At 42.3% G+C, this 141,356-nt stretch overlaps 4 protein-coding genes across 8 annotated transcripts; 3 read left to right on the forward strand and 1 right to left on the reverse strand.

Annotated features, from left to right (window-relative positions):
* The first annotated feature begins 8,842 nt into the window (after positions 1–8,842).
* TRPC3 (transient receptor potential cation channel subfamily C member 3) lies at positions 8,843–68,072 on the forward strand. Its single transcript, XM_033160161.1, has 12 exons — positions 8,843–9,346; positions 26,093–26,864; positions 32,565–32,750; positions 42,925–43,089; positions 44,311–44,527; positions 47,043–47,276; positions 50,735–50,999; positions 51,980–52,175; positions 57,212–57,421; positions 58,759–58,842; positions 63,484–63,559; positions 67,403–68,072. The coding sequence occupies exons 1-12, from the start codon at positions 9,081–9,083 to the stop codon at positions 67,543–67,545; spliced, it is 2,814 nt and encodes a 937-aa protein (XP_033016052.1). The 5' UTR covers positions 8,843–9,080; the 3' UTR covers positions 67,546–68,072.
* A 2,450-nt stretch (positions 68,073–70,522) lies between these two features.
* Positions 70,523–93,120, forward strand: BBS7 (Bardet-Biedl syndrome 7). Of its 4 annotated transcripts, XM_033159793.1 has the most exons (19): positions 70,523–70,666; positions 72,776–72,841; positions 73,657–73,719; positions 74,592–74,767; positions 77,580–77,766; positions 78,791–78,863; positions 79,241–79,357; positions 81,201–81,331; positions 83,005–83,089; positions 83,649–83,751; positions 84,587–84,779; positions 85,551–85,625; positions 86,388–86,453; positions 88,061–88,200; positions 88,641–88,805; positions 89,362–89,471; positions 89,552–89,655; positions 90,346–90,469; positions 91,225–93,120. In XM_033159793.1, the coding sequence occupies exons 1-19, from the start codon at positions 70,631–70,633 to the stop codon at positions 91,359–91,361; spliced, it is 2,151 nt and encodes a 716-aa protein (XP_033015684.1). In that variant the 5' UTR covers positions 70,523–70,630; the 3' UTR covers positions 91,362–93,120. The 4 variants fall into 4 exon arrangements, 3 of the variants coding, with proteins under 3 accessions (XP_033015684.1, XP_033015685.1, XP_033015686.1); XR_004427313.1 differs by lacking the exon at positions 89,552–89,655 and having other exon boundaries at positions 91,225–91,362; XM_033159794.1 differs by lacking the exon at positions 88,641–88,805.
* A 3,155-nt stretch (positions 93,121–96,275) lies between these two features.
* CCNA2 (cyclin A2) lies at positions 96,276–105,027 on the forward strand. Of its 2 annotated transcripts, none has more exons than XM_033159825.1 (8): positions 96,276–96,669; positions 97,420–97,678; positions 98,380–98,492; positions 99,363–99,586; positions 101,566–101,770; positions 102,291–102,404; positions 103,476–103,609; positions 103,902–105,027. In XM_033159825.1, the coding sequence occupies exons 1-8, from the start codon at positions 96,307–96,309 to the stop codon at positions 103,948–103,950; spliced, it is 1,461 nt and encodes a 486-aa protein (XP_033015716.1). In that variant the 5' UTR covers positions 96,276–96,306; the 3' UTR covers positions 103,951–105,027. The 2 variants fall into 2 exon arrangements, with proteins under 2 accessions (XP_033015716.1, XP_033015717.1); XM_033159826.1 differs by having other exon boundaries at positions 97,420–97,672.
* Positions 105,028–105,266: 239 nt separating this feature from the next.
* On the reverse strand, positions 105,267–115,743 carry EXOSC9 (exosome component 9). The gene is made up of 12 exons (XM_033159827.1): positions 115,640–115,743; positions 114,780–114,874; positions 113,687–113,806; positions 113,447–113,549; positions 112,361–112,498; positions 111,402–111,484; positions 110,955–111,087; positions 110,011–110,099; positions 109,144–109,290; positions 108,088–108,278; positions 106,696–106,768; positions 105,267–105,477 (listed from the first exon to the last, which is right to left on the reverse strand). The coding sequence occupies exons 1-12, from the start codon at positions 115,703–115,705 to the stop codon at positions 105,405–105,407; spliced, it is 1,311 nt and encodes a 436-aa protein (XP_033015718.1). The 5' UTR covers positions 115,706–115,743; the 3' UTR covers positions 105,267–105,404.
* Between the last annotated feature and the right edge of the window lie 25,613 nt (positions 115,744–141,356).

Raw genomic sequence — 141,356 nt, forward strand, 5'->3', positions numbered from 1 at the left:
TCCCCGCCACTCCCACTATATTTATCACATTCACTCCTATCATTTGTGGCTATTTGTGATGATATGTCACAATGTATGATGTGTATTATTCATCTTTATTTTCACTGGCTAATGCCCAATTTCTTAAAACATTCACTGTATTGCAGGCAATGTGCATGCCTAAGTTAAAACATTTCTACATAGCTGAAACAAAATACTGATCATTATGAAGAGAGAACACTGTGTTTTGATTTTCCTTGCATAATAAGCAGTCTGTAATTACTGTTATTAATTTATTGTCACCACTGTATCCATTCCGTTGTGCATCTCTAACTCAATGTCTGACTTCCCAATTACGGTGTGATTAAACCTTCTGCAAATTTATTTGGGCTGAGTTGTTTGCTGTGGAGGAAAATCATTACTAATTGACTAAAGCTTTATATGCTTTGCAACATTCCTCATTTATTCATCATGACTTTGAATTTAATTTGTAACTTAAGGGTCTCTGGTTTCCAGAATGGCTGAGTGAACAGTCAGCTCTACCATTAGGCAGAGTGAGGCAATTACCGCAAATGCTTAGTGGGGGCAGCCAAAGCTGTTGTTCCTTCTGAGCAACCCCATACCATTTCCTGTTGTTAGGTCTCAAAACTAAGTGTGCTGCAAGCCTCTCATATACCCCTTAAATTAGCCCGCTGACCTCAGATGCATTGTAAGACACTATCCCATTGCCACTGTTGACATAGTGTTGTTGTTGTTGTTCAGTCGTTCAGTCGTGTCCGACACTTCGTGACCCCATGGACCAGAGCACGCCAGGCACGCCTATCCTTCACTGCCTCTCGCAGTTTGGCCAAACTCATGCCAGTCGCTTCGAGAACACTGTCCAACCATCTCATCCTCTGTCGTCCCCTTCTCCTTGTGCCCTCCATCTTTCCCAACATCAGGGTCTTTTCCAGGGAGTCTTCTCTTCTCATGAGGTGGCCAAAGTACTGGAGCCTCAACTTCAGGATCTGTCCTTCTAGTGAGCACTCAGGACTGATTTCTTTGAGAATGGATAGGTTTGATCTTCTTGCAGTCCACGGGACTCTCATGAGTCTCCTCCAGCACCATAATTCAAAAGCATCAATTCTTCGGCGATCAGCCTTCTTTATGGTCCAGCTCTCACTTCCGTACATTACTACATAGTGCCACCATACAATTAAAGCACTATTATATCACCTTAATAGTCATGGCTTCCCCCAAAGAATCTTGGGGTCTGTAGTTTTTTTTAACACTTTGACAGATATTAGAAGATCCACATTTCCCTCACATAGCTACAATTCCAAGAATTCCTAGGAAAAAGGTTTGATTGTTAAGCTACTCAGATTGTGTGTAGAGGTCCCCAAGGTCACCCCCAAATAACTCACACTATACACAGGAATTCCGTTTAAGGTTATTGGCAAAATTTGGCCACAACTTTTTTATTAAATTACAAAATGTGAGTGGTTGCTTAGGCATTGGGTTTGACTATCTGTCCCCTCCTGGGGACAGACTGACACCCGCCTGCTTAGTGGAAGTCAGCAAAGGGAAAACACATTGGGGAGAGAATGGGGTCAGTGGGCCCGGGGCCCTCGCCTCTCCCCATATGTTCCCAGGGGCTCTTGCGTGGTCCTGGCCCCTGACCAGGGGAACGGACAAAAGCATGGTGAGCCCCTGGATTCCTTTAACGGAATTCCCCACGCAGCAGCAGCATTGGAGGGGCAGGCACAGCCAACCACTTCCCCTCCACCAACCAACATAATAACCAATGCCTAACCGCAACCTTACAAGTTGTGACTAATTGCTACGCAGTAGGTGAAAACCAAATGGCAACAGCCAATCAACCAGATGGAAAAATTCCTACCAGGCCCCTGCTCCAACGCAGACGACCCCATGACAGGCATAGCAAGGTCAACACACAAGCCTAATTAACAGGGGGGGGGTGTGATCCGGTGCGCACAGCAAAGAGGGGCTGACGCTGCGAGCACCAAGAATATATAACCCCTGAACTGTCTATCAAAATTTGCTACATACAAATCTCCCCAACAACCCAAGAGACCCTATCGCCTGTCCTGGCTATCTATTTGAGTCCCGCCCAGCGACAGAGGGGTGTCTTGCTAGGCTCCAACCACAACACGTGCTCTCCATGAAGGAGAACACGCTTTGTCACTATGAAGGGAATATGGGTATCCGAACAAGTCTCAGCCCCCTTAACAAATTACAGTTCCCATGATTCTTTGGGGAAAGCCATGATGGTTAAAGTGGTATCATAGCGATTTAAAACTTATGGTGTAGGTATGACCTGATTCAACTACCGATCTAGTCAGCTTCTATGAACTGAATGGGGAGAGGAATGCCTCATGCCACAGGCAACATGAAATTCATATTTCAGCTGAAATGGTATATGGCTCTTTCAATTACTGAATTGCTTATAGAAACTGAAGAAAGGAAATAGTTAGATAAAACTGAGGTCCTTGTTTTTTACCAGAATTCCAGCAAAGTTGCTATTGCATTATCTTTAGCAGCCTCACTCCATTTCAGGGTTGTCATTTGTCAGATAAGTTGCCTCAGTCGGAAATGTCAGTGTGACTGACTATACTTCTCTTAGTTTAAAGGGGAGAACAATTCCACCAGAAGTGGTGGTTTTCTATAAACAACCTCTTTTTTTGTTAATCCGGTTTGACCAAACTATACTTGTCTCTGATACAGCTGCTTTGCTGATAAGAGAGAGAGAGATTCTTTTAAAACTGCTGCTCCTGCTGAGACATAAATTACTCATGGCTTAAAACCTACCCAAAATAAGTATGCCTGTTGAAAGATTAGTCTAACAGCAGCTCTGGCAATTAAGTCTATCAGGCCCCATTATTTACGCCAACTATCTCATTTGTTATTACTCAGGGAATTCTGTACAGCAACATCTGTCTTTCTTATCTAAGCAATGATCAGGTGAACAAGATGTTGCTCAGCTGAAAAGAAAACCCATAGACTGTTTTTTGTATTTTATCTTTACTTTATAATGTTAACGGAGAAATCTGAGGGCTCCCTTGGACAAAAAAACAAGGACACCAGCCAGGAATGTCAGAGCAAAACAGCAGCCAGTAGGCTTGGTCTTTATTGAAGACTGTCACGACAGGACTCCCACCTGCCACCAGGTGGAACATGATGCGACCCCAACAAAAGGCGACCCCAACTTTTATTAGATACTAATCCCCAAGTTACACCCCTAAAACTACATCACCACTACATCACAGATACATCAGAGCTACATCACAAAATGGGAGGGTTAGAGGAGGTAACCTGAGTATTCTGACACCTGTCCCATCCTCCTCATACCCCTCCCAGACACACATTTCCGCAAAACAAAAGTGTTCACGGCTTCCTGTCCTCCCCAGGGAGGGTCTATCATTGTTCTTTGTTGTAGTCCAAGCCGAATTGGACCCTTTGTGAGTGAAATGTCCCATCGTCTGGCGGCTTTTGGGTGGGTATGTCCTCCTGGCAGAACTGGTGCTGCTTTGTGAGCACACCAAATCTCCCCTGTTCGATAGTCCTTCTTTTATGGTGTAAAACAAAAGTGGAACGGTGTGGATCTGATACACGGTTGATTTTATATGAATTTATAACAGAAACACTATAGAGAAAGAAATATTTGCACTCAAGTGTGTGAGTGTGAGTGTCGTGCTTGTGGAACTGGGTGGTTTGGGAAAATTCCTGTAACAATAATATTTCTGAATAGTGCCATCTTGATAGTACAGGATGGAATATGCAGAACCCAAGTATTCCTGAGGCATTGTTTTCATAGCATACAGTACTTAGCAGTTTCAGGAAAAGTTGGCTACAACAAAGTGGGTACCTGTCATTGTGAAGCTGCATAGCCACCATGGTGGAATCATTTTTCTGAAGTCCTTAAAAAGCCAGCAGAAAAACAATAACTGGCCTAGCCCACGGTTGACCTGATGGCCACTCAGATATCACAGTGGGGATGTGGGAGGTATAAAGAAGAAAGATTCATGTTCCCACGTAGCCTAGCACTAATCCCTTGAGCTGTCTGTTCGTCCACCCTATTGTACTTTTTCTTAGCACATTTCACATTGTGCAGATTGGAAGCACATCTTCAAGCTCATCCAGGATATTGCTTGTAAAAAATGTTCTGTAAACACTGGCTACAAAATGCTGGATATTTCCAGAGCTGACTTGGTGCCAAGAGTTAGAGATATGCAGTGAACCAATTTTGTGGGTTTGGGGGAGCACTGAAAGTTGGAAGTACTCTGTAAAATCCAAATCATACTCACTCAGAAGTAAGTTTCACTAACTCTAGTAGGATTTAGTTCCAAGTAAGTGCATATACTATTGTAGTTTTAAGCGTTGTTTTGAAGGATAAATCCAGATTTTTCTCCTCTGGTATTTGAAACAGGGAAGTAGAACATAGAAAAAATAAAATTAGCATATGAGCAAAGTGGAGTGTGGAGAGGTCTAATAATTATTTTATCATCTTTAGCATCCTGTTCTAGATTTGTGGATCTAGTCTGCACTGCTTGTATATTCTAAGGTACTACTAGTCACACACCTCTTAAAAGCACATTGAGAAGGATTTGCCAGATGATCTGGAATATTTTTTTTCTGTTCCTTGGTTGTTTTTGTCCTTTTGCTGCAGGACAAATTTATTCTGGCTTTAGAATGCTATTTCCCCGTTTCAGATATGTCCTGGACTGCAGTTCAAATGTTCTGTGCTAATGCAAGGGGTTGGAAGCAGCACACAAGGAAAGGCCAAGTCCAGGCTCATCAACATGGACTGCTGAGTAAACACAGCCCCAAACCTCTGCTTCCCTTTTGTCCTTTGCATGCTGATTGCATCATCTGGGCTTGATAAGGCATGTGATCCTCACCTGCTCTAAGCCTACTTCAGCTGAGACATCAAATGCCTCCTCCCAGCACTAGTGAGCCCTATCTAGCAAGCTAGGGAGCTGGGCTGTGGGCCCTTACCTGCCTCGGCCTCCTGGAGCACCCCTCCTGCTGCTCCCTATGCCTCAGAGCCTGCCGTGTTCATGGAGACAGGGACTCCTCTGGCTCTGGAGATGGGTCCTGCAGCTCTGGTTCCTGTGTACTGACCCCATCTTCTCATCATCCTCTGTTATTGTAAGTACTTCCTACACCAATCTCTCCTTCCCCATTCCCAGCTTGCACAGGTGTGTCCCAGTCCTAGCTACACCCCTCACCACTGTTCTGCCAGTTCATGATGGATGTCATGTATGATGTCCATTTGGCCTCATTATGCCCACAGGATGGAGCTTCACTCAACACTGGTCTACAATGACTAACAGTGGCTCTCCAGGGTTTCATACAGGGGCGTCTTCCAGAGCCACCTGGAGATGCCGGGGAGTAAACCTGGGGCTTTTTGCATGGAAAATATTTTCACTGCTACTGAACTATCACCTTTCCCCTTTCACCACCTTGGTAGTATGCTGACATTCTGAACATTTCTGCAAGTATTAATAGCCAGATATACGAGAATATATGTTTTGGAGCCAGAACTTCAGTCTGTTGTTTAATGATGTATTGGGCATAGCTGTCAACTTTTCCCTTTTCTTGCGAGGAATCCTATTCGGAATAAGGGAATTTCCCTTTTTAAAAAAAGGGAAAAGTTGACAGCTATGGTATCGGGTAATCAGATCCCAGGGAGGTAAGCAATTCATTTGCTTACTCACTCTCATATTATGAATAATTATTGAAAAACAAGCACATATAATTGTTCTCTCTTGTCAGATGTTGGAAATTGTGTGCTCTTCCGTCTCAGGAAGTGGAGGCTTTGGATTCCCAAGTATGACCATAAGGCTGTGATTTGGTTGGAAAAAGACACTAGGAACCACTGCATCAAGGAAAGCCATACAGTATAGTACAGTAATGTGAACTTTGGGGGCTGACTACATGAAGGAATGAACCAGAAGGCTGCGTATGCATTTGTTATGGGTTCTGTGATCAACTATAACAAGGTGTAAATACAATATATATCTTTTTGAAATCAGTTGGGGATTCGGTAAGAGATTTGCCTTTAGTTAGCCCTCTACTGACTTCAGGAGGACTGTAGGCAGTGAGCATTGAATTAAGCACTGGGAACAATGGCAGATAATTCAACAATTTTCCATAGTCTATAAAGGTAGTCTTCGGTTGTAAGTTTGTCAAAGACAAGTAAATATGCAGGGAAACCCAATATTACTTATTATAACATTAAGTAATCAAATACAGAGCAGTCCTAATGCCCCCTATGACAAGCTGCTGTGTGTGTGAGGGAGAGAGAGAGAAATTCAGTGGAAATGTCTCTCTGGGTAGGTAGCAGGCTGGTGGGTTCTTCACCACCAAAGGCCCACCAGAGGGTGGGATGAGCTGTCTGAGGATCCACAAGCTCCCTAGATGTTCTCATTGCCATCACACTTCAGCATTGGGCCTAATCTGAACGCAATCACTGTGCCAACCTGGTGCTGCCATAGTCCTCCGCCCACTGCCCCATCCTGCCACAGTCACCATGAGCAGCCAAATTGCAGATGCAGTGGTGGCTCTACTGCTCCACAAAGTGGGGGCAATGAAGGGATTTGGACTATTCCATGAGTGGAAACTTTGAAGATTCTGTTTTAAATAATTTTGTGATATACATATCCATATCCATAATTATACATATACACCCCTATATACCCACTTTTTTCTCCAAGGAACTCAAGGTGGCATACGTGCTGCCCCCCCCATTCAATCCCCACAACCACCCTGTGAGGTAGGTTGGGCTGGGACAGGCTTCCTCAACCTTGGCCCTCCAGATGTTTTGGGCCTAAAACTCCCATGATCCCTAGCTAGCAGGACCAGTGGTCAGGGATGATGGCAATTGTAGTCTCAAAACATCTGGAGGGCTGAGGTTAAGGAAGCCTGGGCTGGGAGGCAGTGACTGGCCCAGGGTCACCCAATGAGCTTCATGGACAAGGGGAGAGCTGACCTTTAGTCTCCCAGGTCCTTGTCTGATCCTTGAACCATTGCACAACACTGGCACATTCATGCTCTTTCTCTGTGGTTAGAACCACATTTTCCCACTTTCTATCTTATGTTTCTAACGTTCTCATGAGCACCCACTTAAAATACTAGCTCAGAGATCCTTTTAACGATAAGCCTGAGAGAAAATAAACGTTCTTTCTTGTGGACCACGCTTAAATTAGCCATTACGCACAAAAGCCATTATTGTTATTGCCTTCTACACACTGTGTAAACAGTAAAAACAACAGGGATATGGCCCCTTAAAGACTAACACAGATTATGGCGTAAGATTTTGTAGATTAGAGTGCACTTCACTCAGATGTATGAAATGTTATCCTAAATTGGTCATGGGGATAAGATGGAGATAGCAGACAGGTTTCTGCAACACGCAATGAGGATTCGTGAATGTTATACAACATTAACTGAAGTGTTAGATGCAGGTTTTTGATGAGTGGTTGTATTGTACCGAACCCTACTGGAATCTTGTATGTATGCCAATAAAAGTTTGAGATAGATATATCCATATCTATGACGAGCTGCGGAAGGGAGGAACTGTAAGCAATAACTTAGAAGGGAAATGAAATGCAAAAAGTACACACTGCGACTACTATAACATTAAAGCTGAAATGTATGTAAAATAATTACAGTGGATATTCACTAAGGTATATTGACATCCCAGCATTGGTAAGCTATTTCACACATGCTGTGGAATAATAATAATAATACAGTAATAATAATAATAATAATAATAATAATAATAATAATAATAATAATACACATTATTGCTATTCTGGCCAAAAATGATGAAAATGAACTTCTCAGTGCTTTTTTTCTGGGGGGGGGGACACAGGGGTACACATACCCCTAAACATTTTGTGAATCTTTGTACTTTTGTCCATTTACTGTATTTATTTCCCCCGATTCAAACTATAAAATGGTGATTTTCTTGAGTCAGAATGAGAGTACCCAGAAATATTTTTTTGTCCGCGACTGGACCTAATGGTCAGGGGTCCCTTTACCTTTACCTTTAAGCACTGGAACTTCTTCATAAATGCTAATTCATCAGTTTCATGCTGGCTTTTCCCTTTGAAGTTTCTTTGTTAAGAATGGTCATATACGATCAATAGTAGCGCACTGCTGTAGGGAAATTAAAATGATCTCCCATATTATTATTATTATTATTATTATTAATACTGCCATTTCTGAGGTCTGATTTCTGCCCACTTACTCTTCTGCGCAGGGAGGGACTGCCCTGTTTTGTCCCGAGCAGAGTGCAGAAGGATCTTGTCGTTGGCAGATGATGGCGTATTTACATAGCCCTGGAAGTTGGCATCCTCGAAAAATAAGCACGCGGGTGATCTGTTCCCATTAACACTCATTAAAGCCTCGGAGTGAGTTTTGCTCCACTTGGAGGAGAGCACTTAACCCAGAGCAGCCAAGATGCACCTGCAGTTACATCTCTTAGAGCAGCGCCCTGTGGATCTCAAACGCCCCAGCATCAACTGGGGGCTTGTGCGCGGGGCGAGAGATGTGCTCCCCCCCCCCTTTTTGTTGGCCTGCCATCAAAGTGGCTACACTTCTTCTTCTCCTTTCCCCCTTCCCTCCCCCCTCTGCTTGCTAAAGGACTGATGCTCTCCGATGGTTGCTGACTTGCCTCCCTCCCTCTCTCCGTCCCTCCCTGCCTGCCTGAGTAATGAGCCTGTCCTAGCACGAGATAATGAAAAGGAGAGAGGAGGCAGAGCGCCGGCCGGCTTCCGCCGCTTGGAGTGCCTTCCCTTCCCTCGGTCCACGCTCAGATGCGCTCGCGTTGCGCTTGCCTCTCGGACTAGCAGCAGCAGCAGCAGCATTCAGGGCAGCCGCTTGGCGAGGGAAGGCGGGAGGGAGCCTCTCGCCTTGATTGGCGAAGAGCTCCGCCGCCCCTTCGAGCTGCCCGGGTGTTCCCTGGCTGGCCAGCGCTTGCCCGCCTCCCGCCCTCTTCCTTTGCCCGGCACCAGCCACTAGCTCCCGAAAAGGCGGGCGGGCGGGCGACGGCGCCTGCAGAGCAGCATCGCGGCGGCCGCGGGTCCACCGCCAGCATGTCCAGCAAGGGTAAGAGGACCAAGGAGCAGGGCAGCCGAGTGACCTTCCCCCTCCAGCAGCAGCAGCAGCAGCAGCAGCAAGGGGGCGATGACGGGGACTACGAGGGGGCGCCCGAAGCAGAGCAGCAGCGCTCCAACCAGGGTTGGAGGGGAGTCAATGGGGGGCTGGAGCCCCTCCAGCAGCAGCAGCAGCTCCAGAAGGCGGTGAAAACCCACCGGGAAACCTACGGCTGCTACCCGCCCTCGCCAATGCTGGGCAGCATGTAAGTCCGACGCCCCCCCACCCCGAGCCGTCCTCCCCGTGGGATTGGGGGCGGGAAGGGATCCGCGGCTGATTCCCGTGGGAGGGTTGGGGATCAAAGTATTGGGATTTCTCTTCCTCTGGCTGCTGGGCGACAAAGCGACCCGGATCAGCTTTCCTGGGTTTATGAGAGAGAGAGGGGTAGCTCTTCCTCCTACTCCCGAGGAGACGGTGGCAAGGCAACAGGACCAGGAACCGCTGACTGTCGTCGAGGGAGGATCTGATTAAAGGGGATCGCACTTTGTTGGGCTCCAGGTCGAAAAGCTTAAAAGGCTAGCAGCGGAGGGAAAAACGCTACCAAGAGTTGTCTCATCATAAGACTGGACAGGGTGTTTTCACATGGTTGTAAATGGGTTATCACAATAAGAGTAATTGAATTTGACAACAGGTGTTTTATTAAATAATAATAGTAGTAATAATAATAATAATAATGAATAATTGAATTTCCCTAGAAAGGGTAAGTCCACATTAAATGGGGGGGTGAGGCTATGGGCTGGCATTTTGACACCAATTATTTGCATAGATGCTTCAAAAAGTGATGCCACAATAAATACCCATCTGAGTTGGAAAGTGAACTATTTTATTCAACAAGAAAGGATAGACATCAGGTGTGGGTGGGTGCAGGAATTCCTGCCTGCCGTAGTTGTTAGTTACTGGTACTGTTTGTTGGGATTCTGTGTTCTCTGCATTCTGAAGTGTAGTCCTGACCCACGCCACTGATTGCTCTTGCAGTGTGCATTAGGAGTTGGACTGAGTGTGTCTGTACCTGCAGCACTCTGGTTCCGGTCCACTTTTGTCCCCGAAAATGAATCTTTCTGCATTTTCTGTCAACATGCACTTTTTTCTTTACAGAATTGCTGACTCCATTTTAAAGGTATCACCTAGAGCAAAAACTAACTTGCTCAAGAATTCGCTCGTACGAGAGGTGGCAGCGGCCACCAACATGGATGGCTTTGAAAGAGAAATTTGTGGAGGCTAATTCTGTTCTTCGCAACTAGCAATGGTGGCTGTACAGCTGCCTCCTTGTTCAGAGATAGTATGCTTCTGAATAGTAGTAGCTGGAAACCACAGAAGGAGAGAGTGCAGTTGTTCTCAGGTCCTGCTTGCAGGCCTACATGAATATCTGGTCAGTCACTATGATGAGAATAGGAAGCTGTACTAGATGAGTCACTGGCCTGGTCTAGTTGGGCTGTTCTTTATGTTAATTCATCTTATTCCTACCCCCCTCCCAATTTGCTGCAATTTGCTAAAAGGGGGGGGGGAGGTGGAACACGTGTGTGGAAGGAGAACCTTGAGAGAGACCATGGAAGTCTCTGTGCTTAGTTTCTTCTGAAAGAATTTAGAAGGTGAAATGAGCAAAAGCTGCTCCTTGCATGGGTTCAAATTCACCGTACAGCAACGGGGAGGTGACATTTGTGAAGGAGAAAGGGAGGGACAATTGCCAAGAATAAGGAAGATTCTCAAGATCTGGGGCGCTTTCAGATAAGCTGTCCCCAACCAGTCAAAGAACTTTCTAAAAGGGTGGGTTATAAAGTTGTAAAAAAAGAAAAGAAATGAAGTGGGTGTTTGGTTTGCAAGGGTGGTTGTACCTATGGCGGCTAATTTAGTATCTTGGTCATTGCCCCCTGCCCATGGATTTTGCTAGTAATTCTGGATTCCCCAGGCATTCACATGGGGGAATCTAACAGGACCGCCCGTACCATTAGGCAGAGTGAGACGGCTGCCTCAGGTGGCAGATGCTTAGGGCTGTGGGGCGGATGAAGCTGTGTGTGCTGTGCAATTTGGCCTGCACCTGCCAAGCTAGCCTGCTGCCCTTAGGTTTGGTGGAAGATGCTGTCCCATTGCCTGTGTTGATATAAGATGCAATTGCCAGTCCAGTTGTCTTCTGAACAAGGAATGTTTTATTCTAGCTTAGCTTTTAACAATATTGATATTTATGTTTATAGTTGTTATTGTTTTAAGCTGCTTTGGGCATGCTTTGCCTGGAAAGCAACATATAAATATTTTTAAATAATGGACAAGGGCACCATCTTGACCTTTGTCCCAGGCAGCAAAATGGCTTGCGCCGGCCTCCATTTCTTATGACCTGCTTGAGAACTCACGTAATGTGCAAATGTTGTATCTGCAAATATTGCTGGACCAGCCAAAGGGACGAACAACAAGCTCTGTGATGAACAATGAGTAGGACAACTGAGAAATGGAGCTCTAAACAGGAGCCAAGATTTACGGAGTGCAGTTGTTAGTACAGACTAGTCACCTTCTTGTGTGATTTCCTGTCTCTTAATGTTGCATAGTGAAAAATTGCGGGTCTGGATGCACACCCACGGAATATAGATGTCAGGGACTGGAAAGTGAAGGATACAGCTGAGAAAATGGCTCAGGCAGAAAAGATGCTGGAATAATTGTAAATGGGATCATTTCTGTTAGTGCTTGAGAGTTGACATGCGAGGTTAGAAAATGTCTCTTGGTGGAATGAAAAATGGATTTCTGTTTCACCAGAGCTAATGTGGAGCTGGAAAAATATTGAGGTCAGAGATGGTTGGCATGCAGTAAGCACAGGTGCCAAGCTTAATTTGAGCCAGGGCTCACTGAAGCCTGGAAGATGTGAAATAACAATTGAGAGTTCCTCAATAATTGAAATAGGACACAGTGCCTTTCCCCTCACTACCGTGCAACCACAACTGGTTCCCACAGACCTTGGATTTTATTTCAAGCCAGAGAAAGTGGATTCTGGGCAGGTGGTCTTCAGGAACTAGCCACTGATAGATGCATGATTTCTTATTTGAATATACTATGTAGAAGTCTTGACAGTCCGACTCACAGACAACCAAGAGTCTTGTGGCATCTTAACAACCAACAACTAACTGTTTCATTGTGGCATAAGCTTCAGTCGACTACAGTCCACTTTATCATAGAATTGTAGAGTTGGAAGGACCCAGAGGATCATCTAGTCCAACCCTCTGAATGGAGGAATCTCAGCTAAAGCATCCATGACAAGTAACCATCCAACTTTTGCTTAAAAACCTCCAAAGAAGGAGAGACCAGCTCTTACTGCCAGAAGGTTCTTCCTGATGTTTAGTTGGAATCTCCTTTCTTGTAACTTGAATTCATTAGTTTGTGTCTTACTCTCTGGAGCAGGAGAAAACAAGCTTGCTCCATCTTCCATGTGATATCCCATTAGATATTTGAATATGGCTATCATCTCTCAGTTTCCTTTTATCCAAGCTAAACATACCCAACTCCATCAGCCATTCCTCATGAGGCTTGATTTCCAGACCCTGATTTTGGTCACCCTCCTCTGCACACGTTCCAGCTTGTTGGTATCCTTCTTAAATTGTGGTGCCCAAATCTGGACACAGTATTCCAGGTGTGGTCTGACCAAGGTGGAATAGAGCTGGACTATTACTTCCCTTGATCTGGACACTATACTTCTGTTGATGCAGCCTAGAATAGCATTAGGTTTTTTTCTGCTGTACTTCACTGTTGACTCATGTATGATGTATGAAGTGTTATCCTGATTGCTAGATATACAGTATATGGAAGAGGCAGGATTGTAAACAGTGTGTTCAGAGGAAGAGTGAAATGCAGACAGTACATATGGAGATAAACTTAACATAGGCCGAAAGTATAATTATTAATGCCTGTATTAGGACCTCACAGACCTAATTGTTTTCTGTCCCCCTGACCCATATATATATCAGGATAACATTGCATACATCTGATGAAGCTAACTGTAATTCACAAAAGGCTATACCCTAACAACTTTGTTAGTTTTTAGGTGCCACAAGACTCTGCTGTCTTGCTGCAACGAAGGAAATTTACAAAACAGTTGTTGATAACCCTGCTGGAAATTGTTACAATGGAAGTCCTATTCATGTCTACCCAGAAGTAAATCCATTGACTTCCTAAATAAGTGTGCAGCATAAGTTTATGGTAGCCCTTTTTCTTTTTCAGTTTGTCTTGATATCCTGAGCAGAAGACAAAAGGCAGAATTTAGAAATGGCCATGCATAAATTTTTAAACCCCACAGCCCACCAACCCCCATGGAACATGGGGAAGGACTTAGCTCAGTGGTAGAACAGCTGCTTGGCATGCAGAAAGTATGTGTCTCATTCCCCAGCATCTCCAAATAGGGCTGGGAGAAACTCCTCCTTGAATCCCTGAAAAGCTGGTGCAAGTCAGTGCAGCCAATACTAAGCTACATGGACCAAAAAGTCGGTTCCTATATTCCTATTGGAAGAAATATTCTTCAGCACCCCCTGGTGTCTGTCCTTCATAGTCTCACAAAGCCATAGCACTCCCTGCAAAGTTGTTGCTGAGCTACTTTCCTGCCTTTTTAAAAAACAACATATTTTTTTCCCCAGAAGTCGGTCATAGAATTGGGAACATTATTGGCAGTTTCTGTTGGGTACAGAAGCTTAACAATCACTGACCTTTTTACAAAACCTAAAACATTTCTTTCTTTCTCTGATTTCATGCATTCTCAAGAAAGCTTTTATTAATATTTGCATTAAATAGCTATAAAATCCGAATAAAAAGGAACATTTTAAATGTCCAAGCGAGAAGAGTTTATGGAAATGTGAGACAGCGGCTCAGTCTAGCATGCTTTAATATCCTGCTGAATACATTTAATTGACATTGAAAGCATTTGTTTAATAGACCCAGATGAGTCAGGGGTGTTTTTCTCAGACCACTAGAATAGCTGCTGAGAAGGCTCCACTTCCTGTGTCAGTTCAGGTCTTGCAGCCGTTCTGTTCTGCTGCCAGTAAAAAAATGAATTACCTTTCCTCCAAACTTTTTTTGTATTTTCACATGGCCAAACAAATTTGTCAAAGTGAAGAATGTCACATTGGGAAAAGAAAAGAGATGGAGGACACTTAAAAGAAGATTCTAATTTGGAAGTTTTTGCTATCGTCTGGAGCTTATTTTTAAGTGGTAGTCTCTGTATGGTCTTTACTAAATGTACAAACAGGGAAGGATGGCTTTCAATATTTATGTATTTAGACATCTGGCCTATCTTGTACAAAGTATCCCCAAGGGACTCACAATATAAAGGCCTTTCTATGTTTTGTTTAGGGGGAGTCCTTTGCCAGAACATTCTAGCAGTGCCTCTGTGAAGCACTATGTTTGTGGTATCATAGAACTTGGGAAGTCAGACCAATGGTCCATCATGATCTGGGATAGCTCAGTTGGTAGAGCATGAGACTCTTAATCTCAGGGTTGTGGTTTGAACCCCACTCAGTCATGAAGCTCACTGGTAACCTTGGGCCAGTCACAGCCTCCTAACCCACTTCACAGGGTTGTTGTAGGGATTAACTGAGGAGAGGGATGAACCATGTACACTTTATGAAAAGGTGGGACATAAATGCAGTAAATAAGCTCTGTTGCTTACCTGCTTAAGAAAGCTGGCAGGGCCAGCCAGACGGAGATGTCAGTTGCCAACCTGGCATCCAGAAATCTCCACGTGGTGGCAATTGGATGCGTGCCAGTCACAGAAAATGAATTTCTAACACTGTTTAGAGCAACACTACAGCCTGCTAGCACTATCAGAATGCACACAACAGTAAGCCATGAAATGTACTTAGTGTTGGGTTTGGATTTTTTTTTTTTTTTTGCCCTTGTACTATTTTATTTTATTGCAGATGTAAGTGTGTTACGATAGATTTTCCAGACTATCCCCATAGCATTACAGGGAGAAAGTTTGGACGGCCTACCATAGCATTTCCAGTTTTCCAACAATTACCGGTAATGTATGGAGATACCATAAATGAAATAAGACATGAGATGGCAAAAGAGGGGAAATGGAGGTAAAGAAAGAAGCATAATCATTTTTAAGTCATCTATCAGTGTAAAAGGAGCAGTGCAAGGTTTCCTACTAACCACATTCACATTTATATCCCCCCTCCCTAATTCCAACTGTTGTTTGCTCTTGTTCCTTTCCCATAATGGCTTATTCTCTCAAACACCCACTCCAACCACTTCCTGTGCCCTGCCATCTCATACCCAGGGGAGATAAAGATTGTGATTAAATGTATGCCAGCAATTCATTTTCTTTTCCTGTTTGTGGAGCAATAATACATTTCTTCCCAATGGTTTTTTAAAAGCAATAAAATGCCTTGAGTTAGAAGAATTTTTCCCCTCTGAGAATTATCTTCTCTGTTTATGGTGGGACATAGCCTGCTTTCATTTTTCAGTATGTTAGTCTTCGGGGATAACTCGGTTTCAATGTACACTTTATGAAAAGCTTCTGTTACGAGATCTTTGTTTTGAGTTATAAAATACAGTGTTTCTAAAGAGGTGATTAATTAAACTGAGGCTGGCAACAAACCCAGAATATATAATTAGGTGGGTTTTTTTGGGGGGTGGACTTCACTGTGCACCTCCTTAAGTCAAGGAAGTAAGCTGTTTGAATCTCCCCAATTATAACTTAAAATTGATTCATGCAAGCAGTTCTGATTCCACCCCACGCTCGGTCATAATTACTGTGCAGTGGAATCCACAAGAAATATGGATCCCGATCTTAAGCATGTTTATTTGGAAGTAAATCCCCTGCATATAGTTCATGCAGCTCCCAGTGAGTTTAGGTAATAGAAAATTAAAATTACTATTTAAATAAAACCCTAGCCTCCTTCATACATGCACAGATCTTTACATTGCTCTCTGAAACCTGGTATGGCAGCTCTTCACATTGGTCTTTGTACCACATTGGTACAGCATAAGAAGGTGCCTTATACCAATTAGCATCATTTGTCCATCCAGCCCAGTGTTGTCCACTCTGGCAGTGGCTCTTCGGGCCACAAACACCTGATCATGTTAGCTGGGAATGTGAAGGGTTGAGCCTGGGACCTTCTGCATGCAGTAAATGTGCTATACAACAGAGCTGTGGTCCATCTTCTCTGTATTTGGCTGATTTATAACCCTAGGCCCTGCATATCACCTCCATATGGTTATGGCTGGTTCTCTGTAACAACAACAACTGAAGCCACAAATACCTTGGACAGTGGCACCACTACGGAACCTAGAGTTCAGACCGGCTCAGCATGAGCATCATGGGATGATGCTACAAGTTCTGTGGAGGAAGGGAAAACCAGTTAGCAGGAAAGAATTATTTGTATTCATTGAACTTGTATCCCTTCCTTCCTTCTGAATGTGTATCAGTGTGTATGTTTGTATGAATGAGAGTGGCTTTCACAATACATATGTGTGTGGGGAGAAACTGGGCTACAAATAAGTAGGAAGGTAGTGAAGAGGAAGGCCCAGTGCTCTGTGGTAGGACATGTAGTTTAATGTGTAAGAGGCTGCCTGTTTAATTTCCGCAATTCCCAGTTAAATACTCTTACGCAGTAGGTGGTTCAGGCATCTTCTAACATAGTTCTTCTGTCTCTGGGAACAGCAACTGTGGCAATGCTTGGCAGAAGAGACCCTTTGGCACATTGCAATTGTTCAGTGCAGTTGTGTATCTCCTTGCCATGCACTGGCTTCATGCCTATACAGCCCTGTGGGATCTGCACTGCGCTCAGGCTCCCAGCCACCAGATCCAAATAGAATCAGGCCAACTAGTTCAGTTGCTCTCTCCTGGGATCTGCGTGCCTGCAGGGCAATGTTGGTGCTAGGTCATTATGCTGTACATTGCTTCCTCTCTTAGAGATACTAAGACTTGCAAGTTGCAACCTATTTCTTCTGTCCTAAAGCAGCAGGAAGGGAACATGCAAAACCCAGTTTAAGAGTTAAGCATTTACCTTTGGCAAACTGGGGCAGCATAGTGGCCAAAATGATGGCTGTCACTTGGATGGCCCAGATTAAATTATCACTAGGCTGTGAGACTTGTCTAAAACCACACCAAGCCACTCTTGTCTCAACTTTAGTCCTCCAGCTGTAATGTTATGACGATAACACTGAGGGTAGCAATTCTGGCAAGTTTTAGAAAAGTTGCTGCAAAGCTTACTGAGATAATGTTTGCGTATGTGTGTAGTGCTTTGAACCATAGCTGTCAACTTTTCCCTTTTCTTGAGAGGAATCCTATTCGGAATAAGGGAATTTACCTTAAAAAAAGGGAAAAGTTGACAGCTATGCTTTGAACATCCTAGAGCATGGTACATGTCTGATATGAAGAACCTGTGTCCCTCCAAGTGACGCTGGATTCCAGCTCCCATCATCCTTCATTATTTGCTGTGCTGATGGGAGTTGGAGTCCAACAACATGCATAGCACCAAAGGTTTCCCACTCCTGATTATGTTATGTTATTTAATTTATATACTGCCCTATACCCGGAAGCCTCGGGGTGGTTCACAGAATAATCAGGATGGTTCACAGAACATGTTACAATGTCATCTTGGGGTTGTTGTTTTTTTACAGAGGCTGTGGACTGATGATATAATAGTAATCGTAATTATCTAGATGGACAATAATGCGAATCTCTAAGATGGTTTGAGTAGAGGGAGACTGCCATTAAGAGCCCTATGGAATGAATAACACTAGCATCATTTTCATTCCACCCTCGGCCTCTGCATGTTGGAGGTTGCTGGCTGGAATGCATTTTCTGCAGTCTGTCCCACCCAGCTGCCATAGCAGCAGATGTACGGTAACTCTGCTGTATGCTGTTCCTAGAGCTCAATTAATCAACCTAACAGGACATGCTTAAGCAACAGGACACCAGAGACCAAGGGACTTGTGGGCGTGTGCACATTCCTGGTTTAGAGTGTTCCTTGCTCTTATTCTTCCTCTCTATAAATTAATCAAGAAGAATTTTGCTTGGCTTTTCCCAAGTGTAGCTATATACAAGCAGACTTCGTCATGTGGTATTTCACAGCCACTGTGCAGTGGGGTACACAGAAGCCGGCAGCCCAGTTTTTGTTAGAAAGTAGGTACTTTCCTCTTGAATTGCATTTTAATTTGAAGCTCATATGCTCCGCAGTGTGAAGCATGTGCTAATGAAGCAAGTGTGGCTAAGGGTAATACGAAATCCAGTACTAATTAACTTGCAATAAAAGCCCTCCTGATTCTGATGTGTACAGATATCCATGCAAATACCTAAAAGAAAAAAAATAAATCTGAGGCTGCAAGTGAGCATTGCTATTCTGGGAGTATTTCCTTAGTATTGCTGCAGAAAGTTTCCTGAAAACATCTCTCAGTGCAGGAAGGCTTTCAGCTGGCACAAATCCCAGTAAGGCTCCCAATGCCAACATTATGTAGATATTATTAATTTATTTAAAAGGTTTCCCTGCCACTTTCACCTGCACTAGGAACATAGTTTTCCCCTAAGTGGATTTATTATGACAGTTGTATCAACTCATTTCCAGAATTACAGCTTCCACACTCTGCCCACTTACCTGAGAGTAAACCCAATTAAACTCCGTGGCACTTACATCTGAACAGATATGTACAGAATTTCACTGTACATTTGTTTATCTCACCAGGGCATGGCTATGACACCAGAGCAAGTTTAGAGAACAGTAAATGCCCTTAAAGGAACAGAGGCTCTTTCCTGTATTCACTTGGGTGCCCTACCCCTGAGGAAGGAGCAGTCAAAAGGAGGGGGGGCCATGTTCTAAAAATGTCAAAACAATGGCACCAAGTCTCATCTGGTCAGCTCTATATCAGACTTCATTCAGGTTATGATTTGTCCCAAACAACAGGGACAGTCAGTTCCTTCCAGAGATGGTTCCGAGTTCTAGGAAAGTTTCTTCCACAAGGAAAACAAGGGTCTTGTGCCTCAGTGCAGTGGCGTCGCAACGGGGTGTGAGGGGGCGGTACGCCCCGGGTTCCATGTCTGCGGGGGTGACAAGAAGTCACCCTGCGGGGGCTTGCAACGGCGTGAGCAGCCATCGTGCCGCATGTGGAGGATCCTCCGATCGTGGCTGCAGCTGCGAGCAGAGGATCCCAGCGCTGGCGGCAAACCGCTAAGTACAATGCATGTGTGGCGTCGCATGCATGCACTGTACGTAGCGACACCGCACATGTGCTGTATAGCGGTTTGTCGCCAGCGCCGCTCCAGCGCAATACGGACGGTGCCGGGATCCTCTGCTCGCGGCTGCACATGTGCCCTACGTAGCGACACCTGCCCCGGGTGTCACAATGCTTTGCTTTGCCCCTGCCTCACTGCCCTTTGTTGTTGTTCAGTCATTCAGTCGTATCCGACTCTTCGTGACCCCATGGACCAGAGCACGCCAGGCACGCCTATCCTTCACTGCCTCTCGCAGTTTGGCCAAACTCATTTTAGTAGCTTCGAGAACACTGTCCAACCATCTCATCCTCTGTCGTCCCCTTCTCCTTGTGCCCTCCATCTTTCCCAACATCAGGGTCTTTTCCAGGGAGTCTTCTCTTCTCATGAGGTGGCCAAAGTACTGGAGCCTCAACCTCAGGATCTGTCCTTCTAGTGAGCACTCAGGGCTGATTTCTTTGAGAATGGATAGGTTTGATCTTCTTGCAGTCCATGGGACTCTCAAGAGTCTCCTCCAGCACCATAATTCAAAAGCATCAATTCTTCGGCGATCAGCCTTCTTTATGGTCCAGCTCTCACTTCCGTACATTACTACTGGGAAAACCATAGCTTTAACTATACGGACCTTTGTCGGCAAGGTGATGTCTTTGCTTTTTAAGATGCTGTCTAGGTTTGTCATTGCTTTTCTCCCAAGAAGCAGGCGTCTTTTAATTTCGTGACTGCTGTCACCATCTGCAGTGATCATGGAACCCAAGAAAGTAAAATCTCTCACTGCCTCCATTTCTTCCCCTTCTATTTGCCAGGAGGTGATGGGACCAATGGCCATGATCTTAGTTTTTTTGATGTCGAGCTTCAGACCATATTTTGCGCTCTCCTCTTTCACCCTTATTAAAAGGTTCTTTAATTCCTCCTCACTTTCTGCCATCAAGGTAGTATCATCAGCATATCTGAGGTTGTTGATATTTTTTCCGGCAATCTTAATTCCGGTTTGGGATTCATCCAGTCCAGCCTTTCGCATGATGAATTCTACATATAAGTTAAATAAGCAGGGAGACAATATACAGCCTTGTCGTACTCCTTTCCCAATTTTGAACCAATCACTGCCCTTAGTGGGATTAAATCCAGGCTGTTATGCCTCCCCAAGAGAAAGCATACTCTGTTCTTAGGTCATGCCCAATAGAGCTTAGTGGAACAGCCCGAAGAAGACCTTCTAGCAGGAAAGCAAGAACTCCCCCCCCCCCAGTCTCTGTGAAGGCACCTTATTTAGGCTTCCAGCTTGACCAACCTGCTCCCTAAGTCTCTATTGGGCCTTTTCACCTTCTTCTCTCTGTCTTTTTATATCATTCCTGCCTCCCTCCCCTCCCTTCTGCCTAAGGCACAGAAGATGCCTTCAACCTGCTGATGGAGAGCACCCCACCTTTCTCTCACAGGTGGAGTCTCTAGGCAATGTCCAGATGTGGTCTCCTCATTGCCTGGTTAGTGCCTACTTGCTTGTATCTGGGCCTAATTAAAGGCGCAGGTGCCAGCAAGTGTGGCAAATGGTTCTACGCTTCAGTTTCCTTCTCAGTTGTATGCATCAACATTTTAATAATATAGTTCTTTATTGAAAGCTTTTTTTCTTCTAAAATGTGAATAGACAGAGGAAGGAACTCCTGTCCCCCTCAGTACAACCCCAAACAAGCAACACTATTCACCCACCTCACAGAGAAAAAGGAAGACCAGGTTGGGAACGACGACGACCAAAAATCACCCTCAATTTAGGTGGATATAGTATTATCAAGATCTTAACAATGTGCACAGGTAATCAAAGAGAAAGAAAGTACATTCCTTTTGTTTCGTTGAACAGAAATTGGAGACCCCAGTGGACCCAATACAAAGTCTGTTTCCATTACCTAGAGCTCCCCGTAATAGCCCTACTGACTTACGTAGTGCTGGAACAGCTCTGCTGTGCTCCTGTATGTAAGTGTATTCAATAAAAAGGAACCATATGGTTGCAAATTGATCTCTCTCTATTTGCCTCCTTAATAACTTGCCATTTATGCAAAAGCTTTTCTAACAGGGCTATATGCCAAATCTTAACAATGCCAATCGTCTACATCAGTGCACTTAAAACCATTCCAGAGCTTTGCTATTGTCGCACTACCTGTAAATAAAAGGTGAATAATTAACTCCTGATTTGCTAGGTCCCTCTTTGGACTATCAAACAAATTCAGCATCTGTTGTGTGCACTTGCCAAAGGCTATTAATTCAAGACATAATTCTGAATTTGGATGGTGGCAGAAGAGAGCTTAAGAGCCTTTCAGTTTGCACATTCAAGAACTACAGCTCCATTTTTAGCTACCGGTATATATTCTGGTAATGTTTTGCTGGATTTAGCTTTGTAAGTAGCAAATGCTTTCAAACTCGCTAAAATTCCATTCATTAAAGTTGGGGTGTGTGTGTTTTTAAACAGCACCCTATAGCCTTTAAATTTAAAACCAAATATTTAGGTTTTAAAAAAAGGCTGCTAATGGTATGCATTTTTTAATTCAGGCAATCCATACGAGTCTTCAGGGCCAACCTGAGTCATGTTGTTGCCTTGAGTGAAGGATAAGATGGTGCCAAATCTCCCCAGTCCCATCTGCAGAAGTTTGCAAGGCAGGCCATTCAAACCTTGTTTCAGCACTGATGATGGAACAACATCCCCTTAAGGCTGTTTTAGAGGGCTCAGGACAGGCTTCTTGACCTACACTGCTCTCTTATCCCAACAACTTGCTGCTACTTCCTACTGCCTAGTATCTGCTGCCTTAGGTGGCATTTCCCCACTGTCTAATGGCAGGGCTGGCGCTGCTAGTATTGTATACTTTGTCTCAGTTTGCTGCAATGCGTCACAGTGGATGTTCTTTACAAAACGTTTCAAATTATAAACATATTCTAAGATTTAAAAAATTTCCCTCCAACTTTTCCAACAGTTCAGTATTTGTTGGGGGTGGGGAGGGGAAGAAAGACTGGGATGAGATAAATGGGAAGTACAGTCATACCTCATGTTACGGCTGCTTCAGGTTATGTGTTTTCAGGTTGCGGACCACGGGAAACCCGGAAGTACTGGATGTTGGCAAATGTCTCGCCCGGGGTCAGTTGTGAGACTGCCCCGAACCTGGAACAAAGCCTTGTGCACATTCCCGGCTACGCGAGACCGGTGGCACATTCAATATGCAATTGCTCTCCAGTGTGAAGAACAACACACACAAGCCATTGATGAGGCTTAAACTATTTATTATAGGTAAATGCAGAATGTCTCTGCTAGTCAGCTCAGATACTCAGAGCTGTGCATAAGAGCGTCTAGCATCTCTCGAGCCAGAAATGAAAGTAAAGTACAATAATAACATCACATGTGTGAGAAAGCAGATAGGACTGCTGGCTTTCTCACGGGATAAAAACAGACACATGTTACACTGGCCTCACTGTTGCTTTTGCAGCTCGGCGTGTACAAATATCCCAACACCGGAACGGGTTACTTCCAGGTTCCGCCGCTCGCGCATATGCAGAAGCGCTAAATTGTGCTTCGTGCATGCACAGAGGCGCCAAATCGCACCGGCGCCTGCACAGACGTGGCACTTCAAGATGCGAACACTGCGGGTTGCGGACGTACCTCCATCATGGATTACGTCCGCAACCCGAAGTTCCACTGTATAAATTGTTTGTGCATCTCTTTGTGAAACACATGAATGGAAATACAGTGGTACCTCAGGTTACAAACACCTCAGGTTACAAACACTTTGGGTTACAGACTCCGCTAAGCTGCAAATAGTAACTCGTGTTAAGAACTTTACCTCAGGATGAGAACAGAAATCGTGTGCTGGCGGCAGCGGGAGGCCCCATTAGCTAAAGTGGTAGCTCAGGTTAAGAATGGTTTTAGGTTAAGAACGGACCTCCGGAACAAATTAAGTTCAAAACCAGAGGTAGCAGTGTATTGATAAAGAATATGAACCTACCCAGTGATGAAAAAAATATCATCATGGTCTCTCACTAACATGCCAGAACTCCATCCTTTCATGCTAACATGAACCACTTCTCTAGAAGACTTCCAGAAAATCCCCCATTTTTACAAGTTATTTTTTAATAATTGCCCTTCTAGCAAATGTTTTTAATAATAGATATTAACGTCTGACAGGAAATCATTAGGCGAAAATTTGGTTTTTAACTTTTTTTAAAATTACTGCAGTTTGTTTAGAACTGGGTCCGGTTAGAGGTGGGTGGGAAAAGAGGACTGCACCCATTCACAAACTCTCAAAGGGTGTGCTACTCAGTCAGTTAGTGGCAGGTGTTCTTAGAGAGCGTTTTGTAATATGATCTGTTAATGAGCTCTTTAGATTCTTTTCCCCCTGTTGAAGACCTTATAATGCTCAAAACATGCTAGGATAATTTTTTTATCACATTTTCATGTGAAACAAACACTCTTGCATCTTTTGTGATTTCCACTATGTTTAAAATTTAGATTGAGTGAAATACCATTACAGTGGTGCCTCAGGTTACAGACGCTTCAGGTTACAGACTCCGCTAACCCAGAAATAGTATCTCGGGTTAAGAACTTTGCTTCAGGATGAGAACAGAAATTGCACTGTGGCGGCGGGGTGGGGTGGGGTGGGGGAGAGGCCCCATTAGCTAAAGTGGCACCTCAGGTTAAGAACAATTTCAGGACCTCCAGAACGAATTAAGTTCTTAACCTGAGGTACCACTGTATTGTAAAACATGCTAGCTGTCATTTTCAGAGCAAAATAACTGAGTTTGCCTGCTACCCAGTGTTTGCACTCTGCCATTCTCCTCAACCTGGTGTCCTCCAGATACTTTGGACTACAACTCCCATCATCCCTGACCATTGGCCATGCTGGCTGTGGGTGCACCTCTGCTTTCTACCTGACCTGTTGGTTTTGAGTTAACAAATGTATGACAGTTTGAGTATGGCTTTTGTTGCACATGCTGTTAGGTGCTAGTTTTCCATGCTCTCAGTTGATAAGGATGAACAGGATAGAATAATTAACCTACTGTCTGCTACAATTAATAACATTTTTGTTTCATTGATTTCAGGAGGACTGTTAAGTGTTCTCCCTTTGAAATTGATTGGACCGAAAAGTGCTTAACTGTGGCATAGTGAATTTTGATGTCTAATTCTTGAACTGTTACAGCAACAATATTTTCATTAACATTGATTATTATTATCGTTGCTATTTTATTTAAACATTGCATTATTCCTGAAGGTCTCAGGACTACTTTCCTAGTGAGCATATATTTAATACATACTTCAATAAGAACTAACATTTATCACAGTAAATTCCACCCCCATGCAATCTCCTGTCAGAAAATTTATCTCAAGCAACCACCATTACACAGTAAGTAGATTTAAAAAACCATTAGCATTAAATTCTCAAACTTCAATAGCCAATTTGGTTGTGCAGGAATTACAGTGCATCTTGGTTCCTTATTTTATTTGATTATATATGTTCCCTTTAGCTAGCTATCTGGATATGCAGGCCCACAGAAAAAAAAATGCTTTTTCAAATGCCAGGCAAGAGTCTTGTCAATGAAATACAAGCTACTTTCCAATAGTAATTTATTTTGGGAAGACATATCGGGCCCATCAAATATATGACATTGTCACAATATATTTATTGGGCTATTTATCTCTGCTGCCAAAACACTGTACATTTAGAAGAATGTTCTCGCCCTATAAAAACTGAGTTTCATTTGCTGAATTTATTATTATTCTCCATCCCAAGTGAGGTGGGTACTAGGGTGCAAGGGAAGAAGGAAATGAAAGCCTGTGGTTTCAAAGTTTTCTGCATGGCCTTGTAAGTATGAGGGAGTTGTAGCCTTTCAGATGCAGTTGGACTCCACCTCCATCGGCTCCAGCCAACATGACTACCAGTCAGGGATGATAGTGGTCAGTGGTCCGGAAACTTGTGCTTGGGTCTGTGAAAATGGAAAACGCGGAAGGCGGTCTGTAAGAAGCTATGCTTCTTCAAGACTGCAAGAGATATTGCTATGACTGCCTGCTGTTCTAAGTGAGCTGTAACGGTGTTGCTCTGTAGGTGGTTGTTAAATTCTTATTGCGTGGCCAGGCAGAGCCCCCAACCCCCAACCCCAGGTGGAATAATGACTCATGACAATGTGTTATGGGATTAAAATTGGCCACAACTTTATTAAACTTTCAGATGTAGGGAGACCAACTCCCAGGTAAGTTCCACCCTCTATTGCAGGCTTCCTCAACCTCGGCCCTCCAGATGTTTTTGGCCTAGAACTCCCATGATTCCTGGCTAGCAGGACCAGTGGTCAGGGATGATGGGAATTGTAGTCTCAAAACATCTGGAGGGCCGAAGTTGAGGAAGCCTGCTCTATTGTGTGTGCAGGGTGGTCCCAACCCTATCTGGTCGGCTCTGCTGGCAACACCTCTCCAGCTGGGACTGGTTTACTGTCTGAGGTTGGGTGGGAACCTCCAGGTATCCAGCTTGGGGAGGTGAAGTCAGGCCGAATTGCCGGGAATTGTGTGGGATCAGGGGGCTGTGCGTGGTCACGCAAAAAGCCCCCCCCCCTGTTTGAAGTGGGGAGTGGTCATTATCAATTAGTCCAGGTGTGCATTGTGGATTCTTTTTTGTGATTGACCTGTGTTCACCTATTGTATGCATATTTAACTTGGGCCACTCTAGCCCAGGAGTGTAGATTTCTAGAGAGGCTCTTCCAAGACAATGACAGCTATAAAATCATTCCAAATGTATTGTTTCTGCTCATTAGGACCATTGATGGAAGCCCTTCTTTGAGACGCATGACTGTGATGAGGGAAAAGGGAAGGCGGCAAGCAATCAGAGGTCCAGCTTTTATGTTCAATGAGAGGGGCACAAGTCTTACGGCAGAGGAAGAGCGCTTTCTGGACGCGGCAGAGTATGGGAACATCCCTGTGGTACGCAAAATGCTGGAAGAGTCAAAAACTTTGAATGTCAACTGTGTCGACTATATGGGCCAAAATGCCTTGCAGCTCGCTGTGGGGAATGAACATTTGGAAGTGACAGAACTTCTGTTGAAGAAGGAGAATCTGGCACGGATCGGAGATGCCCTGCTGCTTGCAATTAGCAAAGGGTACGTCCGGATTGTGGAAGCAATCTTGAATCATCCTGGGTTTGCAGCTAGCAAGCGGCTGACTCTGAGCCCGTGTGAGCAGGAGCTCCAGGACGATGACTTTTATTCTTACGATGAAGATGGCACCCGATTCTCCCCAGACATCACACCCATCATTTTAGCAGCCCATTGTCAGAAGTATGAGGTGGTGCACACGCTGTTAATGAAAGGGGCGAGGATAGAGAGACCTCATGATTATTTCTGCAAGTGCAACGATTGTACTGAGAAACAAAAGCATGATTCTTTCAGCCATTCCAGGTCAAGGATAAATGCATACAAGGGATTGGCAAGTCCTGCCTACCTATCTCTGTCTAGCGAAGACCCGGTTCTCACTGCTCTAGAACTCAGTAATGAGCTTGCTAAACTGGCTAATATTGAAAAAGAATTCAAGGTAAGGCTTCTTCCTTTTCTGTGCCTTCACTGCATGCTGCATTGGCTTTGGTGGATTCAAACACTTCACTTTATTTCCCCCTCACTTTATCTGTTCCTGTTAATATTGCGGCTGCGATGTCTGGATGTTTTTTTAAAACACCATTTTGCTTTAAATGAAAATACTTCTTAAGTGCCGGGTGTAATCAGAAAAAAAACGCAATATTCCCCTTGGAATAGATGAAAACAGGTTTGTTGACTGTAACAGAACATAATTGTTTTTATTAAAGTGCACTCTGTTGAAATAATGCAATCTGAGCTACCAGAAGAAAAATCAAGTGCTAGGTCCTAAATGAGTATTCCTGTTTCTATTCACACCTCTAGAATGTTGTTTACAAGTTATAAAAGCTACGAACATTTGTCATTTCCCTCTCAGAAGGACACCACTCATTCATCTGCCAGAAATGTATTAGTGTGCCAAGAGCCAGCTGTTAAAATCTACCCAGATGTCCCACCTTTCCGTCTGATTATCATCTACCGGTATACACATAATGGTGTCGTAGCATGCTGACTAGTCTCTCTTTTTCCAGATTTTTCATTAATTGGACTCTGATAAGCATTGCTCTGCTCTGCCCCTTTATGATGCCCATGTTCTTAAAATTCCTGATAAAGTTACAGAGGATAGCCCTATCCTGAAGCAGGTCTTTCTGAAAAAAGAAACTGGGACGGTGGATGCAGATTGTAAACAAAATTGGTTCTACAAATGGCTATTTTATCCAGCTGCAGTAAACATTTTAATGGGGTCCTTCTGGGTCAGTGTTGGATTCCGCTTCTCTAATTAACTTTTCCCTAAATTATTGCGAGGAGGCGAAAGGCACATTAATCTGTGAGGCCTGTTCTGAGCAGAGAGAGTTTTAAAGAGATAAATGTGGGTGGGCAGCATGGGCTGGCGGTGATGGTATATGGTTATGTGGGTATTTAACACTGCAGTGCCAGACATAACGTACAACTTAATATCTGCTAAAGCACATTTCAGCTCCTTCAGTGGCCCTTCCATTGTAGATGGAAGTGTGGTGAAAAATTAAATTTAGCCTTTTTGCAAGTTGCATATTTTGTAAGCATGGCATTAGATTTGAATAGTTAAATACGTAATTACTTCATCGTTCTGTTCATTTACACAGTTTTGTATTACAACCTCATACCAAGGAAAGCAGCTCATCTTGTTCCTATGCATCCTGCAACACAGCAATTTATTAAATTGCAGATTTGTGAATCTTTATTTTATACATTTCACTGAAACTCTAAGATGATGCCTTGTTGTGTAGTGCAGAAATATGTTTCTTCCTTACTTTTTATTTTCTGTACCCAGATAAAATTGACTTATTGAAGTTACAAAAATATTGTTTGAAGGAAGACTATAATCCTGGAAGTTGAACGTGCAGCTATTACAGGCCATAATAAACTCTTTCAAGGCTTGGCTCTACTATCCCAGCTTCTCATAAAGCATGCAGTTAATCACAGCGTGAAGTTGTAGTTTACTGAGTGTAACTGATCATAGATCATATTATTAATAGAACAAAAGTTTCTGGCAAAGACGGAGAGAGATATCGACCCAAGCAAACAGTGGCAGCACCTAAATACTAAGGTGTCAGCTTTGACTTGCAGTCAGAAACTGCAGCATTTACTGAAAAAGTGGTTGACTATATTGAATTAGGCCTTTTAACCCTGTTTGAAATGGTATATCATCAGACCTATGTTTGTTCTTATACCGTTATTGTACTATGTACCAACAGAGCAAATGATTCCAGCCCATACAGTAGCAAATTAAGACTGTAACTGCATGTCATAGTCTTTAAATGACATACAGTCGTACCTTGGAAGTCAAACAGAATCCATTCCGTAAGTCCATTCAACTTCCAAAATGTTCGGAAACCAAAGCACAGCTGCTGATTGGCTGTAGGAAGCTCTTGCAGCCAATCAGAAGCTGCGGAAGCCCCATCGGACAATCAGCTTCCAAAAATAGTTTGCAAACCAGAACAGTCACTTCCCAGTGTGCGGCGTTTGGGAGCCAAAACGTTCGAGAACTAAGCTGTTCAAAAAACAAGGTACGACTGTATTCTTTAACATAAATTTGTTTGGTTAGAATAAGTAAAATCCTCTCTCTCACACACCTCCAGTGCATATCATTTGAAAGCACAGGAATCCGTTGGAAGTTCCACTATCGATTAAAGGCTAAGTAAAGCTGGTGAGGAAATCTCCCATCCATTCCAGAAGAAAGAAATATCCATTCCCATCCATTCCAGAAGAAAGAATCTATCTTTAACAGATTCAAGATTCAAAGCACAGATTCAAAGAGCTTGTTGTGCTTGTTCAAGGATGGAGAATGTGAGCATTAGAATGGGATCATTTGCATCCCCTAATGCTAGGCCTACTTTGTAAGCCACTAATGTATATAAGTATGGAGCAGATTGGTCTTTCTTTTCAGGCTTTGGTGTTAATGTTACTTTGTAGGTTTTTGTGGGGTTTGTTTGTCTTTGTTGCTCCATTACACTGATGGATTGCATTATACTACGAGAACCCAGCCCCTCAAGGCATCTTACTGCTTTATTTATGAAACCCAGTTCCACCACTAACATTGGTTGCCTGTTGTCAACCCATTTAACTAGTGTGCCTTGACGAACTGTGTTGCAGGCCAGGGAAATCCTGAACTCCTTGGAGGAAGGGCTGGATAAAAAATTTAGTAAGTAAATAAAGATTTTTTTTAAAGCAGAACTTAATCCTTTTACAGTGGTACCTCGATTTACGAATTTAATCTGTACCGAATGCACATTCGTAGGTCGAAAAATTCGTAAGTCGGAAAAAGCAATTTCCCCATAGGAATGCATTCGTAAGTCAAGTAAACCACATCTAAAATTCGTAAGTCGAGTAAACCCCATCTAAAACCGCCAACGGATGTCCATTCGTAAGTCGAAAAATTTGTATGTCGAGTAATTTGTAAGTCGAGGTACCACTGTATTTTGAATGGGACACCAATACCTATCAGCATCCATACTTGACAAAGCAATCTAATTAGCAACAAGGAGTCATCGTCAACCACTATCTCATTTAAAGGGGCCATTTGCAAAACTCCAGTCTTTATAACTTTTTGGGAAGTTTTCAAACATCTCTTATGTTTATTTGCAACAAACAATGTCAACCTGGCCATGCAATACGTATCCTTAAGGATTTTGGATGGCTTTTATCAGAAGGTCTCAAAACTTTCTCGTGCAATGTATCTGGGATATGCATTATTTGCAAATGTTAAGATAGAGAAGGGACTACTGTGTTGTGGCTGCTTCAGGCGCACAGTCATTTGTTGCCTCATAACAAGTGGGGAAAGGCTTTGAAATGTAAAGTCTGGTGGTGTCAGCCGGACATAAGTGGGGTGGGCCAGTATGAGGGATGAATCTGAAACCATGACACTAGGAAGAAATATGGCACTGAAATGTTGATGTCTGAAGCAATGCAATTGGTCTAATATAGAACTAAATTTGGCTTCAGTAGGGGAAACTGAATGGAAGTGGGAATGAAATTGTCTGCTGCTTACCCTGTCCTGTGCTGAGAGGAGAATCAAATATGAGAATACCTTGCTTACAGGATTTGAGATAGAAATGCCTGTTCAAAGCTATCGGAATGCCAAAAGCTTTGAACAGAGCATACCTACTGACACTTCTGAAAGCAAAGTGAGAGACAGCGAGAAAGCATAGAATCACAGGTTTTAATTGGTTGTCTTGGTTTATCTGATTGTCCAGGAAGTTGCTTTCTTCAACAGAGTCTATGGCTAAAATGGGACAGAGAAGGATTTACCATCCTATGATGGATCAGGCTTATCACTTGAATCATGCAGCCATTCATTGCCATTTGAGGCAGAGCAAATGCAATAGGTTTTTGCCTTCTTATGCTGCATATCCCCACATGTCTGGCATAGATGAATTCCAGGGCTCTTAACTTAGGACTGTTGGCAACTGTGAGGAAATGCCCATTCTATTAAGGATATTGCAACTTTGCAAAAATTTAAAACTTCTAATTTGTTAAAAGAACAGCATTCTTGCTCATTAGATTATCTCTTGTCAAGGAGATCTAGCTGGCATTATTCTTTTGGCATGATTGGTTGGACCTGAATAATGCTGAAAAATCTTGAGTGATTAAGAAGCAATACCAACACACTGAGATTTCCCCCCCCCCCATGACTGTTAACATCAAATGCCAACAGTGCCCTTCAGCTCTCTATATTGGACAAACAAGCCAAACCCTACACCAAAGGATAAATGGACATAAATCTGATATCAGGAATCACAAGACAGAGAAACCAGTAGGAGAACACTTCAGTCTCCCAGGACATTCTATACAAGATCTCAAAGTAGCTGTCTTAACACAAAGGAATTTCAAAAATAGACTGGAAAGAGAAGTTGCTGAATTGCAACTAATTCCCAAACTTAAAACCACGGAGAGACCTGGTCTGAACAAAGACATTGGATTCTTATCTCATTATACATGACAAAGCTATCTTTAGCCATCTCACCCCTTGCCTTTCCCTGCAAGACCAATTGCAGTCATTAACAGTCGTCAACAGGTTTTTCACACCTATCAGCCAATCCCATTCCCACCACCCTTCTGAGTAATACCCCTCCCACCACTCTCTCACTATATATAAGGGTCTGGTGACTTCTGTTTAAGTGTATCTGAAGAAGTGTGCATGCACACAAAAGCTCATACCAAGAACTAACTTAGTTGGTCTCTAAGGAGCTACTGGAAGGATTTTTATTATTATTTTGTTTTGACTATGGCAGACCAACATGGCTACCTACCTGTAACCAGTAATAACAGATTTACAGAGAGCCATGGAATGTAAGAGACAAATGACTGACAACTGGAGTAACAGAAGGGAAAGGTGAGATAATAAAGTGACTGACTTGTACCCATCATATGGAATGCTCTAGCATCCTGCCCCGTGAACTGCTGCTCTTGATTACTTTGGTCCACTTGGACCAAAACCATAAATGAGAGCAGCTTTTACTGTATACTCCTCCTGTGGACCTACTGGGATCTTTGCGATTGTCGTCAGAGGCCCCTCTCCGTGTGCCCCTTCTGAATGTGTGGAGGGTGGTAAGAACTGGCTTGTTCAGTGGTTGTTCCCCATTGATAGAATGCTCTCCCCAGAAGAACACACCTGGCGCCATCACCGTCAGCTTTCAGCTGACGTTCAGCTAAGACATTCCTGTTTACCTAGGCTTTTGGTGGATTAATTTCGATCATAACACAGTGTGATTTTTGATCTGCTCATTTTGCGTAAGCACTTTTTAGATAAACCGTTCTTTTATGTATTTGTTTTTTAAAATGTTTTCAAGCCTTGTGTATTTAATGGATCTGTAAGCCGTTTTGATGCAGCTTTTGTGGAAAGCCACAGTAAATGGAATAAATCATAACAATTAACAATACACTGATTTGAGGACCTGCATAGTGCTGCATTTGTCTTTCTTCCCTGTCTCAGTATGCACGTTGGTATCTGTGTTTCTATGCATATTAAAGTATCGTTTGAATACCATGTACGAAAAAGAGGGCAGAAGTGTGCAATCCAGCCTAGACAGTTATCTGCAGAATGTACATATGCTAAATAAATGCACATTACTATATCAGTTCCACATGAATTGATGTGACCCAATAACTATTGTCTGCTTTTTAGAATGACTATCGCAAGCTGTCTATGCAATGCAAGGATTTTGTGGTTGGCGTCCTTGATCTCTGCCGAGACTCTGAAGAGGTAGAATCCATTCTAAATGGAGATTTGGAGGCTGAGCCGGTTGAAACACAAAGGCACAGAGCTTCATTGAGTCGTGTCAAACTGGCAATTAAGTATGAAGTCAAAAAGGTAAGTGACTGTCTCTTTTAGACAGTATGATACTGGATGCATTGCATCATAAACTGCCTGCGTCAAGAACCTTAAGCACTATAACAGGGCTGTATTGTAAACACTTTATGGGCCCTGTCCTCTGGACAGGAATAATTCACTAATGTCAAACTGATTTCACAATAAGGCGGCAGAGAGATTGGCATTTCACAATGAAAATAATAGGGACTGTCATACACGAGTCAATTACTGTGATGCAGTGTTCTCACACATGTGCATGTTATCCATTAAAACATCCAGAGACAAACAGCCAAATCTTGATCCGTCCTCAGCATAAATAAAAAGACTGGAGAAATCATTCTGTAAATAGAAATTATGTTATGTCATTATGTTGTTCTTAACTTTACTGCCATTCCACTCAACCCTCTCCCCCGCTGACCATGATCCAGCCAAAGTTAAGCTCTTCTGTGTCCCATTGATTTTGTGTCTTCCATTTAAATTAACAGCACTTAAAAGTACTTCACTTTGTCTGGATTGTGTGTAGTGTCAGTGGAATATGGATGGGAGGTAGATGCAGCAGAGTACATTGAAAATGGCACTCGCCTTTCTAAAGCTGTTGCTGCTCTTACAACTAATAGCCACAGCAGGCATTTGCTTGCAGATCAGAAGTGAGGTATCACAAGCGCACAGAAACAGGCCTTGTTAGTTCCTTCTAGAAGCATCACTGGCAGAGAAAGGGTGTGCGGTCCGCCTCGGGTGTCATCCGCAGCAACCCCCCCCCCGGGACGCTAGCCCCTAGCCCTGCCCCCACGGGCACAGCATGTGTGCCACTCTGGATGCCAGAGCAGCTAGCTCTGCCTCTGAGAAGCATATTTTAAGCTTGGAACGATAATGTTTGGTTAGAGTCTCTCTACATAGGAATCTGCTATGACGTGAGATATGATACAGTATATTTTGGGGGGTTCCTCTGACAAAAGTCTTTAAAATAGCCACAGAAGCAAACTCTGTTCCAAGGGCAGTTTATTTATATAGAAAACAGACATTATAAAATTTTCAGGCCGGTGCTTTCTGGGTGTTAACGTTTACAGACAATCATCTTGGGTTACCTCTGAGAAGTAATAAAACAGAAATGCGCTAGAGGACTACGGAAAGGAAGTGACACCTACATTTATTTACATCTGAATAGGTCTGCCTTGGCGGCCATGCTGCCAGTAACAGCAAGCTTTTTCACAGCTTCTGTTATGAATCACGTTGTGTTACAGTGAACCACCTGTTAAAGCCAACCTACTAAATAAGACTGCAGTGCATAAATTGGATAGTGTTAGTTTCTTTAAACTCATCCCTGATTATTAGATACTTGAATATTTTCAGTTATATAGATCACAAACTTTAAAAATAATTGAGGATTTATTAATTAATGATGGGTTTAAGGCAGGGGTCAGCAACCTTTTTCAGCCGTGGGCCGGTCCACCGTCCCTCAGACCTTGTGGTGGGCCAGACTATATTTTGAAAAGAAGAAATAAATGAGCAAATTCCTATGCCCCACAAATAGCCCGGAGATGCATTTTAAATAAAAGCACATATTCTATTCATGTAAAAACACCAGGCAGGCCCCACAAATAACCCAGAGATGCATTTTAGATAAAATGACACATTCTACTCATGTAAAAACATGCTGATTCCCAGACTGTCCATGGGCCGGATTGAGAAGGCGATTGGGCCACATCTGGCCCACGGGCCTTAGGTTGCCTACAGGGCCGTCTCATCTTAGGGGCTGGGTGGCACGGTGCACCAGGGTGCCAGGCCCCCAGGGGCGCCCCCGCGAGCCCGCCAGCATACCAGGCGCCCCCTCCCCAACCCGCGCCCGCCCCCATGGGCCAGCTGCCCTCCGGAGCCCGAGCTGGAGCGCTGGGAAGGGCGCGCAAAGCCCCGCGTCGCTCCAGTGCCACGCCCCTCATCCCCCGCTCACCCACCTCCCTCCCGCGCTGGCCGCCCCTCGGGGGATGAGGGGCGTGGCACTGGAGCGACGCGGGGCTTTGCGCGCCCTTCCCAGCGCTCCAGCTCGGGCTCCGGAGGGCGGCTGGCTTGCAGCGCCACACCCCTCATCCCCCGCTCACCCACCCCACTCCCGAGGGGCGGCCAGCGCGGGAGGGAGATGGGCAGAGAGGCGGCCTACCGGGGGCGCCGAGGGATCGTCGCGCCAGGGCGGCCGATCCCTTTAAGACGGCGCTGGTTGCCTACCCCTGGTTTAAGGAAACTGACACTATCCAGTTCTTACATAGTAATTATCTGTGTTACAAGAGCTTTCTATTTTGAGACCAGGTGTGTTGTTGCAATGTCTGTGATTCCTGCACTCCACAGAAGCTTCATCTTGAGCTCATGCTTCACCTGTTCACGGTGGCAGTGGGGCCATTAATTTATGGGATCAGTGCAGGCTTTGTAGAGTGCGCGGCTGGCTTCTGAATGCTTCTGTGCCATTTCTTTGGAGACAAGGCTCCTGCCTTCTGTAGAGTCTTGTCGTTGTGATTCTGATTTTGCAGTAGGCGGCCAAACTGAAAGCATGAGAGGTAGCTCTGCAGATTGTTCATAACCTGAAACTGATGTGCAGAACTTCCCTGGATCACTTGGAAAGCCACAAGTGTGCTTTTTATTCTGCACCACAACAAAACAAATCTTTCTCTTTTTCCTAGGCATGTGCCCTTTGAACATAAATCAACTGATTGGGTTCTCTTGGGCTTTTAAAAACATTGGATCTTTAAGGATCTGCTGATTTTATAAACTTAGGACAACATTGGAGAACCATTAGGCTGTGGACCTAATTCAGTCCTCCAAGCTCCTCCAAATGACCCATTAGCCATTCCTAATAAACTCCATCTGCATGTCAATCTTGTGATGTCATTTGACATCACCTATTTATCATGTTGATCTGTCCTACTTTTTTGCATTTTCTAGTTTCTTTGATTAGGCTTAACAATTTAGTATTTTACATATGCTTCATATATTTTACGTACATTGGAAGTCTGAAAGAAAGTTCTAGAAACGAGCTGCCTTTCTAGTGATTTTTACTTGGAGAACTCAGGTTTGCAAGGATAAGGGCTTCTGGACTTGATTTCTTTGTAAGTTTTAAATGGAAAATACAGATAATGCTCAGGTATTAGGCTTATATTCTTCTCAAAATATTAATGCAGCCTGCTGGGACAGTTCCTGTTAGGTTTTGACAGGATTTAGCCATAAAGGAAAATAAAATGGAAACACGGTTTTACTCAAGTCTTCAGGTTACGGGACTAAAGGAAAAATGAGTTCATTGGGTGGGAAATGCAGCTGGTTGTTATCAGGTTGTAAAATGTTGGAAGTCTCTTGTATTGTGGAAGTGGCTATGTAAAACCCAGTTTGTTCTTATTCAATGGATCTGCTCCTTGTTCATATGTTGAATTAAATTGAAGCTGGCCTAAGAATAGTGCTAAGATTAGCATAGAGATTGATAAGAAATATACTAGTTGAGGACATCTTTTGTGAGAGGCAATGCAACAGAAATTCCGAAGACGTTAAGTACAGTATTAGAATAAGTAGTGACTGGAAGACTATTACCGTAGTTCATAGTCTTTTGAAAAGTTTAGGGAGAAGGAGAAGTCAGGAAGAAAACAACAGTGCAGCAATTGATGCAAATGGTGCTACTTTAGAGATAGCATAATTTTAAAAGTACTGATTTGGGGTATAAGGAAGTGAAAGGAAAATGGTTAGAATCAGCTCTAATGAGCCAGTGTGGTGTAGTAGTTAAGAGCGGTAGACTCGTAATCTGGTGAACCGGGTTCGCGTCTCCGCTCCTCCACATGCAGCTGCTGGGTGACCTTGGGCTAGTCACACTTCTCTGAAGTCTCTCAGTCCCACTCACCTCACAGAGTGTTTGTTGTGGGGGAGGAAGGGAAAGGAGAATGTTAGCCGCTTTGTGATAAAGCAGGATATCAAATCCAAACTCCTCCCCCCCTCTTCTTCTTCTTCTTCTTCTTCTTCTTCTTCGAGACATATACATTGACAAATCTCTCTTGTCTTCTTTGCTAAAATCTTCCACTGAGTTCCCTTGTCTGAATTTATTTATTTATAACTTACTACTTATTATTTTGGTTGGACAGTGTTCTTGAAGCTACTAACATGAGTTTGGCCAAACTGCGAGAGGCAGTGAAGGATAGGCGTGCCTGGCGTACTCTGGTCCATGGGGTCACGAAGAGTCGGACACGACTGAACGACTGAACAACAACAACAACTTATTATTTTTGTACAAATGCCCAGCTTGGGGGGGGGGAATATATGGATGACTGGAAACATGTTGCCAGTATTTTTCTTCATATTTGTGAAGCAAGTATTCTGAGTTACTCTGCGCTCTCCTAGCTCTCCTAAGAGATGCTGTGTTAAAATTAGAATTAATAGCTGCCTTTGGATGATCATATATTCGTTTAATAAGCTGAGATAGGAATGAACCTTGAGCCTTGTGCCCTCACATGCAACTGCCTTGACCTTGCATTCAGGCAAGCCAGCAAACCAACCAACCAACCAACCAACTAGGAAACATTCAAGTTAGGTATAGTTTCTTGCTTGAACGGAACCAAATAATGGCTTCAGAATAAGTGAGAATATGAAGCCATTTTCAAACCATGGCTTTGTCTCCTTGCATTTTCCAAAGCCAGTTAACCATGGTTTCATGGTATGGTTCATGAAATGGGAAAAGTATAGCTAACTGGAAAACATCTTGGTCTGTTAGCAAAGGATGGAGTGAAGTAGCTGTGAGCGGCTCATTCATATCTTGGCGTATTAAGCTAAAATATGAACATCCAGATATGAACATGTTGCTCTTAGACAAATTAATGGAGGTTAATTAGCAAATATTAGTAGCAGTAGTAGTAGTAATTTATTTCCCACACATCTGGCTGGGTTGTCCCATAAACTTCACAATGAGAAGGAGAGTGTCTCTGGCAGAGCATCCCAAGACATGTGGCTAGGCAGTATTGGAAAAAGGATACTAGGCCAGGTGGACCCTAATCCGCCTTTCAAAGTCATTCAAGTTGGTGGTTATTGCTAGATCTAGAGGGAGAAAATCCCACAGTTTAACTATGTGCTGTGTCACAGTAAGAAAGGGGTCAGGGGACTCTAGGGAGTCGAAATGGGGAACACTAGGGTGTGTATCTTGGCAGGTACCCAGTGATGTCTACCCTGACACCATCATGGTTGCAAATATTAGATAGTTAAAAACTCAAAAGTTGATATCTAAAGTCATTTTAGACTTTCTGAAGAATTTATGCATGCTAAAAGAGTTTCCCAAAAGATTGATGCATGTGCTCAAGTGTGTAACTCAACCACATCTCTGATTTTGGCTTTATATAACAAAACGTGCACATTTAGTAATTTCAGTGTTTTAACATAATTTTCTTCTCTTTGGTACAGGTGCTCTTTAATTACTTTGTGAATGCTTACTAATTTAACAGCCAATGCTAGCTAATTCAGCAGTATATATAGCAGAATACAAGTTAGCTTGTACCTGAATGCTACCTTAAGGCTTATCCATGCTTGCCTTTCTTTCGCACTTTCCAGGCACACACACACACACACACACACACACACACACAGCTTTTCTTTCTTTCTTTCTTTCTTTCTTTCTTTCTTTCTTTCTTTCTTTCTTTCTTTCTTTCTTTCTTTTTGCTGCTGGAGCTTCCCCATGAAAACCTGCTTTTTAAAGCTGAATCAGAGCAAATGACAATCTGTGGAAACCCTGAACTGCTGTTTGCTACAAATCAGCTTTAAAGAGTGGGTTTTCATGGGCAAAGCTCCAGAGCAAAGAAAAATGGGGGTGGCACTTAGACACAGAGTTTTAAAGTGCAGACCTGTGCCTGGAAAGAGCAGGGGAAAAGGTAAATGTGGGTGAGCCCTTAATCAAAGCATGTTTAAAACTAATCTTTATACCTTCCAAATGTCTTGAAGATTCATTATATTGTGTGTTCACCTACCCTGAATGTAAGTTAAAAAAACAACCCCTTTAAAGCAATTTTTGCTGGCATTTTCCTATTCAGAATTCTGGGCACTTATTGCTTATTATTTGCATGCAAAAAACCACAATGTTTTCCTAGCTTACCATATTGCTTAAAAATGTTACCCATGATCATGCTCAGTAGCTGTGGAATGTTGACTGGCAATTGGGGGCTGGGTGGAATGAAATATCTTGGAAGAGAGCATGGCTAGCTAGCTGGCATTCTGAATAGGAGCAGCTCAAACAACAACATTTTGTCGCAGGCCCACATATCAGGAAACTATTGGCCTCCTGTCTTTATTGTACAAAGGACCCCCCGTTTTGTTTTGTTCTGTTCCTTTATGCACTACAACTACTGCATTTTAAGCAGAAAAATATTAATCACATATATGAGGGACATTTAAAATGAAATTCCCACTTGCACCAAGAAAGAACAACTGTTAATATTTTTAGTTTCTGAAGAAACATGTTTCCAATCTCATTTGAGCCTGTGGAGGTGTTACTGTGATGTTAGCAACTCTGCAACATGCCAAATAAACAAACCTAATAATAACATAAAATTGTATGGTGATAACGATCTGTACATTCAGGAGCCTTTCTTTATAAAGCTTGAAATAGCTTATTTGGGGAAGCTTGTAATTTAATATTATTTTTTTCAGATTCTAGAGCAGTGGCAACATGTGAATAGGTTGCTATTGTAATTTTAGTAGCTGATAATGAAGCTTAAAAAAACAATTAATGGAATTTTATCGGCACCATCATAATTAGAAATAGTCTTTTTTGCAATCATAAATATTCCCCAGTCAGAATTCCCATGTGATTTAGTGTATATACAGGTGCTTGATACATACTGAAAGCCTGAAGTCTTTCTAATTTTCATAATACATAGATTCCTCCAGTTCACATGTAATTTATCAGGAAAATCAAAACTGGTAATGGTACATTACTGTCTGCCTTGCTTGCTCTCCTTGTATTGGTGGGTAGTATTGCTTCAGGTGGACTTTGCTTTGATACATTGACCATGATCAAACATTGATAATGAATCTGATAATGTTCTAGTCCACAAACAACTAGCATTTCCTGGTCTTTAAGGTGCCATCGGAGTCTATAGTTGTTTTGGCTATAATACAGCTGAGTCAAATTACCACTGGGAAATGAAGAACAGAATAAGGTGTGCTTAAGCCTATTGATTTCAGTAGAATCGATAAACCTAAGTTTCCTGTGTGGGATTGTAGCTGCTTGTTTCTTGTCATATAAATTGGGTTGGATTCATAGAAACAGAGAAAGCTGCCTTGCACCATTTAGCATGCAGCTTTTGATCTAAATTCACATCAGTGGTGGAAGGCTGGAAGAAGGGGACTTGCCTGGATAGCTCAGTTGGTAAGAGCATGGTGTTGATAACACCAAGGTTGCAGGTTCAGTCCCTGTATGGGGCAGCTGCAAATTCCTGCATTGCAGGAGGTTGGACTAGATGATCCTGTGGGTCCCTTCCACCTCTACAATTCTATGATTCTCTTCTGATTGGTAGAGGAGCCTAGGGATGCTTTTAGACAACAGCATGATTGATGAAAAGCCAGGAGGGATGGGGATGGGGAAGCCAAAATGGGTGGAGTAGCAGAAGTGCAGGGAAATCCTCTTGATGAAAGCAGTCTGTCCATCCCTAAGCAGCCCTCTTGGTGGGGAAAGAGAGAGAGAGAGAGAGGAAGGGAGAAGCTGCTGGGAGAGTGAGCAGGAGTGACAGAAATAGTGAGAGATGAGTGGTCTCGCTATTCTACTGGCTTTAACTCTGCCTGCTGCTGGCATGTGGCCCCAACAGATTACCCCAGAGGAATATGATTCTTGGGCAGGGAGAGAGAAGGTTCTCTACTCCGAGCTACACCAACTAGCAACAGGCTCTCCGGGGTTTCAGCCAGGGCGTTTCTCAGCCATACCTGGAGATGCCATGGACTGAATCTGGAGTTTTCTGTGTGCAAACATGGGTTCTAGCACTGCACAATGGTCTTTCAAAGCTGCTCTTCCACTTGCAGAAGAGCTGTTCTATGTCCATCACCAGAGCTTTGTTTGAGAAAAGTGGAGGTAAACCCGAAGATTTCATTCTCTTACGCAACAGGCTAGTGTCTAAAGCAGAAGCATGAGAATTTCTGTCATATGTTACGGCACTGTGCTAATTCCATAGGTGTCTATGATAGCAGTTTGTACGTAGCTAAAACAAAATGCTGTTCATCCTGGAGAGAGAACACAGTGTTTTCACACACACACACACTGCGTAATAAGCAGTCTCTGATTAGTGATTACTGCGGTTAATTTATCGTCACCACTGTATCCATGACATACTGAAACTCTCTAACAAATCCACCCATGCCTAGTATCTGCAGAACAGCAGTATTGGCCATTTTCCTTCTGCCAGGGTTCCTTGAATCTAACCCTGTAGTTTGGATCCAACTGTGGTTGCTACAAGGGGGAGGGAAAATTCCCCACATACACGTTTGACATGAGTTGACAGTGGAGGTAGTACATAGTAGAGATAGCACTATGTAAGCGCATGACAGAAGTCGCTCATCCGGCAGCCCCAAGCTGCAATGCTGGCTTCCCGGCAGCTGAGTTGCTACCACTTGCCAGGAGAAGGAGGAATGAGTGGTGGGGAGGTTGGCTCACAGCAGAGCCAATCCAGTGCACCTACCAGTGCACTCACACTGCCTGACCTCCCTGCTGCCTTGCCACTCCCTCTCCTCCCATTAAGTGGCAATGAGGCAGCTTCTGGGAAGCATGATTAACTTGATGATCTCAGTAGGTGGTGCTCATGTTGTGGTAACCATCCACTTAGCCACTGTGCAGTTGCAAACTGCTGGTTGTTGCACCTGCCACATCCACAGCCAGTTTCAATCACTGAACAGCAAGGACAGGAATGTCTAAAATCCCTGTCACTATGTTGTGGTCACTGGTGATTTGACCTAGTAACACATCTCACTAGCTACCACTGGATCCAAAGAGCCATTTCTACTCACTGTATTATTCTGTTCAGGGGGACATGGGTGGCGTTGTGGTGTAAACCACAGAGCCTAGGGCTTGCCGATCAGAAGGTTGGTGGTTCAAATCCCCACAATGGGGTGAGCTCCTGTTGCTCTGTCCTAGCTCCTGCCAACCTAGCAGTTGGAAAGCACACCAGTGCAAGTAGATAAATAGGAACCACTGTGGAGGGAAGCCAAACGGCGTTTCCGTGCGCTCTGGCTTCTGTCACAGTGTTATGTTGTGCCAGAAGCAGTTTAGTCATGCTGGCCACATGACCCAGAAGCTGTCTGTGGACAAACGCCATCTCCCTCGGCCTGAAAGCGAGATGAGCACCACAACCCCATTATTGCCTTTGACTGGACTTAACCGTCCAGGGGTCCTTTACCTTTTTACTTTACCTGTTATTCTGTTCCCTGTTCTTTTCCTAACACCTCCACAGTGGCTTATTGGGGTATAATTCCGTTTCAAAAATGAAGTTATTTTACTGGGTGACCATAAATGGGTGATCGCTTGTTGAAAAGAATCTCATGTGAAAATTGTGTCCCTAATGGAGAGGCAAATTATTATAACCTCTTTCACCGTTGTTCCTTTTATTCCATTTTAAAGTGGTCCTGTTTTGTTTTGTTTTGTTTTGTTTTGTTTTGTTTTGTTTTGTTTAAGAGCATTTATGCATTGAAACGTTACACAGGAAAGGATTGTGAATTCACACTAAAAAGAATAAAGGCTTTATCCCAAGCATAGTAATGAGAGGGAGAAGCATGATTTCCAGCATGCGGCTCCTCTGTCTAAGTAGGAATATGCTTGTAACATGATCCAGTGTCTCAATAGTTGTGTGACACAAAATTATTCATCATTATATACAGATTTGACGGAAACTGAAAGGTTCTCTCAACTCTCAACTGAAATGTCTCTTTTATTAACATGTTCATGTTTGGATTACCTGTATTCTTAAGAAATGGAAAATGTGAGCTGTTGCAATAGATGCAATAGAATATTTGTTCCTCCACATTCTGCTCTATCAATCCAATTTGCCATGCTGCTTGGGGCTGATGGGAGTTGGAGTCCAACAACTTATATGGGGGGGGGGCACAGGTTACCCAACCCTGCAGTGCATTAATTACATGTGCTTCAGTATCTGTGTAACTTGTTTTTCTTCTGTTTTCCCCACAGTTTGTGGCCCATCCAAACTGTCAGCAACAGCTGTTGACCATCTGGTATGAAAACCTCTCAGGATTACGGGAACAGGCCATAGCGATCAAGTGTCTAGTTGTGCTGGTGGTAGCACTGGGCCTCCCATTTCTTGCCGTTGGGTACTGGATTGCACCATGTAGCAGGGTACAAGGTTTTGTTTTTGATGTGTAAATGAATTTCATTTCAGAAAGCCCTCTGTTGAAGTGAGAGACCCAGTCATGTGCTGAAGGCTGTATTCCTGTTTCTCTTGATACCTTGCTGAAACCAAACGATTGCTATTGTTAACGTAATTGTGATTATTTGTTTCCATTACACCAGAAAGTTTTACAGTTTCTTATCCTGTACTTCCATTGGGCGAGTGAATTTGGAGCATGAATACCCTTGTTACTAAAAGGAAGTAACACTCTGTGCAAATAAAATAATGCTAAAGATTAGTAATTTATAATAGGATTCTAAACTAAATAAAATAGGTTGTGGCTGCTCTGCTTGGATGACCTAGGGAAGAGGTCCTGTATCTTCTTCTCTTCCCTCTTATGAAGAAAAGCTATCTCAAGTATTATCTGTAGGCCATCATCTTCTTGAAGCTAACGGGGTCTGGTCAATGCAAGAGCCTGAGAACTGCATGAATAGCCCTTCGGGCTCAATGATGGAAGAAATGTAGGATATAAGTTTACGAAAAGAAAAATACACACACACTATCAGGATCAGTATGTGTTACGCAACATACTGGTGGCCTCATAGGCCTCCTGTTAATGCTGTGTACTTGAAATAATAATAATAATTTATTTATACCCCAGGCACTCTGGGCGGCTCCCAACAGAATATTAAAAACACGATAAAACATCAAACATTAAAAACTTCCCTAAACAGGGCTGCCTTCAGATGTCTTCTACATGTCAGATTCTTTTGTATTTCCTTGACATCTGATGGGAGGGTGTTCCAGAGGGCGGGCGCCACTACTGAGAAGGCCCTCTGCCTGGTTCCCTGTAACCTCACTTCTCGCAGTGAGGGAACCCCCAGAAGGCCCTCAGAGATTGCAACAGTGTGTGGGGTGGCTTCAGGCCAATAAAAATGTATGAATCAAAACCTATCCAAAGCCTTTTCAACTTTTTGCATAGGATTGCCAAGTGCTACTTTTCATCAAAATGTGATTCCGAAATGGTTTACGAAAGCATAAAAACATACAACAGTGATTTAGGCGCAGGATTCTTAAGTATGGCTTTACAATAGTTAAATTGCATGCAAAGAAGTATCCCTAAATTGAAATTTAGCATTAAATATGCATTTTTTTGGCATGTGCCATGTTTGTTGAAAGTGAAAGCATACATTGCATGAAAACAAATATATTCTTCTTTGCTTTCTCAGCTTGGAAAAATTCTCAGAAGTCCATTTATGAAGTTTGTGGCACATGCAGCCTCCTTCATTATTTTCTTGGGTCTGCTGGTGTTCAACGCTTCAGACAGATTTGAAGGGGTCACAGTATTACCCAACGTGACAGTTACTGATTACCCTAAACAGATTTTTAGGGTTAAGACCACTCAGTTCAGTTGGACAGAGATGCTGATCATGGTATGGGTGCTTGGTATGTATATAGCCTCTCTATTTCAGTGTCAACCTGGTTAGTTTCTGTGGCATTCTTTGATAAAACTGCTTTCTCAGGTGGGATTGGACGGTTAACTGGGTAGGCAGAGACCCCAGGTATCCCTTCTGGGGGAGGGTGCAGCCAGCCGAACTACCAGGTGTCGCCCAGGAATTCAGGGGGCTGCGCGCGACCATGCAAATGTCACCCCCCATTTTATGTGGGGAGCGGTCATTCTGTCATAGCTATTGTATGCTGCCCCACTATAGTGGACCCTCTGGATGCGAATTAAATTCGTTCCAGGCGTCCGTGCGTACCCTGATAAATCCGTATCCAGAGGCGCTGCTTCTGCGCACGCACGTGGCATGATAGAGTGCTTCTGTGCATGCGCGAGTGGCTGCTTTCACAATCCGAAGTTTGCGTTACTCAAGAGTAACGTAACCCAGGGGTCTACTGTAGTAGATTTCTAGGCAGAGATCTCACACGCAGAACTAATTAAAACTAAGCATCATTTTTCCAGACTTTTCATGGTGGTGACACATTTTTTAGACTGCAGCATTTTGTGACACAGTAATTCAGTTTTACTAGCAAACTGGAGGTTGAACAAACACCTTTCCAACCCTGGGAGAAGTGTGGAGAGCATTTGCATGACACACCTACACACTGCAGCTGACACGCTAAGGTGTCGGCGTGACACACAGTTTGGAAAGCTCTGGTTTATAGAGTGCTAGTTGTAAGATTTATCTTTTTTTGAAACAAAGAGCTGGTGTAAGGTTTTGTTGCAAAAACCGCATCAGACTTCTTCCCAGTGACCTTAGATGTTCAATGCAAATTACAGCATATGTGTTGAATACCCAAGGGATCTGGGAAGAAGTCTTTCTTGTTCCAGTAAATAAATAAATCTCACTGCAACTTAAAGAGATGAGAGAAGCAACATGATAGGCAGATAGATCAGCTAGTCCATGGGTAGGCAAACTAAGGCCCAGGGGCCGGATCATTCTGGCCCAATTGCCTTCTAAATCTGGCCCGCTGACAGTCCGGGAATCAGTGTGTTTTTACATGAGTAGAATGTGTGCTTTTATTTAAAACACATCTCTGGGTTATTTGTGGGGCATAGGAATTCGTTCATTTCCCCCAAAAAATATATATTCCGGCCCCCCACAAGGTCTGAGGGACAGTGGACCGGCCCCCTGCTAAAAAAGTTTGCTGACCCCTGAGCTAGCCAAATCTATAATGGCTGTGTTTCTTAATTTAGACTGAAATGAAAATCCCAGAGTTTAGTTAAATAAACTCTGGAGATTGCACAGCATTTCCCCATAGCCTGGGAGTGTCAATAGCCTTGATCACTGATCCCGAGAGCCTTAAAATAACTCTGGCATTTTTATTTTGCTCTCTCGGAGACCTTATTGTAGAGGACTAAAAATAATTTAAAAGATGTGGGCTGTAACCAAGTCAAATTCAGATTATAACTGTTAAAATAAACCAGTGTTAGACAAATCTGTTGATTTCAATGAGTCTGTTGTGGGCTGCTCCAGTAGTCTTATTCTGCATATGTCTTATTCGAATACTACCCTGTATCTGTTTGCCTTTCAATTTCATTAACATCCTCTTCAAATTCATATAAAATGAACATCCTATCTAAAATTGTGGAGGTCTGTTCCCTTAGCACAGGCTTCCTCAACCTCGGCCCTCCAGATGTTTTGAGACTACAATTCCCATCATCCCTGACCACTGGTCCTGCTAGCTAGGGATCATGGGAGTTGTAGGCCCAAAAAATCTGGAGGGCCGAGGTTGAGGAAACCTGCCTTAGCACAATAGAATGCCAGAAAATTTCAGAGCACCTGAATCTTCCATCAGGCATATGAGTGTGCATACACACCCACACCCACACACCCCACCCCACATATACTTTATCTTTCCTTTTCTCCCTGTCACCTTAAGGTGACCCGGCTGCTCCCAGGTTAGATGAATGAATGGAATAAATCCATCAATGCTGAGCAGCAGTTTCTCTTCTGCAGGTGAGAATAGTGAAGTGTTATTTTTACCGGTAGTGCTCAGGAGGGAGGCTGGAATACTGCTGCCAAGCAGCTGCTGAAGATTACCTACCTCACTTTCCTGCAGGACTAACCTAAGTCTGGCAATCAAGATAAGAGCTCAGATAATCTGAGTGTGAATTTGGGTTAGATATGCAGATTTATATGTCTTGCTTGTATTCCACTTCGTGCTAACATTTCACAAGGTCTGTTACACCAGTAATATTGCAGAATGGGCCTATGACCCTATACATAAATCTGGTGTGACAGGTGAGATCCTTGCAGTTTTCTGCATGGAAGTGGCTTTCAAGTATGACATGCCTTGTGTAAAGCAGCTAAGAAAGACCTAAACCATTTTTACTTTTACAATTCTATGTATGTCTGTTCAGAAGTCAGTCTCGCAGAGTTCAGCAGCTTGCTTCCAAGTAAGTGTGTAGCGGTCTGCAGTCTTCACTGTGTTTTTTTATCGCTGTTCTGGTTTTTAGGCATGATGTGGTCCGAGTGCAAGGAGCTTTGGACAGAAGGACCCCGGGAATATATTTTGCAGCTGTGGAACGTTCTGGATTTTGGGATGTTGTCTATTTTCATTGCCGCTTTCACAGCAAGGCTACTGGCATTTCTACAGGCTACAAAAGCACAGCAGTATGTGGACAACTTCATTCAAGAGCCTGACCTCTCTGAAGTCACACTTCCACCAAACATAGAATATTTTACTTACGGCAAGTCAAAAAAATGTTTTCGTGTCTCTAGTATATTAAAATGTCTAGCATCCTTTTAAAGAAATAGCATAGGGTTATCACAGGAGTTGCTCACTCAGTGGGGCAGAGCTGCAACAAGATCATCCTGGCAGCGGCATTGCTATTACTTACTGGGGAGGACAGGGTAGATTGGCTCTACTGGCGCAGCCCCACAGCCCCTACGTTGTCCCTCTCGATAAGTACCGTATTTTTCCATCTATAGGACGCTCCCATGTATAAGACCCCCCTCTATTTTGGAGGACTTAATTTTAAGAAAATGAGGGGAGATGGCCCAAAGTTGTTGAGCCTCTCCCCCTAAGCAGCTGAGGGTAGGAAACACTCCCTAGATCATTTCCAGTGTGCAGCAGCATTGGGGGAATTTGCGCTCCCGGCAGCCATCTGGCGGGTGGGAGCACAACCTCCCCCGATGCCGCCACACATGGGAAACGATCCAGGGAGTGCCCCCGCACATAGTGGCTGGGTGGCACATGGCTGGCAGCACGCAGCTTCCGCCCTCTCATGCAGCTGTGGGCAGGAAACACACCCCAGATCGCTCACTGTGGCATCAGGGGAAGCCACGCTCCCACGGATGGCTGGCAGTGCCCTGTGTCCCCCCCCCAATGCCACTATCTGTGTATTGGACGACCCCAGTTTTTTTTTTTATGAAGAATTTATTAACATTTTCATAATACAACACATACCCAGACCCACACCTACAAATACAAAACAAATACAAATACACATAATGCCAGGATTCTTCTTCTTGTTTGTATACCTTACAAAAAAAATTCTATTTCTGAATCTTGACGTTTGACTTCCCCCGCCTTTTCACCTCGGTTTTAAATCCATATTTTACTTTCTTAACAACTTTTCTCTATAAATTTTTTTAACTTCAATTAAAAATAACACAATTCTCTTAATCATCCTATTATAACATAAATCTTAGCAGAATATTCTTATAAAAACTAAACTTATTTCTTCTGTCCTTTATCATGCTGCTTTTAACTTAAAATCCAATATCTCCTTGCTTATTCAAAATAAACTTATAATTAACAAACTTAACTCTCCGATTTCAGATACCATAACAGACCATTTGGGTTTTACATTTAATAATTCATCCCACACCCCCTCTGTCCATTGTCTTTCTCTGTCTTTCACCAGAACCAGTCCTCCAGTTGTCTTCTCTTCCCAAATGTCCACAGATCCAGGCAGCATTCACAACAGACCTTGCATCGAGCTTCAGGGTACACATCACATCCTTCCTGGGCTCCTCCGCTTCTTTGTACCATACTTCTACTTCTTGTAGATATCTTAATTCCATGTCCCTTGCCCCCGAGTTCCCACCTCGGGGTCTGGATATTATAAATTTTTCCGTTCCAGGGCTGCCACCCCCAGAAAACGGTTCCTTTTCCCGGAGTCGCCCAGCCATTTCAGACCATCCTTCAAGCACCCCTTCCAGCTCTTTGCCAATGTTTGCTTCCATTGTGTAAAACTTTTGAAAAGCCTCCTCTGTGGGAAATAGATTCTTTTTATTTATAATCCCACTCAAGACTTGCAATTTCCGATTAAGCAGTTCCAGCCTCAAGACAGTGAGCATTTCTTCATCCTTTAGACCAGAGTTCAAAACAAGTTCAAATACAAAGTCCAGCATTTTGGAAGGGAGGGTGAGTGTCAAATTTCAGTTCCTGTCTCTTCCTTCCTTTGTTTCAATTGTTTCCCACGTCAGTCCAAATTTTCCATCGCCATTTTTTCTGAAGCCAGAGTGTAAAGACCAAAACTTTAAATGGAGATATTTTCTCCCCACTTAATCCCCAAAGGGAAAGCTCAGCAGTCTCAGTTTTCAAATTCCGAGCACTTTGTATCCATTATTGTAGCAGCAGTCACTTAAACTGGTTACTTTCTTTCTCTCCCAAAGGGAGGGAGGCAGGCTCCCTTTCCTCTTCCCCCCGGATCGTTCCAAAAATAGAAAAGTCAGTCAAATACTCACAACCACCGGGTTCTTTCAGATCGTTAAAGACAGGTAGAACTTAGACGCTCATCACAGGATTTGTCGCCGCATTTACATCCCGGTTGGGGCATGTCCCCTATAGCCCGGCTCCGTCGTCCCTTCACCCCCACTCCCCCTTTACAGGGGGAGCGAGGGAAGGGTTCGGAGCCACAACGGGCACAGCCGGGGAGCCCAGGGTGCGGGACGCTCTTCCCGCACCCCACCGGAGCCCCGCTTTGCGGTAGCGGGGCTCCAAACCCCCGGGATGGACTGGGCGCTTCGCAGCCGAAGCAGCCCACGACCACCCGCAATGGCGTCGCCGCTGGAAGTCGACCCCAGTTTTTTGACGTGATTTTTGAGTAAAAAAACCTCATCCAATACACAGAAAAGTACGGTAATAGCAATGCCGCTGCCAGGATGCTCTTGTTGCAGCTCTGCCCCACTGGGTGAGTTGCACCTGTAAACTCATATAACCACCCAAGCATAGGCTACTTGGGATGCAGGTGGTGCTGTGGTCTAAACCACTGAGCCTCTTGGGCTTGCTGAGTGGAAGGTCTGCAATTCGAATCCCCGCGATGGAGTGAGCTCCTGTTGCTGTATCCCAGCTCCTGCCAACCTAGCAGTCCGAAAACACACCGGTGAAGGTAGATAAATAGGTACCGCTGCAGCAGGAAGGTAAACGATGTTTCTGTGCGCTCATGACTGTTTAGTCATGCTGGCCACATGATCCGGAAAACTTCTGTGGTCAAAGCCCGGCTCCCTCGGCCTGAAAGCAAGATGAGCGCCACAACCCCATAATTGCCTTTGACTGGACTTAATGGTTAAGGGTCCTTTACCTTACCTTTACCTTTACTTTTTTGAGCCCAGTACAAACTTATAAAACAAGCCTCCTCCTAAAAATGCTACTCCTTGCATATGACCTTACGAATCATGAAATAAAAGTTTTGATTTTTCTTCTGCAATTACATTTAATACATTTTATTTCATTCTGTAATTACATTTAATACATTGATTTCCCCCATTGGATCTCTTCTATCTTGCCCTCAAACAACTATCTCCTCCTCCCCCCTATTTTTGTTTTAACAAAACATCCAGCTTGAAGAAGAGTCTTACCAAACTTGGTGTCTGTTTTACAACTTTTTAATAAAAAAATCCAAATAAAGGTATTATTCTGTTGAAGTTTTAATGTGGCTACAAACATTTGATAAGTAGATCAAGTCACTTTAAGGCTTTCTGGCCTTTTTCATCGCAAAGTCATGAATTATTTCCTCCAAATCAACTTCTCTTACAAGGTCATGATGAATTCAAATTACTCAAAAATATCTATTCAGCACTATAAATATGTATCTTTATCAAGACATATGAATATAGAACAGCCAGATATTTTGTTTTTTTAACACGCAATAAAAAATATGTAAAGCAACAGTTCCTCATTTATGACTCTTTCTTTCAGCTCGAGATAAATGGCTTCCATCTGATCCGCAGATCATATCAGAAGGTCTTTATGCAATAGCTGTTGTGCTTAGCTTCTCTCGAATAGCTTATATCCTGCCTGCAAATGAGAGTTTTGGCCCATTGCAGATTTCACTTGGAAGGACCGTAAAAGACATTTTCAAGTTTATGGTCCTTTTTATTATGGTATTCCTTGCCTTTATGATTGGGATGTTCATATTGTACTCCTATTACCTTGGCGCCAAAGTAAACGCAGCATTTACGACGTAAGTAATGCTTATGAAAAAAGGACAAAAGTTTTGCATGCTCTTGGTGGTGGAGGCTGCTGGAAGTTTACACTGCAAGTTAGTTTACACATGCATGTCCATCACAATAACTTGTCACTCAGTTCATTTGGATGGATTCAGCTGATTCTCGCTTCTCCTCTGTCCCCTCCTACACACCCCAAGAGTAAATGTTACTGAATGAATTTGAGTTGCAGTTAATATATAAGTATAACCAGGTGGATTATGTAGTTAGACTTACAGGGCATATGATATTGAAGATTTGTATGAATGCACAGCAGATTGAGAATGGTATACCATACAGTCACTCATATAATAATTGGACCTTTCCTGCAAAAAAAGAGTCAAATCTACATCATTCATGGACTAATGCATTTATAGTTGGGGCATGTAATATTGTGCATGCGTGTCCACTGTGCATGCTATAATACGCAGTGACATATAATAATCATGCATTTTTCATAAAAGCAAGCAATTGTTATAAGAATTGCTGTGTTGAAATAGCTGTGCATGCACACACATGTACATTTGGTGCTTTTATATATAAAAAGTGCAAGTCTGTTATGACAAGTTGAGATATCCCTCTGCACTATTTTTCATTTAATTTTTTGCACAGTTTGCAGGCAGTTCTAGAGATGATGCCATTTACTTTATTAAACAAGTATCTAATCAAAATTGTAAGGCAGCATCCTGGTGCACAAAGATATAAAAAATGGCAATACACCACCACTTTCCCCTGTCAAACTTAATTCTGTTAATACAGCTCACCAGCCGCAAACATAATTGGCAATATGCAAAAAAAGCCACAGGGGAACCAAGTTATCTGAAAACATTTTATGTTGCGAGCATCTTGTTTTGATTAAATGTCTGCACTAGGATCTTTGAATCATCTACTTTTAAACAAAATAATTTACAAGTATTTATATTTGAATTCATTAACGTACCATTTTTCCCCCATACAGAGTTGAAGAAAGCTTTAAGACCTTATTTTGGTCAATTTTTGGCTTATCGGAGGTCACATCAGTTGTCCTCAAATATGACCACAAATTCATTGAGAATATTGGCTATGTGTTGTATGGAATATACAATGTAACAATGGTTGTGGTTTTACTCAACATGCTGATTGCCATGATCAACAGCTCCTATCAAGAAATTGAGGTGGGTACTTTTCTGTTTTATTTTGCCCACCCACCCTGCAAAGATTTGTTCTGTATATACTGTTTCTCAGCTTACCATAATTGCTTAGACCAGGCATAAGCAAACTTCGGCCCTCCAGATGTTTTGAACTACAGTTCCTATCATCCTTGACCACTGCTAACTAAGGATCATGGGAGTTGTAGGCCAAAACATCTGGAGGGCCAAAGGATACCTATGCCTGGCTTAGACCCTAAGGTATGTTAACTTAAGAAAGTTCATGGAAGGAAAGGTTTCCTATTTCCTCTTCCTCCCTTCAGCTACTGTCATCCCCCACCTATAAAGTGTTGTAAAAATAAGGATAAAACTATCAATGGCTACTAGGCATGATAGTCAGAAACTCTATGCTTATGAATACATACATACATACATACTCAGTGGTCTAAGCCACTGAGCCTCTTGGGCTTCAAATTCAAATCAAACTTTATTCACGTAGCCAACAGGCCATTGCGACTAAAAAATACAGATAAAACAGATAAAAATACTGGAGAAAGACCAGTCAGGTACACAAATATATAAAAATACTGATAAATCATATGAAACCCCCAGGCTAAAAGGCCGTTCAAAGGTGGCCTCGTTCGAGTTATCTGTCAAATTGTGGCCCTTAGTCTCATTGCCCTCTCAATAAATCTGGCGACCTTCTCTGTTGTCTGGATGTTCTGGTCCGCTAACAAATAAAACATTGCGGCCGCTGATGAGCGACCTGGGATGGAAAGTAGGAGGGGAGTAATGATCTCGCTCCTCAGGTCTTTGTACAGGGGGCAGGTCAGAAGAACATGTGACACTGTCTCCAAGTTTCCGTCTCCACATGGGCAGAGTCGTTTCTCCCTGGGGAGTTTCTGATATCGGCCTTCGAGCACGGCAGAGGGTAATACGTCCAATCTTGCCAACGTAAAAGCACGTCTATACTTTGGGATATTTAAATTATGCAGATAAGATGCCGGGGCATCGAAGTGCGAGGGGGGCAGGTGGGCAAACCATGCACAAAATTTCTTTGTTTTGGCCAAGTTGTTTTGCTGCTCGATATCCATCAGGCGCTGATCAATTAAGCTTTTTGCTTTAGAGGGGCCCAACATTAACAAATGCTGAGCATGTAGACCGCATGATAGAAGTTTGAGTCTCACCATTTTGAACCATGCGCTTTCGTGGGCATCCCGTATCACCTGGGGCAAGAGTCCTGTTGGATTTTGGTTTAAGCGGAGCCAATAATTAAGAGTTCTTTTCCAGATCTGTGTTTCCACAGATGGGAGACCAGCTTCAAGGCGTAATGCTGCAGTTGGTACACATGATGGAACGGCAAAGATTTGTCTTAAAAAGTTAGATTGAACCGTTTCAAGAAGATTGCATTGGGTCCCCGTCCAGATTTGGGCCCCATATGTTAGCTGCGCTAGAGGTTTTGCCTTGAAAACTTCTATGGCTGCTGGAATGTACTTGCCTCCCTTGGTATAGAAAAAGCGGGACAATGTCTTGGCGCTTTGGGTTGCTTTCTCTCTGGCATATTTATACTGTGCGACCCACGACCCCGTAGACTGGAAGACGATGCCCAGGTATTTAAAGGCTTTGACTTGTTCAATTGGTTGATTGTCCATTCTCCAGCTGTGTATTTTGTGTTTTCTCGCGAAAACCACAACCTTGGTTTTCTGGTGGTTCACCACCAACTGCTCTCTCTTGCAGTATGCTGAAAAATATATTATCAACCTTTTAAGACCTATTTTTGTTCGTGATAGTAAAACCGCATCATCTGCGTATAGTAGCGTTGTGATTGGTTTTGCGGCTAAATTGGGGGCATGATATTCCGGAGCTGCTAGGCATTTGATCACATCGTTAATGTATAGGTTAAATAAGGCTGGGGCCTCTTGGGCTTGCTTATCAGAAGGTTGGTGGTTTGAATCCCTGCAACGGAGTGAGCTCCCATTGCTCTGTCCCAGCTTCTGCCAACCTAGCAGTTCGAAAGCACATAAAAGTACAAGTAGATAAATAGGTACCGCTGTGGTGGGAAGGTAAATGGCATTTCCATGCGCTCTGGTTTCCGTCACGGTGTTCCATTGTGCCAGAAGCAGTTTAGCCATGCTGGCCACATGACCTGGAAAGCTGTCTGTGGACAAACGCCGGCTCCCTCGGCCAGAAGGCAAGATGAGCGCCGCAACCTCATAGTCGCTTTTGACTGGACGTAACCATCCAGGGCTTCTTTACCTTTTTTTACCTGGTTATGAATACCAGTTGTTGGATACTTCAATGGGGGAGAGTTGCCTTGTGTTTGGGTCTTGCTTGCAGGCTTCCCGTAGGCATCAAATTGGTCACTGTGAGAACAAGATGCTGGACTAGACAGGCCAGTGTCATGATGCATGATTCTGATTGGCTGCTCTTGTGACTGCAGGCCCTTCATATAAAAATTAATAGTGAGATAACTTCACACTCCATTTCTGTACATATTTATTTTCAGCGTTTAGATACTGCCCCATCACACAAAAAAATCCTTTGGGAGGTTTACAAGTGAAAATTAAAAACATAAAATATAATTATACATCATCTCTGTGTTAATAAGAACATAGGAGAAGGCCTGATGGGTGAGATCAGAGGTTAGATTTTCAAATTCTCTGTAAGCATAACATGTTTTTCAAAATTGAATAAATACAAATGTGCCTGATTTGCATAATTATTATGACCTGAGTCCTGGGAAATAGGAGATTTACTGTAGCAACATAGACCCCCCCACCTCACATAATTAATTTTGTGATTCTGATAAATAATTATGTCACATTCTATCAACACAGTCATCTTTGCTGTGTCAACAGGACCCTGTGGTTCTGCTGATTACATTAATATGAAAACAAATACTAAAGGGTCTTTAAAACCTGATTTGTTGTAACATAAGCTTTTGTAGGTAGATCACTTGTTAAGAGCCAGGAAACGTCAATTTCAGTTTGAAGATATATCCATGTATACTACGTTGGATCAAATCATGCATTTCTGTGAAAAGAGCAGAGAGTCTTGCTAACAAAAAGGGGTGTAAGACAATTTTTGCCAGTTCCCCTCCTCCCCTATTTAAAAATGTTAATATCTGGTGAGAGTTGGTGAAAATGCATTCTGGGAGTGTGTTATGACTAAACTGCATTTCCAAATATTAATTATTCAGTGTGTAACCTAAGCATCTTTTTCTGCTTACCAAATTTAAAGCTTGGTTCTAATCCTAGGTGCATATTAGAAATACGTGGTGTTTATCCTAAAACAGCCAAGGCTGTACTTAACATCTGCAGGGTGTCAGATTTTCAAAGAGGGCTAATGTGCGTTACTTAATCAATTACTGATAGCCATTTTTTTTATTCCAGAAAGCGCCTTATTTTTTTTATTCCAGAAAGCGCCTGCAAAACACATCATTAAAAAATTTAATTGTATCATCCTGGATGTTTATGTTCTAAACACAGTGCAGCTGAAATAGATAATAGTATATTTTACATGCAAATAAGATGTACGGTAGGCATGCTTGGCAAATAACTCCACTAATCTTGGCTCTCAAGAGAAACTTCCAGATCTGTAGTGTTATTTTTTAGTAGTCTGAATAATTAAGAATGCTATGTGTCCTGGGAAATTCGAAGAAAGTTCAGTATGTTTTCAGAGTAATTGACTGCTTTCTTTTTAATTTTCTTGATTAGATTTTTATCCCACTCTTCTTCTAAAGGACTTATTGCCCCATGCATGTTTCTCCTCCTCTGCATTTTATCCTCACAACTCCGTGAAGCAGGTTAGGCTGAGAGAGAGTGATTGGCTCATGATGATCCAGTGAGCTTCGTGGCTTAATGGGGATTTGAACCCCAGTCCTCACTGTCCTTGTCCAACGCTCTTATTGATACAACACTGACTCTTCATGTGTTGCAAACAATGGTGTTTTACCGTGTTGAACCTCCTCAGACCATTTATTCAGTTTAGCTGTGGGGAACAAGTCCAAATAACTCTGCATTAATACGTTTATTTTTATTACTTAGAATTATAGCTCTCTGTATTGCATTAGCCAGCTCTTGAATGACTGTGGGTTTCTATTCAGAGCAATAGAGTTTCAGACTGAAAGAATCTCCCCAAGAAATTTGTATTCTGGCATGGGGCTTGTGTTGTTGTTGTTTAAAAAAAATCCTACTAGGCATGGCTAAATTTGTGGAAGTACGTAAGTCACTCTTTGGATATCAGCCATACTCTTGTTTTGTCCCAAGAGTACTGAAAAAAAGAAGACGAGATTCAAGGACTTGGGAGTAATAGAATATAGGGGGGGGGGGGGACAGGTTGCAATCCTCAGTATACTTATTAGGAAGTAAGTCTCATTTTATTCAGTGCATCTGGGTAAAGATGTTTATGATGAGACTGAGAGAATTGTGAAAAGGTGAACTTTTGACAAAACAAAAGTGAATATTCAATGCCAGCAGTAGCAGCACATAACCAGGAGGCTCCATACTTCAGAAGATTGCCCTCCAACTTGTGGAGGGTGTTCAGAACAAGGATGCTGTGTATGTGGAGCTACAGTGCTAGTTCCTGTGGAACTTCCTCCCACCCCGGAACGTTTACTGAACATTACCAGAGAACACCTGAAGTGTGAGCACCACTGGAATGCCTAAACCCTGCCACTTCCTTGCAGGATACTTCATATAAGTCACTGAAGAACAAGTATGGCTTGAGGAACTTTGGTAAAGAAAGGGGAGGACTCTGTAATCCTGAAGATCAGAGTGTGGTGTTATCACACTTGTGCTTCTCAGTAAACCTTGTTTTACCCAGAAGACAGAGGAGGGAGTGTAGTCCTTTGTTCTTCCTTCTTCCTTCTAGTTATTCACTGCTGTTTGTGTTTCTTCTCTTCTCATCTTTTTAATAATTGAAATTGCTTGCTTGTTATTCATGTTTTTATCCAGTAAGGCACTTTGTGTGTCCCTGCACAGAAAAGTGGGCTAAAAATAATGTGCAGCCGAGTAAGACTATTCAAAAATAAATAAATGGACATTTCTTTGTTTCCAATGTAGGATGACAGTGATGTGGAGTGGAAATTTGCTCGCTCTAAGCTCTGGTTATCATACTTTGATGATGGGAAAACCCTGCCGCCTCCATTCAGTCTTGTCCCAAGCCCCAAGTCTTTTGTTTATTTCTTTATAAGGATCATTAAGTTATTCAAGTGCAGGCGGAAAAGACTGCAGAAGGATATGGAACTGGGAATAGGCAACTCAAAATCCAGGGTAAGTGCAAATCAGACTCACACTGTTTCATGGAACATTATTTTTTAAGCTTTTGCTATTTCTTGAACTCTAAGTAACGGTTTGCACTGATGAAGTATGCATTGGTGATCACATTCTAGGGTCTTTTCCATGGATGTTGGTCTACAGCTCCCATCATCCCTGATAATTAGCCATGCTGACTGGGGCTGATGGGCATTGGAGTATAGTAACATCCAGAGGGCCACATAGTAGGGGAAGAACCAAAATATGGAATAACGAAAATAACCAAAGTATGTCTGCATCCAGTCTCACATAGAGACATAAATGCCCCATGTGAGGGAGATGGCTGGTGAGAGCTATATCATGGAAAACTGACTGTACCCCACCAGAAAACAGATGTATATGGGGCACTGCAAACAAATAAGGCCTTTCCCCCTTTCCCCTTTTCAGCAAGCCCCCTTTGTCATGCAATCCCTGTGGCATTATTGGGTGAGTTAGCAGAATTAGACCTTGCCATTGCGAGTGTGTTATGTGTGTGGGGCTATTGGAAACATCCCCTCTCATTCATTTCCAACATACCTTTTCTTTCCAGGGTTAATTTCTGGCAAAACCAGATTTCCAGTCTCTGGAATAGTTTATAGGGATGCATGTGTATCAGAGTTGGGCAGTGGAATTCTGCAGGGTGGCACCCCTGCTAGAGCACTGTCCCTGCTGCCACATGACCCCAGTATGCGAGGCTTTGGCAGAGGGGCAGTGGCAGAAACTTCCGGTTTTGCCTCAGGCTGTGAAATGGGCTGGCCTGGCCCGGTGTGTGTGTGTGTGTGTGTGTGCGCACACACACACACACACACACACACAGACATCTATATCACTTTAAATGATTAAGTAGCTGAAGCATGGGAGAGATTAACAGTGAAAATAACAAGCTCCTTATCCCGGTTTCAGTTTTGTCAGTATTCCTTGTACTGTTGTTTATTTTAATACACTGTTAATCTTAAATTAGAATGTTATATTATTTTACCTCTCAAATCTTCTTTAGCCTGGCCACAAGCTCAGTGCTTGGGGAGCTGCTAGCCAGTTCAAGCTGGTCTTTAAGTGTGTGGAATGTTGAATTTGTCTTCCATACTTGATTCCAGTTCACAGAATAGGTAAAATACATATTCTTATTTGAGCACATTCTTGAAGTTGATAATAAATACATGCACAAGTAGTTTGTGGAATCAGAGCTGAGCTTGTTTCCTTCAGAATGTTTTTGCTGAAAAATATACATTTCTGTAATCAGTAGTAATAAAGCAATGGCAGATTACAGTTGCAAATTCCATGGAAAATATTCTGATTTTAGATTTATTCTTTCCTAGCTCAATCTCTTTTCTCAATCCAACTCGAGGGTTTTTGAATCACACAGCTTTAATAGCATTCTCAATCAGCCAACACGCTATCAGGTGAGTGGTTAGTTGGGCAGTACATGCAGCCATGATTATCTAAATAAACCACAAGTTCCCATGCAGCTCTGAAGTTGGACTGCCAATTCACAAATAAATATTTTGTAACAGATCTGTTAATCGCTTAGCACAGAGCTTGCAGGAAGGAATAATTTTCCCGCTTGCTGTTATTTTCACTGCTCTGATGCCAAACCCCCAAATGACTTATTAAAACTTGGGTGAGTTTCGAGGTTGTGTGGCAGAAACTGCTGGGAGGAAATGCTGAGAAATGTGTCAGCAAATTTATTGCTGATAAGGTGCACACCGCTGGACTGTAGCCCACAGTGCTTTCACTCAGGAATGTTCAGTTAATTAATTGATTGGTTCATTTTAATCAATTGACCTAATTCACAAGTAAGTGCATTTTGTATATTGGCATTATGAAAAACCTTTATAACCATCAAAATTTCAGATACTAAAAGCAAAACCGATTCTCCAAGTGTGTGGCCAACACATCAACCACCCATATACAAGAGGGAAGTATTAGGAGGCTCGGGAGAACATAATCATTTGGAGCATTGTAACAGCTTTTTGGGGGGGGGGACCCTAAGGGTAGCAGGGAAACATTTATTTTTTTAACTTAGTGAGAACAGGTAATGCTCAGAGGCTGCCAAACCCTGATTGACTATTGGTGGTGGTGGACCCTGGAAAATCAGGGGGTGAGGAATAGAGTGGTGTTTTCTGGAAAAGGGGCATGCTATCTGACTGGAATTCTAAACAGAACCACTATGGATGCTGCAACATTGTGTTGCAAGCCCCATTTGTATTATTAAATGGAGGGTGGAACAATTTCAGTTGTAAAACCTTAGATTCGGCTGATCAAAAGCTGGCACAGAAGGCTGAAAATGTAAGGCATAGGATGTGCTTTTGACTGCCTTTCTCAAAGTCCAGGCCTGTGGGTTCAAAGAAAAACGATTTATAGCGCTGAAAGAACAGATTCATCAACATCATTTTTTTAAAGCACCAGTTGTGTTGAATGCTAAGCTTACAGAACACTGTTCTAACAAAAGGTCAGAATGCAAGATAGACCATATTGAAAGGATCCAGGGGAGTGATGGAACATGAATAATTTAAATACCAATCTGCATAAACAAACAAGCATATTATTCAGATACAGTGATATGAAAGATTTTTCCCATGCCCTTCTCTCTCTCCTTCTCCCTTGCTCTCTCCTGTTAACATAAGTCTGACCTTGAGCCATAGAATACATGGGATTTTTATTTTCTGAATTGGAAATGCAGACCAGCTCTTCAGCAACTGCTATGATTGCATACAAGGGAGGGGAGTATGAATACTGGCCCAGCTTGACAATTCCTGACAGCAGTCCTGGAAAAAGAAATATAATTTCTTCCCACTCACAGAAATTGCATGTGATGTGAGCACATTTTTGTTTGCTTGTTTTTTGTCCAATGGACAAAAGGGTTACAAATGAAGCCAGAAACAGGTGGAAACACCACCACCATGAAGATCTCTGTACTGACCTAGATGTATTGTCCCCTATACTGGGACTTATTTATTATTTAATTGATTGAGGAGGCAACTTCCCAGGCTCCTGACTCTGTATTGTACATGCCAGTGAGAGCAGATAACTCTGTGGAGCTGCCATAATGTTGCCTCTGCTGAAGCTTTTGTCAGTTGTCCCTTTGCCATCATTACGAGTAAGACCTGAAAGAAAAACGTGGCAGTTTATCTTCATCCCATAACATAACATGAATGCTCTACTTCTAGCTTCCAGTGTCCCAACCATGTAGGCAGGAATGCCTTCCTCCAAAATTCAGTTCTGCAAGCTGTAAGGGACTTGAGTGGTTCATTCTGCCCATTCATTTTCCCTTTCAGTGTTTTATAAGTAAGAATCAGTGTTCTATGGCTCAAGCTCAGCATTTGTTGGGCTGTTTGGGGGAGATTAAACTCCTTTTGGGGTGTATGCACGTACTTTTTTTGGAACTTCTTTTGGCATTTACGATTTCTTAATGCAGTGGTTTTCAACCAGTGTGCCGTGGCACCTTGGGGTGCCTTGAATGATGGTCAGGGGTGCTGCGGGAAACACTTGCCTCTGTCCCTCTTTTCTTCCCTCTCTCCTCTGATACCCTCTTGTGTCTCTGCCTCCCAAAGGCTGCAAAGCTGGCTACAAACCCCCTAGGCCAGGGGTGGCTAACTCCCAAGAGACTGTGATCTACTTACAGAATTAAAAACTGTGATCTACCCCCTTTTTTGTTGAGCTTTTTTGGGGAGGAGGAAAGCCCTGTTTTTGGATGTGCAGGACAAAAAAATTGAGCTTTTTTTAGGGGAGCCAAAGTTGTTGAGCTTCTTTGGGGGAGCCAGTGATCAACCAGTGATCTACCACAGACGTCCAGTGATCTACTGGTAGATCATGATCTACCTGTTGGACGTGCCTGCCCTAGGCGAATGGTGCCTCTGGGGCTGGCCAGGGGATGCTGGTTGCCAGGAGCTGAAGTGGCCTTGGAGTAAGCATGCAAGCAGACGAAGTAGCCCAGCCTGCCAGCCCTTACTGTTGGGAATGGACAGACAAGTCCCAGGCCCCTGTGGGGCAGTGTGAGGAGGCACCTCTCTTTGGGGCAGGGAGCTCAGCTCTGAGATCAGGGGTGGCAGCAGCAGCTGACCGGAGACTCCCAATGAGAGGGGAGAGGAGAGGAATCTGAGGGAACACTTCCCAAGGGAGGGTGTTCGAAAAGCTGTGAGGGGCTGCCAGCTCTGCAGGCAAGGGGTGACATAACTGGGCTCCTGAGTCCCACAGGGGTGCCGCAGAAATAATAATAATAATAAATAATAAACTTTTATTTATATCCCGCCCTCCCTGGCCAAAGTCGGGCTCAGGGCGGCTAACATCAGCTACATAACATTAGTATAAAGTATAAAATGTAGTTGGTCGGGGGAGCCATGGACTCAAAAAGGTTGAAAACGTCTGTCTTAATGAATTAATAGGCTTGCTTTTGGCACAAGGCTCACATACAATAAATACAGTACTAAATAAGATAAAAATAGGGAGCCAGTGTGGTATAGTGGTTAAGAGTGCGGCACTAAGACCTGGGAGACCAGAGTTTCAAGCCCACACAGCCATGAAGCTCACTGGGTGACTTTGGGCCAGTCACTGCCTCTCAGCCTAGCCTACCTCACAGGGTAAAGGTAAAGGTACACCTGACTGTTAGGTCCAGTCACGGATGACTCTGGGGTTGTGCGCTCATCTCACTCTATAGGCCAAGGGAGCCGGCGTTTGTCAGCAGACAGCTTCCAGGTCATATGGCCAGCATGACTAAGCCGCTTCTGGCGAACCAGAGCAGCGCACGGAAACGCTGTTTACCTTCCTGCCAGAGCGGTACCTATTTATCTACTTGCACTTGATGCGCTTTTGAACTGCTAGGTGGGCAGGAGCTGGGACCGAGCAATGGGAGCTCACCCTGTTGCGGGGATTCGAACCACCGACCTTCCAATCAGCAAGCCCTAGGCTCTGTGGTTTAGACCACAGCGCCACCCGTGTCCCACCTCACAGGGTAGTTGTAAGGATAAAATGGGGGAGGAGAACTATGCCCAACCACCTTGAGCTCCTTGAAGGAAGGGTGACCTATATATGTAATAAATAAACAAATGAACAACAAAAAATACAGCTTAAAACATAACCAATTTACTAGCTGAAAACAAACTCATCAGTAGGAGTCTTGCATCTGCCCTAGTTCTCGACGCCTTATCCTTTTACTACAAACCATTAACTCTAATGGATGAGGTAGATAATAATAATTTAAAACCCAGTGCCACTACAAAACCTCCTTGCCTGCTTTTCCAGAGTAATCAAATTGCAGTTACATAACCCTTGTCTTGCAAAGCCCCAGACACGATGCCGAAACACAATTGAACAGGAAGTGTTTTGTCACAGTCAGTGTATACTGTCCCCTTCTCTATGCTTGTTCATGGTGATAATCTTCCTCTTGTTTCTCAGTCCAGCCGCTTTGGCTCTTGGCACAGGGGCACTGTGTTTGAGGGAGTGGTTTGACTTGAAGAAGTCATTCCCGTACAAAATGCCCCACCTCATGATTAAAAAGGTGGGATTCAATGAGCAACCTTTGCTGACACCTTGTGGTGAATAGGGGTTGCAGCCCTGAGAGGGAGCCCAAGGGTTGCAAGGTTTGTTATTACGTATTTTCAGGGAGAAATAAGTGTATGAGAGATTTTCAGGGTCCTTCTATTTACTGAAACAGCCAGGTATGTGGTGCTGTATTATATAGATGACCGCTATAGCTGTCAAGTTCTCTCTTATTTTAAGGGAAATTCCATTATGCCAAATAGGCTTCCTCATGAGAAAAGGTAAAACTTGACAGCTATGATGACCGCGCAACCCCAAAGTTGTCCGCGACTGGACCTAATGGTCAGGAGTACCTTTACCTTTATCTATGTCTAGTTGGGGCAGGGGAGGGGAATTAAATGGCTCTGTGTGGCGTCTTGTAGCGTCAGGATCCCTTCCAGTCTGCGTAGCTCTGTGAGTTGTATGTGTGAGAAAGAATTGATTGTACTGTTACCTTTATGACATTCAAAGCCTAGCAGCATCATGAAATGATAAAAAGTTGTGGTATTGTTGTTTTTCTCCAATAGCAAATCATGAAGAGACTTATAAAACGTTATGTTCTGAAAGCACAAGTAGACAAGGAAAATGATGAAGTCAATGAGGGTAAGAGCTACTGCAGTCTTCTTAATATACTTGTACAATAGGAAGACTCTGAATGCTGTCCCAAAAATGTAACTACTAAGTCAGATCATAGTGCAGTAACTGGTACACTTAGTGCCTTTTATGAACTATCATCACCTCTTATTTTGCTGCTCACAGCACTTTTATCAAGATATGAGTACTGGGCACCTTTGTCATTACACATACAATAAGCACCACCTCTACCACAATTACAACTATTGTTACTACCAGATGTTTTAGCAGAAATTGGGAGCAAGTCACACAGCAACTGTAGAAACATATTTCCTTTTATTATTATTTTTTTGAGGTGAGGCTAATTCTTGGTTCACCAGAAACTTAAATAAACTCTCTGCTGAATAGGGCGTCATTTATTCGCTTTTTAAAAATTCATTCAGCAAATTTTATATACCGCTGGATGGTAAACAAAGCTCTAAGTGGTTTGCAAAAATATAAAGTAAAACATTTAAATTGTCAAGTTAAAAACAAGGATTTCAAAATATGTGTCATGTTAGCCATCTGTTGCACTGAATTAATGTATGATGTTAGGATAGGGGAAAGCGGCTGTACTTTGCCCAAAATGGCTTGGAGTGCCTTACTAGGCTGTGGCCTAGAAGTAGCCCACCACTGGTATGGATTATTTACAGACAATGCTTCTCCCATCCCCACAAAAAATGTCATTATAATGAGCCTTATGACATTTGGAAAAATAAGTGAGCTTCTTCAGAAAACACATGAAAAGATTCATGGAGGGTGAACCTGTGGCCCTTGCGATGTTGTTGGATTCCAACTTCTGTTAACCCTGACCATCAGCCAGGCTGGCTGCAGCTGATGAGAACTGAAGTTCCACAACACCTAGAGTGCCACAGTTTCCTTATCTGATTTAATTGGTGCCCTGAAGGTTTAAATAAATAAATAAATAAATAAATTACATAAATAGCGGGGGGGGGGGGGCTGTGAATGAAATCTGCTCTGGTGGAACTGAAAATACTTTCCTCTCACATTTTCTTACAGGGATGATGATAATATGCTTTTAAAAAGTAATTCCCAAATGTGTGCTATGGGGAAAAGGCAGGTTGGAGACAAAAAAAGCACTTGAAATAGAATACATTTATTCACAGAAGACATTAAAAAAAAACCCTCAGGAAACCTGAAATATGATTGTAAATCCACCTTTTTACATATGAGGCCATTGGCTGATTTAAAAACTTAATACAGGCATACTTAAAATTGCCTTTCTGCCTTTCATAAATGTGCACTCGTAATAGGAGAGAGGCTCAGAAAACTATTTAAATGGCACAGGTGAAGTAATCTGTCTGAAGCTTAAGGCGGCTTTGCCGATAGCCATCTCCCATTCCAAACTGGAATAGGTTAGAGTCTTTAGTTATGAAAGATAATGTGATGGGGGATTCATACTTTGAGTGAAGGTTTCGATCTGCAGAAAAACCCTTCAGCAGCCAACTTACCCTCCAGAGATCTGGAGAATGCGAGAGAGAGATCCTTGCCTCTTTGGCTCCCGGGGTAAATATTTAAAATCATGAACCTGTCTCAGTCCAGACTCATAAAAATCTGTATGGAGAAAGTAATCCCAGGGGTTCTTTTTATTTGTCATCTTATTGTAGGGGACATGCTGCACATGTTTTCCCTGTAAAATCTCTTGAGCTAAATTAAACTTCTGTCAACAAATGTGAAGATAAATAGTTGCATGTGAATGCTATAAACTAATTCTGTAGAGCTGTGAACTCTGAACTGCTTTATTTTTGAATTGGACAAAATAAAGTAGCTTAAGACAAAGCAGCTAAAAATACTTAAAACCCCAAATGCCAGTGGAAGTGACCTTTAAAAACATATCCACGTGAGTTGAATTCTCTTCTAAAATTAGCTAATAAAAAAAGAAAATATATGTGACTTAAATACCTCAGGGATGTTGCTTTGCTGCTATAAGATATGAAGTGTTTGTAAGAGTATGGGAAATACAATGAATGCTATTTGTCATTTTTGGCTTAGAATTATGAGAGTTGCATCTTAGACCGTCAAGGCAATAAAAGCATACTTAGATTTTTGTTGAAGCTTATTTCTTTCACACATCACATGAAGACCACACACAGAGAAAAGTGAATTGCAGTCCTTTAAAATGACACAGTTACATTTATTTCAATCCGGTTTCTAATGTCTTGTTAGTCTACTGTTATATATATTGAGGACTGATTGGAATGGGCACTTTTGAATTTTGCTATTAATTCTTCCCTTTGCACATCCTTGAGATTCTTCATCTTTTTCTCAAATGTCATACTTCTCAGTGCTGGTGTTGGATTTAATCAGGGCTTCTGCAAAGGTGTCTCAGCACTGAAGATACTAAAAGTTTCCATGTCATGGTTGAAATCAACCCAACATACTAGAATAAAAAGTGTTCCCATTAGCACTTTTTAGGCTGCAATGCTATGCATTGCATTTGATAGCAAGCCATTTGAACATAGCTGTCAACCTTTCCCTTTTTTGCGGGAAATTCCCTTATTAAAGCATTGGGAAACAGCAAGGAGGGTTGACAGCTATGTATATAGCAGTGGGGAACAGCAGGGAGGGTTGACAGCTATGCCTTTGAACACCATGGGATTTAGTACATGCATGAGTAGAATTATACACACATAGGATTAATGGGCTTGCTGATGGAATTGAATGACCTTGGAGTTTTAAAAATTATTAGAGTGAAAGGCAAAGTTCAGGCTTGACTGGCTTGAATGCTACCTTTCTTGCCCATGTCATCTACAAACATCCAATTCCAGATGATATAATAATAATAATAATAATAATAATAATAATAATAATAATTTATACCCTACCCATCTGGCTGGGTTTCCCCAGCCACTCTGGGTGGCTTCCAACAAAAGAGTTAAAATACATTAAAACATTAGTCATTAAAAACTTCCCTAAACAGGGCTGCCTTCAGATGTCTGGTAGTTGTTTATTTATTTGGGTGAATGCCACATTCTTGAATAAATAAGAATACCATTTATTTGTTACCTGAGATAGCCCATATGGAGAGACAGTTTGGATCTAAGTCCAGATTTAGGTAAGTCCCGTTCATATCAATAGGTTGTGTATGCTAAGCATGACAAAGTCTGGATCCAACCCAGTGTATTTAAACAGTCAGAAATTTGAATAATAAATTATTATAGCAGACGTACTCCATTTGATAATGCATTTTTCATGTGAATCTCGCCAAAGCTAAGCACCAATAAGTTCCATTAGATCAAAATGGGAGCATCAAGCATTTCAGGGGGGGATGTAAAGCATTACGTTCAACCACTGAAATTAATAGGAATGTAAAAGTGATTAACTTTGGCTGGATTGTGTCCTGTGTTCAAAATGCAGTTAAATAATCAAACAGGTAGAAGACACATCATTGCTTGTTATCAGCCCCACCTGTTCAAAGAAGAATAAAGTAAAAACTTTGAGTAATCTAACTGAACAGTTGAGTAAAGCTTGCAGTCATAATGGAAATAAAAATAATAATGAATTGTCCAGTAGCACCTTATAGATCAACTAAGTTTGTTCTGGTATAAGCTTTCGTGTGCATGCACACTTCTTCAGTCATAATGGAATTACTTATGTAAAGCAGCTCCTTATATAATTCATCAGCATAGGTTTAAAACCCAAGAATATAAGAAAAGTCTGATGGATCAGGGCAGTGGGATATCTATTCCTGCATCCTGTTGTCAGTTGCCAACCAGATGTCTATTGGAAGCCTGCAAGCAGGACCTAAGTACTACTTCAAATGCTTGGTCTTTGTAAGCTGTGTCAACAACTTTCTTTTTACTAATTACACAGGTGAACTTAAGGAAATTAAGCAAGATATTTCCAGTCTTCGCTATGAACTCCTTGAAGACAAGTCTCAAGCAACAGAGGAATTGGCAGTCCTCATCCATAAACTCAGTGAGAAACTCAACCCAAATTTAACGAGATGTGAATGATCTCAAATCCCTGGATTTTGACCACAGCACAAGTATTGGCAATAATATTTATGAGTGACTTATACTTGAAAATGTATTGTAGATTTTTAGCACTAAATAACTTTATGTACAGCTTTATTTGAAATACGGTCTTAGAAGATTTTATGAATTTACATGCAAAAAAATCAGTTTATTTAATGTATTATAAAGGATATTTTGCATTTATTTAATAAGGTGCAATTGTATCTAAACAATCTTGCATTGCAAATAGTTTTATCAATAAAATGTATATTCTTTGCACTGAACAAAGAAAAAACAACACTGAAGACTAGGGCTGCAATCCTAAACTGGCTTACTAGGGAGGTAAACATGTTTAGGATTGTACTGCGTATGTCCTCCACCATGCTGATGGGAGATGTAGTAACCAAAATACAGCCAGCTCAGTGAAAGATTACTTGAAAGTACTTTGCATATGATCCAGTTAAAATCAAAGCACGTTGAACTCCCATTGATTTCAGTGGCATGTGCTTCTCACACTAATGTTTAAAAAAAAACCACCCCACAGCACAATCTTGTGCATGTTTCCTTGGAAGCAAGCCCCCAGTGTTTAGTGGGCCTTAGATTGCAATTTTATACATGCTTCCATTGAACTCACTGGAGCTTATTTTGGAGTGGACACGTATAGGATTGCACTGCTGCTTCCTAGTATGGGTACTTGGACTAACCTTTTTAAGTGCTTAACTTTCACTGGATCACACCTCTTGATTTATTAGCTTTCTTAAGAAACAAGCCATGGCATGGACAACTGAATGTTTAATAGTGGAGATAAAAATGCGGCTATAATAGTAATAGTGCTGTTTAAATTACCTATACCTATTTAAGTTTGCATATTTGCTTTCAGAATAGGAAGTATTTTTTTTTTTACTTCTAACTAATGTGAACTGTCAAAATATACATTTTCATGTGGTGAGGATGATTTTTTAAAATTTAAGATACTATGCAGGGCTGATATTTTGTTACATTTGTTCTAAATAATGCCTCTGATGCGTACTTGTTAAATAAAATATTCATACTTTATTGACTCTTATTTTATTTTTAATACTATGTCAGCAGTGAGTAGGAATGCTCAAGCACATTGAGGGGAAGGGAATTGGTTTAATGCAGGGCATGGGAACAAAAGAAAACCAGTCAAATCTGGAACTGCAGTCCTCTAGTACAGGGGTGTCCAAACTTTTTTCAAAGAGCCAGATTTGATGAAATGAACATGCGTGAGGGCCGACCATTTTGCCTGACATTCTTTGAACCATTAAAATTAAATGCAAATTGTTAAAGTTCATAGGAGAGAATATCTCCTCACACAAGTATGTTGAGCCAAACAAGCTCAGCATTTTCTTAGCCAATGTTTGAATCTCTTGTTGAAACCGGGCAACCGGCTCTTATCCAGTTGGCGGTAAAAGTTGGTGACGACTACTTAACTCAGTGTCACAGTGCAGCTCAATGAGCTCAAGCTGTAGCTGATCTGGAGCATCATTGGGGTCAACAGATAATAGAAAGGGCTGATCTCCTTTTCAATAGCAGCAAAATCCTCAAAGCGCCGTTTAAACTCTCCAGCCAGAGATGCGAAGTCTGCTGCATACCTGCTCGTTTGCGCATTGATATTGTCCTGTGGGAAACTTCATTATTTCCTCCAGCGCTGAAAAATGTATGTTATTGGTCTGTGTTTGTGACAATTGCCTTTGGAAAAGTTGCAGCTTTCAGGTGCGAATAAAGCTGGTTCACTGCTGCATCTTAACCGGAAGACTCGTGTTCAGTACATCCAGATGCTTTGTTATGTAACACATCAAAGCCCGTTAACATAACAGTGTGTGGGAGGAGACATGGTTAGGAGTCTGGGAAGGGTTGCCCACCACAAAGGCTCCCTTTCGAGATTCCACTTCCAGGTGCGCTGCTGGGAATGGGGCAGTTCCAAAATCTTGTAAGAGAGGCACACGCAAACTCCTAACTTTGCCTTCTTCTCACAGCCCCATCAATCCCGCGCCTTTCCCGCTAGCAACCTTGGCTCGGATCTAGGGGGCAGCCGAGAATCTTAACTTCTCTTCTCAGTGGGCCAACCAACGCCAACCCCCCCTGGCTATCTGCCTCGGAGAAGGTGGGGCGGCGGCGGCAATAAGGAACTGCAAGCCTTCCCCTCTCTTAATTCCCCCCTCGGTGTTCCTCACCGCCACAACATCCGTTCGCTCTTCTAAAAAACCCGCCTGCTTAGGGTGGCAGATGCCTGCTGCGACATCGCGACCTCCCCCTCCCCACTTTCCCCTCCTCCAGTAGCCTGACCCACCACCTGCCCGACTCCATCCCTCGCCGTGCGCTCCGGGTGCCCAGGCAGCTGCGTCTCTCCCTGGTCAGATTCACCTGCCTGCCTAGGGCACCAGCAGCACAGAACAAGGGGTGGCGGCGGGACAGAGACCCGGGTCCAGTCGGCGTTATAAATAACGTCATCTGGGCGAGCAGGGACATTCCTGCCCAGGGACAGCTCTGTTGCCCGGCCCAGATAGTCCTGCTCCCTCCGGGGAACAGAGGTAATGGGGGGGGGGGGAGGCAGGCAGGCAGATGGACGGGAGGGCGGGGAGGAGGCGCCTGCCCTGCAAAACATCACAGCGCGCGCGCCCCAGGGCCACAGTAGTTCTTTTTGTGTGTAAGACCTCTGTTTTTATGCAAGATGTGTTCGCCTTTTCCCGGGGGATGAGGAGCACCGCTTAGCCATGGGGTCCCCTTGCTTTCCTAGATGACTTTCGACTCCTCCTCGGCATCACCTTGCAGGCATCCTTAGCACCAATCCCGCAAGCGGATGAATACGTAACTAGATGGGCAAGTTCCTTGCTCAATCACAGGGCGCGCGTTCACAGCGGAGCCCGCCTCCTTCCTTCACGTCGTGTCCAATTGAATCCCGGCATCGGCGCGCGTCGTCCGGTCGCGTTACCATGGTGACGCGGGGCCTAGCGGGAGCTTTTAGGCCTTGATGTGATGTTTGTGTGGTGAAAAACAGCGCCCGGGACGAGGGAAGAGGAATAACGGTTTGCTTTTCTTAGAGCGCGGGAGGCTCGCCGCCATGGACCTGGGCCTGAGCCGGGTGGATTATCTGCAGGTAGATGGGGGGTGGGGGTGGGAAGATCGCGCGCCAGTCAGCGAACCCCCCTGCTTCTACTCGCGCGAGAACGAGAGCGGCGTTCTTCGCCTTCCCCTCCCCCCCTGACGCCGATGCGGACACGTGTTCCTTTCACAGGCGGAAATTCAACCGGTGATGCTGCCGCCCCGCCTCGTACTAAGATAGAGATGCAGAGAGCTTCTTCACGTTTCGAATAATTAAATGGCCTTGCGGCAAAGGCAGAGGAGCCGCCCTACCAGAATGCAGGGGAGAGGAGGCAGGGCCGAGAGCGCCGCAGTCTCACCTGTGGCCCTCCGGGTGCCTCTTCTGCAGCCTCACTGCCCTCAGCTCCAGCCAGCAGGCCCAGGGGTCAGGCTAGATGGGAGTTGGAGAAGGGCCAGAATGGTCCTTATCTCCAGGTAGGGCTTGGGAAATACTGGGACCTTGGAGTGCCACTGACAGTCAGGGTCAACAGTATGAAGCTAGATGATGGACTAAAGGTTTGACGCGTGTTCCTATATAGTCCAACCACATCTGGAGCACCACACCTCTGATTTAAGAGCAAATAGCCATCCAGATTCACCCCTCCTGTCAACCCCTTGGCTTCTAGATGTAGGAGTTGTATGGGTTTGTTTGTTTGTTTAAAACCCCACCATCATAGTCCTGTCATTGAGGATGCTACCATAGACAGCTCTCAACATGGTGCTGAGAAAAGTGATGTCACAGAAGAGGTTAATTTGAGATTAAAATGTGCAAGCTTTTAAGTGTCACACAGGTTTGTTTGTTTTTTTGTCAGGAAGAGAGTGTGGGTAAGGCATTTGTTAGCTTTCTTCACAATTCCCTTTATTTAAATAAATGGCTATTCAGCTGTTGGTTTGCTGTGTTTTTGTTGTGTTTTGCTTGACAAAAATTGTGTTTTAACTTATTGAAACATGGAGCCGTCATGGAATAATAATAGAATGTAGAAAACAGTTTTTGTCTGTGGACGTGCTTTTAAAAGTCCTTTTAAATATTAAAAAAACTAAATTGTATTTATGGTTGGTGGAGTGATTCCAAACAGATGCATCAGTATATCTTCTGTAGAACTAGGTGGAGCAAAACACCAGCAATGTATATAAATAAATAAATAATCAGATTTATTCTGCCATTCCCAAACCTGTTCACAACAGTCATAAAATACAACAGGAGAAGGTGGTAAAAGGTGTATTAATTCACTTCCTGTCCCTGATTCATGGTTAACCCTTACAAGGCAGTTAACCTTATTTCTCTGAAGACATTGCATATGTCTGGAAGTGGATACTCAATTCTGACCAAACTAAGCCCCCTAGAACAAAATATACATCAGAAGGCTTAGTTTGGTCACAATTGAGTTAATGCAAAATACATTTACATTGTGGTAAATGAGCCACCATAGCTGCTAGAGGGCCAAGAAAATTTGTGTCCTGGGCTTTTTAGACTCTGCTACTCATTTACTATCTGAAACCAAAGGGGTGCATTGGTTGACAGATGTGAATTTTTTTCCAGTGCTCCTACCCCACTATTAGAGCTTCTTTTTCATGCATCACTATATAGAGCTCAAATGATATATGATAGACACAGCTGTTGTACACAAGGGCAATAATTAGTAATAACACAACCACCGTTTTTCACTGTATTCACATGTATTTTAGCTTCACATAGAATTGTCACAGTCAGTATTTCTTGCATTTCATTATCCTTGGGCACTATTGACAGGTTTTTCTATACCTGTGTATGTGTTTGTGTGGCAAGTGAAGACAGTCCATGAAAGCTTGTGCTACAATATCGGCACAGTCCTATCCATGCTTTCTTGAATTTAAATTCCACTGTGTTCTGTGCAGCCTACTCCCTAGTAAGTGTTTTTATTATAATCTATAACAATTTATGACAACTATAATTACCACAGGATCCTTTTTTGTATTGATTTTGCTGTTAGAAACACTACACTTATGACAAAATCTTAATATACCTTTTCATATTAATCATGTTACAATAACTACTTTGTATTGTTTGTATTGTGGTATGTGACAATCCATTTTATACCACAAGAGTTGAAGCATTAATAATGAAATGCGTTTCTCCTCCAATTAGGTGGGAGTGACATCTCAGAAGACCATGAAGTTGCTTCCTGCATCAGGACGCAAGGCCACACAGAAGGTATAGAAATTTGTTGTGTTGAAATATTTCTGTCTGGGAAGGATTACATACACAAATTGTACTCTGATGACAAAATCACATAAAATATCATTTTATCTAAGCCACAGAGCCATTCTCCTCAAAAGCTTGTAATGTAAGTGTTGATGGTGGAACAGACAACATAAGAACGCAACATAAAAAAGATAGGAAAGAATGATTGCAAAAAGTTTTTTGAGTTGGGAATGAAGACATTAAAGGCAGGTAATTTGTGTGAGAACCCAGAAATTTGAGGATGGGTATTGCGTGTTCTGAATGACAAAAGAAGTAGACAATCTGGCAGCATAGCTTTGGATAGAGGTGCATAGATTGAGTTATGTGGGAAGGCTGCAGAGTAGACGGTTGTGTTCTCAAAGTAGGTCATAGCTTGAAAATGAACCAGAGTGGTAATAGAGAGATTTGCCCCAAAAGGAGAGGATATTTGTTGTATTGGGAAAGCAACATAATTTGGTGACAGATTTAATATGGGAAATAAAGGAGAGGCAGAATTCAAAGGTGAAGCCAAAGCTTTGTGTTTGAACAATAAGCAGGATGGTGATATTGATGGATGTGAAGAGTAACTGAAAGGAGGGCAACTTGGAGAAGAAAAGGATTTATCTTAGGCATACTGCGTTTTAGACAGTAAGGAAACACCCCACATACACATTTGGAGTTGAGTTAGGAAAAGTATGGATTACAGAGATATAGTTCTATATTTCTATAGATTTCTGGAATACATATAAATGTATTTTCTTTGCACTTTTAGATGACTAATAACTTCCTATTATTTTACATTTAAGGTTGTTATTGGAGATCATGATGGTGTTGTTACCTGTTTTGGTATGAAAAAAGGAGACGCTGTGGTAAGTAACTTCTCTATGTAGTTTTCAATTAACCCCCCATTAATTAATTAATTAATTAATTGATAATGACGCTTAATTTACAGATAACATATGGACTTCTTAAAGCTCTTTATGGTATGCACTGGCTTGGGAAAAACATGCCCCCCAAAATATGTTTGTGCTTTATTCTAGACATTTTCAAAATAGAATTATACATCCACCCTAGGCATGCATGTAATGATCACAAATTCACTGTAGTAATTTGATTAAATTCTCTTGAAGAAGCTTCTCCCCACAGAATCCTCAAACGTCTTTTTGAATAGCAGTTATGTTGATTATAACATAGAGCTTGTTACTGGAAAACAAGCATCTATGGCTCTGCTATCTTGATTTCTCTCTATATTTTCCCTCTTCCATTAAGCTAATACACTGTGGTCAGACTCTGGGTCACTTCACAAAGCAAGGTTTGATCTATGTGATGCTAGTGTAGGGCATTCTTAGCTCTGACCTTGGTCTTAGAACAATACTTGTGATGAAACCCTGTGGTGTCCATTGAAGAAAACATGCAAACTGTTCTTATTTGCTGACCTTTTGGTATGAGCTCTTGTTTGGGTTTATTTGTGACCATTTATTAGCTGGATTTTGGAACATTTTGCAATTGTGTATATGAACTTTGTGCTTTTCATGGTAGAATCACACAAATAGCTAACTTTTTGAATATGTATAGATATAGATAAAGATAGCATAAAATAATTAAAAAGCATACAATTAAAATTAAAAGCATACAATTACAATTAAAAGCATATACATACCTGCATATATTTTGTATCTAATACCATATTATGATTTGTCATGAACATTGGCACTGAACATTGTCTGTCTTTTTCTTTTAGCCAGTATTCAAGACCTTGCCAGGGGAAAAGATTGCAAGGCTAGAACTGGGAGGTGCTCTTAATACACCCCAGGAGAAAATTTTTGTGGCTGCAGGGTCTGAGGTTAGAGGTTTCACAAAGAAAGGGAAGCAGTTCCTTGCATTTAACACCAACCTCACTGAGAACATCAAAGCTATGTATGTATACTGGAAAATACATTAGTAGCCTTAGATGTGTTACTGTCATTTAGGTGCTAAATTGTTATCCCAATGAATGAAATATTTGTTACATTTTAGTGTCCTGTTTAACAATCACTTTATGTATTCTAATACTCCTTATTTGCCTTGAATCTTAGCATAAGTTTTATTTTTGTATGGTTCTGTATAAAGGTCTGGTTTCCATCCTGCACTTTTGCAACAGTAATTTTGCCCTCAGCAGTGTGCGTACACACACACTGACTTTAATGAAAGTCATTAAAATAAAAAACACGGAAATTAGCTGAGTCATTAAAAGCTAATCAGTTTAATTGAAAGATAAGGTTGAAACAGTGCAACACTTTAGCTGATTCACAATTAAATTAAATCACAAATCAAATCTTACTGTGTTTTCCAGACTAATATCTGAACCTGTTGTGCACATTAAAGTAATCTGCTGTAATTGATGCAAACCATAAGCTGGTTTGACATAATATTGCTAATTTAATTAAATGCTGATGTGCTGTAAAATCTGTGGCTTTATTTTTAATAAAATTTTGGTGGGTGTGATTGAAATTAAATGATACATTTTGTTATATAGTTCGAGTCAAATAATAGTTTTTAAGCAAGTTGAAAGAATGATAGCAGCATTGTTACCCTTGTTTGTTCATAGAATCATAGAATTGTAGAGTTTGAAGGGACCATAAGAGTCATCTAGTCCAACCCCTTGCAATGCAGGAATGTTTTGCCCAATGTAGGGCTTGAACCCACAACCCTGAGATTAAGAGTCTCGTGCTCTTCCTACTGAGCTATCCCATTTGGGGAAAGCTGCAGATCACTGGTAGAGTGCATACCTTTCATGCAAAAGGTCCAAAGGTCAATCCCTGACATCTCCAGGTAGGGCCCGGAGAGACCCCTGCCCCTACCTCAGGAGAGCTGTTGCTAGTCAGTGTCACAGATGGACTATTAGTCTTTCTGTTTCCCAGTTGTGGTCTGAAGGCACATGAAACAACCAACTTGCTATAGTTGAGTTGTTCTGGAGTTGGTCAGTACCTGAATGGGACACCTCCTAGAAGCCACATGTATGCCACCTTGAATTCCACCTTGAGTTCCATGATGGAAGAAAGGCGGAATACAAAGTGACGCAGAGCTCAGTAGGTTAGAGCTTGGTGCTGATAACGCCAAGGTTGCAGGTTCCCCATATGGGACAGCTGCATATTCCTGGATTGCAGGGGGTTTAACTAAATGATCCTCGGGTGTCCCTTCCAACTCTACAATTCTATGATGAAATGTAAGAAGATAAAACATTTAAAAACATGTTGTCTGGCCAAACATATCAATTCAGTCAAACAAGATCTGCATGTTTATGGATCACTACAGAACAGTTGAATTGGTGTATGCATCATGGACAATGATACTTCTTTTATGAATCTTTCAGTTCCTGGAAAACTATTATCTGTCTCCAAAAATAGGTTGGAATCATGGTATTCTACAATAAACTAATTGAATAAACATGCTTCTTACTTGTACCAGTTTACATTCAGAGCTAAACTAGAAATATTTAGAAGCTTTATTCATGCTTACATCCTTCCTCTGAATAGTTGAAAGCAGTATTTTAACCCCCAAATGACCATGGGAATAGGCTGGGAGAAAATGACTTGCCAAAGGTAACACAATGAGCTTCATAAGCAACCAGATGTTTGATTCTGGGTTTTCCATATCCAAATTTAATGCTGCTGTCTGGTTACTGTTTTGTACTGATATAGTGGCAAACATGATTTGATTCTATTTTCTTTTCTATGTCAGTCTTTTATAGACTTCAGACTCTCTCTAGCTGTCATTAACCATGCCATAATACTGTGCATAATCAGTGGAATACTATTTTTTTTGTTCTTAATCCGCTTTTTGTAATATCTCAGCTGAATTACTGCTGCTTATCAAAGCTACTTAGAATTTAGACAATAGCTCTCAAAAAGATGGAATATCCCTAAGAATTTTAAAATAATTTTTTGTCAAGAAGGTTCTATATATAGTACAGTGATTTCAAAAGCAGTAAGACTCTTTTGTAAGCATATGCCTGTAATTGCAATCAAACATATGTATGCTCTGTATAGATGTGCTAATGATATAATTTATAAAACAATATTGCATTGATTGAATACCTAAAAATAATGCCTGAAAGATAATTACCACCTAGAATGTGGTAGGAATAAAATAAGAATATGATCAAAACCAATGCTTCTCCAGCAAGAGATCCAACATTACACAGAAACAAGTAAAAATTATTGTGATGTCAAGCAAATAAGAGACATTTAATTCTGCTAGTTTCCTTTTAAATTGCAAACCAAATTTGTTCTTCTGAATTAGCCACCTAGGAGGCTAAGCTACCGGTATGTGTCACTCGGAAACCATGTACAATGGTAGCTTAAATAGGAAAAAAATATTTCTGTTGGGAGTGATTGGAAAATGAGAACATTTAACCCTTTTGCCATTTCCACATTTCTAATCTCCTTCAGCAGCTCCCCCCCTTCCAGACACATATTAAAGACCTGGGGGTGGGGTGTTTTGCCTTGAAGATGCTGAGTGGGGAAAGATGGCGTCTTTGCTCCTGATCCCAATGGAATTGGCTTTACTTACTCTAAAATGGCCAACAGGCTACTGTTTAAAAACATTTGTTTAATTTGATTCTAAGTGCTTGTACAGTATAAACAAAAATTTTCGTAATAGCTTGTGCATAGCAATGGTAGTTGAAATATTTTAACTTTGGTGGCAATGACTGGAATATAGTATTGATTATTACTATTAATCATTTTAGGCATATATCTGGATCAGATCTCTTTCTTGGTGCAAGCTATGTCTATAACCATTACTGTGACTGTAAGGATCAGCATTACTACCTATCAGGAGACAAAATCAATGATGTTCTCTGCCTTCCAGTAGAGAAGCTGTCTTGCATTACACCAGTATTGGCATGTCAAGATAGAGTCGTTAGAGTTTTGCAGGTATACCTTATTTAATTGTTGCCATTACCGATAGCAGTTGTTAAATAGCCAGTAGATAACTTGTCAACACCTGTTTGAGAAAATAGAAATGTATTATTATTTTAATTGTACTTTGAAATATTTATTCCAAAGGTTTTTCCCATTTAAAAATCCTATTGGTGCAGTTCATCTGATAACTGGTAAACTCCAAGTTGCAAAGTTGAGCCTCAAAACTGTCACTTGTGAGGCTGCCTGGAAGTCCTTTCCTTTCATGACTGAATTGGACCAGTTAATTTGTTCTTCCTATATTCAGTGTTGTCAGTGGACTATGCCTTTTAGGAGTTCTATGATCCCTGGAATTACATCCTTCCAACAACTTTCCCTAGTTCCCTAGAAGCCTAGTTTTCTGAAGCTCTGGACTCCTGCATTATTCTTGTTTGGAATCTTAATAAGTGACTTTATATAATATCTGACTGTTTGTCCAGTATTTTCTGTTTCTGTTCCATTTTGATTCATGCCCTTGGTTTTTTAAATATTTTTTTAAAATAATTTTTATTAAAGATTTCTCAGTTTACAAAAGTGCTACATTGTCTCTTTTTTCAGCTTGTGTTTTCTACAGATCAGTTTCATTTGTTGTGAGACATTAGTGTTGCATGCAGTGTAAGGTTGGGAAGGAAAGAGGGTGGGGTAGGGATGGTGCGTGGGTTGGGTTGGTAAAGCTTCTATTTTTCCACTTAGTATATGTGTAGGGTTTTATTTCAGTGTCACTTGAGTGGGTTCTCCTTCTATTTGCTTGTTATCCTTGCACACAACCTTCCCTTAACATCTTTTTTTTCAGTGGTGTTAATAGGCTTGGCAATGAGATCATGGCTTTGGTTTAGATAAGATAGGTTAGGCCCTCAGTTTTATCCTAGCCTAAAGGCAGAAAAATAATACTGCTTGTTTAAAAGCTTTGCTTTTACACCACCTTCTCATCCCTCTAAATTAAAACAAAAGAAAAAGTCAAGGGTTGAAACTAACAGTGTTTCTACTTCATTTTCTTGAGGGGTCAGATTTGCTGTATGAAATGGAAGTTCCAGGCCCACCCACAGTTCTGACTTTGAACAATGGAAATGGTGGTAAGCAGAATTTCTTGGTGCATTTTATTTCAATAAAAAGCATGACATGGATTTTAATTAAGAATCTGTAATATTGCCTAGGACTGATACTCAGTCCTAGTATTACTATTAGGAGACTGTTGGGCAGTAGGGTAGCAGTACACCAACAGAATCACCATTATATCCCAAGCATCAAGAACAAGCACTCAAAACTGGAAGATTGCCAAAGCAGGCCTCTGTTCATAGTGATGGAGCTGGAACATACCAAAGCATCTCTTCCTTCCTGCCCTCTCTACCTCAATTTGAGCTAGTGTGATACAGAGAATCTTTGTGGACTGAATCTAATGTTAAATGGAAGCCTATTAAAAACGAATCCTACTTTTAATTTATTTTCGTAGGTGACTCTGGTGAAGAAGTTCTGTTTGGGACATCTGATGGTAAAATTGGCCTAGTAGAGATTTCTGGTGTTTCTCCAGTAGAAAAGTGGAAAATTGAAAATGAGAAAAAAAGAGGTGGTAGGTGTCTTAAGAGTTTCCCACAAGATCATGGTTATTCACATCAGGCACAGTAAGAAATAGCTCCCTTTAGTACTGTGGTTTGCATATTGCATTTTGTATAAAATAACTTATAAGAAATATCACATCCACTGTCAACTCTCAAAAACAATTTCGGTTACCATCAATTCAAACATGGACTTCAGTGTTTATGTTTTCTACCTGGACTATGTATATTGTCCCCTCCATTTTACTCATTCACATCAGGGTGTGACAAAACAATCCCACCATCTGTCTTTCCCTTTCCCTGCATGTCATTCATAGCATATATTATTTTGGCCATGTTTTTATTGGGGAATGTGGACATGGCTGTGCCAGTGTAGCTGGTGTCTGGTTCTGAGAGAGAGGATATTATGCCCATCTGAAGGGAGAAAAGAGGCTCTCCCTACTTCATCACTTGCTGAGTGGGTACTTTGTGTGAGTGCGTATGTGAGAGAGTATTTACCTATGCTAATGTGTTTGGAAAATAAGGTTTTCAAACTGCAAAAAGTACATGGTTACAAACAGTGAGATCTGCCAGGCCTGTTGATCTTGTCCATTTGCACCTGGTTCAAATGGAAAAGTTTACAGCCAGCTTCCCCACTTATTTCTTGATTAGAATTTGGTGAGAAAATTAAAAATACAAACGAAGCAAGTCTGATTACAGTTCTTAACATGCAATCAGTCTTGTTCTTGATTGTGGGCTCCCACCAGAGAAGTAAACAAGAAAGGAAGAAAGGACAAGAATGCAGAAGGACACTTAAAAGCAGGAACAATACTCAGGCAACCTAGGGGATGGTAAAGCTGCTGCAGATTAACACAACTGCATGCAAATGTGATTCTGATTAATAAATTGATGCTCTAGATTTGTGTAACTTCAGCATGGGAACAGTGGCCAACAAACACTGCAGTGACATGAAAGATTTTCTTCTGCAAGGATTTATTAATTGTGTAATTATATGGGTTAGTAGTGAGAGGATGAGAATGAGTTGGTGTGTGCTTTCTTGATCATCCCACTGGTCAGTTTTAAGCTGTTGGGAAATGGTTCTTCAGCCCTCTTCTGAAACTTTGGTTTGAACTCCAGATAGGACTTATTTTGGAGGACTGAATATTTATTTTTCCAAACCTCAATGCCATGCTTTGCAGACATTAAATATTCTAATATTACATCAGATTTCAAACTATTAATAGTGCGTGTGACCAGTTTTACCATTTTTGTGGCTGACATATCCTGCTATACGTGCAAGTATACAAATGGCAGGTGTGGTATATCCATGAAGAGAATAATCAACCAACAATGCCTTATGTTAGTATTCAGTTTGGGGTTGTTTTATTATTTTATTATTATTTCTTATCATTTACTATTATTACTGGAGTGAAATGCCCATCTATCAGACAATACTCCCACCTAGCAGGTAATAGTTTCTCATAGATAAATTTTAACATTCTGCTTTTAAGAACCTAGTATTAATGCAATAATTCCAGTGAGGGCGTTCAGTTGATTTCATTCTGTGTTGGGTGAAAGTTATTTACACAGTTCTATTTATTTTGTTAAAGGGGAAGGACCATAGCTCGGTGGTAGACCACCTGCTTGGTTTGAAAAAGATTTCTAGTTCAGTCCCTGCCATCTCCTGGTAGGCCTGGGAATGCCTTCTGTCTGAAACCCTGAAGAGCTGCTACCAGTCAGTACTGAGTTAGATGGATAAATGACCAGACTCTGTATAATTAATAAAGTTTCCTAGGTTCCTAAATTGTATGTGTGATTTACAAGATGATATGATTAGTCAGTTGGATGTAGATACATGCTTTCTGTCCTGTTTTTCAGGCATCTTATGTATGGATAGCTTTGACATTCTGGGAGACGGAGTTAAAGAATTGATCATCGGTCGTGATGATGGAATGTTAGAAATCTATAACTTTGAATATGCAAAGAGCCCCATCCTTAGATATGAATATGTAAGTTTATAAATGACTACTTTATGTAGGAGGAAATTTTCTTAGTATACTTTCTTTTAAATAAATAAAAAATTCTGTCTAATAGTGCTTTCACATATACTGAGCCATATGTGTACTAGCAAGTATGGTAAAGGCTAACTGCCAATGTTAGAATAGAGAAGGGATAGGAACCTGTGGCCCTCCGGATTATTTTGGACTACAACTACTATAATTTCTGTCTGTTGGCCATGCTGGCTTAGACTGGTGGGAACTGGAGTCCAAGAACATCTGAGGAGCAACAGATTTTCCAGCCCTGGAATAGAGAGGCTGGGACAGAACTGCACATGTCTGTGTCCAGGACCTCACAGGTACAGGGTGATGCCCAATGTAATATTTCAGAAACTAACAGGAATGTATAAATATCAGTGATTCAGGCTGTGATGCAGCACTGCAGCAGAGCTGAAGCTTGCATATCTAGAAAGAGATCCTCAAACCCTCCTCTTATTTCCCCCTCCACTCTTTCTGCTGAACAATGCAGAGTCCTAAAATTATTCCCAGGATAAGGGAAGAACGACATGTGGTGCTGAGAATTATGTAAAGTCCCATTGTGATGCTTCCTATTATGCTAACAGAAGATCTGGGAAGTATTTTTCATTTATTTAGTACACTTAAATTTCACTTTTCTACCAGCATGGAACTTAAAGCAGGACACCTGGGTTTCCAGCTCTTCTGCCCACTGACCAGGCACAGACTTACTTGTCTTCAGCAGGTTGGCTATATAGTGCCCCAAGAACCTGTCCTTGGACAGTTAAAATAATAAATTTCTAGGAAGTGCACCAGGCATTTATATCTCACAAGAATGCAATCAGAAGCAGGTGGGACAGATCTCAGCATGTTAACAGTCATGTTAGGCTATTCTTATTGTCCCTTGAGATAATAGTACAACTCAGTTTTCAGTTTTCTTTAACATTGCCTTTCTCCTTTATAATTCTGTTGCATTATTAAGTATTAGTTTTCTTGTTTCTTACTTGTGGGTGATATACACTGTTAGTCATACTCAGATTAGGCCCATTGAAATAAGTGGATGTAAAACTATTGATTTCAGTGGGTGGGTCTACTCGGAGTATATTTTAGTTGCATATCACATTGTATATTAGCATTTAAAAAAATACTAGGCTGTATCCAACATGGTGGTGAGTAATCATTCCATCAGTGCAAGGATCCCTTCAGTGCTTGTGCACTGGGACTTTCCCCCTCTCCTCCCCCCATGTGCCCCTTAAATCTGTTCTAGGGGTTCCCCAACCCTTTGGAGCAGATTTAGAAGTGGCAAGAGGGACGAGAGGGGGGGAAATCCTGTTGTGCAAGCAGAAATCCTTGCACTGATGGGGTGCTTACTTAGCATTACGTTGGCTACAACCCTATGTTGAAAAAATATTTTTCCGTTTATAACACTAGGTTATTTTCTTGAAAAATTAAGCTTTAAAATTGGGATCATCTTATACATAGGGGCAATTTCCCCCCATTTCCTCAATTTGGAGTCCCAAAAATGGGGGGGGGGGGCGTCTTATACATGGTGACGTCTTATAGACGGAAAAATACAGTATTTTTTCCCCCTCAGCGGATAACATTTTTAAAGATTAAATCGAATCTAACACACATATTGTGCCTCAAGTCTTCTTCTGTCTTATTTTTAGGCCTTGTCAGAAAGTGTCACATCTGTTCAAGGTGGCTGTGTTGGGAAAGAAGGCTATGATGAGATCATAACATCAACATATTCAGGTTATTTTTTAAATGTTTCTAAATATCTGGATTTTTTATACATTTAACAGGAATAAAAAAACAACAACCAATGTCATAGAATGTGTTCTCTGGCTCATATTCCCTGAAGTCAGTAGCTTAACTTGGTAAGCTGGGCCCAGAATGCACAGCAATCAGATAGTATAGTGCTCTGCTGACCAGGCTTGGGGCCATTGAAGGGGCTTAATATGCATACCAGTTGCTGGTGTTGTATGTCCTTTTCAACTTGATGGAGGTTTTTATTCCTGCATATGAACAGTCCATAGAATTATAGAATTGCAGAACTGGAAGGGACTATGAGGGTCAACTAGTCCAACCCCCTGCAATGCAGGAATCTTTTGCCCGACATGGGGCTCGAACCCACAACCCTGAGATTAAGAGCCTCGTACCCTACCAACTGAGCTATTCCAAGTTTCTATGGTAGTTCACTGTGCTGGTTCTCAGTTTCAGACCCTAAGGATCCTGGTTAGAGCCTCTGGCAGTGATACCTTCATAACCCATCTGGAATGTTTTTTCGTAATTGTTCATATCTTCCTTTTAGGGTGGGTGTCAGGACTGACTACGGAGCCTACCCACAGAGAATGTGGATCAGGGGATGGCTTAAAGATGACTCATGAAATGCAGAACAAGGTTTTGTCCTTAAGGTAATATATTGTTTTACTACAATGCAAAAGAGATACTATAGCAATCTTTGGCTTATGCGCTTGCAAATCCGGAGCACATATCTAACCTTACCTGCTGGGTCATAACTATACATCAGTTAACTTACAAAATTTCCAGTGGAATCTTTGTGATAGTACAGCAATTCATTAATAGTATCGTAGTTTCAGCTATGTGCACTTTACATTGTTTGGTTTCCTGTAAGCATCCCTGTAATTTTCACCTTTGTAGTGCAAAATTGCTACTATGTGGTTGTACTGAAAGAGGTTCTTTCTGCCTTTTTTAGACTTAAAATAGTTATTATATAAGTTGCAGTGCCAATTTGGTAAGTTAGTGGAGACCTGTGAACTGACATTCTGCTGGGACTGGGCTGCTTGATCCCTTTGTGACATTTCATAGGAAGAGACCATGTTTTTTAAATAAAGCAAAAAAATCAAAATAATGTTACCTCAGATAAATTTTAGTAAGCTGTAGAACTGAACAAATGTTACCAAAACATATTTGTTCTGTCCACTGACTTGTGTTTTTTTAAAAATATGGTATCAAAGTAAGTAAGTAAAGGAAAACAGGTACCCTGTATTAGGAAAATAATATAAAAAATGAAGTTCTATTGCTTTAATCCTATTATGCACTTTTCATCTGAATATTTTTTTTAGGACCAGAACTTTGATAATACATTTATATCCAATATTTGTGGAATTATTTCTGAAAACCTTTTCTCAATCTAGATGGAAAATATCAAGATAAAAACTGTTTTCCAGGCACCAATTTGTTATCTAGAGCAGCTTTTTTAGCTTACCATTCTGTTGTTTGCCATAGGAATGAATTGGAACAGCTGCAGATCAAGGTACTTCATGAGCGTGAAAAATACCAGCAGTCCTCTCAGTCCAGCACTGCTGTGTCAGCAGTCCCAACCTTCAGCATAAATGATAAGTTTACATTAAATAGAGATGATGCAAGCTACAGCCTTGTTTTAGAAGTCCAGGCAGCAATTGATACTGTCTTGCTTCAGGTGAGACATTATTTAGAATAACTTGGTAGACTTGGGTATTTGGAAACTTTGATTTTATTTTTAAAATTAAAGATGTGTTAGCTTGTTTTTATATTAAATTAGATAATTTCACTAAGTGGAATACCATTTAATAGTATGCACTAACGTTTCTCTGAAACTTGAACTTGTGCAGAATAACTGTAACTGAGTGAGATGGGCCCATTCCCTTCAGGCTATGTAAAAGTCAACACAAGCACTAACTTTTCAAAGAAACATGCTGAAGTTATCGGTGCAATGTGCAGAAAGTTGAGTACACCATAAGGATGTTTAAAATCATTTTCAGTGAGATCTGGATGCACTTAACTTTCTTCGGATTGTGCTCTTTGGCTACAATCATGCATCACTAATACAGTACATGCTTTTATCCTATCCATTTACTTCCAAGGAAACAATACGAGTAGGATTTCAAACTATCTGCACTAAGCATTTGCTAGTAATCTGTGTGGTTTGGACTTGTTTTGATGACAGTCAATTCCATTTTTTACACCGGCTCCTTTTTGTGCTTTTACATCATATACACCTTTTCTTTATTACTGTGTGCGTCGTTTTTGAGTTCTGAAGTGTCCCATGGGATGTATAGGTACCTAATACTTATTTTTACCATTATATTATTTTTACTGTAAAATTTCTCAGGGAAGATAACTTATGTAAATTGAGAAAGTATATTTGAAACGTATAAACGAATATTTGAAAAGTATATTTCCTTTTACCTGCTACTGTTTCTCTCCATAGTGTGATGTTCCAATAGATCTAAAGGATGTGGATAAAAATTCAGCTGTGGTTAGTGTTGTTGACTGCGAATCAGAGGTATGTAAAATGCCAGATCTTTTCTACATAGTTCCAAACACTTAAGCTGAATATCAGCTTTTAATTTCATGGAGTGTGTTCTAGTGAAGTTTAATTGTTGAAGCTGACAAAGAGGACATTTCTGAAGAGTGGGATAAAAATCCCTTACTAAATACCAGTAATAAACTTGCCTAGGATTTAAGCAATCCTATGTATGTTCAGTTGGAAGTAAGGCCAGTTGTGTCAAATGGTGCTTGGTTCCATGTAAATTTGCATAAGATTGCAACCTAATTTATTATATCAGACCTTTATGATTTTAATATTTTTGCAACTTTTTCACTCGATGAGCATCCAGCTATAGGTTTTCTGCTTTGGGGTTGAATTCATATTGCAGAGAGTTAAGATAATGATGGTACCGGTAATTATTGTTGCTAATTTATTTATTTATTTATGCTTTCTTTCTTTCTCACATAGAGCGCTGGGTGCCTTATTTTGTTTTGTTTTTAAACCAAATTTTAGAACAAATTTCCTAGTTTTCTTTTAAGATTTGTACGGTAAGTAAGGCTGCAAGCCTTTACTCAATGGGAACAAATTCATTGAACTCAGTGGGATTTATTTTTGAGTAGCAATACATATGCTTGTATTGTAAGCATACAGAAAACGTTCTACTGATTCTTGTAGAAAACAGCTACTACTAAAATGCTTTAGTTGTAAATAAAATTAAAAATTGAGCCTTTATTGCTGTTTCTCAGTATGTTATTTCACAATCTTCATGTTCCACAGCCAAATGGCAACTTCCTCCTTGCCACATATCGCTGTCAAGTAAATACCACAAGGTTGGAGCTTAAGGTAAATTATAGGAATTGCTTATATATTTCAAATATAAATTATGATTAAACATGTTTGTTGTACATATTGTTGAATGTGTGAACTTTAAAACCTATCCAAAGAGCAGCAGTGGTGGTAAAGATCCTGGGTAGGAACATCTGTGAAAACAGAGATTAATGATTTTTCCATTTAAAAGAAGATAGAAACAAGTATTGATTCATAAATTATATTTCTATTTTCAATTAAAGACTGTTGTGGTGTGGAGAGAAATTGTTTACCATGATGTCTTGTCATAAGCTACTAAACAATGAGATATAAAATGGAAGTCTTTGAATGCAATCCTGTACCCTTGTACCTAGATGCATTGGATTGCACTATAGGATAGTTTGTAATAAATTATCTGAAGTAATAAATTATCTGAAGAAGTGTGCATGCACACGAAAACTCATACCAAGAACAAACTTAGTTGGTCTCTGGAAGGATTTATTATTATTATTATTTTGTTTTGACTATGGCAGACCAACACGGCTACCTACCTGTAACTGTAATAAATTTGTATTTTTAGAAATAAGGTTTAGCCCATTGGATAGGTTTATTGTGTTTATGAATTGCTTCGCACAACAAAAAGTCCCCAATTTGTAATAAGCATAAAATAATTTGAACATGTATTAAAAATAGATTATTAAAAGTTTAATCCCCTTTCAGTGCAGTGAGAGATACCAAGATGACCCCTGAAAGTACTCCCATTTTGTAATGGCGTGGGTGGATTATCACAAAGTTCCCACATTGCAGTTTTCAAATGACTAGTTCTTTATAAGATCTATTAGCCAAGTGTAGGCTGCTGATATAGCATCATTCTTTTTGGCTATTTGCGAGACACCAAGGTCAATTAATTTCTCAGGGAGGTATGGGTAATACAGTGGTGTTAGAATGAAAAGTGTTATGAATAAGTATTCACATTTCAGATAAAAATGGAGTTGAGAACACAGTGATTTCAAGATAAAATTTAACAAAATCAATAGAACAGTTTATTAGAATATAGCACAGTTACTTTAAAAAATCAGTTTTACATCTTCATTTAGGGAGATTGCAGATGTGATTATGGTGACATTAAAGTATAAATTCTAAAGCCTCTTTTAGTACAGTTTACATGAATGACAATCTGCAGGCTGCAGCTCCACCTCTAAGCTGTTGTGGTTCACTCAACCCTCCACTAGTTGAAGAGAGGGAGTGAAGTTTGAGGCTTGCTGACTGCTTTCTTTTTTGCAGAGGAAAGATGAATAGCACTCAGATCTACCAGTGAGATAACAGAAATACATGAAGCACACTTTAAAATTCTCATACCATAGGAGTCGTAAGCCTTCTACATGGCATTTTTCGATGTTAGTTTGAGATAAAGTTTGATGTGACGGTTGTTAAGGCTGCCGTCTACCTGAAAGAAACTCGCTGAATTCATTGGAACTTTTTTGGGGTTTAATTTTAGTATTTTACAGATGGTTAAATAGATATTTTGGAAATGTCTTTGTGGTTTGCTGGATAAAGGTGGTACCCATCTGCTAGAACTGGTAATTATGAAGTCATCTAAAATGAAAGTTAGTTCACCTTTCTTTCCCCCATTCCTTGGACAGATTCTATCAATTGAAGGTCGGTATGGGACTCTGCAAGCATATATAACTCCAAGAGTTCAACCAAAAACCTGTCAAGTCCGGCAGTATCAGATTAAGCCACTTTCACTTCATCAGAGGACACATTGTATTGATCGTGACAGGTATTTTTGAGAACAACTGGCTTGTTTTAATTTGAATAGAAGATTTGATTGCATTTGAAGGCAGTGGTTAGTAGAACCCAGAAGCACACCTGCAGCATCTACAATGAAAATACAGGGGCTGGATTTAGAGGAGTTTCCTCAAACTAAGGAGTTTCTTCCATTGGAGTAAGGTGGTTGATTTGATGGATCTCCTGGATCCAGCTCATGGGAATTTGTGTTGGGTGTTATCTTTGTAGGGAGAACATCTTCCTGCTAAAACTTAGCAAAATGCAAAAAGTATAGAGATTGACATTCCAAGTTAGTTCTTGAAGGTTATGGCTCTCACAGTTCAAGCCAAAGAAAAACCTCACCTTGTTTTGCTGTACCATTAGAAAGTAGCCTTTGTTTCTGATGGTAGATACTCTTTTGTAACAAAATGCTTTTTATTTTATTTCATTCAGACCCATGAATACACTAACCCTCAAAGGCCAGTTCAGCTTTGCTGAAGTTCACTCCTGGGTGGTGTTTTGCTTGCCTGAAGTTCCTGACAAGACACCAGTGGGGGAGAGTGTCAGCTTCTACTTTCAGAACACCTTTTTGGATACACAACTTGAATGTACTTACCGGTAAAATGAAACACAGTTCCTGAAACATGCTGGTTTTGTTTGAAAGGCAATATATAAAATGCTGAAAAGTAGATCCCAGTAAAGCATGCTTGTTCAGGACACTGCATTCAAAAATGTCCAGCATTTTCTTTTCACTTAAGTTATCTCTGACATTTATTTATTTATTTACAACTTAGCCCTAAACATCTTTAGGCTGCAATTGTAATCTCACTTACCTGGTAATAAGCCCCTTTGAATTCTGTAGAACTTTTGAGTGTACAACATCTAGAGGGCCACAGGTTCCTTACCTTTGTGAGAGTTGTCTAGGGTTTCTAGGGTAAGACTGAGAAACTACCAGAGATACATTCAACAGCTTACTATTTAAACTGTTTAGAATTAGTATAATTCTGTTCAGTCCTCCAATATAAGTCAGGGTATTTATAGTGGAAGTGTATGAGGAGAAACTAGAAAGATGGGATTGTGTATTTTTAATATCACTGGACGAGTTTGAACCTTATAGGAAGTAAAGGCTGGCACAGTTTTTACCAGTTGTTAATTTCTAACATCTTCTATATAGGAAAGGCGAGGGCTACTTCAAATCTGACAATATATCCACAATATCTATTCTAAAGGATGTGCTCTCTAAAGAAGCCACTAAAAGGAAAATTAATCTCAATATATCATGTGGTAAGAATTCTTAATTCTTTTCTTCTTGGGATACTTAGAAATGCATAAAACTAATGAGTTGCTTTCTTGTGATCTTCTAGATATAAATGAAGTATCTGTGAACCACACCTTAAAGCTAATCCACCCAAAATTAGAATACCAGCTAATGTTGGCTAAAAAGGTTGAACTGTTGGATGCTTTAAAAGTAAGTCTTTGGTTGGTTGCAAAATTACAAGTACTATGGAGGGACTGTGTAGTAGTTTTTCAAGTTTGTTTGCCATGTGATACTTTTGAACTCTATTAAGGAGGGTTTTGAGGAACCCAAGATTAATAATCACACTTAGATCAGCTGAACTTCCAACCAGTAGCACTTTGGTCCTATCGGGACATGAAATCTATTTGCTCACCCTAATGCAGACCAAATCTACTTCTAGATCAGGGATGGGAAACCTATTGGATTCTCAACTCCCATCAACCCCAGCCAGAATGGTCAGTGCTCAGAGATTATGGGAGTTACCCATCCCCATAGAAGAGGCCAAATGGGACATTTTTTTCCTGCACACAATTACTATAAACCATATAAGTAATAGCATGCAGATATAAATTATATTGAAATGTACAAAAAGGAATTTGAATATGCTTTTGTGGAAAGTTGATTTTTATTTAATTGTTGTAGAAAAGGGCAATAATAGAAGGAAATCCTCTTTGTGCCTTAAGATGGAGGCTCTTAGCAAAGGATTGTGAACATCACCTGGGCTAAAAGCTGGTGAAAATCTAGCCTATCTCTTTTCTATGTCATTGTGTGGCCATGCATCTTTAAGCTCCCAATGTTCAACTTTTCTGTCAGGTTTAGAGGGTTGTAACTTTCTTAACATTTTATTAACATCAATTTAAGGAATTGCAGGCTCATGAAGGAAATACAGACTTCCTGATTCCAGAGTACCGCAGCATTTTGGAGGAGGCAGAGGAGCTGCTCAACGAACACAAAAAACAACCTACATCTCTTGAAAGACTTTATGGTTGGTTTATTAACACAATTTTCCTAATTTTCTGTAGTATTGTTTTTCCATTCTTGTTAAATCTTCCTGCTGTTTACTCTTGTGAAAAGAGAGGTCTGTTTCTAGGGTGGTAGTTCTGTCCAACATAAGAGACTTCCCATGCAAAAGCTCTGATATGCACATGATCTTAGTACAATCACCTTTACCTTTCATTTCTAAGGAGTAATCGCGACCACTGATATGCATATATTTCATATATGGATCTTATCCTGAATGAAAATGATTGCAAAAGCCCAGATAGCAAATTGCACCCAAAATCTGAATGACTGTCGATGAATTTATGTGCATAATTTTAATTCTATAGTATTATTGTGCCTCTGTAGTACCAAAGGAGAAACACATATTTAAAGGAAATACACATAGATTATAGAGACGGATTTTACTAAAAATAAATGCAGCAAGGACTGCTAATGCACAGAGATGTACCAATAAATCTGTGGAAATATTGGCTACATAACACCTTGTCTTGAAGTAAACAAAAAAGTTTATTTTATTTGTTCTTTATTTCTCTTGATTTCACTCAGATTTCTGACACCCAGCTCCATTTCACTAGATATTTTACCACATGCTGCATGTGTTGCAAAGCATTGTAAAATAAATACTTGTCATTAGCACACTCTAAATATCCAAAGTCTTCTATCATAAATGTTACTTTTCTCGATTTAAAAGGAAACACCAATTCGTCAAAATAATGTGTTTGCATTTTTTTCTTCCAGGTATGATTACAGATCTGTTCATAGATAAATTTAAATTTAAAGGCACTAATGTGAAAACCAAAGTTCCCCTTCTCCTGGAAATTTTGGGAAGTTATGATCAAAAAGCATTGATTGCCTTTTTTGATAGCGCTGCTTAAATGGGAAGAATTGGACCAGCAATCTGAAGATAAAGTAATGGACATATACCAGGCATATTGGATCTTCATTTACATCATTTTTCAAATATATGTTACTATACTTTATTTTATTTATATCAGTGTCTTGTACCTGTTATTTTAAAAAATGGCTGATGTCAAGAACATACATTATATGAAATCATACCCCCCTTTTTTGCTTGAACAATGGTTGGTATAGTTAGCTAATTTGCAGTGAGATCAGGTATATACAGTCCAAATTAGTTTTATGTAAAACATTCCCTGATTCTTAGCTTTTAAATAATATATAATTGGATTCTAATTTATTTTAGCTATGAAATGAGCAAACTTTGAAGCTTGAAATTTTTGAATATAGCCATGTGAAATTGTGTACAGTATTTTCTGTAAATAGATGAGCAATCCCATGATCCTGCTGTCCTGGCAGCTCATATATACCACTGCAACATTGGTGTACCTGGTAACTTATACTTGTCCAGTACAGGAGGGAGCAGGAAAATATGCAAAGTAGAGGTATACCTTCAGCATCCATGGAAGTGTGGTTACAAGGTCTGTGTCTGAACCCATATGCATATCCAGCTCTCACATGTATTCCACACTACAAGAAGTTCAGGATATTTTTTGGAGATACAACATGCACCTATTATGAGTATGTGTTTACCCTTATCTTTATGCCCCAAGAAATTAACGTCCAAGAGGAATAAAAAAAAACCCATTGCTTACTTGAAATGAAAATGATAGGGTATATAGAAGCTGCTTAAGGCAGTAAAAATACAATATAAGCAGGCAGCATACATGCACACCTTGATCTAAAGAGTAAAAGAATCCCTAACTACTCCAAAAGCGTAAAGGGAGTGTGACAATTTTGCAACAGACCCACACTAAAAATGAGAAGGGGAAGGTGAAAGGCATATCTGTCCTCAAGCAAAGCATAGTGTCAGGCTGGTCCTTGAGAGCTTAGAGTGAAAAGAGCATCTGTGTTAGAGCTTGTGAGTTAACTAGCCATTGAAAATCTGGAAAGTACTCTTTTTAAACCATGTATTCACATGGAGAGGGGAAGTGGTCTTTTGGATAAGTGATTTGTCATAATACCTTTATTCCTTTGTTGCATTGTTTATTTCCTGCACATTTTTGTCTCCCCTCCCCCACCATTTTGTTTACTTTTCTCAGCTGTTAGTTGAAATGACATGATCATAGTGAGAAATGACTAACTGGCTATCTTTGATTCCTGAATGCTAAGTTTATTTTCTATAAATTCTATTGTCTATGCATCAACCCTGCAGGAGGGATAAATTAAGTTTGCTGCTAAAACCAGATTAGTGTGCTGATCTTTACATTAAGTGTAGAGAAATCAGGAATTTACCAGTGCCATCCAGGCCACATTCAGAATAAGAACTAGCACCAGGGTCAAGATAGAAACCATAGGAAAAGTTCATATTTCTGTACAGCATTTCAACAATGCCCCCATGTCAAACAGACATGAAAAGAGCAGCTTCTCCCCTCTTCACCCCATCCTACATACAATACACAAATTGTTGGGCACTGTGTATGTGTACAGCACTGTACATGTTGTGTGTTATATGCAATTATGTATATAAGAAGGAAATTATTTTAAATAAAACTATATTAATGGCTCTAATCATAATTCATAATCACTGATAAATAGAATGTCTAAATGTGTGTGTGCAAGTCTCTGAAATACATCAAATGTGATACAAGGAGCATTAAAAATGTTTTAAAGTCACATGTCTGCATTGTGGGTGGAGGTGTATTGCTCACTATTTGTATTACAGCAATAGGTGCTTGTTACAACTGAACGCAACCATATGCCAGCTGCACTTGTAGGATATGAATTCCATGGGATAATAGTTGTATTTTCCCAGATGGAAAGTACAATGCTGAGGAAGTGCAATCTGAGCAACAGCAGTGAAACCCTGAGGAAAGGTGCTTTTTTATGCAGTAGCCATACTTTTACTGCATATACTAAAAACTGAAATCTCTACAAAGGGCTTTAGACAGATGTGGAGTGGTCTATTTTTTATAAGGTTGTAGCAGAATGGCAAAGAAAGATAAATCAAGTAATAGCTTCAAAAATTCCTACTCAGTAGCTTGGTCGCTGAACAAAATTTGAAAATGGTGATTTTGAACTTGAGGAAATTCAATGCATGGATTGGATTAAGGAGGTGCCTCTGAGAAACATTCCTTATTTAGGGGTGGTAGTTGGGGGAGGGTGGAATGGAAATGGTAACTTTGAGGTACCTTAGGGCAGGGCAGGCAACAAACACGTTTGGTAAAACGCCTGATTTTCATTCTAGCAAAATAACAAGGGGGGGAAATTGTTTCTGAGGAAAGTTGCATATGTATCTACAGAGAAAGGGAAAAGTAAAGCATTCACATTGAATACAGTATGTTAACAGCCTTCTGTCCTTTTTTATTCCAATGCACTTAAGGACATATATACAAGGATAATATATTTGATTATCTTTTACTAGTTTGGTAATAAGATTGACTTCTCTGATTCCACCCAGTCATTTTCATAGCTTCCTCAGATGGTTTCACTGATCCAAGACCAGCATCTATTTTTGGCATAGGGAACTAGGGACCAAACCTGTTGCAAGCACAGCCTCTGCTTCCCAATCCCCTCCCTCATATACAACATATACCGGTAATGGCTAGAATCCCAATAGTTCCCTGCATATATCACTTGTCACAGCAGTTTTTTAGTCACCTTTGTATTATTAGCAGCTCCCCATCCTCCAAGTTCCCTTCAGGGCTGCCCAGACCTGTGAATTGTTGCTAACAGAAGGAAATATAGTCAATCCCCTGTTGTACTTGCATGGGTGGTAGCGTGCTTTGGATGCCACCTGCATCTAGGCTACCCTCTCCCAATCTTAATAACGGGGAAAGGGCTCCTGCTGCAAAGTTAATAGCAGAATGTAATAAAGAGTTTAAAGGGGTCCTTCTCCGGGAGGGAGCCTGGACCTCCAGCAGAGCACAATTGGAAACCCTTACCGGCTAGTAAAATTACAGAGACCAGACCAGAATTCTAGTGAAAAGGCAGCTAGCTAGTTAAGCCTGATCTTTATTAAAAGCTGTTGCAATAGGGTGCTCCCCACACACACAGGAGGGAGGAGGGACCCAGAACAAAGGTGTGCCAACCCTTATATAGACATTTAAAATTGACCATCCTGGAGTCCAAGACCACCCCCAGAAACATCATACCTACATCACAGAAATGGCAGTCTACAACAGAAATCTGAGTGTGTTGTTTATCTCCTGTCCGGCAAGTTATCTGATTGCATTACTGTATCTGGGTTTTGACTACTCTTTTGTTATTATAACCACTTAATTCCTGAATCTAGGTCACAGGCTCACTCCCTGTTTATATCTTGAATGCGCCCTTAAGACAGGATTTGTGAGGAGAGAGACAATGGGGAGGTTTCCCACTTTGAACTTTCAGAGAAATATTTGAGGTCAATTTGTTCAGGACCTAATCTGTGGGGTTTCAGACGTGTAGTTATGAACATTAAATTTTTTATAAAGGTAAAGGGACCCCTGACCGCTAGGTCCAGTCACGGACGACTCTGGGATTGCGGCGCTCATCTCGCTTTACTGGCCGAGGGAGCTGGCATACAGGTTCCGGGTCACGTGGCCAGCATGACTAAGCCGCTTCTGGCGAACCAGAGCAGTGCACAGAAACGCTGTTTACCTTCCTGCCGGAGCGGTACCTATTTATCAATTGCACTTTTGGGGGTGTTTTCAAACTGCTAGGTTGGTAGGAGCAGGGACCGAGCAACGGGAGCTCACCCCGTCGCGGGGATTCGAACCGCCAACCTTCTGATCGGCAAGCTCTAGGCTCTGTGGTTTAACCCACAGCGCCACCCACTGTATATGACCTTTTATATATAATTTTATATATGACCTTAAAATTCTTATAACACAGAACATTCTCTTAATTTTATTATTATTAGAATTTATATACCACCCTATACCTGGAGGTCTCAGGGTGGTTCACAGTAAAGATGAACATAAAAACCACAATATATATAATCCAAATAATAACAACCCAATAACGCCCCCCTACGCCCCAACCCCCCCCCCCACTTTTTCTAGTGTTAGCTCATGCACAAGCTAAATTGCAGGAAATGGTACTACATCTAAGGGTCCTCTAAAGGAAAGGTTGTGCGAAAGTTTGTTTCTGTGCTCCCTAGAGGTTAAAGGTAAAGGCCAGGGACCCCTGACCATTAGGTCCAGTCGTGTCCGACTCTGGGGTTGCAGCGCTCATCTCCCATTAATGGCCGAGGGAGCCGGTGTACAGCTTCCTACAGGTAGATGGGATTAAATCCTCCTGAACTCAATATACTTACTTTTATTTATTCACATTTATACCCCAGCTTTAAGCCGGCAAGGCTCTGAGTGACTGACATAAATCAGTACAGCAAACCCGCAAATTACTAATCGGATTTTATTTTGCGCGATTTTGGTTTTAGCTGCAGGCTTCCTGCCCAGAGACGGTTTGTGCTCTCAGTCTAAAGGTATGGCGAATGCGGAAAAGCGATCTCAACCACAAGTTCTTCATTAAAAATGAATAAATAGAGAATTAAAAAATATGGCCGTGTGTCTTCTTCTACCGAGGCGTTTCGTTATGTTCCCGCCCTCCCAAGTTTCCAGGCAGGGATCTCATACGCGAGGACATTTAAAATCAGGGGCGTCGATAGAGATGTGAACCTTCGCAGAATCCTCTGCGTACGAATTAAACCTCGGGTCTAAAGCCCGACGGTGTCCTTATTCGCCCCCTGGGCGCCCGTCCCGCCGATAAACGGCAGCAGCAGCATCTCCGCGGGCGGCGGGCGGAGCTCCTCTCGCCGCCGAGACTTCCAAGCCCCGCCTCCGAGCGCGTCTGGCGGCTGTTTGACCCTCGCCAGCTTCCATGCCGCGGCGTGACGTCGAGGGCAGCCGCTTCCCCATTGGCGGATTCAATCGTCGCGGGCTACTTGAACGGCGAAAGCGGAGCGGGCCCGAAAGAGAACGAGAGGGAAGCTGCCGAGCGAGGGTCCGTTCAAAGCAGCTCGGCTCAAGGCTCCCCGGTTCTGCAGTCGCCGCCGCCGCCGCTCTTATCGCCATGCTGACGGGAGCCGCCGCCGCTGCCGCTGCCGCCTCCCTGGCTCGGGAGAACCAGGAGAACGTGCCTCCCGGAGCGAAGGGCGACCCTCGGCTGGCAGGCGCTGCGCTGGGGACGCGGGTCGCTCTGGGGCTGCTGCGGGCCAACCGGGACCCCCTCGACCAGCCGCAGGTGAAGGGCCGGAGCGGAGGGGGAAGGGAGCCGTTTCCCACGCCCCTGGGCCGGTCGGAGCTGCCCTAGACCCCCGCATCCGCCATCTTAGAGCTCCGGGCAGAAAAGAGGAGGAGGCGGCGGAGAGGCTCCTTGCATGGGGGGGGGAGGGGCGAGATGCCCCCCACCCCAACCTCCGGGCGCCCACCTTGCTGCTGCTATTATTGGAAGCGAGAGCAGCTTCCTTTCGGGGCTTAGTGGCGGGAGAGGAGGGCGGCCGGCCCTCGAGGCTGCAGGGAGCGCTCCCCGCGGGCGGGTCCGGGCGTCCCAGAAAGGGCGCCCGGAGGGAGGGCGCCAACTTGGGCGGCGCGCCTCTGGCCGCCCTGCCCTCGCTGATGGTTTCGGTGCACGATGTATGCGAGCATCGCCTCCCGCTTCGTTCCGAGGCGGCCGCGACATGCAGCCGCAGCGTGGCCTCTGGTCATGGGGAAACACCCGCAGGGCATCTTGGTTCACGATACAGGTATATTCCACGCTTTCCCCAGGGAGGTCAGCCTTCGCTTCTCTCCTGTGAGGTTGGGAAATAGTGACTGCACTGTTTTCTGCCTTCCGGTTGAATCTGGGGGGTCCCAGTCTCTCGTACTTGAACTGCTACACTGCCCAGGCTTTTATTTAAAAAAAGGAAAAATGAGTTCTGCCAGTGGAAAAGTTTTCAAGGGCCATTGTCAGGTATTGGGTGCGTGATTGCTAACAGTGAACTTCATGTTGCAGGCTTCCCTCAAACAAATTCCATGGAGTACCAATGATGAAAACTGCCTCAATGTTCCCCTGGGCAAAATGGGGAATAAGCAGCCCGCTTTTCCCATCCATGTGGATGAGCCTGATGTCACCAGGCAGAAAAAACGTATGATGTCGAAAAGAATCCCTTCAAGTGAAGAGGCCCTAGGCATGAAGACGGCAGTCGCTTCAATGGGAAACAGGAAACCTCTGACACCTATAGATAACCCAATGGACCTGAGCTCTGGTGAGGGTAAGAATTGGTTTGCATACTTCAGGGTCCCAGCCCAAAGTTTAAATAAACCCTGGCTTTTAGTCATATGGGGGTGCACTCCAGGTGTCCCAACACAGATTAGTCTTCCGGAGTAAAGGAGTAGTGGCTATATTTGCTACTAAGGGCATAGAATCATAGACTTGGAAGGGGCCATGAGGGTCATCTTAGTTCAACCCCCTACAATGCAGGAATCTTTTTGCCAAATGTTGGGCTCAAACCCACAACCTTGAGATTAAAAGTCTCATGCCTTGCTGACCCAGCTATCCCTGCTGTGTTTTTTAAAAGGAAACGGTTACTCTGAACTGTTGGCAGGTTAATTTATTAGATCATAAAACTACGGTACACAAGCAAGGACTATGGACTTGAAATAACTAAACCTCCAGTTGCTTTATAGCAGGCATGTCCAACCGGCCCATTGCGATCCCTGGCATCCCAGGCCAATCTCGTGATCCTGATCGATCGCTGAAAACCAAAAAAGAAGCAGCAGCTCAACAACTGATCAATCCTCCCCAAAAGGATCAATCCAATGGGTAGATCACTGCCAGTTTTTTAATAGTGGGAGTAGATCGCAGTCTCTTGGGAGTTGGATGTGCCTGCTTTATAGCATTCACTGTTGGCCTTAAGATGTTGCTTCATAAGAATGAAAATTGTTTTAAATTGGCCTATATTTTGCATTTTAGGATCTCCAAGTATTATGGATATGTCAATAGTCCAAGAAACGGAACAGAGAATTAATGTTAACCATGTACCAGACTACATTGAAGACATCTATAAGTATCTTAGGGAAATGGAGGTGAGAATATAGCTTAGACATTTTATTTTTGGAGGGAGGAATTCTACCTAATCGAGTTTGGGTCCTTTCTAACTGCACAGACATGATTATCTTGGGGTGTTCATATGAAGGGTTCGGCTGTTGCTTTTCTGCTGGGTTCCCTTGTCAAATGCATACAAATACATACTAGGTCAAAGAATGTCAAGTCCCCCTATGTAATACAATTCTGGCTTGTATGCCCTGTCACCACTCCTTTAATCTATTCTAAGTGAATATGCAGCTATCCTTGCCATTTGCCACTTGTCTGATGTGATAACAATTGCAGACAATTGACTTAGATGCTGTATGAAAAGCTAGTGGGTGGTGGGGGTCAGTTAAGTGGAGAAGGGGTAGCTTGTAGAAAATTGAGGGTTGCAGTCATAAAACCATGCTAGCATGAACTTGGCAAGGAAGTTGTGAGCACAAGTACAAGTGCTATTTCAGATAGGAGGCATATTTGTTCCAGTTTGATCTACAACACAATGTGTTGACTCTCCAGGCTACTTGGGTAGCATATTTCTTGGAAACTTGCATCTAATAGCAAATAGGTCTGACTGCTTTAATATCAAAAGGAGCTCTGAACCAATGTATCCAAACAGGATAACTGTCCTCTTTCAATTTGTTGTCTGCTCATACAGATGGCTCCCCATCAGTTGTGAGCAAGTGAATTTAAAATATAGGTTCCTTGTTTTTCAAAATCTTAAACTGGGACAAAACAGTGGTGACCTGATGACTCCCTCAACCCAGAGTTGTAAAGCTGGCCTGCAGTCTCCCAGCAGAAAATCAAATTGCATAGCAGCCCAAAGCCCTTCAAAAAGTTGCAGGAAGTAATTATCAACAACCTCCTTATAGGTGAAATGCAAGCCCAAAGCAGGTTACATGAAGAAGCAGCCAGACATCACAAACAATATGCGGGCTATTCTTGTGGACTGGCTAGTGGAGGTTGGCGAAGAGTACAAGCTCCAAAATGAAACTTTGCACTTGGCGGTAAACTACATTGACAGGTTTCTGTCTTCAATGTCAGTGCTAAGAGGGAAACTTCAACTTCTGGGAACTGCTGCCATGCTGTTGGCATCGTAAGTAAACTTAACATCCATTGTATTCTATATTTGTTTTACTTTGGAATATTATGTTTTGTCTCATAAAAACCAATATCTCCCAATTCTGAGTATCCAGAGACAGGCAAAATCGTTCAACACTTCCCAAGTACAGTGCTGACACCCATATCAGAAATACGTATCTGGGCAAAGTACTGCCAAAATGTGCTTATTATTTTACAAATATGTAAATTCTTTCACAGCCTGAGGCCATTAAAGCAGGGTACAGTACAAGAAAAGAATAAAATAGAAATTGTGAAAGCTATTCCTGCAATTACTGTTCCATAAATCATTTGGTCACACTTCAGGGAAAGTTGTCCTGAATGTCTTCCATAGGCATCTAAACATGATTCTGGGTGTCTATCTAATTTCAGCTGGAGTGGCACAGTATTCTTGCTACCCATCTGAGTGGTACAGTTGCCAGGCATGGGTATATGGGGAGGGTTTTTCCCTTCACTTACCTGGTCTCAAGTTGCTTTGGACTTTAAATGCTAAAAGCAATACCATGAACTGTTTCTGGTAGAATATTGGCAGCCTGGGCTGCTCGCTTTGGAGTAGAGATGTGAAGGCCTGGAAAAAAACCATAAAAATTTAGGGGAAAACTAGGTTTTTTCCTGAAGCCTTTTGTTTTTTTCCAAAAAATTGGAGAAATAAAAAATAGATTATGGAATGTTTTATTTTAACATGATGAATAAAATATTTTAAGATAAGGGGTTCAAATATTTTATAAATCATTTCTAAAAAATATGTATGGTATCATATTATTCTAATTTCTGTGAGGACAAGCAAGTCCTAGGTTACAAACTGAACTCTCCAATGCAAGAACAAGATACATTTCTTCCTTTAGGAGGTGCTGTTGTCACCAGAAAAGAAAAAGGTTTCAGTTTTGTTTTTGCATGTGTGTGGTATGCATTGGTACTGTTCCTCTTCACTAGGCCTCAAAGCACTGGAAGAAAATATAGAGCAACAAAAAGGGCCTGAAAGTATATACTTAATTACAGCTCAGAAAATGATTCTGATTAAATTTAATGCCCATTCATTGAAACTTAGTCCCACTAAGTTTTTTTCAATTTTCCCAAAAATTCCCCCCCCCCCAACGGCTTTTTTCCGAGCTTCAAAATTTCCGGAAATTTTACATCTCTACTTTGGAGAGGTGTTATATGGTGTTGTTGGAATACAGTAAGCCTAGAACGTGCAAATATTTAACTTCTGTGCATTCAGCTTTACGTGCGTGGCAAATAAAAGGGATAAAAATGACTTGCCACTCTCACCTGCCATTGAACCCAATGTGTTCTGACTATCCACAATTTTGGCTTTAGGTGTAATCCACAGAATGTAACTCCCGGGTAAATTCTGAGATTATTGTACCTCAGTCAACATCCTAGCTGCTGCATTCTGTACCTGTTGCTGCTTCTGAGTTAAACCCAAGGGAAAACCCTACATAGTCAACTGCAGTATTTCAGACCTGAGGTTACCATGCCAAGCAGCCATGCTGTCTCAGTCTGGGAATGGCCATAGCTGTGTTGCCAACTCAAGCTGGTAAAAGGCGCTCCTAGCCACTGAGGCCACCTGAGTATTGAGTGACAAAGTCTGGTCAATGAGCACTCCAAACTGCATGCCTACTCTTTCAGAGGCAGTGCAGTCTGTGCTTAAAAACATGAATCCAGTGTATTACCCTTTGAATATAAATCTTGAGCTTTACACCATTGCCTGATGCATACAGCATATAAACCAGGGTACCTAGAACATGCCAGGGACCTTCCCTACTTCTGAGAGTTCCCAAGCTGGTTGCAGCAAAGTGCTTGGAGGCAGATAGAGTATACAAAGTAGGATAAAAACAAACAGCATCTTTACTGGATACTTTGCTTATCCTAATGCATTCTTTGGGATGAAATGGTACAAGGGATGAAGACAAATGCAGCTTGATGCTTACTGTAGTGCTTTCCTTCCTACCCTAGAAAGTTTGAAGAAATCTACCCTCCTGAAGTAGCAGAATTTGTATATATCACAGATGACACTTACACAAAGAAACAAGTCCTCAGGATGGAGCACTTAGTTCTGAAAGTCCTTTCATTTGATCTGGCGGCGCCTACTATAAATCAGTTCCTTTCTCAATACTTCTTGCATCAGCCAGCTAGCTCCCAAGTGGAAAACCTGGCAACGGTAAGTGTTGGTTCTGCACATAAGGTTTTGCTTTTTCCTTCAGTTCCTGTGGGAACCAGGTGCCTTCTCTTAAGGAAGAGCCTCGTCTGAGGCATGTGTTACTTAGAACCATAGAAGGGACCACAAGGGTCATCTAGTCCAACCCACTGCAAGGCAGGAATCGTGCCCCAGCATGGGGCTCAAGCCCATGACCCTGAGATTAAGTCTTATGCTGCACTGATTTGAACCACCCCAACTCTTCACTATCGTTAGGGGGGGGGGCTTTCTCCAGCTAGTGTGGCTAGAGGAGGGCATATTTTCCAGGTGCTTATTAGAAGCGTCTGTGCTACTTGAAGGGCACAATTTCCCTGTACTTGTGTGATGTAGGACAGGAAGGGGTTGGCTTGCTTTAGCCAATGCCGCTTGCAGCTTGTTAGTCTGTTAATGTACAGAGACGGTTTGTTTGCCTGTTTTGAAAGTGCAGCTTCTGTACAACAAAAATGCAGCGGGCCAGGTTTAAGCATGTTTTTTCTCTCTACAGTACTTGGGAGAACTGAGTTTAATTGATGCTGAGACATACCTGAAATATTTGCCATCAGTAATTGCTGCCGCAGCATTTCATACAGCAAACTATACTATTTCTGGAAAAACTTGGGTATGTATAATACTTGCCTTAATACACATACTGGAGCGTCAGAGGGTCTACTTCCACCTCAGCCTGCCTGTACACTGAGATCAGATGCCCTCTTCTGTATCCTCTGGCTGTCTTGAGGTCAGGCAAGTGGGAAGGTCACCGTGGTTATGGGGCCCTGCCTGGAAAATTCTCACCCTGTGACGACTTGCCTGGTTACCTACATTGTCTTTCCCAGCAGCAGGCAAAGACCTTTATTTTTCCTAGCCTTGTACTTTGAAACTTTAGAGGCTTTGTTTCTGTTTTGTTAACTATTATGGGACAGAGTATGACATTCAGTTGACAATACTGGAGAAGATGAGCAGGTGTTTTGCCTTGAGGCACATAGGAACACAATATCAGTGCTATTTAATATGTTGCTTGGTAGCCTGTAACGATTGCTGGGCACTTTCAATGGTCCAATTGAACAGTTGTTACTTGCAAGGTTCCAATAAAAGTCTGCAAAATGTGCACACAAGGGTTCATAGGCCGTAATATCTAACTGCTCTGTACTTCTAGATATGACACTTTCTGTACAACCTACCTGTGTCCCTTGCCCCCATTTTTAACCCCCCCCCAACTAACAAGTATCTGACCCATGATTAGCATTGATGTTATTCCTTCATCATTAAATTCAAAGGATGTTCCTCCATCTACAACCATACAGGCAAATTCTGGTCTTAAGGGTACTGAAAAGGATAATCTCTGGGTGACTTGAGTGCATAGCATGCCTAGGTTCTTTAGGCAATAAACAACAGGACTACTATCATCTTCAGGCTCTCTTAACAGGCTTCGCTCTCTTCTGCCATTTAATCTAGTAATCAGATTTGCTAGTAAGTGCCATGGAGATAAATCTACAAAGGTAGAGAAAGAACTGTCTTCCCTACTATGCTTTTTAAAAATCTTTCCCTACAGTTCATCCTATGTCAACCCCAACTCTCCCTTTGATAATGCCAAATTTCAGATTCAGGACAAAGCCTAAGAAAATAGGAGCAGTGTTCCAGCAAAAATGCTGAAAGGCAGAGTTGAATAACCATCTGACAATTTCCTTGGCAGACTGACTCTCTTGCTGAAGTTACGGGATACACAATTGAAAGTCTTAAACCTTGTATAATGGACCTCCACAAGACCTACCAGACAGCGGCACAGCATACACAACAGTCTATACGGGAGAAATACAAGGCTGTAAAGTAAGGCTCTTTCCTATGCTTTTTGTCTAAACAGTTGGGAGTACACTAGAACAGAGGTGGCAAACATGATGCCCTCAGATCTTGTTCACTTAAACACGGAACAGTCCCACCTGGCACAGACAATGGTTGGGGTATATAGAAGCTGTAGTTTAATATTGGCAGGGAAGGCACCATATTGACTGCTGCTGCATTAGAATATATTGTGTCATTTTCTACATGAATACAGTTGATTGAATATAAATACTGTGCTGGACAGCAGAAGTTAAGTGTTTGTCTGACTTATCTTTTTCAGGTATCATGCAGTATCGCTCATTGACCCGCCAGAGACACTAATCTTATGATAACAATCAAACTTGACATCTCAAAGGTGTATATTACCTGTAATGGCAACTGTACAGTTTTAAACTTTTATTTAGACTTCAATCACTCTGGTATATTACCATAGAAAATTGTGAAGTTTTCTACTTTTATAGTGTTTTAATGTAAACTTTTGTACATGCAATCTTGTTCTAAATACTTAGGTGACGCGCCTTTAAAAGTTCTGTTGAAACAGACTTAAACCATGCAGGTCAACCACTTAAGTACTGCTGACCCTTTTAAAAAAATAAGAGCATATAAGTAGGGATTCTGACTCTAAATGTCAAATCAAGAAAATTCAGTAGAGTCTGTCTGCATACTTGAAATACTAATACGAAGGAAGGTTCAGTCTATTCAGACTCCTATATACAATTAAGTTGCAACAGCATATTTGGGAAAGTCAACTAATGCTTAATATAATTTGAGTGACGCTACTTTTGACAGTTGTGAGTAGCCATTAAGAATGTTGACTGGTTATTAGGTTTGTGCCTGCTGGTGGCAGTAGTGCCACTTAAGTTCATGCTGCTACAGTAGCTTATGAAACGCTGCATTAATGATTTTCACTCTAACCCACAGAAACAGTCTTGAAAACAAGGGCAAGAAATAGCATTCTTGTCACAGGAAGGCTATATAGACAGCTATTACTGTCTGAAAATTGTCTTGGCTTGTACTCGGTCACTATTTAATGTGTTGCCTATTTGAGCATGCCAAACTATAACCTACAGACGTAAAGGCCATGGATTTGGTGCTGAACAGTGATCTCAATTCATGCATACTGCTCTGCAACCCAACTGCAGCTAGCAAAAGTCCTAGGCTTGGGTAGCTGTTCAAATTTATTACGTATTGATACAGGGTGGACGTAGTGGGTCTGCTGTACAAACTAAGTCCTGGTTTGAAAGGTTTTCTATATTTGTAAGGGTGGCTAACTTTTATATTCATATTTAAGTAGGATTTTCTGTAAGATAGAATACTGCTTCACATGTGCTCACAGTAAAACAATTGCATGTAAAGACCTACGTGTAAACCATCTTGAAGCTGGTCAATAAAATCCTGAAAGAGGACTTGTCTGCCTTTATGTTAACATAACCTATTTTCCATAGGACCTTCTCAAGTTCAATACCATTTTATAGGGCTATTTCTAAAAATGTCACTTTTAAAACTGTGACCTATAGGTTTGGATGTCAAAGAAGAGGAAAGATTCTTTTGTCATAATCCTGTGATTGGAAAGCAGAAATCAAGTAACTGGTCAGATCCTCACAACCTTTCCTTTAGTAAAGAGCTACACAGAATAGAGCCCTAGTCCAGTTCTGCCTAAACTTTATTTGAAAAAGATACTGCAATTAAGCAAGGGAACACACCATGACAATTCCTTGCATGTGCACATACACATAAAATTACAGAATACAGAGCAAGCAAGTTTAATGTAAACAATAAAACTTCAGCAAACAGCTTTTTTCTTCTTTTTGCCAGCTGTTTTTTTACTGATGTCCTGCTTTGGGGAAGACTCAGTTCTGTAGGGAAGAAAAGCAGTGAAGTTACAGCAAAATCCAGTAGCCTGTCCATCAAACTATACTATATTCCACACTGGTGCTCAGATGGAACAAACGGCAATCCACCTGCCATTTGTTCCAATTCAGTGTGAACTATGGGTTTTCCTGAGGGGAAGCAATGGGGCAAATGGAATTGTGGATGAGCTCAGGTCTCGACAAGATTAGCATTGTATCTTGAAGGCTGTACTCCTTACCACAGGCATGCTTATATGGGAATAAGCTGCACTCAACACTTAAGATATTTAGAATTGCACAGTACTGAACCCTTACATGCATGCTCTCTCCATCAACCCCAGTTTCAGAAACTGCTATTAGGCACTACCCAGCCTTAAGGTTTTAAACCTGATGATAGACAATTCAGTGACTATGGGACTTTGGCTATGACCAATACATTTCTGTAGTGGAAGAGTATGGGTCTAGAACTGTAGAAGATATGTAGGAACTTTTTTCCCGGGTTCAGAATTCACCTTTAACTTGCATTACATGAGTAAAAAAAGGTAACAATTATAATGCAATATTTAGATTTCTTTTCAAGTTCCAGCTAAGCACATAAAAATACAGAAATATACCCTTTTCTGCCCCCCTTAGCATAACATTTCACAAGGTGGAAAAGCTTAAACACATCTAGAATACCAAAATCTCTTCCTAAGTCAGATACAAAAACTTCTCTTTGAATCTGTAGCTAACTTTCAGTTAAAATGAACTTACTTTGTTTAGATCATGTGGGCGAGATACAGAACACATTTATTCATTCTGTGGATTTTGGGCCTCTTTCCTCCAAAGGCACAACTTAGAAGCAGTTTAGTAACAATTTGAGCAACTTAGTAGGTCTGCAGCAATCCTGCCCATAACTATTTGCTGTCACATGCAAGCTTCCACTCCGTCCACATACAGTATCTTTGGGGTACTCCAGCCTCAAACTCTTATCTTTCTTCATGTTCATCTTAAAGGGCATCTCTGAATATAGAGCTATTTGGTTTTTTTAACTGATTAGGTTTTTTTATGCCTCACATCCCTATTTTATATCCCACCTGAGTTACAGATATGCTATGGACTAGGGAGGGCATTTTGTCCTGCAATTTGAACACTGCCAAGCTGATATGAATCCCCTTCCATACTAGTAGTAAGTCTCAATCAAACACAGCCACCTACAGAAACAGAAAATGTCCTTGTGATTACCTGCTGAGTGCAATTTCTGGCTCCAGGATAACGACATCTTCCTCTTCACTGTCGGACAACACGATTGTCTCATCTTAAAAATGTAAGAAAATTATTGATTGGTACATGGTTTTCATCTGGAACAACGTGATAAATGATACACTGTAGCAGAAGTGCAGAAAGGGTGTGCCATTTCAGGCTGATGGCAAATGTAATGTGTGTGTTGGCACCATGGTTAATCTTGAATTGTGTTACACGACACACGCTGGCATGAGATTCCAGGGGTTCCAGACACTTACCCAGGGTCTGTTTCCTTTGGCATCTTTAGGATATATGGCTTATTTACAGATATATACAACCTGAGCATACGATGGAGGGGTTCAAAGCATTAACACTCCAAAAGGCCTCTCCCATGGCCACAGCCTTGGATGCCGGCAGAAGTCAGTCATGGCCCTCTGTCCCTTTGCAGAGCTTGCTGTGTTTAACAGCCTGCCACTTCTCTCCAGCTTGCTGATGCTTACAGCCTGCAACTATTTTTCCTCCAGCCCACGCCATCCCCAACTACAATCCTGAAAACAACTCTCCTTCCAACTCTAAAACTCCACTTCAAGGACTTTCATGTTTCTAACCAATTCTGAGTTGAGGGAAGGGCCCGTCCCACTAATTGGAAAATATCAGTTTGCTAAAACTTTTAACTTTTCTGATTCAACAGCAACATAGTGCCGAAAACAGACTAATTACAGGGTTGAGAGCAGCGATGGGAGATCTTTGTCCCACAGGTCAAGCAATATGTGTGACACTAGGTGTGGGGTGAGTAAAGACACAGCTGCAAAGGAACCATCGTGAGCCTCAAAGTGTTCTCCCAATAATTATTTGGAAAGCAGGGCTTATATGCAGGACCTTTTAAATTTGGGACCAAATGCAAACTGCTGGGATTAGTTTGACTCCTGAGCTCCCAAGTTAATCCTGGCTTGCAACCACAGCTGATCAGCCTGCAAACCGTGCTTTTGGCAAGGATCTTCCTTTTGCAGCCCATCTCAAGTTCAAGACAGGCTGCAAAGAAGAAAGGAAATACTGGGTGCACTTAAGAGTACAATTTTGAAGCTGGGTCATCAGATGTCACAGTGACATCATGTGACTGACAGGTGCTGTAAAACAGGCCCACATTGGACAATGAGCTCAGGATCTGACCCAGCCTGGTTGGCAATAAACAGACTTTATTCAAGACAATATTCAAACTTTCTCCTCTGCATATTCCACTGTCTATTGTGGTCAAGAATTCCTGCTTACCAATAATTAGCATGCACTAAAGCAGAAACATCTACAGACACTAATTTATAACTTTTAGGTTGTGTTTTCCCATTTGATATTACCCACAATCTTCCATGAAGCAACGCTGCTCAAGGTACCAACCTTTCTGATTTCTGGTTCTAACACCGGTGTCTCCTGTTTCCATACTATGGTCTTCTACAGTTATTGGTTCATCTGGGGTGACTTCATCTTCCTCCTCTTCCTTTTCAGATTCCTCAAAATCTCCCCATGAACTCTCATGTCCTTCTCCAATCTGGGCTGTGCCAGAAGCCCATAAAATGGGCTTGGCCAAGCTAGGTTCATTAAGCAAAATGCAGGCATTATCCAGATTTCATTATAGTATGAGGGACTTGGTGGGCTCAGAAATGGACCTGACCTTGTACCACATTTTGCTTTTTATTTTGGAGGAACAAGCTTCAGTCTGTCCTGAACACTTGCATGCAATGCAGCAATGGTATAAATTATCTATAATTTTTTTGACAAAAATGTATGGTTAATAATAAATAAATAAATAAATAAATAAATAAATAAATAAATAAAGTATTATTTATACCTCACGGATCTGGCTGGGTTTTCCCAGCCACTCTGGGCTGCTCCCAACCAAATATTAAAAACACAATACAGCATTAAACATTAAAAACTTCCCTAAACAGGGCTGCTTAGGAACACAGCAAAGTGATCCTTACTCTGATACCTTTCTGCACAATAGCCTTTAGCACAGTGTATTGTTATCGATATGGTGCACAAGCTTCAGATACCTTCTTTCCTCAACATTTTGCTGGGGTTGCTTAGTCACAAAATGTTTAATCAGCACTTTTGCTATTGTGGGTACCACAGGCAATTGTGATCGTTATGAACATCATCAGCAGAGATGAGCAACAGACTTCCTTCTTGGGACATTTGTGAATTTTTTCAACATTTAATTAACTTTTCCCCTGGTGGGATAACCACAACTCTGATGGCTATATGCTCTTTCCTGCTGTGGTCAATCTTCATGCTGATCTTGGACACTCTTTTATAAAAATTTGTGTAGGTACTGCAATTGAAACTAGAATTGTAAAAATGTATTCAACTGTAAAAGAATAGCTCTAAGGCTCCTAGCGCTTAACATCAATCACCTAACACACTGATGAGAGGCAATAAAAAGATAAAGGATACACTTCGGAAGGTGGAAAAGCTTTTGAGATTATTTCTTCAGCTTGCTCTTGTACATCATTAGTATCAATTGGGGCGTGATCTATCTTAAAGGCCGTTATTTTCTGGCTGGGAATAGATTCTGCAAATCCAAATTTCCCTCCTTCTTTCCTGTTAAAACAGACAGAAAAGTTTATTTAGACAGTGAAATGGACATAAACATTTAGAATGTTGACATGTTCTACAAAACAAATATAAATAAGCAATATAGCTTCTGTTTCAGTTTATATCCTGCTTTCAAAATTATTTTCCATCAAAGTGACTCACAAAGTTACAGAACAATTAAAACCAGTCAAATATGAAAAAGTACATCAGCACAAGAAGAGTAGCAGGGTGGGGAGGGAATAAAATGACTTTTCTGAATAAAACGTGTTCAGAGCCTATTTACAGACTGGAAGAGGAGGGGCTTGGCAGTTTTATGACAGAAAAGGCTGAATTGGTCAGACAGCTGGGATAACATTGCCAATCTCAGGGTTCAGGCAGGTTCTTATGTGCATACGCCATGGCCTAACATTTGGGATCAGTAACATTTTAGGTTGAGTTCAGAAATAAATTGGTAGCCAGGGTAACTGATGTATAAGTGGTGTAATATATACTTATCATCTGGCTCCTAACCTTATTCTGGTGGCCAAATGAAGCATCCTTGACAGCCCTAATATATTTCTTCCCTATTTCTAATGGCCTGAGTAAATACTAATAGTCCAATTCAACTATTCTGATACAGAAAACCTATCAGGCAGATTTTATACGAAGCCTGACTGAGAAAATTTGTAGATTAATTTTAAAATGGAACAAATTGGTGATGCACGTGAGTACCTGTGACATACTAACCTAACTTTCTGATCATTCTCCAAGGCTTTTTGAATTAGTTCTGTAATTTCTGCTACTTTAACACCGGTTATTTTGCTGCATCTCAGAACCTGTGGTAAATAGATCAATATCATGACATAAGCAAATATAAGCTAAAAGGTTTTGTCAGAAGCCAGACACTGCATAGTCAATTCATAGCAAGGGAGCAGACTGAGGATAGCATGCCCTTAAACCATGGTTCAGTATCTACCCACCTGCCAAGACTTCTGGAAATTACTGGGCTTTTGAGAATGGATTGAATGAAGCTAATTAAAGAATTTAAAGGGCTGTCTGTTTACATACTGTATAAGAATAAACAGCAGCATTCACTCTCGGAAGTTATAGATTTCTCTCTTCTATTTCAAGTAAGAAGAAGAGAGGGCGGCAGAAACAACCAATATTTTGAGCTAATAGTAAAAAGTCATGTAGCAAATAATTATTGGAAGACTGCATCATGGGTTAGTTTCCATTAAACTTTAGCAAAAGTATGATTTTAGCAATATTCAAATTAGGTGATACTTTGTTAGAATTGCAAGGTTTGGGTCTAAGCAATTATTTGTCCTTGAAGAGGTCAAGCCATTATTAGGCTAAAAGTGGGGTTTTTTATGCAAAAGCTTTGGGATCCTGGTTCAAATGTCTCATTTATATACTTTCTAATATTTGCAATGCTGGGAAGTGCCTCTACATTCAAATAGTCAATGGACTATTAACATTCTATCTTCATGTAGGCATCTTAAATGTGCAAGCTCTTCCTTCTCACTCTGTCTCACACATGCTCTGCAGAATAATATTAAAAGTACATCCAGTTAAAAATGCAATCAAGACCATATGTGAAGATGGATTACTCAATGGTGAAACTTAAATTATCTGCATAAAGGAAGTGTGATCCACAGCTTAATACTCAACTTCAGAAACTTCCATATTACCTGATCTTTTAGCAGCATAATTCCACCACTGGACTGAATTGTACAAATCTCACGGTGCTTATTCATAGCAATCACAAGAAGACCATCCATTACACGTTCCTCCTGTTCACTGGGATCTACTAACAAGTAGGTCCTGCAATCATTTTACAAACCATCAGTAAGTGTTTAATCCCAAAAGAGAGGATCAATGAAAATTTAAACAATACAGTGTGCTGGATGTTAGGTATATGTTTAAGATGTGTTTGTGAATTAAAACCTATGCTGATAAAACACTCATTAAAATCAGTCATACATATTACACTGCAATAACTAACTGATTTCTCAGATTAAGATGGCATACTATCTCACTTTCAAGAACCCACTCCGTTGTTCCTCTTTGATGTTATGCGCCTGAATTCTAGAAATGCTGGCAAGTTGCTTTCAGCTCATGGAACAAGATTAACTTACCCTTGCTGGAAGAAAGCAAAGCTTACACAGATAGGCATGTGGTGGATACTCAGAGGGACAGGATCTCGCTCCTCAGGGGTATACTAAATAATCCAATGCAAAGCAATACTTTACTTAGCAAAAAATACATAACTGAGAATTCTTACTGACTAGTTACAGAATAAAACTGAGTGGTTACACAGCTTTCAATACTGTAAGAAGAGAAATTTCCAGCCCTCAGAGTTGAGAAGAACATAGCTTAATAGATATACTGTTAAATGATTTACAGTGGACCCTCTGGATATGGATGTAATTCATTCTGGGGGTCTGTATGCACCCCAAAAATTCTGTAAGCAGAGGTGCCGCTTCTGTGCATGCTCGCGGGGCGAAGCCCGGAAGAATACACTTTCGGGTTTGCCACATTCACAACCCAAAAGTTATGTTACCCAAAGGTAACGTAATCCGATGGTCCACTGTATATTTTTATTACATTTGTGTATCTTGCCAAACCTCTAAAAGGCTTAGGGTGGCATACATGGCTCTCCACTTGCCTTAGTGAGGAGTCTCAACTGAAGCTGATCAACTCTTCGTAGCTAAGCAAATCAATAGATGTTTCCTGCTCTTACCCCCCAATATTTTATGTATAACTTCATATTTAATATACAGCTATCACAAATCCAAAATCAGTACAGACAATATATAAGTGGGATAGCAGCCCAGAAACCAATTATTGATAGACCACCTAGTGCCTGCAGGAATTATTGCAAAGAACACTGGACCCTGATCTGACTGAACAAGGCATTTCTTAGGTTCTTATCAGTTCAGGGCTGTACTCATCTGGGCTAGCCGATTTTGAGTATGTCCTCTTGCTTAAGAAGTCCCAAGTATGTTGCTTTGCTTTGTAAAGGTAACTCACACTGATGGACCATCAGGATTCTACTTAAAGGGAAAGTCAAGAATGCAAGACTGAAGCAACTTACCAGTGTTACTTCTTCTCCTTGCACAGACACATCTGGCCTCCGGAAGTGGCATAATGCCACTATTGCTGCTATGCTCGCAGCATCAATAATGTTTCCATTATGATTCAACAAATGCAGGTCCACACGAATTTGCCAGACCTCAGAATAAAAAAACAACAAGCAAGTCATTTCACTTTGCTTCTCAGTTTTTTAATGTTCGGCAAATATAACCCTAAAAGTTGTGCTGTCATATTTTGTTCATACATTTGCCTTGTGCCTCCTTAGAAATCTCATTAAAAACTAGAGAAAACATATTTGAATAAAGAATCAAAACTCATGTGAATATAAGGAGACACGTCTAGGCTCTGCTGGTTTCCAAGAGGCTACTAAAAACATGGGAAGGCAAGATCTCTGCAGGAATATTGAATGTGGCATTCTCATCAGTGATCACACACACTGCAAAGGATCTAAAAATATAAGTGTATGTCACTGTAGAGCAGAAATAGGGAGCCTGTGGCCCTCTAGATGTTGTTGGATTCCAACTACCATCAAACTCTGCCAGCATGGCCAAGGCTCAGAAAGAGAGCAAACCAATATTAATAGCAAACCAGTATTAACTATTCTCCAGCAATACTTTTTGGAATGCTTTTAATGAACTTTTAAGGATTTTATGTTCTATACCACCCTTATATTTTATGACAGGATAGCATATAAAAACTTTTACAGAATAAATAAATATTTTGCTGTTGAATACCTTTAGCAGATAAATGCTGGGGTCTCTTCTACAGTTCAGCAGACATTTAAAATACCTTTGCCAAATACCATACATTATCTCTAGAACTAATCAGCAGAGTTATAACCTTATGTAGGTTTAAGTCTCATTTAACTCAGTGCCCACCACTGGTTTACTAAAAATTAAGACATTCCTGGCAAATAACTAATATTTCTTTTTTACATATAAAAGTACCTAATAGGTACTAGGTATCATGCAACAAGAGAAAGAAAGAACAAAAATCCCTGTCCACGTGTTCACAATCCAAAAAACATAATGCAAAAAAGAAAAGGAAAATAATTGACTAAAGTGTCAGAATTCATGCAATCACACACCTTTTCACCAGCAACAACACAGAGAGATTCAGTATCTATACACTTGGAGTTCCTTAGACATCTTTCTAACAGTCGGTTTAGTTTTATAAGCAGCTCAGATTGTCTAGAATGAAAAAAAAAACCCAAAGACACAAAGTATTAGCTCCTAACAAATGCAAAGCCAGGAACAGGCTTTTTTTGGTTTTTTTTGCATTATCTTTGCTTGTTGACATTACAGGGAACGGGGGAACACTCACATACCTTCCAGGCTCAAAAGCAGGTGATGCCATAGGAGAGAGTTCAAGATTAAAGAAAAGTATGCCCTCTGTTGCACGATTTGGCTTTGGGGCAACAAGTTCACACGACACTTGCCCAAGAACTCTGCAGAAAGAGAAGCCACCCCAAAAGACAAGCTTTTAGAAAGAAAAAATTATTAGCACCTTACTAGGCTCTGTGGGTTAAACCACAGAGCCTAGGGCTTGCTGAGCAGAAGTTTGGCGGTTCGAATCTGCGCGACGGTGTGAGCTCCCGCTGCTCAGTCCCTGCTCCTGCCAACCTAACAGTTTGAAAGCACGTCAAAGTGCAAGTAGATAAATAGGTACCGCTCCAGTGGGAAGGTAAACGGCATTTCCGTGCACTGCTCTGGTTCGCCAGAAGCGGCTTAGTCATGCTGGCCACATGACCCGGAAGCTGTACGTCGGCTCCCTGGGCCAATAAAGCGAGATGAGCGTCGCAACTCCAGAGTTGCCCATGACTGGACCTAATGGTCAGGGGTCCCTTTACCGTTAATTATTGACATGTGACAGCAAAGCAAACAATGAATCATTCTAAAATTTCAGTCTCTGGACTTAAGGTGAAGTTTACCTGGGATAAGTTAACTGCAAGCCTTGAGACAATTGTGTTGCTAAGTTGTAACCCACAAATTGACACTGGGATCACAGCAAACTGCCTTACACTGAGTCAGACCATTTGTCCATCTAGCTCAGTATTTTCTACACTGAGTGGCAGCAGCTATCCAGAGTTCCAGGCAAGCATCTTTCCTGGTCCTACCTAGAGATACTGGAGATTGAACTTGGGACCTTCTGCATACAAAGGCTGATGCTCTACCACTGAACTTATGGCCCTTCCCATTATACCTAAAGTTGCATATGAAGGAAGAAATAGAGTAGCTGTGTATTCTCCCACCTGGTTTCTCCTGCTTTTTTATTCACAACTTTCTCCTGCCTGCTATAGTAAGTAGGTCCCCAAATAAGTGGCACAGCATTCTTCCCAGCTGAGGACAGACTGCCATGACAGAAATGGTGGCAGTGAGGTGGTTCAGTTATGGATACTTGTGTTCCCTTATTTGAAATACCTGGTTTTTCCGAGCTCCACAATACAGCAGCCATAGTCAGTGCCAAAGGAAATGCGGAGGTTTCTGTAATCATAGCATTGTCGCCCATCCAGACGCTACAAAGTAAGAGCACAGCAGTGTTACAGATGTGAAGTGTGGGATTGGGAAGGTAAGCCACAGAAGTGGTTGCACAAGGTCAACAATTGCTGGATGCAGCTTAGATTTCCCTTACACATTCCAACACTTTTGGCGGGAAGGTTTCTAGAAATATTAATAATATTTATAAAACTGCCCTTTGGCCCTCCACACCCCAAGGCAATGTACAATTCAACAAAGTACTGTTTTGGTGGGACATGGGGGGCAGGTGGGGGGCTCTCTGGTCCTAAATGGGGTAACTGTGCCCCTGAAGAACCAGGCAGAGGGGCTTCACAGTAGTGGCGCCTCCCATCAGATGTCAAGGAAATAAACAACTATCTGACTTTTAGAAGGCATCTGAAGGCAACCCTGCATCAGGAATTTTTTTATGTCTAATGTTTTAGAATTTTTTGTGTGCTGTAAGCCACCAAGAATGGCTGGGGAATACAGCTTCATCCATTGCCAGAGGTCAAGAGTCGTTCTTTCACCACCCGAGTTAATGACAGCTAGGTCACGAAGAGTCGGACACGACTGAACGACTGAACAACAACAACAACAACTTCTCACTCCCACCTTTTAGACAACACGCTCCCGAGGCTCCTCCCGTCCCCACGGGCACCGCCTCTCCCACCCGCGCGGGGAGGAATCCACGCCCACCCCGCCAGCGGCGCACTTTCCCCCGCGTGTCCCGGCACATAAACGCGCGCAGTCCTGCGTAGGAGCATCCACAAACCGCCACCTCGCACCTTCCGCTCCTCAATAGCCCGGAGCAGGAACCGCTTCTCGCAGTTGGACAGAGGCGTCTCTTTCATGGCAGCGACGGCCTTTCCCCTTCTCGAGGCGCGTCCCGCGTTCGTAACCGGGCGCGCCGCTTTACCTCCCCGGCGCGCTTTACAAAGGGCGTCACGGGTATGCGACGCCTACAGAAACCGCGCCGCTTCGTAAGCGTCGCCGGCCAAAAGCCGCTGCTTAGCAACGAGGCCTTGCCTTGGGGACTACAGCTCCCATCCACCCCAGCAGGCCGACGAGCCGTCACAACGCACGTCGGGAAGTCTTGCCGTAAATGGAAGGAGCGTGTCATGAACGGGAGAGGCGGGAAGGGGTCTAAATTTGTGAGGGCGACCTCGAGCAGCCGTAAAGCGAGCTCTCTGCGTTTGCTGCGGGTTAGACGCTTTGAGAGTCTCGTTCTTCGGACCAGGGCTATGTAATCCTAGACATACTCACTTTGGTGTAAGTCCCGTTGAGCTCAATAGGCCTGGCTTCTGTGTCGGGGTACTAAGGGTTAGGATTCAGCCTAGAAAGGGACGCAGAGAAATGGTTCCAGATGTAGCTTTCCAGTTACTCTGCAGGTTCCAGCCCGTAAATTGGTATATTTTGGAGTCCGGTGTTTTATTTATTTATATAAGGAAAAGCAAAGCAAGGGGGGAAAGAAAACAAAGTAACAAACCGCAATGATAATATTCGGTCAAGATACAAAACAAGCACGATCTTCTTAAACAGAAGCCCTTAACGTCTAGTGACCTGACTGTGGGATTCATGTGGTGTTTGGGTTATCTCAATAGCTGGCTCTGAAAGGCCTGAGGAGTGTGTTAGAGAGCTTTAAAAAAAGTAAAAAAAAGTTTAGGGGTACTCTCATTTTGACTCAAGAAAATCACCATCTTCTACAGTAGTTCAAATCGGGGGAAATAAATACAGTAAATGGACAAAAGTACAAAGATTAACAAAATGTTTAGGGGTATATCTACCCCTGCGTCCCCCCCAGAGAAAAAGCACTGGATGCATGTGAGAAGTACCATTGTTGGCATCATGGGTGTTGCCAGGATTTTTTATTTGTTATTTAGTTAAGTACAGTGGTACCTCACAATACAAATGCCTTGCTCAATGAAAAACTCGCTAGACGAAAGGGTTTTGCGTTTTTTTAGGTGACTTGCAAGACAAAAACGTTTTGCGATTTTTTCCCCCCGCACAGCCATTAATACCCAGGATGCATTGTGCCTGGAGGTTTTAAAAAGTGGAGTTCCAGGTTGACTTCGAGGAGCAACTCATAGCAAGCGTTTTTGCAACCCTTTGGTGAGTTACATATTCCCCCACATTTTCCAAACTTTATTGAGGGTTTGGAATTTTTTTTTTTGGGGGGGGGGTGGGAATTTAAGGATTTGGGGGTGGGAAGGTGTTTGCCAGGCATTTCTGTGCTGGGGGGGGGGCTGTTATGCCACTTGGCAGGTCATCCCGGGCAGGTTTGGCCAGGGGTGGGAAAGTGTGTGTGAAGTGGATATGAAGCACTGCTTTTTGTTTTTGCGAACGTAGCAACTGTGCTGACATGGGTCCCAAGAAGGCTGCTCCTGCAGAGGCTGGGGAGAGGAAAAAGGAGAAGATTACGTTTGAAATGAAGAAGGAGATCATCCGGAAGCACGACGGTGGCATGCGAGTGACAGACCTCGCCAGGGAGTACGGGAGGAATCCATCCACCATCGGGACCATCCTGAAGATGAGGGAGAAGATCCTTGCGACAGATGTAGCCAAGGGAGTCACCAGGATCGTGAAGAACCGGCCAGCTGTTCTGGAGGAGGTGGAGAAGTTGCTGCTCATCTGGTTAGAAGAGAAGCAGCGTGCAGGGGACACAGTGACTGAGGCTGTCATTTGTAAGAAGGCCAAGGCCTTGCACGCAGACCTCGTACAGCAACAGACAGAAACCTCAGCCGAGCCAGAAGTCTTCAAGGCAAGCAGAGGCTGGTTTGAAAGATTCAAAACCAGATCTGGAATCCGCAGTGTGGTCAGGCATGGAGAGGCTGCCAGTTCCGATGTTCCTGCGGATGAGGACTTTGCCACGGAGTTCCTGGAGGTCATGACTACAGAGGGCTACCTTCCACAGCAGGTCTTCAACTGCGATGAGACCGGGCTGTTTTGGAAGAGGATGCCCAAAAGGACCTTCCTCACTCAAGAGGAGACCAATCTGCCTGGCCACAAGCCCATGAAGGTGGAGCTGGTGGAGGACCACGACCACGAGCTGTCCGCCCAGGCGCTGGTCGAACTGCAGGCAGAGGCTACGCAGGAGCAGGCCTCTTTGGAAGAGGAAGAAGCGACAAGTGAGGAACAGCTATCCTCCATGGAACTGAAGGACATCATCCAACAGTGGGAAAACGTGCAGACTTATGCACAGCGGCACCACCCAGACAAGGATCTGGCTCGTGACCTTGCGAACGCTTTTGATACAAGGATCATGTCCTCTTTCAGAGGGATGCTGAAAAGGCGGCTGAAGCAGCAGACCATGGAGAGGTTCTTCATGAAGAAGCAAAGAGTGAAAGAGGAACCTTGAAGCCCTTCTCCAAGTTGTGCCCTAGAGCCTTAAAGAGTCCTTTGGTGATTTTTAAATGTTTTTCTGTCATGTTTTAAAAGTTGAAGTTTTGTGCTTGAAATTTTTGAAATAATCTGAACAGCATGTATGCCTTTAAAGACCACTTAATAAACACTTTGTAAACCAAATTTGACTTTGTTCTGACTTTTTTTGCCCATAGGAACACATTAATTAAATTTCAATGCATTCCTATGGGAAACCGTGTTTCGCAATACGAAACGACTCGCGGAACAAATTAATTTCGTCTTGCGAGGCACCACTGTATTTCTATTGTTTTCCTTGAGCGGGGGAGGGGCAGCTGACCCTCCCTTGGCTACGCCTATGGTTGGCATCCTAGATACTAACACTGTGCTCACTTTTCATGCGGCACTTTACGACGTTGTGAGTACAGTATCTTTTATGTTTTCCCTATTCAGGTGTTTTCTCTTCAAAATTAAGAAAATCCAACTAAAAACTCAATGAAATCGCTACATTAAATTCCCTATTTTACTGCCAGTCTGGCCAGTGATGACCTCTAGCTATTTGCTTTGCTAATGGTCTATCTCTGCTTATTAAGAATCAAGTCTACCATTTTAACCCTTCCCTTTCTAAATACCATTGCCTTTATATCTGTTTTTCTCTTCCCCATCCCTGGGGTAAATCCTGATCACTAGTACTGTGGAGACAGGGGGAGGAGAGATTATATAACCCAGTGGTGGAGAACTGGATCTGGGCAGCAGGCCAAATTTGTTGACAGAATAATGTCAGTTGGTAGATACTTTGAAGTCCCAAGAATTGTCAGGACTTCACAGCAACAGGCAGGGCTTGCAAATAGCCCTACACAATGCTTTGAACCACCAGTGACCAGCTGGTCAGTGGTGCATCGGGGCTCTTGTGCATTGGTAACTACGTCTCAGTGGACAAGTGGGTGTGATTTGGGGGGGAAACCCAGCCAGATGGGCAGGGTATAATTTATTATTATTATTATTATTATTATTATTATTATTATTATTATTATTATTATTATTATTTTCAGGTCAAATTAGGATCTGACCTGAACAGACTGGAGTTACCCACCTCTGATTTAATGCTTACCCTGCCCCCACACAAACTGTGGACCCTGTAACACTCCCCTTCCACATCTGAAACTGAGGAAAAGGGAACTGCTCCCTTGGCTACAGTTTTAGAAGTCTGAAAGTATAGTTAATTGTATTTCCATCTTGCGGCAGAGCAGCAATAATTGGTTGCTAACTTAATTGCCCACATCTGGAAGCAATTGTTTCTTATTGTAGGTAGAATATAGGTTTTCAGAGGTAGAGACTAATTCTTCTAGGAATAGAAAGAAACTGTACTGTATAGTTAATACCCCCCTTGCTGTTCTTAATTTTTCTAACAGCTTGCTTGTATTACAAGGTTGCCTATCATTGCAGTCATATACAGGTCTACTCAGAAGCCTGACTGAGTTCAATGGGACTAACTCTCAAGTTAGTGTGTATAAATTAAAACAAGTGATGTATTGTGGAACCTTAAAGACCAACACATTTACTATGGCATATGCTTTAATGGACTCAAGCCCATCAACTATCCTTGAGAATACTTTGATTAAAAGGCAGGGTGTGAATCTAAATAAATAAATATTGTAATCATAGACATCTAGACAATAGTTACTGCATTGTTTATTGTTTAACAGTCATTTAACTAATTCATAGTTTTAAGAATACAGAATGCAGGTAAGACCTAAGAAGCAGTCCAGCAAGTGGTGTTCCTGTAGAAACTCCATTGAATTAAAGGTCATTTATGTGGAGGCAGTACTTGGGTAGTATATATCAATGCTTTATTCCAAATTGGTTTACAATTTGAATAGGTTGGCAGAAGAAAGTCAGTATTGCAGTTAATTCTACATTCATTGTTATATATTGGGGTGATGACCCTTGTAATGAGCAAATTTAACATTTCAAATGGTTGCTTTGCTTACGACTCTCTGGATATGATATACCAAGGAAAAACATGTCAGCTTCTTTTCAGTCTACCAGTAGCCTGTTAAGAGTATCTGCAGATCTCTGCAAAGAATATTATAGTTACCAACAGATGCACTACAGTGGTAAGGCTATCCTTGTCCAGGAATGACTGTAGCTGGGGAACCAGACAAAGCTGGTAAAAGGCGCTCCTAGCCATAGATGACACTTGGACCTCTAGTGACAAAGATATACATATTCAGGAGTGACCCTCATGTTCCTTCAGAGGGAGTGCAACACCAGCAAGAAAGGATAACTTGCCTATCTCCCAAGCTTGGAAACCCAAAGAGCCTCTGTCTTCCCAGGATTCAAGCACAGTTTATTGGTCTTCATCCAGTCCACCACTGCATTCATACATGGATCAACAGCTTTCACAACCTGTTTTAGATGTCATGGAGAAGTAGAGCTGTAATATCATCAGCCTATTGGTGATATCTTGTTCCAAAACTAAAGACATCTCCCTGTGGAAGTCCATAGCACAAGTTGCACTTGCCCAGTGCTACTCTGTGAACCATGAAGAGAACCATGAGAACACAGTGCCTCTGATAAACTATCCCATTGAGTTGCTTCAAGAGGATGTTGTTGTTGTTCAGTCGTTCAGTCGTGTCCGACTCTTCGTGACCCCATGGACCAGAGCACGCCAGGCACGCCTATTCTTCACTGCCTCTCGCAGTTTGGCCAAACTCATGTTAGTAGCTTCAAGAACACTGTCCAACCATCTCATCCTCTGTCGTCCCCTTCTCCTTGTGCCCTCCATCTTTCCCAACATCAGGGTCTTTTCTAGGGAGTCTTCTCTTCTCATGAGGTGGCCAAAGTACTGGAGCCTCAAGTATTCAAGAGGATACTATGGTCAATTGTATAAAAAACCTCTGGGCTCACATTGTCCCTGTCTCTTATGCTAAACCAAGGGCAACCAAGGCTACTTCAGCTCAACCCAGACTGTAGTGCATCTAGTTAATGAAGTCTCATCCAGGAACACTTGCAGTTGCTTTGCAACTGCCCTTTGCACCACCTTGCACCACCTTGGCCAAGGAAGAGGCGTTGGTGGCTGGTCTATAGTTATACTCTATTTGAAATGTAATATTAGGAAAGGAACTGCATATACCCTGTTTCTCATAAAATAAGACGTCCCTATAAAATAAGCCATGGCAGGATTTTCAAGCATTTACGAAATGTAAGACATACCCCGAAAATAAGCCGTAGTGCTGGGCGCAGTTCTGGGGGGCGCCAAGGAAGAGGCGAGGCTGCCCGCACCTTAAAGCCTCCTTCCTGCTGGAGGAGCCGCCCTCCAGCTGCTGCCCATCTTCTTTACCGCAGCGCCGCACCGAGCCGAACAACCAGCAGCCTCGCTTCTGCCTGGCCCGGCCAAGGCCTGCCAGCTCGGCGCCCGGAACCGGCTGCTGTTGCAGCACCGCGCGGAGCGCTCCGAGCCAGCGGCCTGGCCTCCGCCTGCCAGCTCAGCACCCGGAACCGGCTGCTGCTGCAGCGCCGCGTGGGATGCCGAGCAGTGCCGCATGGAGCGCTCCGAGCCAGCGGCCTGGCCTCCACCTGCCAGCTCGGCACCCGGAACCGGCTGCTGCTGCAGCGCCGAGTGGAATACCCGGCAGCGCTGTGTGGAGCACCCCGAGCCAGCGGCCTCGCCTCCGCTTGGCTCGGCCGAGGTCTGCCGGCACGGCACCAACAACTGGCTGCTGCTGCAGCTGTGAGAGGGACACCTAGCAGCGCCATGTGGAGCCCCGAGCCAGCGGGACCCAGCAGAGAACCCAAGAGGTTAAACTATTGGGATTGGGACTAAATTACTCCTCCCCCCCCCCAAAAAAATACTTGCCATTGTATTTGAATTTCCTTTGTGTTAAAAGAAAAAAGAACGTACATAAGCTGTGCAGTCTTGGCAGCCTGCACCCACATTTAGTACTTCTCATGGCTCTCACTTGGTCCGTTTATAAATCTGTGGTAATAAAAATAAGACATCCCCTGAAAATAAGCCATAGTGGGTTTTTTTGAGGGAAAATAAATATAAGACGGTGTCTTATTTTTGGAGAAACACGGTAGAAAAGGGTGCTATGCACAGGATCTCCAGCATTCCGGCGTGTGTGTATCTGGTGCTGGATTGCAAACTATGCTAATATTTGGCTGTTAACACTGGCAGGAATACTGGATTCAGCCCGCCTGTTCCCTCTGAACAGGTGATGGATGCTAACAAAGGTCTTTGATTGCTGGCAGATGTACACTACCTAGATAGGAGCCAATTTCAATGCTGTATTTCTTGCTGCTGTGTTTCTACAAAATTGCACCAGGGATCGCTCTATGAGATGAATGTGGGATTGCTCCTTTTGATGTGTGATAGTATCTATCAAGTCTTTTCAAAGAAATGCCTGCTGTGATCAGAATTTCCAGGAGCACTTACCTTAATAAGTGTCAACGGGAAGCTGATTGCTAAATGCATGTAGCAGTGAAGTGTGGTACAAAAGTATGACAAGATTCAAGATCTTTCCTAATACATTCCTAGGGTTGGTGAGGAGCACTGAAATATGCATAGCGCTCGCCTGCTGTAGTATGCAGGTACTCATTTAGCCCTTGCAGAGGAGGATGGTTGAGCTTGAGGCTATCTGCTCTTGTATGTGACATTTGAAGCTGCATATGTAATTCTTGCATGTAACGTATGTCTTTCTTGCATAATGCTCCTTGGGGCATTCAAAAGGAGGTGATCCATGCCTATTGAACCAAATGTACACAAGTAGTGTGTGAAAGTGTAAGCAGAAGAAGAAAGGCAAAAGAGTTAAAAGATAATGCTTGCTCCTGCTTGTTGGCATCTTTCTGTCTCAGGAGACAGTGGAGTGCACCTCCAGGGGTAAAGTCAAACTGCAGCGTTAGCAGCACCAAAGTGACTTCTCCAGGACACAGGCCTGGGCAGTGCGTTGCTCAGAAGACAAGACCCCCACCACAAGGATATATATGTAGTCCAATCCTATGTGGCTTTACTCAGTAAGACTCACTGTTGGACTATCTCCCTGATAACTGTCCATTTGATTTTCACCCCTGGAGACATTATAAATTGAAATCCTGTGTACCATAGTGGGACTTTCTTCCAAGGAAACCTGCATAGGATTCTGCCTTAGTTGTAAAGCCTCATCCATTAGTTCACAGTGCAGGTGTTTTTTTCCCCAGGCTACAATCTTCACTTACCTGGGAGCAGGCCCAATTTCGCACACTGGGGTTTACTTCTTAGTAGACATGTATAGGATTGTGCTATAAGTCTTGCTATTTATATCTCCTACTTTTCCATCCTACCTGTATCCTTTTGATTTGATGTGTATAAATGGGATCCTCTTAAATGTTCCAACAAGTTTTAAGCGAGAAATTAAGCATTGCCTGCAATCCTAAATATACTTACTTGAAAGTAAATCTCATTGAACCTAACAGGAGTTGCCACCAAATAATTCTATGGCTGTTATGGTCTTCATTCTTTTGAATGCAGGAGGGAAATGTTTGAAACTGGAAATGCAGTTTTATCAGGTAAATGGAATAGTTAAAGAAAATACTTTTCACCTGGCTCCAGCACCTTTGATTTTCTGAGCTAATAAAAGATCTGTTTTATTCTGCTTCTGGTTTCCTTATTTATTATCACAACTTCCATACTGGTTAGTTACTTACCATTCCATGCTGCAGGAAATATATGCACAATACAGACTGACATAGCATGATACATGCAAATAAAAGACTAAGTAAAAGTATTGTCATTAATCTGTGAAGACCAGCCCTGTCACTAGACAATGTATACACCAGTAAGGGTTTCTGGGTGGCTTCCTGCAGGAAAACAGAAATGGGGGAAGAAATATTCACTGTGGTCATTGAAAATTGTTCATATGACTGCCAACTGTTGCTGATGACTGTGAAAAACTTTCAGTTTAAAGCTGAATCTATATGTTCATATAACTCTTTCATACATATTGATTAAAAAGTCAGAATGAGCAGGTGCTTTTTCAAGGAAAAAGAGATAATCAGACAAATGAAATTGCTCCCATTTATTTAGTGAACTGAATTAAGATACAGCTTATCACCCTGATACAGCAAGGATGATCTGTTTGCACAGGAAAGTCAAAGAGTTACTGGCACCTACTGCACTATTGATTTTTAAGCTGAATAAATTAGGTTAGGATTTAGAACTTGTCTAGCTCCATGGTAATGTTTCCTGAAAACTCCTTAATAACAGTTGCCTCAGAACTACTCTATTCTGTCTCCACATGGGAAATGGGATGGCCTACATGGTCTATTTTAAGTTCCCAGTACAGTATTCAAAAAAGGGGGCTGGATGGCACCCTGCCTTGAAATTGATATTGTTACATGCCAGCCCAATCTCTGAGCGATGCAAGATCACAGGGGTTCCAGGCATGCTTACCCAGGTTCTGTGTTTTCTTTCGGAAATGGGGCACAGCTGAGACTGTATTGTCTTTATTGATCAAACTATCCATTCATGTTTTACGATCAAGTCATTAAACTGTTCATTAATTGAGCATGTTTTCATTTAGGCAGGCTTAGCTGATATGTTTTGTTGTCCTTGGGCTCTGGTTAAGAAGCCATTTTTACTTGTACTGTATCATCTAATGTGTTCGTGCATTCCCTGACTCTCAGCAAGAGCTAGTTTTGCTGGAGTGCCACTTGGAGGAGAGAATGGTGGGTTGTGCAGGTCAGCATGGGGAACAGAGAATATATAAAGGAATATATAAAGGAATGGAAGTAGGATGCAAGAGGCTTCATATTCCCTTTCTCACCTTGCCTTAGCTGTGTTACTTCCACTGCAGGATCTTAAGAGGCACAGCTTCCTAAAGCGCAGACCCTGCAGATTTGATAAGAATTACTAGGTGATCAAACTCCCCCCCCCCAAAAAAAAACCTAAGTTAAAAAGGAAGAAGTATTAACACCAGCAAGAGGTTTAGCTCCGGGGAGAACAAAAACACCACCCCATCTAAAGAAGTGTTATTTGAATATTGGAGGTGAAAACACACACATAGCTGAAGCCAAGTCTGCAGATGTACTTTGATGACCTGAAACAATAAACATATATGAATACAATATATACGTACCTTAGTTCTAGACAGTGGTGTTAGGTGCCCCTTGGGAATGGTGGGGCAGAAAGCAGGGGTGTCAGTAGTAGGTGGAGCTAACAGCAGGAACAGCCAGAATCAATGACAAGCAAAGCCAACTCATTCTAGTTTTATCCTAATCCATCATCCTGCCAATCAACTCAGACTAAGAAGGGGGAAACTGACAGCCAAGGCCACCCACTGGACTGGTTGTAAGTAAGCAGGTGGGGGCTGGTGAGGGCAGACTGAGGATGGTGGGGCATTGCCCCATTTGCACTAATGGACCATCGTGCGAAACAGGATTCTGATCTGAATGGGCTATTGGCCTGACCCTTCTAATGTTCTTACAGTGCAGAGTTCAGCAGCACACACATTGTGTTGCTGAGTCATGCAACAGCGTGGACTAATAAGAGTGCTGGACTATGACTTGGGAGACCAGGGTCCAACTCCTCATTCAGCCATGAAGCTCACTGGGTGACTTTGGGCGAGTCACTGGCTTTCAGCTTAACTTACGTCACAGGGTTGTTGTGAGGATAAAATGGGGAGAGGAGAACCATCTACCGGTACTCCAACTGGAGCTCCTTGGTAGAATGTGTGGTATATAGTTATAGGTAGGTAGCCGTGTTGGTCTGCCATAGTCGAAACAAAATAATAATAATAATAAATTCCTTCCAGTAGCACCTTAGAGACCAACTAAGTTTGTTCTTGGTATGAGCTTTTGTGTGCATGCACACTTCTTCAGATACACACTGAAGAAGTGTGCATGCACACCAAAGCTCATACCAAGAACAAGCTTAGTTGGTCTCTAAGGTGCTACTGGAAGGACTTTTTATTTTTTATTTGGTATATAAATGTAATAAATCATTGTCATCACCGTTAAATTAGCATCAGTGTGATGGACTCCTGGACCACAGATGCCTGCCATGCTAATGCTGTAGGCACAGGTGTCAGTGATCCAGAGTATGTGTGCTGCTGATCATATGGGATCCCTGCATGATATTTAAATCTGGCCTTACCCTTTGTGGTGAAAGTGTCCTATGTGACTTTTTTTTTTAAAAAAAATGTGCTTTCATTTTCATTTGTTTGCAGAGGAGCTAAACAACCTTGCATCAGGTGTTATCCTACACTTTCCAGTTACTGCCCTAACCTAGAGACTGCCAGATGTTAGGCTATCCCTGTCCAGATAGGGGCACAGCTGGGCCACCAGCCAAAGCTGATGGAAGCCACTCCGTGCCACTGAGGCCACCTGAGGGGTTCAAGTGACAGCAAAGGATCCAGAAGTATCCCCGAGCTGCATTCCTGCTCCTTCAGAGGCAGAGCAACCCCTTCAAGAGCAGACAACCTTCCATCCATCCGCTGTAGGGAACCACCCACTAACAGTTCTTCAGTCTTATATGGTTTGAGCTTCAATTTGTTGGCAAAGAACGCATCCAAAGAGTGAGGAACCTGCCTCTTAACCACTCTACTTGTGAGTACCAAACGGTGGTCAAAAGATGCACTATGATTCACACACATTTCTTTGGAAGCAAGTGACCCTTATTGTGCTTAGTAGGGCTTCCTTGTGAAATCAAACAGGACCATGGGCATAGCCAGGATTTATGGGGGGGGGGGGGAGAAGTCTTTATGTAAGGGTTGGGGCAGAACCGAGTTAGCCGTGACCCAATTGTTAAGTTAGTTAAGTATTATTATTCATTTACTTGATGGGCGGGCACTTGCTCCCCCCCCCCCCACAACTACGCCCATGAACAGCACTGGGCTGCAAGATTCCCAAAAGGTCATGAAAAGTGTGCTGCCTGATCTCAAGGACGCACACCCTTTCCCTCCCCTTGCAGTGCTATGAAAATCGAGCTCTGCAGCTGTATATGTTGGGATGACTTCTCTCTTCCCCCAGACGAGTTTATCCGGTGGGCAAAAACTTCAGCGCCACCTTCGACGCAGACCAGGCCAGAGACAACAATGGCCCGATGATTTCTTTTCTCCCTCTAATTGAAACGGCCTCATTCGGAGGCAGAAATCGCAACCCTCCCTTGGCTCTATTAGTTCCCGGGGCGCAGGCCTTTTGTTCCTTTGCACTTCATTCAGGAAACAGCTTCTCTCCCTCCCTCCCTCCCTCCTTCACCACCAGCGGCTGCGCTTCCTAGAGGTCGCCCTGCTCCCCTCCCTCCTTCTTCCCCGGGCAGCTATTCTTCGCGCCACCGTTTTGGAGACTCCAAGATTCCTCTCGCCTCCAAGTCCGATGTTTCTTTTTCGCCTGCTTGCTTTTGCTTCTGCTGTCGGGGCGGCGGTGGAAACCGGGCATTCTCTCTCGCTCTCTCCGGGGGGAATTCCTTTCCGAGCAGCCGCCGCTGCCCTCGGACCGAGACCGGATTCTTCTTCGGACGGTCCCGACCTTGCCAAGGGACATGATGTGGCGAGGAGCAGCAGATCGGCAAGGCGACGGCGCTTGCCAGAGCGGCTGAATGTCCCGATCCCACCACCAAAACACACAAACACCACCACCACCCCCGCCTCCCTGGAGTCCGGAGCAGGGCAGTTAGTGACTGATGGGAACCTGTAGCAGAGGAGCAGCAGCGGCGGCAGCGGCAGCAGCATGGAGTGGGAATTCAACTTGCTCCTCTACCTGGCGCTTTTCTTCCTCTTGCTCTTCCTGCTCTTCCTGCTGCTCTTCGGGGTCATCAAGCAGCTCAAGAACTCCGTGGCCAGCACGGCGGGCGGCCAGCCCGGGAGACACTCCTTGCGCGAGCCCTGGGGCTTCTTCCGAGAGCAAGCCCTATGAGGGATTCCCGCGCCGGGGGGAAAGGGCCGCTGCGCCGCTCCGGCTCTAGGGGGCGCTGCGGAGGACCTCTCAGGCCACGACGCCACCGCCTGGCATCCCCCCTCCTCCAAACATACGGTGGGGAGGGGGCCCCCAGAATAGATACGGGAGCCAAGACGCAGGTGGGTTTTACCTATTTATTTAAATTTTAAAGCAGGACCTAAATGGCAAATGATAGCTCAGTCCGCAGAGCATGGGACTCTTAATCTCAGGGTCGTAGCTTTGAGCCCTAGATTCCTCCATTGCAGGGGGTTGGACTAGATGACCCTCAGGATCCCTTCCAACTGCACAATTCTGTGGTCCTGCGGTTAAGCCTGACTCCCGGCTCCCATCATTCATGCCCATTGGCTATACTGGCAGAGGCTGATGGGAGTTGAAGTCCAGCAACGTCTGCAGTGGGTTACTGACATAGTGGCATAGGAGCCAACTCCTAGGGGCTGAGGGGGCATCGCCCCCCCCAAAATAAAATATTTGAGGGAGCCAGGGCCCCCCAAAGTTGATGGGCATTGCTATTCAAATAGTGTGTGTGCAGCACGTCATGTGATAGATTATGCAGGGTGGGGCTTACCTGCCCCCCATATTTTATTTGAGTTTGCACCCTTGCTGAGCCGTGCTTAGATCTGGGGAAGGCTGAACCAAAATCACACTTCCTTTGACTCTCCCAAGTCAAGTTGTTGGTGGAACCATCAGCCATCACAACAGAACTTGCTTCCTCATCTCAGTTTCCTACCTGTGAAATGGGGTAAGTAGCATCCTACCTAAAAAAAAACACATTGCTGTGCAATTTGTTTTTTAAGTTTACTGGCAGCAGTAGAAATCTGTATACCAGTTCCATCGTTATGCCAGAGCCATTCTTTAGTTACATCATTTAAATTAGCATTCGTAACTATCTCTTTTTTGGCCTTTATGTTCTATACAGCATTCTATACAGCGTTTGTCAAATCACTTGGCAAAAATAATTCTGAATCAAGTCACAATTTAAGTAAAGTGATTGACCTGACTGAGAAAACTATTTGACATAACAGCTGGGGAAGGGGCGGGGAGGACAAATCCTGAACAGATTACATAAGTAATGTATGTGAGGTGTTTTGAACACTCAAAACTAGATTGCATTGACTAAATGTTTCCATTGCTGCTTTTTCTAAACCCTACTGCCCATCAATTAAAAACCTAACAGTTCCCCATCTCTTTTGTTCTGTTTTCCTTCCATTCCTAGTTTTAACTGTTTCGTTTTTGTGGCATCATCCATACAGGCAATACTTCACTGATTTGACTACTTTCTGCATTGGCTTGGCCCTGAGGTGCACTTCATGATATTCTGGGTCAAAATGGGTCGCTTGCAAGTTCCTTTGCAACATGTTCATCTGTTTTGCTTTCCTGTCACAGCACACATGCCTTCTTATCATTCGTTTCCTTAATCCAGTACAGCACGGACGGCTAGCATATGTGATCCTTAGCCAACCTGATCTGCAGGTGGCTGCATACAGTGGTGAGGCCTCATGTGCCCTCTCATGCACACCTCTTGCATGGACATCCACCACACAGAGCACCACATGAAGGTAGACAGACCCCGTTTTGAGGAATATTTCCTCTCCATGAAATGATTGATGTGGTGATGACTGGGGAGGGCCAATTTGTATCCCTATCAGCACAGTGGGCTCTGCCCACTCTAGCATCCTTTATTTTTCAGTCTTTGATGCTGCCACCAAAATTGATGGGGTCTTGGCAGGAGAAAAGGAAAAAAATGCTTGGGGGTGGCTAGATCAGACCCCTGACCTGGTGGTTAGTCATTCCTGCTGCACAGCTGTGACCTTGCTCATAGCCAGGAGATGAGCACACCACTGCCAAACTTAGAAGAGTTTTCATCAAATATGGAAGCACTTGGCTACACTGCTTTTCTCATTAGAAAAGTTGAAAAGATTACAGCTTCCTGTCACTATTAGACATGATTAACTTTGAGCTATGGCTTGGCTAAAGGGTTCAGCCTCTGAACTTCTTTCCACTTCAAAATATGAAGGAGCAACTGAAGAGGTGGTTGTCACTTCGTTATAGCCCATCCACAAAAAGCTGCACCAACCCAAATGAGGCCCAAAGAACATCTGATTTTTTTTTGTATTTCAGAAGTTCTTCATGCCTCTGACTGTTGTTGCTGTGTTTTTTTGTTTTGTGTGTTCCCTTGTAAAGCAGCTCGGAACTGCAGAGTCTGTGGATTTGAATCAAGATAATTTTCAGAGGGTGTGTAGGGATTTCTTGCGTCTGTCTGCAGTTTGGAGAGGAGCAGACATAACAGGTCGGAGGCTAACAGTTGTTTTGGGGGGGAAATGCACACATGGTTAAGTGGTTTCATCTGTATGCTGCAAATGGCTCCTGACCACTCTTAATCTTTGAAAGTTATGACTGGACTGTTAATCTTGTGTAAGGAAGCTCATAGGCAAGTTTGGATAATGAGCTCAGTGGCTGCATTCTGACAATCACAATTTGCACCTCGGTAATTTGTAAGTAATGGTTGGACAGTGTTCTCGAAGCGACTGGCATGGGTTTGGCCAAACTGCGGGAGGCAGTGGACGATAGGGGTGCCTGGCGTACTCTGGTCCATGAGGTCACAAAGAGTCGGACACGACTGAATGACTGAACAACAACAACAACAAATTTGTAAGTAACTCAGCAGCTGTCATCAAGTGTCGAGCCTTACAGATGAAATCAATTACCCAATTCTTCCCTGGATAACTGAGGCATCCCACCGCAATTTTCAGCACCAGCTATCAAGAGAGAAGAAGAAGAAGAGTTTGGATTTGATATCCCGCTTTTCACTACCCGAAGGAGTCTCAAAGCGGCTAACATTCTCCTTTCCCTTCCTCCCCCACAACAAACACTCTGTGAGGTGAGTGGGGCTGAGAGACTTCAGAGAAGTGTGACTAGCCCAAGGTCACCCAGCAGCTGCATGTGGAGGAGCGGAGACGCGAACCCGGTTCCCCAGATTACGAGTCTACCACTCTTAACCACTACACCACACTGACCCATTTCTTCCATAAAGTTTGAGACCTGCTGATGATAGCTGCACCTGGGTTTGGCATGTAATTACTGAGGTGCAAATGTTATCTAGATAACATTGTAAGAAATATCCTGCTCTCCTAAATGTGTGATTCCTATCACTATAGTGCAGGCATGTCCAAAGTCCGTTTCGGGGGCCTAATCCAGCCTGCCGGTCGATTTAATCCAGCCCCCGTGACAGTATATGTCCTGGGGTAAAATCCTAAAAAAGCTCAGCAACTTCAATCCTAAAAGCTTCAATCCTAAATACCGTAGCTCAACAACTTTGGTCGGCCCTCATGCACATTCACTTCATCAAATCTGGTCCTCTTTGGAAAAAGTTTGGGCACTCCTGCTATAGTGCATCCAAAACCTGTCTGTTGCATCTAAGGTAACTTAACACATATATGAGCAGAGATACACTGTTGACCAGTGAACAGGCTCTTAACCGTGAATGTGGAAAACCTGGTTTTCAAAGCCAGCTCTGCAATGGATTCACCAACTGGCCTCCAGCAATTCATTGAGAAATCTCTAAAATGGAAAGCGATGCAACGTCATAGGGTACCTCTTAAAAATATAACAGAGCTGTGTTTGGCCGGATCCGAGCCATCATAAGTAATATAGACAGTTAAGTAGGCCCAGGGCTTTTTTTCAGCCAGAACTCAGTTCTGGCACCTCTCAGGTGGGCGCCATTGCCAGTATAAGAGGTGTTCATGCTGAATTCCAGCACCTCTTTTTCTAGAAAAATAGCACTGAGTAAGCCAGTAGGTCAATTTTGGACCAGAGGTAGCCACATGAATGATGCAAATGAAATATTTAAATCTGAGGGAACCCCCAAATATGTCACCATTTCAGACCTTCAGGGCTGCTCACCAGACCTAACCATAGTTCTTTATTGTGTAAATAATGAATTAAAAGATAGCTAAAGTATAAGCAGTGACTGTTTATGGCCAGCTAGACCGTAAAAAGCAAAATGACTGCCAACCTGAATAGATGCCCCTGTGTTTTTGGGCTGTGCTGGGTAATGGAAGGTTCAGTTAAGTTCACTGTTCAGTTTTAATGCTTTTGCCTAGGAGATGCTATGTGCTGTTATCAGCTGCTAATTACTAGAACAATATTGATCAAATATAGGAAAAAGAGATAAAAACAAAAGGTATAACTGAGGCTTGGTTAACTGACAAATAAATGGAACACGATGACAAGATTTATAAAAGCATGAGGATTGTTAGGGACTCAGCCAGTTATCAGATCTAATTCCCATTATCTCAAGATAAATTTTGGTGAATTGATTTAATTAATGTAATTTTAGATCATGCCTAAGTTGCCTAGCAGGATCCTGATGGTGCCTCACAGAACAATACTAATATTATAATATCTTATGAGAACCATAATTAACTAATGACATTCAAGGCTTCTTGTTTCTTTTTTACTTTCTGATCATCCACTTCTTGCTACTGAAAACAACAACAATTGAAGGAATTGTAATTTCAGTGAGGGATTTTGCAAACCATTTCCACATGGCTACCTTGGGACTGGCTGAAAAGGATCCAAGGGATCATACTTGATGTTATATAGTGCTGATCAGTACACATTTTACCTGCCCTATTGTATTTATAGTTGAGGTGGTTCAAGAACGCCAGGTGTATTATACTTGATTAAAGGGTGACAGAGGGATTGCAGTCTTTATTTCTGAAAGCTGAGCTGGAGATCTAGTCAACAGTTCCAGATTAATTACCGGTATATGTAATTGGGAGACTGAAGTTGCTGACATTGTGCAGCCTCAGCTGCCTCAATCGCTGTGGCAAAGCGGTGCATGTGGGGCTTGTCCACACTTCCGCTTGGGCTGTGCCTAGAAAGCACATGACTGAATGGTTTTCCGCTTGATTTGTGCTTTCTAAGCATGAGTTCAAGCAGTTTCCAACTGGCTCTGCCCCTTTCCAAGGGGAAACCCACTCTTTAGTAACAGATTGGAACAAATGGCAATCCGAGGAAATACATGAAGCACTGTTTGCTCTGATTGAGCGCTAAAGAGTGGTTTTCCTTAGGGGAAAAGCAATGGGATGAGAGGAAGTGTGGGTAAGCTCTTGGGCTCTCCATCCAGGGGATTAAATTCATTCTAGCCTGTCAAACATTACTGATTCAGCCCTATAGCAGAGAGAAAGGGAGAGGCATTGGGGGTATGGTAAGCCCCATCCTGCATAATTGATGACAAGATGATACACATGCACACCATTTGAATGGCAATGCCATCAACTTTGGGTGCCCATGGCCTCCTCAAATATTTTATTTGGGGGAGCAAAGGGACCTTGGCTCCTAGGAGTTGGCTCCTATGAAGATGCAAAGCATACTCATTCATTCACCGTCTGTCTGTCTGTCTCTCTCTTTCTCTTTCTCTAGAAAAGTAACCTGAAGTTTGCAGAGTGACCAACCTGATATGTCTTGTTTACTTTCAGTGAGCTGCTAATCTACAAAAGACATGGTGTCAATGATTTGCTCAGTTGAAATGGACTCCCCTGTGCCACTGGGCATTAGGACAGAAAATGCCATATCACTTGTCCTTGAACATAATAAGACTATGCTCTTTGGAGAAAGGCAATCTGGTTGAAAAGGCAGCTGTGCTTGGAGACTGGACAAGTCGCGGAGTCAAGCAATAATGGCCATGCAACGTAGCAAAACTGAATGTGTTTTAGTGGTGAACTGCAACCTGCATTTTAAAATGCCTGTCATGCTCTTTTTCTTTTTCTTATTTGCCAATCCCCACAAATCTGGTCAGCCCATAAATAGCCTTTCTCCTTGGGAGTGTGTCCATGAGTGTGGCTGAGCGGCAGGCATCTCTTTAGATCACAACATAAACAAGACTGCAAATGCATCATACAGCAGTAACTTGGTATTCATTCATCTCCTCCCACTACCCAACTTCGTTTCTTTTGTTTTGCAAATGAAATTTGTATTCTCTTGTGATTTATGTTTTTGGTCTTTCTGAAAACACTGAACGGAAAGGATAACACTTGTAACAAGATTAAAGGCTGCTGACCTTCACCACTGATGGTGAAGAGAACAGGAATCCTTATTTAATAATTATTCTAAAAGATCCATTAAGCCAGAACATCAATCATCTACTCTGCAGAGCTTACAATGACTTTAAAACTACCATCCTGTAATGTCTCATATACACAATCAGGCAGCTTTAGTGTTATTGAATACGCTAGCTGTTTTATGATACTATATTTCAAAAGCCCAGCTCCCATCATACTCAAGGATTGTCATAAAATCCATCATGGGACTATATAGGCAGAGGAGAGACTAAAGTCTAGTAGCAATACGTAATTGACCTGTGTGCCAGGGATAGCTGGCATGTGCCCTTCAGGTGTAGCTGGACAACTCCTAGTATCCCTGGCTATTGGCCATGCTGGCTAAGGCTGATGGCTGTTGGAATAATAATGATACTGATAACAATTTTATTATTTGTACCCTGCCCACATGACTGGGTTGCCCCCAGCTTGTGGAGGGTACAACATGGGCTACCTCTTCTGTGTGCCCTTCCCACAATAATGACTTTTCTGGTAAAGGCGGCCTGTTTTAGGTGAATATAAAATTCTAAGAACACACCTCTGTGCAAAAGCTGGTCAAGGCTATGATTCACAATCCATTAAATTAAGCGGAGAAACCTCCATTGGGTTATAGAGGAGCTGGGAAAGCGTCTTATGAATGTTTGTCTTTTTTGTATTGTTTCTAAAAAATATGTTTGTGCTGATGATACAAAGTCTTGTGAATTGTCATAACGTGTGTCATAATTTCTGTGAACATAAGAATCCAAAGTGATGTGTGTATATATATAAAACAGCCTTAAGTTGCTGTCATCTAGTGATTGTGTTTCGTGCTCTGTTGTGTCTGCATTCATTGTCAGGCTTAACTGCCTGTTTTGTGATCAGTTTATTACAGTGAATGAATGAGAAAAGCAGTTATATTTCCCCAAAATTATTTATTAAGAGCCCAAGAAAAGCCGTGCCAGGTCAGAGCAGTGGCTCATCTTCCCAGCATCGTCTTTTCACAGTGGGAAACCAGATGCCAATGGGAGGCCCACAAGCAGCACCTGAAGACAACAGCACTCACTCCTTCTGCAGTTTCCAGCAACTGGCCTCTGACTGTGGAGCTAGACCAAAACCATCATGGTTAGTAGCCATAGATAGCCTATACCTCCATGAATTTGTCCAGTCATCTTTTAAAGCCATCCATATTCCATAGTTTAACTACGCACTGTGTGAAGAACTAGTTTCTTTATCTGCCCTGAATCTTTCAACGTTCAGCTTTGTTGGGCATCTACCAGTTCTAGTGTCGTGACTGAGGAAGAAAATCTTTTCTCTATCCACTTTCTCCTAAGTATATTATTTTATACACTTCTGCCATGTCACTTCTTACTTGCCTTTTCTCTAACTAAAAAGTCCCAAATGAGATAACTTTCCCTCATACAGGAGTTTCTCCAGCCTCTTCAGGGCCAACAATTGTGTATGGACATAGCCAACTAAACAAGAAAGGATCTCAAGGTCATAGATGTCCATGCAACAAGTGGATGAAAAAGCTTGTGAAAAAGATTAGGGGTCTTTTCCTCAGTAAGCAGTTGAACTTTACACAATCATTTCCAAGAGAAAGCTGAATAATTTGGGGAAAATAATGGGTGGGATTCACCTAACACGCCCCACCAGTGGAAGCTGTGCACAAGAGTTTCCACTTGCACAATGGCACTTTCTCCCCTCTGTTCTCCTGTGCCTCCAAAATTGACTTTGCTGGGTGGGAGACCCCCCCCCCCCAGGACAGTTTGCAGGGGGAGAGGGAATCATTCCACCTGACAAGCGGATCAACTTGCAGAGATGAAACATTCGTAAGAGTGTGACGTTGAATTCCACCCAATAGGTCAACCACTAAAGGAGACCATATCTCGTCAGTTTTGATCAAACAACTGGAGGACCCTTTTACATTACTGCAAACATCAAATGCTACAATGGAGCAGCTCTGTGATAGAGAAAGAGGTGGGAAACAAACAAACAAACCAGTCAGAGTAGCCACAGCAGAAATTATTATAAGGGAACTTTACTGGTTATGGATAGCTATGAATTTCTGCTCATACAAGTAAGTATGTAATAATCAATTAGATCCCAAGTTCCTGTAAAGGCAAAAATTACATTTGTTGTTCTGCCCCCTTTTGCCTCTGGTCTCACCAAGTTGTCTTGCCCTGCCCTGCCCTCTGCCCACCGCCAGGTTGTAGAGAAAGGAACATGGCCCAGAAACTGAAAAAGGTTCCCCATCCTGATTTACAGGCTCATAGTAGCCCTTGCAGGGGGTAGGGGCTCTGTAATTGTACAATGGGGTTGTGTGTCTGGCCTCCACATGAGGGCACCAACTGTCCACAAATTATTCTTCTGCACACACTCTGGCTTTAGTTGTTTTACTCAGGCATTATATTTGTCGAGCTTTAAGAAAAATAAAGGTTAAGTACAATGAATGCAAAGGAGGGAAAACAAATGAACAAATAAACTAAAACCAAAACATAAAACAGCACAGCTGATTAACCTTGGTAGGTAGCTGCAAGGAAACAGGAAATTCTCTCTGGCAGAAACCTCTGTGTTCTGTGCACATCCCTTTGGAACCCTGGTCGATGTGCGGAGAAGTGCAGAGTGATTGCAGACAATGCTGTTCATGAAATGATCCATGCCTTTACAGCTAAGAATGAAACAAAAGGTTCCATTCATGAAATAAGTTGCTTGCTTACATTGCAACATGTGATGCTCTGAGGCAAAAATCACATTTACTGTTGTGATACCATTGTGGAATTAATTCAGTTTGCACAGCTTTCGGTCACATAATCAGTGAAAGTGATGAAGTCTGCAGAGAAAATTGCTGGTCACATCAGCCTCTTACATGACTTGATGTATTCCATCAGTATTGTTGCTCTTGTTTGTGGATGTGAAGCTTAAGAGTTAAACACCACAAGTTGTTATTCTCTGTCATGAATTTTCTCTAGTGACATTCCTTAGGGGAGACATTATCAGTTGCTGCTGCTGTTCCTTATTCCATTATGGCTGCTAAATTGGTCAATATTATCTCACTATATCATTTCAATGCTTCATCGCTTCTCTTCTTATTTCTTATTTCTTAAAGCCTCCTCATGAAATAAAAAAATAAAACCCCTTGGCCCGGTGTGCATCTCCAAGCTTCTCTAATTGGGTGACTGTTTATTAGACACACCTCTTTCCCTATTGGAATGTGAGTGATATTTCTACATGTGCCTTGATTATCTTCAATGAATCTATGTATGGGAGCTTTGTGGAGTTTTGCTAATACTTTCCAGAAAGAGAGAGAAATCTCCAGACGAAACACACTGCATCCAGCTAATTAAGCAGACTCTGCTGGACCATAAAAGGAAAGAGAAACAGACCATAGCTGTTTGCTTTCTCTTTGGTGTGAATTATCTCGAGATATTGAATACTGGGTTCCTAGAGATGTTTAAATGATCCTTGTAATTGGGGTATGGATTCAGACCATTAGAATTTTTCAGGTTCATTTACTCTGTTCCTTCTGCTTGATGTTTCCCTTTCATGTTCCCTTTCTGGCTTCTCTTCTTCAGGGCCCAGATGCCACTGTTATGAATTCCTAATAATGGCAATAGATACAAACCACATCCCGATGACTAGAGAAGTTAATGTTACTGAGAACTTGGGTTCAGTTATATTGGCTAGTGTTCTAAGAGCAGGCCAATCCTCTGCATGTTTACTTGGAAGTGAGATTTGCTGTGCTCAATGGAGCTTACGCCCAGAGGCGCCAACATGCGAGGGCAATTGGGGGGTGTCGATGCGCACAATGTCAGGATGTCGGGAGGAGCTGGGTGTGGAGCTGAATGCAGTGGCAGCACAGCTTCAACAGCTGGCTCCTCTCCCTCCTGCCATACCCACATCACCGGATGAGCCCACACTATGAGAAGGCTAGTTGTAAAGATAGCCCAGCGATGCCCAGCACATCATAGGAAGCTGCATGACGATCCCAGGTTCAAATCCCAACCCTACCTGGAGATTCCGGGATTTGAACCTGGGATCTTCTGCATGCAAAGCATGGTCCCTTCCACAGACCTACAGACCTTCCCCACATTGCCAAGACATGGCCAGGATAGTAGCAGCTACTAGACACCTCCAATGTGGTATAAGGGGCTGTGTAAATAAGTGTATAGTTGTGACCGTGTCCTTGTCACCCTTGATCAGTAGGGTGGTGTCATCCCCATTAGTATCCCGCTGTTCTAATTAATTCAAGAGAGTTCTGGAAGCTTTTCTGTGTGAAAGAAACAAGCAGAAGGTTCATAATGCTTGGGTTATTCCTTCAGAGAAGCAGAGTACAGCCAGCTTAAACTGGTTCTCTTTGTCAGGCAAGAATCCTAACACTCATCTCTTTCTGTCAAGGCCATGCTGGCCAGAAGGAGCCTGGGTTTCACTTTCTCTTTCTATCTCTTTTCCTTCTGGTGTGGTGTTCTGTATATACAGTCAAACCTCTTCTTATGTCTGCCTCCACTTGCTTACTCACCTGCCCCCCCCCACCCAATAAAAGATCATAATTATGAGGCAAACATTGAAAGAACAATATGGTTGGATGGATGCTAGCTGGCTGATTATCTCAATTGGAATTATTTGCATGGTATTTCCCACATTTTAGGATATTCCCTGTCCCTTCCTCAACCCATACTATCTGTAAGATACATGGTCTGATGCTAATATACAGGATGAGGATCAGGCCAAGTAAATAGGGACATCCTGCAATCCCAATCAATGCTTGAATTGTGGGGCTTTGATGAAATCCACACTCCTCACATAAAAGTCAAGCCACTCCTTGACTTTTTCAGCCAAATAAAGTATAGCCTTCTAAAACCAGTAGCTAAGGGATCAGAATTTGAACACTTGATGTGGCACATGGTCGTTATTTTTTCTTTTTCTCCAGTATTTTTCTTTGCATTTCTTCCACTTAAGGGCCTTTGTGGCCTGTGCTTCTTCTGTTTCAGAAATTTACTTCATGTTCTTCCTGTAATGTAATTTCCCCCGCCCTCCAGGAGCTAGATGAAATGACATGAGGGTTGGAGAAACAATGAGCATTTCTCCCGTAAGATAACTACAAAGTCAAGTGTTGTTACAGTAGGGTGGTGTTCCCCCCCCCCATTAGCATTCCACTTCAACACCAGGGATCACATGAGAATTCAAGCATCTTCCGATATGTCCATTTGTAATGGGCTACAGTTTAAAATGAAATATGATCTCCCACAAAATACTTCTTTTACTGTGCCTCAAAATAGCATTTCCCGCTTTCAGATTAAGTATGGCAGATGGGAAAAGAATCAGCCTCCTTTCACAAACAATCACAATTACTCTAGGGATAAACCATACACATGTAATCTTTCTGCCCATCATTCTAAAATGAAGCTGTCATATTGCTTAGTGCTCACTGCAAAATAGCTATTAGGCTGTGGAGAGAGCAATTCTCATTCCATGGAAATTAAGTGTAAATAAGTCGCATAACACTATAATCAGAGGCTATTGAGCTGCCATTGGAACCCATGACTCTCTTGATATGGATTGGAAATGGGGCTGGTCCTCCTATTTGACAGAGAGAGATGGCTCCCTCAGACAGTTGATTCTGGGTGTCAGGAAAGGGTGAAAATTGTTCAGTTATTTAATGTATTAAATATTGTCATTTTACTCTCAGACAGAAGCAGGTGTGGAAATGTTTCTCTCTCCCCCTTGGGTGCCAAAATAACTTGATTAGCCTTGGATTACGCTGGCTATTGACTTAAGTGCTGCCATTTGCTTTTCCACCTCAGGCAGCAAAATGTCTTGAGCAGGCCATGGATGAAAATAGGTTGACTGCACAAACCGCTGTCCTTCACCCAACTTATTTTTTTTATTTATAAGATTTGTGCATCGCCTTTCATCCGAAGATCACAGGGTGGTTCACAACATAAAAATATGAAATGAAAACACATAACATAACAAGAACAAAACAAACAAATAACTGCACTCCAACAGACACATTTAAAAGGCTGTACAATGTTAATCAGCTAAACACCTAGTGGAAGAGAAACATTTTCACCTAGAGCCTAAATATATGTAATGAAGGTGCCAGGCGAGCTTCCTCAGGGAGAGCATTCCACAGACTTCTTCTGTATCCTCCTATAGTGGCCATAACATTAAAGTCCATAACATTAAAGTTCTGAGCTCCTTTGGGACGGAACCATGAGTATGGTCCTAGCTTCTATTTTGTTGTTGTTGTTCAGTCGTTCAGTCGTGTCCGACTCTTCGTGACCCCATGGACCAGAGCACGCCAGGCACGCCTATCCTTCACTGCCTCTCACAGTTTGGCCAAACTCATGTTAGTAGCTTCGAGAACACTGTCCAACCATCTCATCCTCTGTCGTCCCCTTCTCCTTGTGCCCTCCATCTTTCCCAACATCAGGGTCTTTTCTAGGGAGTCTTCTCTTCTCATGAGGTGGCCAAAGTACTGGAGCCTCAACTTCAGGATCTGTCCTTCTAGTGAGCACTCAGGGCTGATTTCTTTGAGAATGGATAGGTTTGATCTTCTTGCAGTCCATAGGACTCTCAAGAGTCTCCTCCAGCACCATAATTCAAAAGCACCAATTCTTCGGTGGTGAGCCTTCTTTATGGTCCAGCTCCCACTTCTGTACATTACTACTGGGAAAACCATAGCTTTAACTATACGGACCTTTGTCGGCAAGGTGATGTCTTTGCTTTTTAAGATGCTGTCTAGGTTTGTCATTGCTTTTCTCCCAAGAAGCAGGCATCTTCTAATTTCGTGACTGCTGTCATATGTATATGATATTCTCTTTCTTCCTGTCTCTCTTACCTCCTCTTTCTTCTTGTGGCTCAGATTCCTTTCCTGGACTTACAGCCCCAAGTTGCCTCTTCCACCTGCCGTTTGAGTGTGATGGGTGGGGGAATCGGTTCATTTTTGTTTCTCTTAGGTTCAGCTTCTTCCAGTCTGAAGTTCAGTTCTTCACATTTCCACACCAGTACGCGAATGCTTTAAAAAAAAACAAAAAACTCATGAAAATTCATCAGTATGCACTAAGTTTCTTCTAATATGCATATTTTTGCACGAAATTTGCCAAATCTACACATTTTTGTAAAGCAATTTTCC

The sequence above is a fragment of the Lacerta agilis genome, chromosome 9 (genome assembly GCF_009819535.1).
Source record: "Lacerta agilis isolate rLacAgi1 chromosome 9, rLacAgi1.pri, whole genome shotgun sequence".
In the NCBI taxonomy this organism is placed as follows: Eukaryota; Metazoa; Chordata; class Lepidosauria; order Squamata; family Lacertidae; genus Lacerta; species Lacerta agilis.

Coding starts and splice junctions, on each gene's coding strand:
- EXOSC9 (XM_033159827.1), bottom strand. CDS start 115,705: ATGAAAGAGACGCCTCTGTCCAACTGCGAGAAGCGGTTCCTGCTCCGG. Junction 114,875..115,639: donor GGGCTATTGAGGAGCGGAAG/GTGCGAGGTGGC, acceptor CTTACTTTGTAG/CGTCTGGATGGGCGACAATG. Junction 113,807..114,779: donor GTGGAGCTCGGAAAAACCAG/GTATTTCAAATA, acceptor CTCTTTCTGCAG/AGTTCTTGGGCAAGTGTCGT.
- CCNA2 (XM_033159825.1), top strand. CDS start 96,307: ATGCCGCGGCGTGACGTCGAGGGCAGCCGCTTCCCCATTGGCGGATTC. Junction 96,670..97,419: donor ACCCCCTCGACCAGCCGCAG/GTGAAGGGCCGG, acceptor TTCATGTTGCAG/GCTTCCCTCAAACAAATTCC. Junction 97,679..98,379: donor GGACCTGAGCTCTGGTGAGG/GTAAGAATTGGT, acceptor TTTGCATTTTAG/GATCTCCAAGTATTATGGAT.
- TRPC3 (XM_033160161.1), top strand. CDS start 9,081: ATGTCCAGCAAGGGTAAGAGGACCAAGGAGCAGGGCAGCCGAGTGACC. Junction 44,528..47,042: donor GATCATGGTATGGGTGCTTG/GTATGTATATAG, acceptor TCTGGTTTTTAG/GCATGATGTGGTCCGAGTGC. Junction 47,277..50,734: donor CATAGAATATTTTACTTACG/GCAAGTCAAAAA, acceptor TCTTTCTTTCAG/CTCGAGATAAATGGCTTCCA.
- BBS7 (XM_033159793.1), top strand. CDS start 70,631: ATGGACCTGGGCCTGAGCCGGGTGGATTATCTGCAG. Junction 85,626..86,387: donor TTGTTGACTGCGAATCAGAG/GTATGTAAAATG, acceptor CATGTTCCACAG/CCAAATGGCAACTTCCTCCT. Junction 89,472..89,551: donor TAATCTCAATATATCATGTG/GTAAGAATTCTT, acceptor GTGATCTTCTAG/ATATAAATGAAGTATCTGTG.